A 144,179-nucleotide genomic window follows, 5' to 3' on the forward strand; every position below is an offset into this window, starting at 1 on the left:
TTAAAATATACATTGTTGGAAAACCAGTAGTCCAATATGAATTGGTGAAGGCCTTTTGAAATGGAAAATTGAATTTAGGAAGGAAAACTCAAAAATTGATGTTTAAGGAGTCAATTGGAATTTTTTATGGTTTAATTGAATTTATTAAGGGCTTAATTAGGATTATTAAAGTTTGATGGTCAAATCAGGGGCTTGATTTGAGAAGTTCAAAACCAAGGACCTATTTGTAAAAGGCACACGACTTCAGGGATTGAAATCGGTAAAATCAGGGGCTAAATGAAAGAAAATGAAAAGATAAATGGTCAATTAAGGGTCAACTTGCATAAATCGGAAACCAATGATCAAATTGGAAAAGATGTTAAACTTTAGGGTTGACAATTGAGTTTGGCAGGGTTGAAATTGCACATAATTAAAAGTTTGAAGACAATTACAGATGCAATTAAAAGAAATCAAAAGATCTGGGACTAAATTGAATTTTAGCCAATTCCAAATTAAAAACCCTAATTTCTCAGTGGTTAACCTAAACAATACGTTATCTGGTTCATGTTCAAAATGCACCTTTTGAAATAGAGGGCAGATGATATATCGTCTACCCATTATTCATCTTCTTTTTTGGGTAGTTATGGGCTAATCGAGTTGGTATCTTCAAATGAGTGAATGTGAAGTTATAAACTTCTAAATTGATCAAGGTTGGATCCAAACGAAAGGTGTGCACCCTCTCTACCAATTTTAGGTACTCTACGATGATGTCGGAGTTGCTCCAACGAGGCTTCAAAAGTGGTCAAATCAATTAGCACAACTGTGATACCCATTATGCAAAACCAATGATTTTTTCATGTGTTACCACTTAAAACCTTCTCAATGGGTTTTTATCAAGGGTTGGTGACGCTTCACTCAAGATCAAAAGGCTAGAACTAGCTTCTTGACCTTCAAGTTTAGCAAAATCACCAAAATCTCCAAAACCAAGTTTATTGCAAAAACCACCATTGCAAAATAAGCAAACTACAGAGCTTCTAGCTATTAAAACCTACCCAAAACCCTTTTATTTTGATTAAAGAGTCACGCATTAATCAATTATGATCAAACGTTGGTCAAAATCCTAGCTTGAAACTGACATGATTAAATGATTGATGTTTTCTCCCAAGTGTAAGAGTGTCAAAGTAATAAATAACTCGGCAGGATTAAAGTCAATCCACAAAAAGGTTAATCATACAAAACCATAAATTATAAAAGAAACATAGTTTAAGAGACCTTGAAGATGTGTTATTAATATAAGGATAAAGGATCCACTAATGGTATTTCAAATAAGTATAATCCAAATTCTATTTATTACTAAAGTGGAAACCACACACAAATGACGTTCTAATTGGATGGTTTATCATTGATGACTCATTTTAATTTATTAATATGATCATATTAATTATCTTATTTGAGTAACACCAATACTTATAAATGTTGTCAAGTATTCATGGTGTTAACTTATATGTACAACAAATCAAGTTTCTTTCATAGCATAGGTGTTAGTTATCCATACTTTTGAGCAATGAAAGAATCAAGTATTTATTGTATCATGGGTTGTACACCAGAAATCTAGACTCACCACTTAACAAGCAGGGTAAGATTGAGTAAGATAACAAATATAAAACATATTAATAGCAAACTTTCTTAAATATAAACATTAAAGTTCTTATTGAGTTTGTATTATACTTATTTTTACACCATTAGTGTAATCTTTTCACCTTGAAAAAAGTAAACTTAACTAATCATAATGAAGAAGAAAAATATAAATAAATAAGATAAGAACATAGTTATGATATAAATTAACTAAGTATAGTAAAGAAAATGATAAGCATAACAAGATATTAATGAGAATATAACATGAAATAAAGCTTAAAAATTACAAAAATACAAAGAAAGAAACTAAGAGAAAGATCTTGATCTAAAAACTAAGATGCCTAAATGTATGGAAAATGCGTCATTTTATAAACTAAAATTTAGAACCATTGGTTTAGTGGCTAACTATTGATTTGGTGCCTAGACATAACATCATTGATAACATCATAATTGAAATAGATGGTCTTAATGAAAGTTATGAGTCTTTGTCTCAACTTTCCAACAAAAAACATATGGGCTCATTTAGACCTTTATAACTCGAGATATGAGTTAAACATTGAACAATATCTGAGTTACAAGACAGATTCAAATTTCTCTTTTATTGCTAAGATTTGAACTTCAAAATAATAGTATTGAATCTTGGACTCTTCATAAATACTTTAGGCATATGTCTTAGATTTCCATCAAGTTAAATCACACCTAAATCCAAGGTCTAAAGCTCTAGTTATAACCCAAAAACCAAATGGTGTTTTAGTTTGAATCGAACTAGCCCAACTAGAATTTCTTCTCTAAACTTAGCCCTCTTTTTGTCTCCTTAATTTCAATAGTTAAACAAATAAATCAATCCTATAAATTTTGAGATATTTCTATTTTTTAAACATGCATTTAAAACGAGCATTTACTATAAATTAAAGATATCTTATATTATCTAACTTTTTTATTATAAAACATGCTTAAGTTAGGGAATTTAACGATACTTCAAATGTAATATGATGATATAAAACCTTAATAAAAATATACTTTTAAATACTAATCATAATCCCTATAAATACCCCCTGAATAATTAGAGAAAAGGGGAAAAAAGGAGAAAAAACTTATTGTTTGAGTTCATTATGAATCAAGTTTATTGCTTGGCACCTAAGAGCTAAAAGGATAAGTTAAAAAGTTGAGTAAAAGATTGGATTTTTTAAAGAAGAAGGACGGTAACTATTATGAGTTTTGGGAAGGTATAACCCTCTACTAACCTAGAAAGTGATGTCCATAAGGCATACCTCTAGCTTGTTTTACATGTTTAATGATGTATTTGAACTTCTTTTAGTGTTATAATGTTTTTTTTTTTATTTTGATTAATGCATAAAAAAATATTGTTTTTTTTCTACTTTGAGTTGGTTGTTAATGTTGTTGGATGTTTAAATGATTATTTTTTATGAAATAGGATAGATTTGAAATCTTCCAAATATGACAATACGGTTCTTGATATTTTTTCTATGTTGTTAATGTATGTTCTAGGCTTTTAGGTTTTGGCTAAGTCCTTTTGAGTGTGAAAATGTCAATTTTGAACTCCAAAATTATCGAATATGCCTACTATTAGTTTTGGCAGTTTTAGAAATTAGAACATCCTGCATGATTTTGATAGTTTGGTGTTGTTTGTTTTAGCTCAAACAAGTGTAACTATGGTAATGTGGTTTGTGTGAATAAAAAAAATATGGTTTTGGGGCTTGGTATGCACATTTTTAGGTTGGCAACTTAACAAGAAAATCTATTATTGGCTTTTAATATAAGAATAAAAAACCTACAATGAGGTTAATATCCAAAATATCATTAAGAATAATAATTTATTATTATTCACTTTTAATATAAGGATAACAAAAAAAAAACCTTATATGGGGTTTGATATCCAAAATATTATTGAGAATAATACAACTCATTCCTTCAAATATAAGGATAAAAATTACAAGGAATTGTATCTAAAATATTATTTAGAATAATGCAGTAACCAAGAATTACAAGTTTATTCTAAAAGAAGCTTCAATGATTATTAAGGATATTTCAACCTATGTCTCATAATATAAGAGTCATAGATATTTGAAATACCAAAAAGAAAAAAATGAAAATCATTGAATCTCTTTGGATTCTAGCTATGGTTCATTTGCGGAGCAAAAGCTGAAAATAGACTTATTTTCTTTAGACATCTTTCAAACCAAGTTCTTAACTTAAAAAACCAAGATATGTTCATCATAGCAATCTTATCATAGATAAATTGATAGAAATAGAAACATCATTAGATTATAGCAACCACAAACAATGAAAAATAAAGCAACTTCAAGTAAGACGTGCTAGAGGTACTAATATCTTTTTTTTTATGCAACTAATCTCTTTCCTAGAATCTATAAAGATCAATTATGGTTCCTGGTAACCATAATACTAAATGACGACTCCTTATCTAATCAAGGACCTCTTAACTCATCCAGGAAGGGTTGTCGCGATGTTACACTCTACAATCATGACTATATAATTCTTCAAGAACAAAAAAAAAAGAAAAAGGATTGACTCTTTTTGCACAATATAGATCCACAATGCATTTGAGTTAGCATTCATAATAAAGAAAACAGTTAAAAAACCTCTTTTAAAAGAGGTTTTTTACTTGCCAACTTTCCCGCACTACATTGCGAATAGAATTAAATGTTGATTATAATGCAAAAATAGAATGGGTAGGCGTTGTTAACATGTCTTTTAGACTCTTAAAAAAAAACTTAATTATGAATTGAAATGTTTATGCATTTATTTAATAAAAATAAATAAATAAATCATATATGTTTCCTTTTTTTTTTTAATGAAAAGCAATTATAAGAAGAGCATGATATGAAAAATGAGCTTTAATAAAAAATAATTCAATGAAAATCATACGTTGTTATTTTGTATGCCATCAATGGAAAAAAAAAAATGAGTGATAAACCTAAGAAAACTATTTATAATATTTATAATAAAAATATAATAAAATATAAATTTTATTTTCATTGAGTATTAATATTATAAAAAAATATTATAATCTTATTAGAAAACAAATGTCGGATTGAATGGTATCTAATTAGAATAAAATCCTAGATATAATTTTAATTATTTGATTATAATGAAACTTGACTAAACTTTAAGGAAAAAATAATATCCACGAATTATTATGAAAAAAGAGCACTTGCTCATATTATAAAAAATATTATATTTTATTTGAAAAAAAATGCTAAAATTGAATGGTACTTAACAAAATAAAATTTCAGATATAATTTCAATTTTATTATAATTAATTTTAATTAAAATAAAGGGTTGTTTTAAGAACATCATAGGGTCTTGGGCCTCGGTGGGCAAATGTAATTGGCTAATAAATAGAAGACGAGGCACGTGACTTTACCAAAAAAAATAAGGTTAGGGAATCCATGGGCCTACAAGTTAGGTCTGTGTGCCTGACTTTATGTTTTATTTGATTGGGCAAACATGTTATCTATTTGTGCAAATTTTAACTATTTTAAGCGGCTAGATAATTGAGTTCCAACTAATTTGACTAAAATATCTTATTTAAACTATTTTCACTTGCAAAACATACAACATACCTTAATAAACCAATTTATAGTCTTAAATCAACATACAACATACAACATACCTTAATAAAAAAGATTCTTGAGGTTTAATCTACCATTTTATAGCTAGATGAGGGGTCAAAAACACCTAAATGGAACTCCTCTTGCCAAATAGAACCCATTGACACTAATATTAGATGTTGTGGTTGCTTGAATGTGGATAAACAACAATTTTCTCTCTCATATGTTGTTTTTTGATGACTCTATTGGACTCTTTCAAACACAAAGACTGTAATATGAACAAAATGAAGTTTTGAATCAAAAAACAAAAATTTCAAACTAAAAAAAATGAATAAAGGCTTTAAATGTATATAAAAAAAACAAGCCTCACAAACAATTTTTTTTTAAAAAGCAACTTTCTACATTTGCCTCACTTTCAAATTTGGTCTCGTGGTCTTAATTTTTTACAAGCAATAAAAATGCATTTAAATTGCAAAATCAACTACCAACCCTGCTTTCAGATTTTTTATTTTTTTGACACCGTGATAACTGTATAGAAACTAAATCGAAATAAATTATAAAGTCTAAATCCAATTCAACACAACATGGAAGGACATAATTAGGGGAAACGGAAATGACCAAAACATTAAAAAAAAAAGAAGGAAAAATAACTATTAAAGTCCACAATAATCTCAAGTATCAAAATACAAATCTGAATACATACATATACATCAATCATAACATACAATAGAAAAAGGTTAACGAAAAAAACATTATTTATTACTTTATTCACAATATAACCACTAAAGATTATTTTTGCATTTAATGTAATGGAACATTTTCAATGTACCTTTTAATTCAATCTTCATCAAAAATAGTTAATAAAAAAAATTATCCACATATAAAAAGAATAATAAATTCTTAATATGGGTTAAAGAAAGATAGGTTATTGGGGAATTTTTTTTTCAAACCATACTAAGATTTATAATTTATAATTTTGCTTGAGTTGTTAAAAAACAAATAACAAACTAATTGAAAAACAAATCACAAAGATTTATCAAACTAAATTATTTTATTGTAAATTGATTACTTTATTTTAACTAATCATGTACCCATATGTGGCTATGGGGTGATTCTTAAAATCTAATTTTATTTAATTGTGTTGTAATCAAAGTATTTGTAAAAATTAAAATAATTTAAATCATAGAAAAAACAACAATTTAGTTAGAATTTCATTTTCTTATCAAAATACTTTTTTTTTTGTTTTAAAGAAAATAAATAATTTTTTTATAAGTAATGTCATGACAAACATGACGTCTAATGACGAAGTAGTCTCCTAAAATTGAAGGGTGTTTTGGATTAATCATAAAGTTGTGATATAGAGAGTCACCATCTAATATTATGGTCATTAGGAAACCTATGGTATGTGAGAGTCTTGGTAAGGGGAGACATATTACCCCTAGTACAACTTACATATAGTAAACTACACCATAAACTGATTATTAATTTAAGACATGTTTTTCTTTGTTGGTCTCATCTAAGGTTCAATGTAGATCTCCCTTCTTGAGAAGGTCCCTATCTTATCGGGTTAAATCCTAACTATTTTAAAGCCTGATTTTTAGCAATACATTTATTTTTCTATTTTGTATTTTTAATACCTGGAGGTAAACTTTACAATGTAATTTTAAACTCCTAAATATTAAAGTCTACAGCTAAATGCTCATAAATAATCATAAACTAATTACGATATCCATTTTCCATGTTAAAATGTGATTATTTTTTTAAATAATATGCATGAAAAACTTTTAGAATTTGGTTGTATGTATGAAAACAAAACATATTTTTTGTGTTTTTAAATGTTGAATTTTCTTAGATTTTTCAAAATTTTGGAGAAAACCATGTGTTTTTAATATCATGTCCATATCTTACAGTATAAGTTTACAACCCAATATTAAATGAAATTCTTGAAGAAAAACATGTGTTTCTTGTTTCCAAAAACAAAGGACTTTTTTGGATTTTTTTTGTTTTTATATTTTTTGAGAAATATCATATATTTTAATGTAGGTCTATAGCCTGATATTAAACAAAAAAGTTGTGAAAAAACATAAGGGACTCAAAAATAATTTCAAAATGGTCCTTGAATTTTTTTTCATATTTTGTTTTGGTGTTTTAAAGGGTTGTTTGGCTAGACCCTAAAATAAGAACAAATTAAAACTAAAGGAAAAGGCTTAGGGCTTTGTTAAACACACCCTTAGCCTAAAATCACAGGCATTAAAAATGTCTTAAGCTTGTGTTTGGCAAAAATGCCTTAGGAACCCAAACAAAACCTTATTTCCTTAATATAATTGGCGCGAGCCAAACGTGCCCTTAACATTTGGGTTGGGCTTCGCCCAACTACATGGGCTGGGTCTATTGGGTCTAAAGCCCAAGGCATGCACATGGGTTGGGTTGAGGCTTAGCTCAATCTGATTTTTATTGGGCCAATAGCCGACCTAACAAACCTTTTTCGCTTTTTTTATGTGTGGGTTGGACCTAGCTCATCTTTACAGGTTGGGCTTCAATCTAGCCCAAGCCTTGCACGGTCATTAACCTAGCCAAGTGACCATGCATTTTACAACATATAGAAGGTGAATTACATTTCATGTTCTGCAAGTTTTACTCTTATTTTTGCATGCAAGTTATAGTTGAAAGAAAGAGAAAAAAAGGTACCTGGTTTGGGGTGGTGGCCTTGCTAGTTAGTGTAATGGTCGTTGGTTGTTGATAAAGGTAGTTGACAGTGGTGGAACCAAAAGAAAAGAAGGAAAACTTGTGAGGTTGCATGAGGAAAATAATGATAGAGTTGGTTGTGGTTTATGGTGTTTTTTGGGTTCTTCTTGGCTAGGGTGAATCGTGGGTTACTGTAAGGTATGGTAGGGGTGATTTGGTTTTAGTTTTGGTTTTTTTTTTTCTAGTTTAATGTGAAAAGGGGGTTGGTGGCAAAAATGGTGGTTTTTGGCTAGGTTTTTTCCTGCCTTCTCTCTTAATTTTTTTCTTCTCTCTCTTTCATGAAATTCATCCATATTTATAGGGGATGAAAAAAGAATATAGGGGGTTTCTTTAGCATGGTTTGTGGCCATTGAATTTCTTGGAAATGATCCCAATTATTGGCCATAAACCAACAACCTAGTCCTGCAAAATCAAGTTGTAAGGCTGATCGGGTTAAGGGATTCAATCCATTTTTTCATTGATTTTTTGGGTCGCAAATTGGTAGTTTTTTAGCTGAAGATGTAGTACATTGTTAGGTCACGAGGGTGGTGTGTTTCTTTTCTTGTATGGTGAACGTATGAGAGAGAGAGAGAGAGAGAGAGAGAGAGGAGACTGAAAAGGTGGCATTAGAGCTACCATTTTCAGGTTCGCTGGGGAAGATGATAAATAATAGTTAGATGACACGTAGTCTAGCTTTTATTTTTTTGACTTGACATTAACCAAAACAACGTTGTTTTGTTTAAAACATAGCCAAAATACACTGTTTCATTTAAATGAAATGACATTATTTTGGTGTTTAAGGTAAACTAGCTTTAAAACTTTCTCTTTTAATTTTAACCCTCAAACTTTCAATTATTCAAGTTAGTCCTCAATTGAATTTTGATTTTAAGAATCAATTCAATTTCGCCCTTGTCAAGTTTCAAAAAATCCTCTGATTTCAACGTATTTTTCAGCTTGGTCATTAGTCTTGGATATTTTCAATTTATCATCAATTGACCTTCAAACTTCTAATTTCTTCAATTTCACTCTTATTTTCAACTGAATTTGACCCTTGAATTTGCGCATCTTTTACAAAAGGTATTTGGTCTTGAATATCTTCAATTAGACCCTTAATTGACTATTAAACTTTGATTTTCTTGCATTTGTATCTTTGATTTCATCCTATTAAGCTTTTTAAAAAATTTGGTTCTCTAAAATTCCAATCCTCTCAATTAAGCTCAAATTAAGTTTTCAAAATTAATTTTTCACTAATTAAGTTCTTAATAAAATTAAGTTGACCTATTAAAAGTCTAATTGAATATTTTTACTTAATTAAATCTTTTAATTTGACCCAAATTAATTCATAAACTTAATTAAACATTTAATTAGGCCTATGACTAAATCAAATTAGTCTATTAAAAGTCTAATCAAGTACCCAGACTTAACTTGTAAGAAAATTAGTTCAATAATTATTTAATTTGACTTTAAATCTAAATTGTCTTTCGATCTTGGGTACATTTGGGCTTCCAATTTTGTCCAAAATCCAAGTTTAGTTCCTCCATTTGTTTACAACCTTTCTTAGTCTGCTCTTGCCAAATCACTAGTATTTTTATTTTATTTTTTAAGAAAAAGATAATTTTAAGGGAAACCCAAATTTGAGTTATGATAAGTAGCATAGTTTTTTGAATGAAATTTAACACAATTAAAATACACATTTTCAAGAATTGAAATAATGTAAATTAACAAGAAACAATATATTTCTTTAGCCAAAACTCTACTTCCTTATTTAAAAATTTTTCATTGTAAAAACATGTTTTTTATTAGAATAATAATTTTTTAAATAAAAAATATGAAAAGTAAATTTCAATTGAAAACAATTATGGTGTGATAATTCTAAATCAACAATATAAAAAATAAAAAAAATTATTAATTTCACAAAATTATATAAATAATTATCAAAAAAATAAAAAATATATTTTCATTGAATATCCATGATAATTTTTTTAAAACAAATTATGCATATTATATTTATATAAAAAAAAATTAAAACTAATTAAAAATATTACTATATGAATCTCAAATCTTATTTAAAAGGCAAGACATAATTGATCAATTTTATAAATTTCATTGTAATAATCTTGATTAAAAAACATTTTATCCTAGGTTTTGGACTTTGAAAGGTTAAGCTCTCACGCTTGGTTTTTAAAAATCAAAACCCATGCGCTTGGCTATTGATTAGTATTTAAAAGTGCATTTTTATCAAGGTTTTATATCATTATTTTACACTTGAAGTATCAATAACTCCTTAACTAAAGCATGTTTTATAACAACATACCTAATAATATAATATACCTTTAATTTATGGTAAATATTCATCTTAAATGCAGGCATATCACATAAATGAAAGGATTGATTGATGAGTTTAAGTATTGAAATTGAAAGGACAAAGAGAGGGCCAAACTTAGAAAAAAGATGTTGGTGCAGTCCAAATTGGAATACTGTTCGGTAATTGGGTTATATCTTGAGTTTTAGATGTCCAAATGATCTCAAATTTTAGGACAGATTTGGTAAGACATAGGCCTACAACTTTCATGTGGAGTCCAAGATCTAAAAAGACCGTTTTCAAGTCCAAATTATAGCAACAACGGAGAAGTCTGAATCTATCCTGCAACCCAGACACTGTTCAGTGTTCAGCCCATATCTCAAGTTCTAGAAGTCCAAATGACCTCAATTTTTTTTTCCTAGAAAGCTACGATAATTTCTTATAACTTTCATAAGTACAGTTGGATCCAGTTCTGATGCTAGCAATGACGTTTTATTTAGACAAGAAGATAAGGATTTTTACCAAGTCAAGAGTTGGTCACCCACTCAACAATTAGTCATCAAATCAATAGTTGTAAATTTTGGCCTATAAAAAGAGGCATTTGTCATGCATTTAGGGGTTTGGTTGTTCAAATCAAAAACTTTCTCTTGCTCTCTCTCTTTATATTTTTTGTAATTCTTAATTTTACTTTCATTAATATCTTGTTTATGATTTTCATTTTCTTTCATTTACTTAGTTAACTTGTATCTTATTTATGTTCTTGTTTTGTTTATTTATGTTTCTCTTTTTCATTATGTTTAGCTAAGTTCATTATGTCAAGGTAAAAAGGTTATAATAATGGTGTAAGAATAAGTATATTGTAAACTCAACATGGACCTTAATGTTTAATATTAACATGTCTTATCTTTTTATCTTACTAATTCTTAATACCTTAGTTGTTAAATGGTTAATCTAGATTTGTGTTGTATAACACTTGGTACAACAAATGCTTGGCACTCTCATAGCCTAACCGTATGGTAGTACCTACACATGTGCTATGAAAGGAACTTGATTTGTTGTTAACATAAGTTAGCATCATGAATTCCTGACAATATTTAAAAGTTTGGTGTTACTTAAATAAGATAATCAATATGATCATGTTAACAATTTATAATTAGCTATTAATAACAAATCATCCAATCGGAACCTCCTTTGTATGTGGTTTCTAGTTGAATAACAAGAGTTTATATTATACTTGTTTGAAATACCATTAATGGATCCTCTAACCTTGACATTTGTTTTTATCATTGTTTAATCCTTACATTAATCTTCCATATCAAAATTCTCATCAATTTCTTCTTCTTTATTATTATTTATTAGTATTAGTATTAGTATTAGTATTAGTATTAGTATTGTTAGTATTATTATTACTACTATTATTGTTGTTGTTATTGTATTATTGTTGTTTATAATTTATACAATTAACCTCCTTGTGGTTCGAACACAGTCTTGCCGGGTTATTTATTACTTCGACACTCCTACACTTGGGAGAAGACATCAATCTTTTGGTCGTGTCAGTCATGATAGACCAAACACCAACAATGTACTATCACCTGGTATAATTTTTTTTATTTGTTAGATTTGGTCTCCATTATTTTGATTATTATTTATTTTATTTGAGATAATTTATGAAATTAGATTTTTTTTTCAATTTCATTCTTATTCAACTTTTTAATTTGTAAGATTTATTCTTTATTATTTTAATAAATTTGAAAAAAAAATAAAACATTAATAAGCTATTTTCCAGCTTATTTTCCGTAGCATAATTAAACACTAGAAAGTATTTTCCAATTTATTTTCCACGACATTACCAAATATTAGAAAATAATTCACTTCTTAGGAATTCACTTTAAAAAAAGAAACTACTTTTAAGCAAACAAACGGGGTCTAATAAATCAAATTTTAACCATTTTCACAAAAAAAAAAAAATATCATGAACACAACATCCTAAGGACATCTAAAATCTCAATTTTAACAATAAAAAAATATTTTAATCAGTCCAACAATCCAATCCAAATCATATCAAAATTAAATTTTTTTTTAAGGTCGAGCTATTTTTGTTCATCATTAAAGTTAGAAACTACATCTAATAAGTTTCTCTCTTAAAATTAAATTTCAAAATTATTTTTGACCAAACCAATCATCTGATAACTTTGTCTCTTTTTAATTTTTCCAACTTTCTCTTCCTACTAATTTCTAAGCACTAAAATGTAATAAAAATAAAGTTTAGGACTAAAATATAATAATATAAATAAACTAGGATGATAAAGGGGAAAAAATGAAACTTGAGGGATCAAAAGGGGCTCTTATATGCCATTTGTGGAAAAAGGCCTTATTTTTTTTATGTAAAATTTGTTCTTTAACCTCTCAATTTAGTTTTCTTTTTAATTAAAATTATATTTTATGAGATTAGTTGTCAATTTAATGTTAACTTACACATCGAAGAAAGAGCCAAAACAAATTCGAGCTCATAAAACAATGAAAATGCACCTTTAAAGAACACAATTGAAATAAATAAAATACAGTAACCGAAGTAAAAAACTGTAAACTTTCAGGGTCTAAAACATAAAAACAGAAAAAATGCACAACAATTGAAGTGTTTTTTTGTGAGAGGGTTGACGATGTTTTTTGAATAGTAAAACTGCGAATTGTCCCAGTTTCTGTGTATAATATACAATGTAATAATTAAAAGAAGTTTCCTTGATCCTTCGCTCTTGCAAGTTTTTCTTTCAATCGGGTCCCTTCCGAGTAATTGCGTAACAGTACAGTCTTGAGTGTTTGAACTAACATTTGACTTTTGTTATTACAAGGGTGTTTAGGAGTGGTAGAAGTTGATTGCAACTCCTGACCGGCACCGGCACCGGCACCGGCACCGGCACCGGCACAGATCTTTTCCCTTGTCTCTCTCTACTACTTCATGCACTGATACCACTAGCCTGCGTTTGGTGTTAGAGAGAAAGAGAGAGAGGGACATAGATAGATATGAAGTCTGATGATGATCAGTCACCGCAATTAAAAGGGGTAGTCATAATTTCACTTCCACCACCAGATAACCCTTCTTTAGGCAAAACCATCACTGCTTTTACACTCACTAATAATGACTACCCACAATCTCACCAAACCCCCCAAACCCATCAAGAAGACCAGCTTCCAATCTCACCACCACCACCACCATCTCAAAACTCTCAACTTCAATTTCCATCATCAAGACTCTTTCTTGGTACCCCAAGAAAGCTGTTGTCTTTTGTGTTTATCTCTCTTTTTGCTCTTGCTATTTACAGTTCTTTGTTTACCAATACCTTTCAAGAATTGAAGAGTAATAATAATGATGATGATGATGATGATCAAAAGCCAAAGTCTTTTGTGTTTCCTTTATATCACAAATTGGGTGTTCGTGAGATTCCACTGAATGATCTTGAGAATCATCTTAGGAGGTTTGTGTACAAGGAGAATTTGGTGGCATCTGTTGATCATTTGAATGGACCCCATAAAATTAGTAAGTTAGCTTCTTCAAATGCTGCTGCTGCAATGGATTCGTCCACTATCTTTCCTGTTAGGGGCAATCTTCATCCAGATGGGTATGACTCAATTTTCCCCTGTTATTGAATACTTTTCATATGGCATTGTTTATGTAGATGACTCTTCGGGTTTTTTATTTTGCATATATAGCAATTCTGAGCTTTATTCCTGGTCACACAGAGTAAGAGTGATCGTGCAATCTTACTTTCATTGAGCTCATTGCTAGTTATATATAGCTGATGCATGTCAAGGTAGAATTTTAGGGGACTACGACTATGTGGATTGTTGTTTTGCATAGAGGTAGAAATTTCGAGCCTCATCGTGGAGAGTGATTGTGCTTTTTGGGCTCCATTTAGCTTATTGCTTGCTATAAGTTATTCGTGAAGCTAGATTAGAGAAGAAGAAAATCTTGTTTTAGTTGGATCCAATATAAATAACTTCGTATTTTCTTCTCTATCAATCTTGTTTTCATTTTTTTTAAGAAGCAGGACCTTTAATAGCTCTTTTTTAGGTTCTTTTGAGGAAAATATGGGAAATAAAGGGATGCCTTGCACATAGCTAACTGCTAATATAACAAGCTTAGTCATTTTTTTAAAAAAAATTACTGCTATCATCTTTCATGCCCTAAAGTAAATTCGACGCTGTTCAGTTTCTAACCAAATATTGGATTTCATACAGATTATATTTCACATATATGCTTGTTGGGAGTCCTCCACAACCTTACTATCTTGATTTTGATACTGGAAGTGATTTAACATGGATTCAATGTGATGCTCCTTGCACTAGCTGTGCCAAGGTAATGGTTGAATCTTACTAGTCCCTGGGTCCAGTTGGTTCAAATGAGTTGTGTAACAACTATTTTCTTCATGACTTCACACATATCCTTCAATTTGTGTTGATAAGTATCAAATGCTTGATTGATCTTTGGAATGCCAATGCTGCAGAACTCGTCCCTTAAATATTCCTTCCTTTCCTTTGCATATCTTTGTTCAGTGTACAGTCTGCCATATCAATTATTGCATTTATGTTCACTCAGTTTTCTAATGAATATTTACTCCTGCTGTTGTAATGTAATTTCTTAATGTAAGGCCCCGTTTGTTTAACGGAAAATGGTTTTCTGGAAATCACTTTCCAAACTTGCATGCTATTGTAATGTAATTTCTTAATCTAAGGCCCCGTTTGTTTCACGGAAAATGGTTTTCTGGAAATCACTTTCCAAACTTGTCTGTGTTTGTTTGTTTGTCATTAAGAAAGTTGGTTAACGGAAAACACTTTCCAGTCAAAGAAAAATTTGGCTTGGTTTCAGGAAAGTGTTTTTCTTTTATTTTGGATGGAAAACACTTTCCAGAAGTTGTGAAAAAATTAGAAGTGTCATGTTATTTGCTGATCATATCAAATTTGGTCCTCAAACTTTTGATTGCTATATATTTTGTTTTGAATCTTTTTTTTTTTCAATTTCATCCTTTAGAATTTGATTTAATTTGATTATTTTATCAACTTTGATCCTTATTTTTATGATTGTTATTTGCTTTTCTCTTATCATTTTTTTAATTGAAATTTTTTATCTATAAGATTTGGTCCTTATTCTTTTAATTATTATTTATTTTATTTGAAATAATTTATGAAATTGTAATTTTTTTAATTTCATTATCTTTCAACTTTTTTATATGTTAAATTTAATCTCTATTATTTTGATTGTAATTTATTTTATTTGAGATAATTTATGAAATCAAACTTTTTTTTTCAATTTTATTCTCATTCAACTTCTTAATTTATAAGATTTGTTCCTCATTATTTTAATAAACTTAAAAAAATATATATTAAAAATTTATTTTTCAACTCATTTTCCATGACATAGCCAAATATTGGAAGATGTTTTCTAACTTATTTTTCATGATACTTTTCTAACTTATTTTTCATGATACTATCAAATATCGAAAAAATAATTCACTTTTTAGGGAAAATAGGCACTGCTTTGAACATAAGGAAATTAATTTCCAACAAACAAACGGGGCATAAAATAACACAAAATACTAACACTAAAGTTGGCTATTAAACAAAGGCATTTCCTTTCTTTGTCTGCTTGCAAACAAGAAAGTTGGCATACAAGCATTTACAGCTTTAACTATTTCAGTGGAAAAATATAGACTGTGGTCTTAATGAATTCCAGTATTAGGCATGCTGTAACAATGCTAGAAATAATATGTGAAAGAAAGTTAATGTGAATTGTAGAGTGCAGATTAGGCAAACTTCTTGTCTGTCCTCTATATTCTGTTACTTGCATTTTCATTCAGCAAGGATGTTGGCTCCCTTACACTAAGCCTGATATAAACCCTAACCATATTTTGCGATCATATAGTTTAACTGTCCTTGATATATGATGAAATCTTAAGGTTTTAACTATTTTCAGACCCAAATCAGCATGATTTTAATAGATATGATTAATGTAGGGTGCTAATGCCTGGTACAAGCCAAGAAGAGGTAATATAGTACCTCCAAAGGATTTGTTATGCATGGAAGTGCAAAGAAATCAAAAGGCTGGATATTGTGAAACATGCGACCAATGTGACTATGAGATTGAATATGCTGATCATAGCTCCTCCATGGGAGTTCTTGCTACAGACAAGCTTCTTTTAATGGTTGCAAATGGATCACAGGCCAAGTTAAACTTCATTTTCGGGTACATCCTTCTCTCTTCTCTAGCTTATTGCAATTTTTGTCTACGTAGTTTTGCTGTCAAAGCATTGATACATGTATACATTGTCTTTAAGGTGTGCATATGATCAGCAAGGCTTACTTTTGAAAACTCTGGTGAAGACAGATGGGATACTTGGGCTAAGTAGAGCTAAAGTTAGTTTACCTTCTCAATTGGCGAGCCAGGGTATCATTAACAATGTCATAGGTCATTGCCTTACCACTGATGTAGGTGGTGGTGGATATATGTTTTTAGGTGATGATTTTGTTCCACGTTGGGGTATGGCTTGGGTCCCCATGCTTGACAGCCCTTCCATGTAAGTACGGATTTTCTGAAGATTTCAGTTTCCCCATTTTATTTTTCCAGGCTTCCTTGTGCTTTTAGTTTTGGGATGTTTTCTGGTGGAAATTGATAATTAAAATGTTCAGCTTGGAAGAATTCATCATTTGGTTGAAAAATCTCTCATTTTAGGTGGGAAAAAGTCTAGAAAATATGGTACTTGTTCATTATGCATTTCACTGAATCCACCATTATTCCATTTTTCACCTCTCTGTGGCTATCATTCTGTGTTATTTAAGAAAGATCAGTGAATAGTCAATTTGGAAATTGTTTTCTCATCAATGTATTGTCTATTCTTTTCCCTTACCAGGGAATTCTATCATACAGAGGTATTAAAATTGAATTATGGAAGCAGCCCACTCAGTTTAGGTGGGATGGAGAGCAGAGCGAAGCACATACTATTTGACAGTGGCAGTTCCTATACATATTTTCCAAAAGAAGCATATTCTGAATTGGTTGCTTCTGTAAGTGTTTTCATGCCACTGGATCACAAAACACTTCATTCAAAACATTGTCACCAATTATTCTAATCATATACCACATTGATGCAGCTTAATGAAGTTTCTGGGGCAGGACTTGTCCAAAGTACATCGGATACAACATTGCCCTTATGTTGGCGAGCTAATTTTCCTATCAGGTATGGCAAACAAATACAAATTTATTTATTTATACTCGTACATCACTTATAAATAAGTTTTCCAAGAGGTCTCTAAATCCAAAAGTCAATGACTCTTTAGGTTGTTGGGTCTTTCTTGTGGCATCAGGAATGAAATCCTCTGGCCTCTTTAAATGCCCAAGTTAGTAAGATGTTATAGATTTTACCTAGTACCCCATCAATTGTCATGCTACTTCTTTTGACTGATGTGGATTTTTCTTCAATGCTTCATGATACTCCAGAAAATTCATATACAGGACAGGTATCCCATCCATTGATTACAGCTCTATTTGTCTGTCTTCTTTTTTTTTCCAAGGAATTATTTTTTCATCATCTCTATCTAATTTTATTATCCAAACTTGGAAGTGATTTCTTCCTCTACCGTAGGCATATAACTTCTCTATGAATACCACCATCTGAATTGTTTCCATATCACCTCCAATGTTGTCGTAACCTCTAATGCAAGTAGCCTGGCTAGGGTTAGCAAGTGCTTACACAACCCATCCGCCGCCGCCGCCAACATATTAAAGGGGTGTTTGAGATTGTGATGCAAGATGCTTTTCAAAATAGTTTTTCACTTGAAAATTCATCAAAATGTTTTTTTAGATTTTTTATTTTATTTTTTATATCAACATATCAAAACTATCAAAAAGCACTAAAAAATTCAATTTAATGCTTTTTCAAGTCAAAGAACTTTTGAAAAGCACCTAAAAATAGAAGTAGAAGTTGTGTCAAGCACCCCCCCTAAATGTTATTGTCAATGTTGCAACTGAAGCCAATTTTGAGATACATCTTATAAAAATTTTCCTTTTAGTAAATTGTTTATCTTATTGATCGGGGAATGCATAATGCTTACAAGATCAATCTACGAGACCTGAAAGCTTCATCTTTGACATTCTATTCAACGTTGTCCAATTTTGTTATAAAAGAAAAAAAGTACTTGGTGTAATGATTGATAGAAAGCCCAACTGCCTAAAAGTAAGAATCAGAAACACATTTTGTAGCCATTTTAGTCTTTTCGGTCACGGTTAACCATTGATTTGTGTTTGAGCGCATGGATTACAATGTCCTTTATATATACACTTTCCAAGCTCAAATAAAGTTGATGAAAGTGATGTTCAGAATTTCTTGAAATCTTCTGTTATTTTACTGCTCCATCTTTGACTTGCATAATAATGTTTGGGAAATGTAATATGTAATTAATAGAATGCACATATCACCTAAAGCCATCGTTCTAAATTAGCCTTCTTTAGTAAATGGTCAATAAATTAACCTTTTGTTTTCTATGGTATTTTATGTGATCATAGATGGAACTGTGGGAAAGCTAGCAATCATTTTCATTTAATTTTTGGATTGGACAAGCAGTTGTAATAATCAGACAATTTAACTCATAGTTAACAGGACCACTGAAGAACTTTCTTTACCTTCTGGTTCTCTTTTGTTGTATGAAAATTTATGATGCACAGGATAGTTCCTCCTTAAATTATATTGAACTGACATTTTTAAAACTGCGTATTTGCATGCAGATCGGTTAAAGATGTAAAGAAGTTCTTCAAGACCTTAACCTTTCAATTTGGGACCAAATGGTTGGTTATCTCCACAAAGTTCCGGATACCTCCAGAGGGTTACTTGATGATTAGCGTAAGGAATCTTTAACACTAGCTTGCACACTTTGTTGAAATGTATTGACACGATGTCATTGCATGATGGGAATTCTGCTGTTCTGCAGGACAAAGGCAATGTGTGCTTGGGTATTCTTGATGGAAGCAAGGTTCATGATGGATCCACAATTATTCTTGGAGGTATGTTAATGTGACAACTTTAGCAGTTTTGATGTCGAAACTTGTAACATTTGGTGCACTGTACTATCTCTCTCTCCCTCTCTCCATGACATACTTGTGTATACCAGGGAAAAGTAACCCAAGAACACAACTCTGTGCCAAACATGCTGCCATCTGCATCTGGCATCATGTTCAGAGAGTTGAGTTCTTGTGTTGCTTTTCCCTTGTAGAGTATATTCTTCCCAATCCCTTGTGAGATATGAAGTTGCTATTTTTTGGTTTTTTAAATCCAGTTCAACTACATAGAAGTTCCTAATTTCTAAAATCAACAAAATCCAGAGCCATCATCTTCAATCTTGCATACGACATGCGATAGATGCACCCTTGTTTTCACTTATTCAAAACATTTCTTTCGTATCCTCATCATTCTGTTTTACAATGCTAATGTAACTCTTTACAGATGTATCATTGCGGGGGCAGTTGGTGGTATATGATAACGTGAACAAGAAAATTGGTTGGACGCCCTCGGAATGTGCCAAGCCAAAAAGATCGGATAGCCTGCAATTCTTTGATGGTCTGCCATTCTTCGACGGGTAGGTCATTAAATTGTGGCACAAACCAGATATTTTACCTTCTAGTTTGGTTTTCTGCTCTGTTCTGTAAGTATTTATTGCTAGAGCTTTATAGCGGGTCTTCAATATTAAAACAATTTTCTCAGTACAGGAATGCATGCTGAATATTACCATGGTGCCCGTCCTCTAAGGGGAGGGTGTGTCTATTGTTACATGTCTCTAGTAACCACACAACACAATACACGTTCAATATCTTTCTTTGTAAATTTGCTTGTGCTTAAAACTATTCAAGAGTGCATTTGGCGTGATTTACGATTATTAACTTGTCTTGGTAGTTTAAGTGTTATTTTATACAAATGATCCGAAGTAATTTGTTTCAAGAATGGAGATGACACGATTTAAAATCAAATCAATCTAGTTCGATTAAAATTTTAAGCTTTGATTCAGCAAAATCTTGAATTAAATTTGGATTTATGAATAAAAATGGAAAGACTGCCTTTGATTTAATTCAAAAGTTATATTCATAACCAAGCATGTTTATATGCTCTTTTCATTAGCATGAAAAAATGACTAATGTTTTTATTGCATACTTGAAATCACAGAAAGTTTAGAATTCTCTTTAGAATTGAAGCTCAAAATTAAATATATCTTTTCCTCTCCTTTTTCATGCTCCTCACTTTCTCATCATTTAGAATTCTTTGACATCAAGTTTGGTTGTTTTTGTTGCATAAATATGACTAATTGACCACTTTCTTTCATCGTTTTCAATCGTTCTTGTTTTTCTTTCTCAAAATCATGTATTTAAATGTAAATAAAATAAGTCTTAGATTAAAATTTTTATAATTATCAAACAAAAAAGAACCACAAAGAATTTGATCAAAAAATGAAGGCATAGTTACTCAAAAGGCGCGGACTAAATAGTGATGGAAAAAAAATGGTCTATATATTTTTTATTCACTTTTAATTTGAGTCTCTTTATTTTTAATTTTGTAAAAACAATAAATTATTTTTTTTCACAAAATCAAGCATTAAGCCAAATGTTAGAATTTTATTGGACATCTTGACGTTAGAGCAAGTTTATTGAGATAAACTATTAAGAATCCCCAAATCAAGTTTATTAAGACAAACTATCAAAATTAATATCAAATCAATTTAATATGAAAAAAAATTAAACTATAAAAAATCACATGATAAAAAAAAAAGAAAAAAAAAAGATATCACCATACAAGTTCATGATATCATTGGTTGTAGTTGAATTCTAGAAAGAAGGAACCTAGCATTTTTAGTTCTTTTTTGTTAATATCTTCAAGTCTTAATAATTAGATAATATTTCACTCAAAATGTGTAGGATTGTTTCACATGCTAATAATTAGAAAAATCTAATAATAATTTTAACTCATTCAGTAAAGACAAGATATAGATCATTTAATAATAATTCTTACTCGACCAAGACGAGATTCCACCATTCAATGATTTTTTTAATTTCAGCCAAAAAAAATTGATTTTTTTTTAATATTAAACAAATGTTTATATGACATATTGTTATTCTTATATTCTTCTTGCTACATTGCAAAGCACCGGTCATGTAATATATTTACCAATATTGATATCTCTCTCTCTTTCTATATATATATATATATATATATATATATCTTAATCATACTTACATACATATATAAATGATTCGATATAATAAAATAAATAAATGAAAGAAATATAAATCTGAGTGAAAAGATTTTAGTTCAAGACAAGTTTACAGGTTGGTACTGCATTGCAGGTTAAACAAAAAACAATTGAATGTCAAAAAAAGTATCTAAATTATAAAAAATTATTCGATATTGTTATTAATTTGACATGGTGGATCAATTTTGAAATCACCTTATAGAAATTCTTGTCTAGCCCGAGTTTACAATTAAATTGTGTGGAAGTTATCCCGATATAATCCGGTCTTGGTTAGTCCAAAGATAAACTAGCTCACAAAAAAAAATAAAAAATCCAAGAATGAAATTGTGAAAAAAAAGATGAAATTAACAAAAAAAATCTCTTGACTCCCCTTCTTGTCTAATTTGAATTTAAAATTAAATTGTATTAAAATTATCTTGACATGATTCATTTAACTTTGCCGGTTTAAAAAAATAACTCAGACAACTGTTAAAAAAAAATAAGGATGAAATTGGGAAAAAAAATAATGAAATTAAAAAATATAAGAGAATTGAAAGAAGAAAAAATAAAATCTCTATTTGTTCATATGAATAATAATAAAGCTATATTAAGTTTTTAATTAATTGACTAAAGTGGATATAATTTGATGCTTCCTTCAAAAACCAAACCCAAGCCCCTGTGAGGTTTTTGTATTTTTCGCACAATAGTAAAAAAATATTTTTTCAATCTAGCATAATTGAGAAAACTTTTCCAATCTAGCATTGTCAAAGACAATCACACATGTACTACGAACACGACTTGTTATGTGCATGTATACCTTGTGTGTATTAATATGTTGCAGACGACAAATCAAATTGGAATTTCAAAACCCTTTTTTCCCCTCCCCTTCTCTCTCTCTCTCTTAATTTTATCTCATCTTTAGCATCATTTGCTTCTCAATCTCTCTTCACCATAAAAAAACATGAACTCTCCTTTCACTGTGATAGACCTCATCTCTATGTTTAGGCTTATTAAATTAGGTTTGTGTTGGTTATGTTAGGGTTATAGTTGCATTAACAATAAATTGTGTTAATTAGCTTTAAATTACACTAATGAGTTGATAAATTATGTTATTTCACTTCAAATTTTATGAATTATGGTTTTATTGATTATATTTAAACTTATTAATTTTCATCAAAATGATATAACTTGATGAATTTGTTATATCGATAAATGAATATTGTGTTTTCACATAATAATATTTTCTACAGTGAGATTATTATATTATTATGGTGACACTATCAACGAAACCAGTAATGATATTACTTGCCATGAAGGAATTAACGAGTTCTTTATTTTGAAATTTGATAGTTTGTTTGCCGAACTAAAAAACTCAATATACAACGGAATTTGGTGGAATTTGTCTGAAATTGACGTTGCCATACTTGGAGAATGCTAGGTAGTGCCATGACTGTGAAAGCACAATGCCTCAATGCACCGCTTACTTTGACATAGTTTTTCCATGGATAGTTAAATGACTTGTAAGGACCATGAGGAGGCTCCCAAATAGCAAAACCCATCTTGGCATGCAAAAAAAAAAAAAAAAAAAAAGGAAGTTAATATTAACAATAAAATCCTTAGGCATTGGGTCAAAGGTGCTGCATATTGTGTTGAAGAAATACCAGAGCATCCTCCTGGCTTGTAGAAATGCTAGGCAGAGGCCATCTGAATCGTTGTGTTGTTGTGTCCATGGCTAGCGATGCGAGTTTTGATGCAACAATTAAATTAGTCACCGAATATTATAGCTCTACTTTAATAATAAATCTAAATGAAAAACCTCTAAAGTTTAGAGTTCACTTGGATTCTAGGTTACAATAAAAAAGCCACACAAACATCACAAGTAACTGGTTTGTTTAGGACAAGTGGTGATACAATGAACCTAACATCAACTCAAAAAATTATGCATATGAAAGCTTAGTTGGGCAATAATTGCTCCATATTATTATGATAAATCTGAACCGGGTGATGATGAAGATGACTATCGTATTAATAATGTAATTAAGGTAGACAATAAAATAAACTAATAATCCAAACAATGAGACCTCGTGTTAGCGTTTGGACCATATAATAGAGAATTAAAAAAAACGAATTTCTTTCAACATGAAGACTATTTGCCAGTTGAAAATTGTAGGACAAAAGAATGAAAATAAAAGGAAGAATATGAACGAGGAAAAATGAGTCAAATTTGGTTTATGTTTATCAAACTAAAAATAAAAGGATCATTCATGTCGTTTGGAATATAAAAATTTAAGTTTATTTTTCCCAGCGGCACAAGTGAAGGAAAAAGAAAATTTTTAATTGTTGATGATATATTTTTATATACTTTGCCAAGCTCACAGAACTCAAATGCCAAATTTTTTGTGCAACATCAAAATGTTGGGTTCAATAATACATCATTGACAATTTACTTCTTTTACAGGGTAATATACATTACAGTTACGTTACACCATAAGCAAGCCACTGCCTATCCATACCAACCCCCTCTCATATAGCATATGAGAGGGGGTTGGTTGGTATGCCATAGTTTTCTGCATTCCAGCTTCTCTCGGAATGCCGCCTTAGGAAGCAGTATGCTGGTTCTGTCAGCAGCCGACATGAAACGAGTTCTATTGAACACATTTCAAAACTGATGCAAATTCCAAATATAGTCAAGACTGTACCTTGTCATCCAACAGTTAGCTGAGCCTTCACGAGATTTCCTGTCCTTCAAGATCTTTCCCCACTTCAACACTTGTGTATTATTTCCAGAACTTCAGACTTCTATGCAATCTGATCCAAAATCCATTAGCCTCTGTAGCTATTGGCAGCTCAATAGGTTCTTTGAAATTTGCTTTCTCACTTAGTTCTTCAAATGAGTCTACAAGATTTTGCAGCCTTGCAACAAATTCAATTAAAAGGGATGTAAATGTTGCTAAAGACAACGCACTAGCACTTTCATAAGTTTTTGATTCTTCAACTTGTGGCAGTGTATCTGCGGTAAATGAATTTCGTGCAGGCCAAGATATTTGTTTCTTGAACACATCATCAGAGGAAATAGTTGGATGGAAGGTGGGCTTGACATCCATGCCGAGGGCATGCCTATCCCAACTTTTTGGTATAGTCATTGATCTGAGATCAAGGACAGCTTCGCTATGGGACTTGTATTCCAGGACTTTATTTTCATCATCGTCAAATGTCAGCAAGTCTTGGGGCTCTCCCAGCTCCTTTTCCCTATTCCCAATTTCCCAGGACTCTGCATTGACAAGAAGGTATGATTTTCGATCCACTTTATTTTGCAAATCTTCTGCAGCCTCGTGTACTTCATATAGTATGTCTACTGGACCTAGTTTCTCCATCCTTGTTACTTTTTTGCCGAGTTCAAGCAACACTTTTGCTCCTTCAGCACCTACTCGTTTCAGCTCATGATGAAAGACCTGTCTTCGTTCTGCTGGAGCCTAAACATTCACACAACAAAAAATCAATCTTTTAAAAGAATAGTACTACTGGGATGTCACAAGCTTTTCTGTTGACGCAATTCTTATGCATTACAATTATAGATTCCACCATGGGTGCACGGACAAGGCACAAATAAGACATGTTCAATCATATGACTAACTTGGTCACCATTTCAATTGATTGACAAAACATGGAAATATAGAAGTACATGAAGCTACAGTTTTGATATTTGATGGTTCATGGATCATGCAGCATGTATTCTTTTGGCACTGAACAAACAGAGATAAATTGCAGGTAGAGAAAGATTTTGAGAACTGCATGAAACTACTCTGAGATAAACCTATAGCGATTCATAAAAAAAGGATAAATGGATATATACAATGAAAAGAATGAAGGAACATTCATCAATGATTTGTTTCTAGGTTGCGAGGAATACATCTAGAATATAAGATGCAATAAATCATGATTCCCGGGTGCATTTTGACCATTTGATTCACCGAGTTATCACTTCAAAAAATATTTTTTGTTCAGTTAATGATTATGCCCTACACAGTATTTGAGCTTCCTGAAATGGAACTGCTGCCGCATGAAAACTTCTATCTGGCATACAATCACTTATAACAAAACACTCCTGATATATTCAAATACAAAACAATTCTTGCAAGACTACAATGTCTAGTTAGGCTTGGGATTTGTAGCATTCAAGCCCACCACAGTAAGACTTGGAAACCATTTTGGAAAGGAAATAACATTAAGAAAAAATTCCCAAGCACGGCAATGCACAGAAGATATTATGGAAGAAAATAAAGTAAAATATTGGCCATACATATAGAAGCAGATAGTTTAAAAAAATTGCTTCCACAACAAATATATTTAGAAAAGAAAAAATAATTCAATGTCATCAAGTATACCAAACCACCCTTAGGGCATATGGTTAAATAAATCTAATCTGTTTAGTTTCTACTGGCAATGCCTCAATAATGAAGTTAGATATGGAAAGGCTTAACCACCTGAATTTCAGAAAGTATACATCCGTGTAGTGCCATGACTGTGAAAGCACAATGCCTCAATGCACCGCTTACTTTGACATAGTTTTTCCATGGATAATTAAATGACTTGTAAGGACCATGAGGAGGCTCCCAAATAGCAAAACCCATCTTGGCATGGAAAAAAAAAAAGGAAGTTAATATTAACAATAAAATCCTTAGGCATTGGGTCTCAGGTGCTGCATATTGTGTTGAAGAAATACCAGAGCATCCTCCTGGCTTGTAGATTCTACAGCTGCTCTGTAGCCACTATAGAGTGGGTCATCAGAAGCTTGGTACGTAAGGATTTTTGAGGGGATCCTTTCATATTCTGTGCAGTTAAGGTACTCCTTAACACAGCCTAAACATAGCTCATAGAAATTAGTACAGCCTGAATAAATGAAGCTAAAAGACAAGACTTCTGCAGTGAAATTTGCTAATTTAATCAACATGAATGAGATAATGAATTGAGAACATAGTGCATACCAACCTTCTAATGAATTTGCCACTCTCGTGAAATTTTTTGCCACCAAGTTGTGTAAATCCTCCCCCGCCCAGATGGGATAAATCAATATATTTACTGCCAAGCCAACCCCAGCACCCAGTGCAATAAGCAAAAATCGTGATATAGCTGTATGGATAAATTCCCCAGTCCTATACCCAGATACCATTATGAAACAATACGTCAACAAGAAGACTCGAAATCCATATTCATAAGGCTTCATTGATGGGTACAGTTTTGCATAAGTTGCACAAAACCCTGGCAACAACAAAGCATATCAGAAAGCAAGACACATAATAAACATGGAGGAGAAAGAATGGCAAGTCTCACTAAGTAAAAATGGATGCAAAACCAGACCTACTGAGAAGATGCTAAGAATAATAACAGCTTCCTCCCACGCTCCAGCCAAATGAGACAACTCTGCCATTGCCAGAGCAAGCCCTCCAGCTGATAATGTCCCAATCCCTCGGTTGAATCCTTTGCTAAGGGTAGCTCCTGAAGGAATTTAAAAAAAAAAAAAGGATGATGTGCTTATGTGTTTGCTTATGTTTGACAATGATTAAAATGCATTTGATAAAAGATTTACTCAAGGCCACACCATGTAAAGCTAAGATGGTTGGGTCATTTGGGATTAAGCCAACTTGAGCTTCAATTTCAAAGCACAAGGCTATAAAAGTAAAGAAGGCCTATAGTCAATCATGATAGCACTGAAGGGTTGGGGGGTGGGGAACTTGAATGAAGGCTTACCCTTCAGCAATTTTGCATTTATTAGATGCTCTCAAGACCAGTTAACTTTGTTGAATCTTCGAACAAAATGATGGCTGGAAAGGTCTAAAGGAGAAGTTTGGGATAATTTTATAAGTTGGCACTATAAATCCTTTCAATTAGACCAAAGATTCTTATCAATATCCATTACCATCACCCCATGATATTTCCATTCTCATTATGCTTGCAACCTTGTCAATTTAATAGAATTAGGCGATGCAAATTCTATCCAATTCACAAGAGCCTGTAGTGATATATGTATCAGCAAACTCATTGGTCTTTTTATAAAATTAATGGAATGCTCAACGCATAAAAAAAAAGGGAAGTGCATATGACCTTACAAGAATTTACTTGGATCCTTAATGAAAATCAGTAATTAAACCTGAAACAAAGTGAATTTCACCAAAAGTACTTCCCCATAAACTGAATTAGAGAGTTGAATTACACACTCATTTAGAATCCATATACATTTACATCAATGTATGAGTGACACAAATACACAGAAAAATTCTTTCACAGTCCAAAATCAAAAAGCATAAACACACACGCAAATTGAATGAATACTCCAAAAAGGTACCACTACAGAAGAATCTCAAGACCGTTTTCATTAGAATACCCCGGACATATACACAGAAACACAAAGACAAACATTTAACAGCGACCCACATGACAAAATCAACCAAACCATACAGACAAATACAAGGAAAAGAAAAGGACAGAGAAACCAACCAAACTTACCTATGCTGAATTCAAAGACAACCACAACAGTAAGAATAGCCCAAACAAAGTGTTGACTGAGCTCTTTAATTGGCTCCTTCAAGAAAATCAACAAAGAAATGAGTATCAAAGCCAAACCCATTTTAGCAGAGAAAACAATCTTTCTCGGATCAGATTTTCCCATTTGATATCCTCTATAAGCAACATCTTGAACTTGTTTACAAAGTCCAACAATCTTATCAGACAAGAATCTATAACTGCAACAATTTCTTGTGGGTTCATTTAGGTCTTCTTGAATATTAGGAAAGACAATCTCTGAGTAACCCTTAGTTGTTGAAAGAAGTCTCTCTCTTTTCTCGGCTAATGAGTGCCTAAAAGATCCCATTTTCCCAGCCATGGATGGATGGCTACAGAGCTCTTGTGGATCTCTGCCTCTCTCTTTTCTTTCTAACAAGAATTTCCTGTGAAGTAAATATTTGAGGATTCTTTTGTATAAAGTTGGAGAAACTCCAATCTTTTATGAAAAGAAAAAACCAAATGATAAAAATAAATGAAAATAATGAGACAGACACTAGAATCTGACAAGGAACTGAATTTTCGTGGAGTTCAATAATTATTTTTTTTTTAAAAAAAAAAAAACCCTAACACACTCACATTTCAGGATTAGCATAGTGAATGACCATTTTGTCCTTTACAACAAAACTAAATGATTTGATTTGAAGAGTAATATAGTCTCTCCTTAAGACCTTTTTGTCAATACCGAATTTACAAGCGTCATCTTACTCGTCTGATATTTTTATTGTATATTAAAATTACTAAATAAAGTGTAAAAGCAAAATTCATTTAATTTTTTTCAGAATTTCGTTTTAATTTAAAAATTAAAATGATTAAATTACCTTCATTTTCAAATTTCTTAGCCCGCTGTTTTATTTTTCAATTCATCCTCTCCTTTTTTTTTCAATAATTATTAAATAAACTCAAGTCATTTTAGTATTTTTAAAATAATATAAATACATGTAAGAGATTATATACTTTTCAGGTGGCATTTGCGGTATCTCTCAACAACCAAAAAAAGCTAACCACCATTCTATCCAAAGAGTTAAGTGGCAGCAAGTTAAGTGGCGATGCATCTTATGGGGTAAATAGTATATAATGGTTTGGTCGCGATTAAATTTCCCCTGTCTTTTTTCTCTTTTATCCTCAAGATTCGCATTGCCCAGCCAAAATTAAAAGTTATTCTTCCATTTTAATTTTATTTCAATTGCAATTCTCTTTCTTTTGATTACTTTTTATTTGTTTTGAATTATTTTTGTTTATTAATTTGTTTTTCAATCTTATCACTTAGCATTTGGTCTTATTTGATTTTTTTTTATCAAATTTAGTCCTCATTCTTTTGATATCTATTTATTTTTTTATAATTTTTTTTAATTTCATCTTTTATTATTTTATTTCATTTTAATTTTATGTCAGATTTGTTCCTTATTTGTTTAATTGCTTTTTTTTTGTTTGGTTCCTTTTTTGAAATTGATCTTCTTTTTTCGATTCCTTTCTTTAGCATTGAATTTGTTAATAATTGGGCTTTATATTTTTTTTGATGTGTTTATCCCAGTCTCGTGATTCAAGTCACGAGTATGAAATGTTAACTCGAGTTGAGATTGGTCCTTTTTTTACATCATTTTTATTTTTTAATTTCATTTTTCAACATTAGGTTTACTGAAAATTAAACTTCTTTATTGTTTTTTGATTTTTTTTTTTTCATTCTATGAGGATAACTCAATCTTATAATCCAGGTCATAAATTTGTCATACTAACTCGGATTGGTTTAGACATTATCTTACATTATTTTTTTTATATCAAATTTGATCTTTATTATTTTAATTGCTTTTTTATTTGAATTTATAAAAAAAATAATTTTTTTTTTAATTTCATCCTTCAATATTATATCGGTTGAAAATTATGCTCCATATTACACCACTATAATAGCATGAATTGTTTTGCAACCCTAATAAATACATATCCACCTTTAACCTTAGCCATAATTGACCATGAAATTAAAAGACAATAAATCAAAATAGAATAATACCATGTAAGATTAATAAACTTAAAAGATCAACATTATATATTTTAAATAGAAAAGCAACCCATAAATTTTTGTATTAACTGTATGAAATTGATGTCATCATTATTATTATAACTTCATAATAAAGAGAATAATATTAAGCCACAATAGTTATATGATTTATTTTTACAATCCTTCAAATTTATCAAAATAAACATAAGCATGAAAATCCTACAACTAGATGAAAACATTTAGGAAATTCTACAACTAAACATCATGTCAAGTCATCTAATTTTGTGGTGCACAATATGAGCCTGTCAAAAATAAAACATACTAAGTGATTAGTACTTAAAAGTACATATTTATTAAGGTTTTATATCATCATTTTGCACTTAAAGTATTAATAACTCCTTAACTAAATCATGTTTTATAATAACAAGTCTAATACTATAAAATGCCATAATATATGGTAAATGTTCATCTTAAATGTAGGCCTATCACATAAATCAAAGGATTGATTGATGAATTCAACTACTGAAATTTGTGAAGATAAAGAGAGGGTGAAACTTAGAAAAGAGATGTTGGTGCAGTCCAAACTGGAACACTATTTGGTAATTGGGTCATATCTCGAGTTCTAGATGTCCAAATGACCTCAAATTTTTCTAAAGATTCAGTAAGATATAGACCTACAACTTTCATGTTTTCATCAAGATCTAAGAAGGCCGTTTTCAAGTCCAAATTATAGCAACAATAAAGAAGTTTGAATCTGTCCTGCAGCCCGAACACTGTTCGGTGTTTGGCCCATATCTGGAGTTCTATAAGTCCAAATGACCTCAAATGTTTACACAGATTTGTTAAGACAATTTCCTGCAACTTTCATGTTTTCAAGTGGATCCAGTTCTGATGCTAGCATTTTCGTTTTATTCAGACAAGAAGATAAATATTTTCACAAAGTCAATAGTTGGCCACCCACTCAACAATTAGTCATCAAATCAATAATTCCGAATTTTGGCCTATAAAAGGAGGCATTTGCCATGTATTTGGGAGCTTGGTTGTTCAGATCAAGTTCATGCTTTTTATTTCTCTTTTTATATTTTTTGTAATTCTTAAGTTTTTTTTTCATTAATTTCTTGTTTATGCTTTTCATTTCCTTTCCTTTCCTTAGTTAACTTGTATCTTATTTATGTTCTTGTTTTGTTTATTTTTGTTTCTCTTTTTCATTATGTTTAGCTAAGTTTATTATGTTAAGGTGAAAAGGTTACACTAATAGTGTAAGAACAAGTATGGTGTAAACTCAACATGGACCTTAATGTTTAATATTAACATGTCTTATCTTTTTATCTTACTAATTCTTAATACCTTGCTTGTTAAATGGTTAATCTAGATTTGTGTTGTATAATACTTGACACAATAAATGCTTGGCATTCTCATAGCCCAACCGTATGGTATTACCTACACCTAGGCTATGAAAGGAACTTGATTTGTTGTTAACATCAGCTAACATCATGAATTCCTAACAATATTTAAAAGTTTGATGTTATGTAAATAAGATAATTAATATGATCATGTTAATAATTTATAATGGGCTATTAATGACAAATCATCCGATTGGAACCTCCTTCGTGTGTGGTTTCCAAATTGAGTAATAAGAGTTTATACTATACTTGTTTGAAATACTATTGGTGGATCCTCTAACCTTGACATTTGTTTTTATCATTGTTTAATCCTTACATTAATCTTCCATCTCAAACTTCTCATTAATTTCTTCCTCTTCTTTTTATTGTTATTATTATTATTACTACTATTATTATTATTATTATTATTATTATTATTATTATTATTATTATTATTATTATTATTTACATTCTTGTTATATTTTATGTACTATATCTCTTTGATCTTTTCATAAACTCAGTATATAGGCTGGAAACCTGTGACCCGTTCTTTTAGATATTCTCAGGTATAACAACGCCACGTACTGAGTATTATTATTATTATTATTAATATTATTACTATTATTACTATTACTATTATTGTTCTTATTGTTGTTGTTATTGTTGTTATTATTGTTTTTGTTGTTGTTCTATTGTTATTTATAATTTATGCAATTAACCTCTATGTGGTTCGACCCCGGTCTTGTCGGGTTATTTATTACTTCGACACTCCTGCACTTGAGAGAAGACATCAATCTTTTGGTCGTGTCAAGTTTTTGGCGCCGTTGCCAGGGAGGTAAATTCTTGTACAAATTATAGTATTTATTTTGTTTTCTCTTTTCACTTTTCTTGTATCTAACTTTGTTTCTTAATTTTGTTTTGTTTCTTTTTCTTTTGTTTTCTTCTTCCTTTTATTCTCTTTTTACACGTGCATGAATATTTGGTCACGTATATTAAGTGGTAGACTTTGTAGGGTATCCTCATCATTTTCAGAAAATATGGCCGAAGAAGATAACCAGTCACTTCATAATGAGAATAATGAGAATAACCGTATTAGGACACTTAGAGACCATATGAATCCCACAAGAACAAGTGCACCCTCATGCATAGTTTTCCCTCCTGATGCATCCCATTTTAATTTTAAGCTAGACATTATTCAACTTTTACCTTCTTTTCATGGCTTAGATCTAGAAAATCCATACTTGCATTTGAGAGAATTTGAAGAAGTTTGTAGCACCTATAATGACTTAAATTGTAGCATGAATACCATTAGATTAAAGCTTTTTCCTTTTTCATTAAAAGATAAAGCTAAAACATGGTTACAAAATCTTAGGTCAGGATCCATTCGTGCTTGGGATGAAATTGAACAACAATTTTTAAAGAAGTTTTTTCCATCTCACAGAATCAACTCTTTCAAAAGACAAATCACCACTTTCACTCAAAAACCAAGTGAAACATTTTACCAATGTTGGGATAGGTATCGAGACTTGCTTAATACTTGCCCTCATCATGGTTTTAAAACATGGAGATTGGTTTCACAATTTTATGAAGGGTTAACACCTAAAGATAGGCAAATGGTTGAATTGATGTGCAATGAAACTTTTGAAGATAAAGACCGTAATGAAGCAATGGAGTACCTAGACTTACTAGTTGAAAATGCGCAAAATTGGGACACTACAGGCACTTATGAGGCACCAGGTAAAACCCAACCTCATACATCTAGTGGAGGTATGTATAACCTTAGGGAAGATCATAACCTCCAAGCCAAGTTTACATCTTTAGCTAGAAAAGTTAAGGCACTAGAATTGAAAAAGAATGGTCAATTAAAATCTGTTCAAGACATTGTGTGTCAAATCTGTGAAACAAATGAACATACAACCAATGATTGTTTAACTTTGCCTTCTTTCAAGGAATGCCTCCATGAACAAGTCCATGCTTTAAATAATTTCCAAAGGCCCAATTATAACCCATACTCACAAACATACAATCCTGGTTGGAGAAATCACCCAAATTTCAATTGGAAGAGTGATAACAATAATGCACAAACTTCACAGCCACTGTTTCAAGCACACCATAATTTCCAAAATTCTCATGGATATGCACCTCCTTATGCTCCACCTCCTAGAAGAAATCTTGAGGAAACATTGCATGCATTCATTGAAAAAAAAGAGACAATCAACACTCAACTTGCTCAAAGCATGACAAATTTTAAAGATGCTCTTGCAAAATTAACATCTGCTCTTAGTTTTCAAGAGAAAGCTAAGTTTCCATCTCAACCACAGCAAAATCCAAAGGGGTAATACAATGTAAATGCAAGTAGTTCTGGAAGTCAACATATGGATCATGTCAAATCAGTCATTACTCTTCGCAGTGGTAAGGTTATTGAAAAACCCACTCTTGAACCTTATGAGAAAGATGATGAGTCAATCTCTGAGGGTAAGGAAGGGGTTGAATCTGAACATTGTAAAGAAAAGACTGATTCTCCGCCAGCACTTCCATTTCCTCATGCCATGACCAAACAAAGGAATGTCAATCACAATTCTGAAATCCTTGAAATTTTCAAACAGGTAAGGATCACTATACCTTTATTGGATGCTATTAAACATGTATCTTCCTATGTTAAATTTTTAAAAGATCTATGCACTGTGAAGAGAAAACTAAATGTGAAAAAGAAAGCCTTTTTAGCCGAACAAGTAAGTGTTATTCTTCAGAACAATAATGCTTTGAAATATAAAGACCCTGGTTGTCCTACCATTTCTTGCTTTATTGGAGAACATAAAATTGAAAGAGCCTTACTTGATCTTGGAGCTAGTGTGAATTTACTTTCATATTTAGTTTTTCAGAGTCTTAATCTAGGTGAGTTAAAACCAACTTCTGTAACTCTTTTACTTGCTGATAGATCTGTAAAAGTGCCTAGAGGAATAATTGAAGATGTGTTAGTACAAGTCGATAAATTCATTTATCTTGTGGATTTTATTGTCTTGGACACGCAATCTGTTGAAGCATGTAATTCATTTCCTGTTATTTTAGGACGTCTGTTTCTTGCCACTTCTAATGCATTGATTAATTATAGGAATGGACTCATGAAGTTATCTTTTGGAAACATGACATTGGAGATGAATATTTTCAACATTTGCAAGCAGCCTAGAGATGATAATGATTTACAAGAAGTAGATCATATTGAAGAATTAGTTCATGATCAACTTGAATCTACTTTGAGTAAAATTGAGTTGGATGAATCTGAAGATTTGCAAATGATTTATTCTCAGGAAGAAATCACGGATGAAAAAGGCACCAAAAATGTTGATGTCGATCTTTTGTCAAGAGTGACAACATATTTGACATCTGACATCCCACCAATCGATGATTACTCTTCTGAAGAATCCTTACTTTCTCTTAGTTCAATGCCTTGGTTTGCTAAAAATATCAATTTTCTTGCTTTAGGAGATTTGTCAGCTCACTGGAGTACTGAAGACAAAGGAAAGTTTTTGAACGAAGTGAATAACGTTTATTGGGATGACTCTAACTTATTCAAATATTGTCCCGATCAAAAATTTTAAAGATGCATTCTTGACAATGAGGTAAGTAGTGTCATTAAACTTTATCATTTTGAAGCATGTGGGAGTCAATTCTCATCAAGAAAGACGACTGTAAAAATCTTACAAAAAGGATTTTATTGGCCCACCATGTTCAAAGACGCGTATGTGTTCTGCAAAACTTGTGAAAATTGTCAAAAAGTTGATACTGGTCAAAAAGTTTTGCTTTATAATTCTCGACTCCATTTATTTCCTGAAAAAATAAGATCAAGATGGAGCGGTCCATTTATTTTGAAACATGTGTATCCTTATGGGGCCCTTGATATTGAGAATTCAAATAATGACAATGTTTTGAAGGTAAATGGACATCGTTTGAAAGCTTACTTTGATGAGTTTCCTAGTGAAAATGAATCCATTGGTTTGAATGATCTTGTAGATAAAGGTTGATTATTTTGTTTTTCTCATATTTTTTTGTGTTCCTTTTTTGTGTGACTTTTGTTTTGCTAGTCTCTCTCACCCCGGTCAAATGGCGGATAACGGTACTCCATAACTCTTAAGTCGGTTCTTTTAGTTTCCCATGATAACTGATATCTGTGTATATAATTGTGCAATTCTCTACTCTTTCTTCTTTTTTTGAATCTCTCATCCAATTCTCATGTGAAAATGGACACCACTCTTAAAAAGATGAAAAGGTATTTTCCCGTTCTGCCTCCAAATGCGATTGCAAAAATTTACCGTGCTGGGTGTGCAAGATTGAGGTTGTTAATGAATCATGGAACTCCTAAAGATATTCGCTGGCTAATTAAAGATTTCACACATGCCTAGAACAAGTTAAAAACACTTTTGCAAAGAAACGTCGTGCAAAACGAGGTGAGTCCTGTCCAATTCATTAAGGATGGACCTGAGTAAGGGGTCTTTAGATAATCTTCTATTGACTCTTGAGACGCACCCTAGTGGAGATGTGCATCGTGCAATTTATGATTTATGACCCCATTTTCATAAAGAACATGCTCGACTTAGTCCTGGGAATCTAACTAAAAAAGACCTTGTTTGCCAGTTTTTAAGAAAACTGGATGGGAAGCCTATCCCCGACCCATAGAGGGCGTTTAAGCCGTTCTTGGACGTAAAACCAAGGAAAGATGTGAGCCACAATCACAACTACCTGTACATACACATGCTTTTTCAAAATAAATAAATAAATAAAGAGAGAGAGAGAGAGAGAGAGAGAGAGAGAGAGCATGTGAGACTAAAACTGGCCTACATATAGGTGGTATGATTGCATTTTCAATTTCTCATCTATAAATTCTTCTCCTCCTTCCTTTCATTTCTACTCAACCCATACATTCATCAAATACAAACGTGTGTAGAAATGGCAGGTTCCTCAAGTAATCACATAAACAATATTGTGTTTTCGGTGGACCACCGCTGGAGAGAAAAAGATTTTTAGAATCAGCAAATCATCTTCGTCAGGTACTAGCTGAGAGAAAGATTCATTTAGTGTATGAAGGAGGCAGCCTTGGGTTAATGGGGGGAGTGTCAAAAGCTGTATTTTTAGGAGGTAGCCAAGTTTTGGGGGTTGTCCCCAAAGCTTTAGCACAAGGGGACATTATTGGAAAAACAATTGGAGAGGAATTGCAGGTCCCCACAATGTCTGATCGACTGAATGCAATGTTTAACCATGCTGATGCCTTCATTGCCTTACCAGGAGGTCTGGGCACATTGGAAGAGATCTTTCATATTTTCTCTTGGGCCCAACTACACATTCACCATAAACCAATAGGTTTGTTAAATGTTAATGGTTTTTATGATAAGTTGTTGTCTTTTCTTGATCATGTTGTGGAATAGGAATTTCTAACATCTTCAGCACGACAAATCATAATCTTTGCTACTACTGCTGAACAATTGATTGACTAATTACAATCTTTCATCCTTGTAATTAATCCCTCCATGAGTCGCATAAATTGGTCAACTAAAGAAAGCCGTAAAAAGCTTAGATTGGATTTGAGCCTTCGTTTGTAAAAACTTTGTGTCTTTTGGTTTTATTATTGTGTTTTGTTGTTTCTTATATTTGTTTAAGTGTGTTTCAGGTTTGTCAGTGTTCGTTATTTCAGGTGATGTCTTCTATACTCTATCTTTCTACCTTAAGACATTGAGGACAATGTCTCATTTTGGTTGGGGGGAAAAGGTAGTAGTTGATATTAAAAAAAAAAAAACCTGTGTTTTCTATTTCATAAACTATTTGTAAAACTGTTATTACTAGGATAACAGAGTAAAATGAGTTCTTTTGTTAAAGTGACTCTTGAGACGCATCTTAATAAACATTCTTAACAAGGTCTATTAGAATACTTCTTGAAATATTCAGGTTTACAAACTCTCATATTATCAGCACTTGATTATGCTCATATGCTTATTTAACAAGTAGTCTTAAATCTTCATTTACACACACACACTTTAACATATGATTGTGGGTTGCACATCGGATCATTACATTATTTATGTTGTTTTGTTAAAGGTAACAACTAAGGGAAAGGGATAGAATATAATTTGCTTAAAAAAAAAAAAAAAAAAAAAACACAATGATAATAAAAAGGTAGATAAATTTGGTTTCGTAAGCCTCCCTAACTTGCAAATTAACGCTTTGAAATAGAATTAGTACTTAAAAGTGCATATTTATGATTTTGTAACTAAAGTAGGATAAAATACTAATATATTGTTCATCTTAAATGTAGGCCTATCACATAAATCAAAGGATTGATTGATGAATTCAACTACTGAAATTTGTGAAGATAAAGAGAGGGTGAAACTTAGAAAAGAGATGTTGGTGCAGTCCAAACTGGAACACTGTTCAGTAATTGAGTCATATCTCGAGTTCTAGATGTCCAAATGACCTCAACTTTTTACAAAGATTCAGTAAGATATAGGCCTACAACTTTCATGCTTTCAGCAAGATCTAAGAATGCCGTTTTCAAGTCCAAATTATAGCAACAACAGAAAAGTCTGAATCTGTCCTGCAGCCCGAATACTGTTCAGTGTTTGGCCTATATATGGAGTTCTAGAAGTCCAAATGACCTCAAATGTTTACACAGATTTGTTAAGACAATTTCCTGCAACTTTCATGTTTTCAAGTGGACCTAGTTCTGATGCTAGCATTTTCGTTTTATTCAGATAAGAAGATAAGGATTTTCACAAAGTCAATAGTTGGCCACCCACTCAACAATTAGTCATCAAATCAATAATTCTGAATTTTGGCCTATAAAAGGAGGTATTTGCCATGTATTTGGGAGCTTGGTTGTTCAGATCAAGTTCATGCTCTTTATTTCTCTCTTTATATTTTTTGTAATTCTTAAGTTTTGTTTTCATTAATTTCTTGTTTATGCTTTTCATTTCCTTTCCTTTCCTTAGTTAACTTGTATCTTATTTATGTTCTTGTTTTGTTTATTTATGTTTCTCTTGTTCATTATGTTTAGCTAAGTTTATTATGTCAAGGTGAAAAGTATGGTGTAAGAACAAGTATGGTGTAAACTCAATATAGACCTTAATGTTTAATATTAACATGTCTTATCTTTTTATCTTACTAATTCTTAATACCTTGCTTGTTAAATGGTTAATCTAGATTTGTGTTGTATAATACTTGGCATTCTCATAACTCAACCGTATGGTATTACCTACACCTAGGCTATGAAAGGAACTTGATTTGTTGTTAACATCAGTTAACATCATGAATTCTTGATAATATTTAAAAGTTTGGTGTTATGTAAATAAGATAATTAATATGATCATGTTAATAATTTATAATGAGCTATTAATGACAAATCATCCGATTGGAACCTTCTTCGTGTGTGGTTTCCAAATTGAGTAATAAGAGTTTATACTATACTTGTTTGAAATACCATTGGTGGATCCTCTAACCTTGACATTTGTTTTTATCATTGTTTAATCCTTACATTAATCTTACATCTCAAACTTCTCATTAATTTCTTCCTCTTCTTTTTATTGTTATTATTATTATTATTATTTACATTCTTGTTATATTTTATGTACTATATCTCTTTGATCTTTTCATAAACTCAGTATATGCTGGAAACCTGTGACCCGATCTTTTAGATTATTTTCAAGTATAATAACGCCACGTACTGAGTATTATTATTATTATTATTATTATTATTATTATTTATTATTATTGTTATTGTTATTATTGTTGTTGTTGTTATTGTTGTTATTATTGTTGTTGTTGTTATTGTTGTTATTATTGTTTTTGTTGTTGTTCTATTGTTATTTATAATTTATACAATTAACCTCTATATGGTTCGACCCTGGTCTTATCGGGTTATTTATTACTTCAACACTCCTGTACTTGGTAAAAGACATCAATCTTTTGGTCGTGTCACTAAGCGATAAGGATTATAGTTATATTTCATAACATAATATTAATCATTCAACATACAACAATGACATTTTCTTACATATACAGATGCTACTTACAAACCGTTTAGCTTCTTAACACAATTTAACCTTGATTTACCATACACCGTACCTCTACCAGCTATTAGTAGTAACATAACACCTTAACATATTACTTCTTGCATTTAAATGATGATTTATCCACATAACTCTAGGATTCAATGTAAAACACATAGTCTCAAATCTTTTGGCTTATCCCTTTTATAAAACACGGGCCCATAAATGTGTTTTTTACACTAACACAACCAATAAGTAGCCCTGAGCATAAATATCTCTACTCTAAAACCCTTTTTAATCACCTTTTAGAAGTCCGATAACATGATCAACAAGTAATCCTTGTCCACCCACATCTATGCCGAAGATGTATATCAAACATCTTCTTGGTCTCTGCTTATGTGGGTGACTATTATTCAACATCTATCCCCACACTTGTGGCCAATAGAAGAAAATTAACCCATTCCTTATGGCCAACCTGAAATAACCATTTAGAGTCACAATCCAATGGATGACTTCTATTCTTAAAATATGCATCCAACATGTCTTTATAGGGACCTCAATCTTAGCCCCACTCATGTTGCTAGCTTCAATGAATATAACCCATGTATACTTGTATTTTAAATACATATTTACAAGCTAAGCCCCTCCTTGGGGTTAGCTTCTATACAACATTTCATTCAACATGACCATTATCAGATATCAATCTCTGGCCCACTTATATGGTTGGCTACCATACCGCAACACAATTCTCAGGATACAATCACAATAAGATTTCATTAGTCTTTTACCAATGCATTACCCCGTAACATGTAACTCATCACCAATATACTACTTTAAAAATTAATACTTGTTTATAATACTGAAAAATTAAAAAGGATGAGGTGACGAGCACCTATATGATTCCCTCACTAGTCTGATCTCGTTTGCTTGGGGTTTCGCAATTAATGTCTCTCCTACATCACACAAAGTCTTACATTAAGTACACTATTTAAATATTAAGAATTTTCTTCGTAAATTTTTCAACAATTTAAGTACTTATTGCACATGAATTCTATCCCTTACATTTTCACACCTTATGCTTAAGGTTTCTAACACCTAAACTTTTCCAATCATAACAATATCTTAATACAAGCTAGTTACATGCACACGTACATTATGTTTTCCTTTCCACATTTTGATCACCTAAATTCCCCATGTTGATTAAGCTTTAGGGTCACCCAAATCAGCCCCCTTACATCCCATAACAAGGCTACCATTATAACCTTATTTTAGGCATTTTTGCTTATCAAAGAGTTTCTAAACTTTTCCAAATCAGGACTGCTACTTCAACCCTTATTTTCACGTTCTTAGGGTGCCAAAACAACCTTTTATTTTACAGCAGCCCCAAGTTCAGCATCTAAAATACCCCATTTGACCCTTCTATATTGGGGCGTTGAATCAACCATTAATATACATATTATAGCTATATTTGCAGCCATGTTTTACCCAAAATGGATCCCATCTCATCCCTAAATCTCATAAAACACCCTACACAAATTCTTTCGAAACATACAACAAACCCAACAAATAATATCATCCAATCATATACAAAATAAAACATCCAATTATCATAATAATCTTGGTTGAAATTAACCCTTTGGGTTTTTTTTTTCTAAGAGTTGTCTTCAATTCCCTTTGCTATTTACAAAAAATTAAGCTCTACAACATATTGATTAATCAATTTACATGTATAGTAATTTTCTTAAAAGCTATTCAAGATCATGAAATTTAAGAATCCAAGAACTTAGTTCTTTCTTCCACATTATATGCAAGAATCAACTATCAGTAAACATTAAAAATCAAGAAATTCAATACAACAATGCACTCTTCCATGGGTGGTCATTTTGGTTGAACGCTCCCTCTTTGCCCAATGGATCTCCCTTCAAAATTTATGACAAGAATTCGCTAAATCATCACACATTTATAAAGATTGTTAAATCCTAAAGAGATATGTCTTCTCCTTAATCTTCCTGACTCTTAAATTAAATTAATCAAGACATTCAAGAATTCTTCAAACTTCATGCAAGAAGTCATATTTATCATATTAATGAGGTTCATTCAACAATATTTTTTTTCTCAAATTCAAACAAAAAACAAATCACCCATACATAACCCAAATTGGTCAAACCTATCCCCTTTTCTTCCTAGAGTTTTTTCTTAGATTTTAAACAACTCCTTACTTAATACTACATTTATATACCTATTGATCAATTTTCTCATTACTTTTCAGTTTCCTCAAATTCTCAACATGAACCCTAAAATTAAAATTAAGATTTTTCCTATATGTTTCAAGGTAATGGAAATTCTTTGATCCTACACCCTTTAGGTTGTATCAACATCATTAATTCATCAAGAATTCCAACAAAACACTTTCCCACTAATTTTTTTTTTTGTCAAATCCTTTACCCCTAAAATTCCTAATAGTTTTTATTATATTTTCAGCATGGAACCATTTGATCATAGTTCATCCTCATCTAAGTTCATGTATTTAACAAGAAACATGGTTTTTCCCTTACTAACATTCAAATCCCTAAAAATTAAGAATTCAATGAACTCAATATTTCATCAATATTTCATTCAAATAACTACATATATTTAATCAAAGATGTTCCCTTAACATTAATCATGCATAAATTTCAATAAGAATACATATCAAGAAATCCTTGTCTTGGCCGAACCTCTTTAGGGTTCCTACCATAAACTTTTCTTCAAAATTCTTGCTTATTGCTACCAATTAAGCTTTATTCTAAGGTTATATCATGTAATCTTTGCAAATAACATATTTTTGAAAATTTCTCATAAACCCTAATTTTCATAGAAATTAAAGATTTTACTTTGTACCCCACAATCTAACATCAAAGAAATACCCTCTCCACTCTTCTTTCAATTCGTCATGACAATAATTTTCTCTAGAAGTGAAAATAAGAGTTACAGGTTTAAGACTTCTCCCTCTCCCCTCTTAAACACCATTGGCCTATTCTCTTTCTTTTAAAAAAAAAAAAGCTTAAATTTTTTTAGTCCTTAAGTTTTCTATTTTCCAATTGTGGTACTTCCCTCCTGGGTCAACCTAGTGTTCAACCCTAATCCATTTTCTTTATACAATTTCAGTCCTCCCTCTTTTTTTGTCTGACTTTCTCTTCTTTAGGGATTTTATAGGTGATCATGCTTTCATGACCTCATAAGTAAGAAATATAAACTTGGATTGCCATTAGTTTATTTTTTTTAATATTTTTTACACCAATTTCTTGATTTTATGAATCAATACTAGGTTTAATGAAGATGAAGCTTCTTCATTTTTTATTTATTTTTCTTTTTATAAAGATAGCTCGACCTCATGACTCGAGTTATAAATTGTCCATGTAAACTCGAGTTGACTTGGAGCTTTTATATCATTTTCTTTATTTTATTTTTTTATGTCAATAATGGTCATTGTTCTTTTAATTGCTATATTTGTTTTTGCTTTAGATACTTTTTTGAAATGGATTTTCTTTTTTGAATTTCATCCTTCAATATTTGATTATTAAGAATTGGTTTTATAATTATTTTTGAAGCGATGATCTCAATCTCATGACTTAGATTATGAATATGAAATGTTAACCCAGATTGACATCTATCCTTTTTTTAATCTTTTTTGCATTGATTTTCTTTTTCAATTTCAACCTTTAACATTGAGTTTATAAAATATAGAGCTTTTTTTTTTTTATTATTTACTTTCTATGAAGAAGGCCCTCACAACCTAGGTCATGAGTTTATCATTGTAACTTAGATAGACTCGAGGCTTTGCTTTTGTTTTTTGTTTCATTTTTAAGTTTTTTTTTGTTCTTTAACATTGGGTTATCTTGTGGAATTCAACTTCATAATTGTTTTCAGCAAGCATTTTATTTCTATAGGCCATCATTATCACCTTTTCTCTTTAGATTTAGTACATTTACTGTTGTTGCGTGTATATTATTATCATCTTATTAAACCCAGTAGGATCTATAACTTTAGTCACTTGATTTTTTTTCTTGTTTTAAAACACGCTAATAGTGCTTGAACATCGATTTTTTAAGTTACAAAAGAAATCAACCTAGTACGGGGCTAATCACAAGCTACCTATATATATATATATATATATATATATATATATACATGTTATGCTAATTAAACTAAGATGACATTTAATTTCCAAGCAAAATAAGAAATGAAATTATAGAGAAATTGACATGCATATGTTATGTGTTTTGACTATAAAACACAACCCAATTATAATTACATATCCTGATGACAAATCTTACTAATTTAATAATGTAAAGAACCTAAGAGAAGAATTTTTTTTTTTTTTATAGATGGAACAATTTCATTTTGAGGCTAGAATGGCCGGGACCAAGGTGTATACATGGAAAGTGTAGGGTAAGATTAGAGTTTTTAGTTATGATCCACTTTAACTAGAGTAAACAAATAATTTTGGTTTTTTGATGTAAAAAGGTTTTTCTCTAATGTTGCAACACATGTGATCCTACTAACTACTAAAAAAGCCAAGTGTTATGTCATCCCAAGAGTCAAGTGATGACACATCATATGGGAGTGGTGCGTATACATTGGTTTGGTCGTGATTGAATTGCCCTTCTCTTTTCTCTCTTATATCCTAAGGAATCTGGCCCAACCAAAATTAAAAGTTGTCCCCCCATTTTGATTTTATTTCAATAGTAATCCTCATTCTTTTGATAGCTCTTTATTTGTTTTGAATTCTTTTTTTATTATTTTTTTTCAATTTCATTCCTTAGAATTTGATCTTATTTGATTTTTATATCAAATCTAGTTCTCATTCTTTTGATGTATATTTCTATTTTTTATATAATGTTTTTTTTTTAATTTCATCATTCATCATTTTATTTTAATGTTAGATTTGCTTTTTATTTCTTTAATTGCTTTTTTTTTTTCTTTGGTTCCTTTTTTCTTTGGTTTTCTTTTTTCAATTTCATCATTTAGAATTGAATTTGTTAAGAATTGGGTTTCATATTTTTTTTGGTGTAGTGATCCTAGTTTCATGATCTAAGTCACGAGTATGTAATGTTAACTAGGGTTGACGTCAGTCTTTTTTTGTTTTACATGAATTTTCTTTTTCAATTTAATCATTTAATATTGAGTTTAATAAATATTAAGCTTTTTTTTTTTTGCTTTATTTTTCTTATGAGGATAACCTAGCCTCACAATGCAGGTCGTGAATTTGTCATGCTGACTCAGATTGGTTTGGGGCTTTTACATTATCTTACATTATTTTTTTTATGTCAACTTTGATCCTTATTTTTTTAGTTACATTTTTTTTGTTTGGATTCTTTTTAAGAAAAACATTTCATCATTCAACATTGGATTGGTTGAGAATTGGGTTTCATATTATTTTTTTTTATAGTGATGGGTCACGTATATGAAATACCAACTTGGATTGTCATTGGTCTTTTTTTAAACTATTGTTTTTTATTTCAACTTTCAATGCTAGGTTTATTAAAGATGGAGCTTTGTTATTTTTTATTTATTTTGCTTTATATAAGGATAGTTCGGCCTTATGACCCGGGTCGTAGATTGACCATTCTAACATGAATTGGCTTGGGTTTTATATCATTTTATTTTATGTCAAATTTGGTTCTTATTCTTTTAATTTTTTTTCCTTTAGATTCTTTTTTTAATTTATTTTATTTTTTGAATTTTATCCTTTTAACATTAGATTATTAAGAATTAGGCTTCTTGATTTTTTTCGATGTGATGCTTCTAATCTTATGACCCAGGTCACGAATATAAAATGTCAACTCGAATTGACATTTGTCTTTTTTTTAATTTTGTCTTTTACATTGAATTTTTTTTTTTTTTTAATTTCAACCTTAAACATTAGTTTTATTAAATATTGAGCTTTTTTATCTTTTTAGATTTTCTTTCTATGAAGATGGCTTGGTCTCATGACCTGGGTAATGTGTTTGCCATGCTAACTTGGATCGACTCAGTGTCTTGTTTTTGTTTTTGTTTTTTTTTCATTGTTCATTTTTCATTTTTTATGTTGTTCTTTAACACTAGGTTATCTTGTGGAATTTAGTATCATAATTGTTTTTTGGCAAGTATTATTTTTCTACAGGTCATCATTATCACCTTTTCTCTTTAAATTTAGTATATTTATTGTCAGTGTTTTTTTCTTTTTATCATGTTATTAAATTAAACCATCTTATTGGACCAAATATGACCTATAACTTGAGTCACTTAATTTTTTTTGCTTTAAAACATGCTAACAATGCTTGAACATCGATTTTTCAAGTTGCAAAAAAAAAAAAAAAAAAACAAATTGACCTGACTCGTGGTGAATCATATGCCACCTATATATATATGCATCCTTTTTGCATTGGATTCTCATGTGATCTAACTTATATGCATGCTAAGTAAACTAAAGATGAAGTTTAATTCCAGGCAAGACAAGAAATGAAATTACAGAGAAATTGGCATGCATATAATTAAAGATCTTATTGACGAATCTTGTTGGATTAATAATGTAAAGAAACTGAGAAAATGTTTTTTTTTTTAATGGAACAATGTCGTTTTGAGGTTGGAATGGCTGGGACCATGGTGTATAAATGGAAAGTGTTGGTGGGATTGAAGTTTTCAGTTATGACTTCAAACTAGAGCAAACAACTAGTATTGGCTTTTTGACATAGAAGATTTTTCTCTAATATGCAACTTTATTTTATTAGATATAATCTTTTATTCAATTGTTGGATCAAGCTATAATATTTCTAGGCGATTCTAGAGGCCTTGTTTTTTATATGGATAAAATTTCATAGTCATCGAAGTTATAAAAGCCTTAGAATAAGATTTAGAAGATACTGTTTAGAATTCACAGTATTTTCCAATTGATTTATGATTCTTTTTTTCATTTGACTTAGAATTATTTATTATTTTTCTATCATTGTTTATGACTTTTTTTTAATATAAATATGATTGTTTAGCTTGTGTTTCAGGAGACTACTTGGAAATAAATATATAGTAGTACTATTAAAACTTAGGGTTTTCGCATGAACATTTTTTTAAAAAAATTTGTGTTCTTATGCTTTATGTCTTTTTATATTGTTTTTTTCTATGTCTGTTGATATTAGAGCCCAACAATTCTAGATGATTAGTTAATGTGTGTAGTTGAATAACCATGAGTGGAAGAGCTGGTCACAAAATAGTACATACTCATGTAAGAGGGGATAAAGAGGTTGTCTATTAAGAAAGAGACATTTAGTAATTGATGATAAAAGATATGCAAAAATAAATTATAAAATTAACTTATCGATTAACGATCATAAACATGTAAAGGTAAGTTGAAGAATTACCCCGTCAATAAGCAAATATGAAGAAGAGAAAACTAAAGGATCGTGAGAAGAATGATCACAAATCCATGACTTGTTTTGAGAAATCATTTTAGAGGTAGAAGCAAAGAAAACAACTTCTTGATCAGGATGAATATGATATTGAAATTGATTTTTTTTTTTTTTTTTATGATTCTAGTTCTTTTGTAGATTATAATAAACAACTAAAACTTGATGAGAATGAGAAAGATGATGCTAAAAGAAAAGGTTTTGATTTAGAAAATCTGATATATGATGACCTTAAATATGCAAAAGATATTCATGCTCACAAGCATATTGACTTTGATCTTAATAATAAAACTATCTAGGAGAATGGAACCAAATTAGATGTAGTTTTAGAGATGATTTTTGATGAAGCACATTATGAAGGATGTGTCTCATATGTGCTTAAGGAGAATTTTGAAATTGATGGGGTCCAAGTTGATGTTTTTGGACTATAGATAAAAGTTGTAAAGTAATTAATTGTCCAAAAGTTTTCCTAATAGAGAAACCATCACACATCTTATTGGTGTAATATAAAAAGATATAAAAGGGTTTAGTCTTTATAGTGCTAGATCTCTGGTTGATTTGGAGTTTGAGAAGGTGACTACAAGAGTTACCAAATATAGTTTTCAACAAAACACCAAGATTGACTTCGTTGTCGGGGAGGATGAGTTTATTGCTAGCAAGTATGATGCTTCTAATGAAAAGGAAAAACATGTAAGGGTTGATAAATTTTGATTGGATAGCCATGAGATCAGGGTAAGAGTAATTTAAACTCATGAATAAGTTCTTTCCAACTTAGGAAGACTAATGCAAGAGATTTTTCTCTAAAATATAGCTTTAAATTATTAGGCATAACTTTTAATCTGATTGCTAGATTGAGCTAAAATTGTTTTAGGTGATTCTAAAGACTCTATTTCCTTCAGGGTTAAGATTTCTTAGCCATTAAAGTTTACAAAGGCCTTCAAATAAGGTTTAAAATTTAATGCTTGAGATTTGTAATATTTTCCTAGTTGATTTATGATTATTTTTCCTGTTTAGTTTAAACCTCTTTTATTATTTTCAGCTTTATTTAAGACTTTTTTAAAAATTATAAATAAGGTTTTTTAATTTGTATTTTAGCTTACTATTTGGAAAAAGACTAGTTGAAACTTAATACTAACAGGTGCGTTTGTTTTTCCAAACCTAAAAGGCACCCTTGAAATGCACGCATTCCCAGCTAGTTAAGTATATTTTTTTTGGTAAAATAACAAAAGAATAAAAACTGGAACTTATTTGGAAAGGAATTATAAAACCAATGCCTTTGGAATTTAGAAAAAGCTGGATTCTATAACCTTCAATAGAACTCAAAATTTAGTGACCTTTTAAGGGAAAGAAAACAAATTCAAATGTTGTATTGTATGCAATATTAGATGTTATTTTAGTTAAAAAGATATTTTTAGGAGATGTAAGGAGTTTAGGATATTTCAAATTTCTTCTTCTTTGTTCTTGTTTTTTTTTGAAGTTCAAAATATTCTCTGTAACATCTCAGTTACTAGAACAACACAATAATCATAATTTACAACAAAAAAAAAACATGATAATTGTTTATTTTATTTTAAATAAAATTTATACAAGGATCCACCGAAATTTCTATTGAAATTTCAACAGTCTCCCCTATACTTAGAGGTCCCAAGTTATTGACAACAACCTGTTAAACTTCTATTAATCATTATCCAATCACGACCCAATCATCCTGGGTCTCAATTTCAACAATCAACATCAATCGAATTACAATCTCTTAATCATTAATATAATAGAAATGAAGTATTAAATGATACTAAATAAGTAAACACGTATACATATAGATTATAAATACATGAAAATAAAATTTAAGTTCATACATTCAATTTAAAAGATATTAATACAATTCAAGTCATAATAGTTTCTTAAGATACAAAATACATAAGTATTCACCTAAAGCTAGATAACTAAAGGATAGAAAGATCTGAAAATCACTCTTGTTGTGAGTGTGACGGACCTGAAACAAATATAACAATAAAATATAAATATCATGGAAAAGATTTTTAATATTGATAATCAAGCAATTTATTCAAGACTAATATTCATTAATATTTCCCTAAAATTATTGCTTGGTCCTTTTTAATATTTCTTTCTCATGAATTCACTAACGTTTTCCATTCCATTCCTTATCATATCCTTTTTATTGGTAGCAATTTATTTGTATCATTAATCATCATTCACCAGATAGCTAATCATATCATTTTTTATTATTTCTTCCCAAAACCTTGGAATGGTAATTCCGATACTAATAAATTTTATTAGTATCATTAGTCTCCCTCACCAGAACCGACTAATCAAATTTATCGTAAATGTTGATATCAATACATCCTCTTAATATCATTAACTATTCCTAACCCGAAATAGTTAATCAAGTCCCAACAATACTTTGAAATATCCTCGGATAGCTAATCACATTGGATCTTTGACATTCATTAGCGTCCTTACTAGGAATAACTAATTAAGTTGCATGAAAATGCCAATATCAATGTAGCCTATTGATATCATTAACTATTCCAAACCCAAAATAGTTTATAGAGTTCAATATCCGCCATGTTATGGGATGATCATATTGATGTTAGTAAACCCTACTACATCATTAGCCTCCCGTTCTCGGAACCAACTAATCTAATCCAAGAAAATGCCGATATCAATGGAACTCATTGGTATCATTAACTATTCCTTCACTAAAATAGTTAATCAAGTCTATTTCCATTTCTCATTCATTTCATTAAATGCTTCTCATTTGGCAACATTTGTATATAAAATCTAAATATTAAAAAAAGCTTTCATAATTATGTATATTTAAGAAAGATATAGGTGTAGAATACCTATTTGCTGTAGAAGTTTGGCTTCGCATTTCCTTGTTGTTGTTGTTGTTGTGCTCCTCTTGTGGTCCCTCTTAAATCTACAGGTATACCACATCATTTTTTACTCTATAACATTTTCATAACAACAACAACAACAATAATAATCGTAATATTGACTTTTTTTAACAACTATTTCCTTTACGTTTATATTTACATTTCCCATTATATCCCTTTAGATCATTATTCTTTGTTAAATTATAACTATCATCATCAATTCAGTTTTGAATATGATTTATTTTCTTTGAACCCTAAGACACAACACCACACATTTCCTGAGTGAAATAAGTTTGATTCTGCCCCTAACACAACTATGTTTCCCTGTTTAGTTAAGTGGTTGAATTTGCCAACAGAGGTGACAACTTGACCTCTCCTCAGATATTTAACTATATTTGGAGTTATGGAGCTTTAAATTAAGTGAGGTTGGATTTATTGGAAAGATAACATCCCTAGCTATAACTTCTATGAAGAACCCTTCCCTAAATTTTATCATTTTTAGGCCCGAATTCTCTTTAGAATCAAGGTGATGAATCTGTCCAGTTTTCATCAGTGGTTTTTAGATGAACTTTCCATTATCCCTGTTTTTTCCTTTTCTCTCAAGACACACATTCCTATGTTTTTCCTACATTTCACGACTCCTAAGCCAAACTATAAGTTATACCCGTGGTTAATAATTTGTTTCCATCTCATAAAACACACGCATTTGACTCACAAAGTTTTCTATTATTAAGTTTTCATGCTTTTTCATTAGTAAGCTTCCTACTACAACTAATTCATGCATCATTAACATATAACATGCCAAAACTCTTCCTCCCTTCCCTCAATCTATTCTTGGCCGAACTTGGCCTAAGGGGATAAGGGGACTAAGGGTCCCCTTTTCCATTATATATAATGGTTTGTCTCATTTACTCATTGCTCACATCATAACACATATCACAAGGTTCATCAAGAATAAATTCAAAATTTCTTTTCCTCACATTCAACCCTTTTATGGTTGGCCACTCATGTCCCTTGGTCATTGATTTTTCTTTGGTAATTTTTCACGATTTTCATGATCAAAACAACTTATAGTAGTTTAATTAACTTCATTCTAACAAAATTTGCAATTCCCTAAATTTTCATTTAAGAACCCTAATTTACAAAACCTGAAATTGGTGCACAATTTCTAATCAAATTTCTAATTGGTTTTCACAATTAGGTCTAGGGTCCTTACCTTGAGAAAATTTGGATTTCAACTCAAATTTGGTTGAAGATTTTAAGCTTCTCCTTCCTTGCATGCAGCCGGCCTCTCCTCCTTTTTTCCTCACAATTTCTTCACTTGTTTCCTTGTTAATTTCTTTGTCAAGGAGTGTTCTCTCTACTTAGTAGTTTAAAGTTTATATAGTCTTAAACATTTTAGTTTTCCCTCAATTTTGGTGGAGAAAAATCTAAAATCTCCCCCTCCTCTTTCATTCCTTTTATAGCTGACCACATGGAAGAGAGAATGAGGTATTTATAGTCTCATTCTCTTTTAATTATACTAACCCATTCTTTCATCTCTTTTATAATTTGGTCATAATTCTTTTCTTCTTCTTTTTTTTAATAAAAAACCCCCCCTTTTAGCAATTTAATTTATTTGAATTTGTACACTAATGATCTCATTTCCTTTTTTCCATCTATATTATTTTCAATTTATGTAAAAGTTTATTTTAAAGGTTTACATTCTCAAACAAGCTTTTGTCCACCTTGATAAAGTCCATATTTTCAATTACACACAACATTTATCTGCCTTTTCTCCTTCTTCAATGCAATGGTAATTTTCTATATAATGGATTTTTTTTGTTTCGATAAGTTTATGATGCGATCCAAGCATCAAAGGATCCATTGAGGTTCTGGTTAATCTAGTCACAAGGCTTATAGCTAAGAGGTTCAAAGAGGCTTTCAATAGACTTCTTCAAGATATGTGGCCTAAGGTGGACTACAAGAGAATATTAAATAATGAGAAGCAAGTTGTGATTAATCTTATTTATGTTCAAGAGGGGCATGTTGGTGGAACCAAGACTATTACACAAGGATTGGGAGAAGAAGACTAGATTCAGTCAATTTGACCTTTCGCTACCTTTGTGATCATAACTGGAGCTACAGGTTGACCTTTGAGGTGATTCTAGTTGGGATAGAAAATATACTTTCATACATTTCCAACAATATATGGCACGCCTTGTAATTCTTTAAGATGAGAGAGAACCATCTATTTAAAGTTGGGGTTTGCTGTTGTCAAACAAAATGTGAAAATAACCGAACTTGTCTTATTGAATTAATTGGGATATTAAACTTTCTTTATTTTATGAAGAAACACTTGTTTGGGTTTTAGCTTGTTTGTTTTAATTATTTTTGGCTTGTTTTAGCTTAATTATTATTTAAATTGGGTTTACATGTGACCCATTAGGAAAACTAGAGTTTTTGGCTTGGGGTATAAATACTCTTGAGAATAATTTTCAGCACACTTTTTTTGGCTAATAGTATTCTAATTTTTTACGATCTTTGGTTGTCAATCTTGGTTCTTGATTGAACTTTTAACTCTTTAAAGAATTGATCAATCTTTGTTGTAAATTTATGTTCCTTTTGTTCGTCTCCAGATGTAAGCGTTGTGATTGGATTGATTTATATTCTTGTTTCCTTGAGCAGGTTTTTCATTGTGATAAACTCATCTTATTTTTAGCAAACTTGGATCAGATAAATCTTGAATTAGCAAATTCCATTCCATTTCGCTAGAATTCCAATCAATTTGCCTTCTTGACTTTAATAACGTGGATAGCATATAATGACATTAATAGAATGTCAAATATAGAGAAATATTTGTAGGAGGAAGCATGCTCGTCAAATTAGACATGCGGCGTGGGATTTGATTAGTCCACTAAAGTTTTATTTGAACAGTTCCAAGCGAAAGAGTTAATGTAGTCGTGTTGGCATGCGAAATATTCAAAGTGAAATTTTTGAAACTACGGAAATTTATATTCATTGCTCAAGTAAAGGAAAAAGACAGAGAAAGAAAGAACCACTGATTTCATTAACTATCAGCATTGACAGCAAGAAAAAGAGATGAGAAAGTTTGGCTTTGCTAAACTGAGTCTGTTCCATGATTTTGTTAGGACGGAAAGAAAGAGAAGCCCAATGAAAAGTCACACATTGAGGTAGCTACGTATTTGAGCATGTTAAATCAGTTAAAATAGACAAATATGTATGGACTTATGTTTAAATAGCGTTAAGATCTCGAGTTGGAAGAAGATGCATGAACTTTTCCATGAATTAGTCAGGGGTCTCTGATCTTGATTTTCATCGAGGTGTCAAACTCTTGTATATCCAATATCTCAACTCTGCGATTAGTCTTCTTCCTGATCTTGATTGCTACATCTTCATGAATAAATTTTACCCAAGTTATCTATAACTAAAACTGCTGAGTATTTTAATACAACGTGAGCTACAAAACACTATGAGTGTTTTCGATTTAGATTGCACTGTAGCACGGGTATTATAAACTTTAAAACTGTATTATTTGGTGAGGACATGGTGAGCAGGCTCCAAACACGAGACACGCCAACTAGGGCTGTGGACACGCCCACCTTGCTGCTCCTTTGACTGCAGCCACCTGACGCTTGGTCTACCCGATCTTGAGCACTGGAGGTAAACTTGAGCGCCTTGCTACAGCCCCAAGGTGAGTGGGTTTGCATAGCCGAGTGCCTAGCCTACAGATCCACGCGCGGTTGGATTGACCCTGCAGAGAAGAAAAATAAAAAAAAAATATAATAATAATAATTATTATTATTATTGTTAAAAATATTATTATTTGTCTTATAAATATTATTTTTTTATTAGAATTAAAAGTATTATTATTATTAAAAATAATATTATTTGTGTTCTAAATATTATTATTTTTGGTACAATTAAAATTATTAATATTACAAATAAAACTATTTGTGTTATGAATATTATTATTTTTATTATAATTCAACGTATTATTATAGAACATATTATTATTTTTGTTATAAATATTATTGGATTTCTTAATATGGTTATTTGTGTTATAAATGTTTTTTATTTTTTTCTAATAATTCAAAGTATTCATATCAAATATATTATTATTTGTGTTAAAATATTATTATTTTTATTATAATTCTAGGTATTAATATATAAAATATTATTATTATTTTTATAAATATTCTTGGAATTCTTAATATAATTATTTATGTTACAAATATTATTATTTTTATTATAATTCTAACAATTAATCTCAAAAATATTATTATTTCTGTTAGCAATATTCTTGGGTTTCTTAATATAGTTATTTGTGTTATAAATATTTTTATTTTTCTTATAAATTAAAGTATTCATATTAAAGATGTTATTATTTGTGTTATAATATTATTATTTTATTTTAATTCTAAGTATTAATATAAAATATATTATAATTTGTGTTATAAATATTCTTGGGTTTTTTAATATATTTACTTGTGTTATAAATATTATTATTTTTCTTATAATTCAACGTATTCATATCAAAGATATTATTATTTGTGCTAAACATATTATTATTTTTATTATAATTCAAAGTATTAATATAAAAATATTATTATTTATGTTATAAATATTATTTGAATTCTTAATATAATTATTTTTCTTATAATTCAACGTATTCATATCAAAGATGTTATTATTTGTGTTATAATATTATTATTTTTATTCTAATTCAAAGTATTAATATAAAAAATATTATTATTTGTATTCTAAATATTATTTTCTTTATTGTAATTAAAAGTATTAATGTTAAGGATAGAAGAAAATTGAAAAAAAAATATATAATAACAATTATCATTATTATTATTGTTAAAAAAAAATTAAAAAAACATTTTACTGCAGGCATCAAGCTTAAGGCTAAAGGCACGTCCCCTGAGGCTACGGACACTTGATACTTGGATTGTCAGGACAGGGCGTTGGGCACTTTCCTGTAACATGCATTGCAATCAATGTTGATCCTAAGCACCATGCAGAAAAACTGCATAAGTTCGTTAACAAATCAGAAAATTAATGCGATAACTTCATTCCAAGTTGCTGCAAAATGCTTGCCTGATGTGTATGTTGTGTGATATAAGGCATTTTAATGTTGCCTTTTCTGTCATGAATATTTAACTGGCTAGAGAGGAGGTTCTTTTGGAATGCAAACGTGTCGATGCTAAACGGACGATAGAAAAACCAGATTAAAAGGCAAAGGAATGGGATATCTAGATTATGATGTATCAGCACAACTTTTTTATTTTTTATTTCTTATTATTTTTGGAATCTGATTCTCCAGTTGTTAATAGAGAGGTAAGGCGTGGTGATGGCAGCGTTGTTTACCCGTTATTCTTGACTTCTCTGCATTGTTTCTAATATATATTGCATGAACAATAAATTAAGGAGAGCATCCCTTTAAAGTATGTACTTAATTCTTCTCCAGAAAGGAGAAAAGCGGAATACAAGGGAGAAACAAATTAAAACTCTAGTCTTCTCTGCTATATTCTTAACTCGATAGATGCTGCAAAAAGTGAGGGAAGTGGTCACCAATTATTAAGGCAATCCTCATTTCGTCAACAAGCACTTTGCTGCTTTCAATTAACACCACTGACAGAAGACTAATCAACAGGAATAGAGGATGAAACCAGAACACTTGACACTCATCCCAGCAGATTATGCAAAATGGCCATTTCGCTATCATGAATCGAGTTTCAGGAGTTGGTTTTACATAATTTAAAAGGCCTGAAAGCGTACAAATGTCTCGTTGAGGTTTCTACTCGTTAGATGGTTTTAATTCTATATTGCAAGGCATTATGTCAGATTAGCTTACAAATCCAAACACAACAGACCTTGCATTATTAGTCCTATCATAAAAGATACAATAATAGTATTTATATTTTATATCATGCTGATTTTGAAATCAACTATGCGTCTTTATGTGGTAAGAAAGTAAGAGGATTCCTTAACGTTTTGCAGGCTAGGTTGTTGAAGACAACTGGGACTCTTGTTGAAGAACCTTCAGCGGTAGATTTAGGAGTGAGTGTCACTTTCTTTTCTACCACATGCACCACAATAGATTCCACATCTGCAGACAAACATCCTCCATTAGGGAAATCAACTATGTATTTATGTGTGCATACACACTATATCTTCGGGTTAATGTAAATTTAGCATCTCTTTTAGTTGAACCTAAATGCGTAAAATTCTTATAGTGTTGGGGACGAAATGAAGAGTTGATCAATTTACATTTTCCTTCAATACTTGAAATTGCATCAGTCACCCTCTTTTGGCAGCTGGGGCATCGCAATTCAGCTGGTAAAACAACTTCCTGAACCTACAGCCATCACCAGAACTATTTACCATAAGCAAAAGCAAACAAGCTCCCTTATGTCTATGATCCATTTACATCAAATGAATCAGATCAACAGAGAGAACGCACCAGAGGTTTCTGCGAGGAGATAACAGGAGCTGAGTTGATTCGACGAAGCAGTGGTCTTACATGTTTGTAGATTGTAAGTTTAGCAAGCCCCTTCTCAACCCAAAATAACATTGTAAGTTCTTGGATTCATCCTCATGTTAAAGCTACCATAGTAGACGTGAGGATGTCAATATTTGAACAAATCGGACCATTTTTTATAGAGAAATGATATCTTTAGTCGTTGAGACAGCAAAGCTGATTGAAGCTGATTGAGATGGAGCATGTGATGGCAGAACAAATAGGTGCTAGTCTACTGCCATGTTGACAAGGGAATAAAGAGAACTTCTTTTTAATCCACCTTGTGTTGTTTAATTTTCTTTCGCCCCCTCCCCAATAAATACACGCAACAACCAGTGGGAGCATGATTTTACTGTCCTTGAACTTTAAGATCTATTCTAAAAGCTTAAATTATTGTTTCTATAAGAAAATTGGGAAAAATGTTTTGTTCTTGAAGTTGAAAAATGATGCTAACAAGCAAGTAGCTATTTTTCAAGAAGAGGCATCCCAAAAATTATTTCTACCATTTTGAAAAGGCTGAACACTTTTATGTATTATACATACCAGATCAAGACTTCCTGGATGTTTTGTCCTTGAAGTTTAATCTTTAGCTTGAATCATTTGCCCCAAAGTTCAGACAAATTATTTGTAACAGCAATTTACTGCGTTTCCTTTTGCAAAAAGGCTATCAGGACCCCTGCTGCTATAATGCCCTCCCATTACCTCAGAGCAGCATATTTTTTGTTTTTAAAATTCAATACAGTATGGATAAGATCTAGACCATTACTACTGACTCTCTTTGAATTCAATGGGTTCACTATTACTACTTACCTCGTCACACATTATGGACTTCCGAACTCCAAAAAACTTCTTCTCCCCTCTAGAAGTCTATTTTTCTTCGTGATTGTAGTGGCACTGCTAAATTAGTTAGTATTCTTGAATGCTGGTAGAATATTTGGGATCCTTCTCTGCTAATGCTCATGAACATTTCAGACTTAAGAGTGTCCCTTTTCAATGGTGCAATGTAATTTGTGAGCAATGGTCAATGCCCCGTCACAGCTTCATCCTATGGTTAGCTGTGCTTGGAAGGCTGAAAACAAAAGACAAACTAAGGCCTGCTTTGTCTGACAACATTTGTTCTCTCTGTAGGCAACATGATGAAACTCATAACCACCTTTTCTTTGCTTGTGATTGGAATTCCCTTTTCTGAAGGAAGGTTAAGTCCTGGTTGTGGATCAATAGGAGCATGACTACTCTGAATAGTGCTCTTCGAGGTCTTAATGCAAACAGGAAGGAGTTGTAGTCAAGACTGCATAGAATTTCTCTAGCCTTGGTTGTGTATCTGATCTGGGGAGAACGGATCAGAAAAGTGTTTGACAATACTGATAAATCTGTTGATTATTTGCTTCGCAAGTTTCAGATTCGATTCTACACAGTTTTGTACTTCCATGAATCTAATCCCTTAGCTTATAGTGTTTTAAGTTGAGCTCTGGAATGTCTTCACATGGGATTCGGTTATCTGTTTTCTAGCCTCTTTGAAAGCTTACTGTCTTCCCCTATTCTGTTTTTGTGTCTCCTGTTGCTGTGGATATTTCTTGCTGCTTCTAGCTGTGATGTTTCTCTGCTTGTTTGGGATGTCTGCAACTTTATCTGTTTCTGATTCATGCTCTTTTGCTGGGGTTCTGGGAATGGCAAGGAGAGTTCTTCTGCTTGTCTATTATTTCTCTTCTGGTTTCTTTGTCGCATGGCTTGCTGACGTTGTTTTATGTTGATGGGTGCTTCTTTCAATGCTCACTCCTCTGTTTGTTGGATGCTCTGTTTTTTGCTGGAAGGTGGTTTGCTATTTGCTATGCTCCCTGTCTTTGTTGATCTGCTTGGTGGTCTCTGCTAGCCAGGCTGCTCGGCTTTGTTTTTGGCTCCTTTGGAGTCCGGGTTTTGATATGGATTTTGGTCTGGTTGGGTTAGCTTAGACATCTCCATTATGTGGTTTCTTTTTTAACCTTTCATGCACATGGTATCCTTTGATGTTAATTTATACTTACATTCTGATAATATATATAGCATAGGGGGATACTCTCTACCTCTAAGCATTGCTGTGAATTGTAATAAATGGCATTATTAATCCAGTTTCATTTTCAAGGAAGAAGATGAAATGCAGATATGGTAAGAACAGCTAGCATGATCATGTCATTCGGAACTTGCACTAGTAAGACAATTGGTTCAAACATGCCAATTTCTAGTATTTCAACATATCTCATATATTATCTTGAATTTAGATGTACAGCTAGTTAGGTAGAAGAAATGAACAAGAAGTGCATGTAGAACACACACCATGCATGTAACAACTCACACTCAAAATGCACTCTCAGCTTATTTAGTCATCTTTCTAACCCTAGATTTTCTATCCAAAACAGCACATCATGGCCTCTCTGTACTCTGAGCCTCCTACCATTGCAATTACTTCACTAGTTTTGCTTCTTCTCATTTCCCTTCCACCCACAATCCTCTCACAAAATTCCCCCATCCCCACTGACCCAACAGTAACTGATTGCACTCCAAGGCTGCTACCACTGGCCCCATGTGCCCCATTTGTTCAAGGCATGGCTCAGACACCAGTTCAACCTTGCTGTGACAACCTCAACCAACTCTACCAAGAGCAGCCTGGTTGCATTTGCCTCTTGCTCAAAGACACCAACCTGCGCTCTTTCCCAATAAATCGCACCTTAGCCCTGGAGCTGCCTGCTCTTTGCAACGTGCAAATTAACATTGCTGCCTGTTCAGGTATATAATATTCATTCTGAACATTCTAGATCATAGAGGCTGTTGTTCTTTACCATAATTCAAATCCCATTTTCAAGACTAGAAAGATTTAACTTTTTTTCTTTTATTTTCTCATTATGAATTTTCTTTACCACTACGTGTGCTAAAACTACGCAATTTCTTGGTGAATCAGGGGCCCCTCAGGTCCTCTCTAGTCCACCTGCTTCTCAAGTTCACCCGGGAGCACCCTCCAATTCTTCTGTTGGGAGACAGACCGACTATACTTTTGCTGGTATTCATAATATTAATTTGGCTTTGCATGCATATATTTCTGAGTCTGGTATTTTACTTTTCTTTCCTGACCATGCTTCTTGTTTTCTTTTGGAACTCAGCTTCTTCTGTGGTTGAAGGGGAGCCTAGATCCTCCATCATGGGAATCGAATTTCATCGGAGTACTGGTGTTAAGTTGGAGGCAGAAGGTTCTTTGATGCTTCTGGTGACTCTGGCACTCATTTCTTTATCAAAAGCATTTCGTTGGGTCTAGGTTAATAATAAGCCTGCTGTGTTTATTCTATATTGATATTCTTAGTCTTAGTATTTTTTTGGTATAACCAAGGGTATCCTGAGCACTGGCCCAGACTAATCCCCTTTCATACCGGGTGGCAAGTGCTCCCCAAGCGGCCGGCTGCAGACGAAGAGAGGAGTCGAACCCCAGACCTCGTAAGCGACGAGAGTGCGCCTAACCACTCCGCCAGAACCCCATGGGTTCTTAGTCTTAGTATTTGGGATAATACAGTACTGGTTTTAAACAGTTGTTTTTTATGGATGATTGCACCTGTATTAGAAAGGTTAACCAGTTTGGAGTGTAAAAGGTAAGTGCTTGAACGGCATTTTTTAACCTCCAGTGATTTTATTGCAGAACGCTATGCAATCATGAAATCGCAGCCAAACTACACGGTTGCTATAATTTAATCATAAGACATGAAACCTTGAATACCACCTCAACCCAAAAAGCACTCAGAGTGAGCAGGAGTCGTCTATGAAAATACATTCGAGTAGTAGGTAGACAACGAACAAAGAGAACAGCCGGAAATTACCTAGCAATTTTTTTTGTCAAGATGAAAGTATCAATATGATTTTCCCATTCCACTTTGAGTTTTTTGCCTTACTTGAGAGACGGCGGACGCTACTTTTCCTAAGCTACTTTGAGCTAACAGCTGCTTCTTTTCTTTGCCACGAATGGACGTGCATATACATACAACTTGACTATCTTGAAAATGCCGAGTCTTTAACCATTTCTTCCCAAAAGTCCTATTCCAAATAATTTCCCAGATGGTTTCTCTAGTTAAGAATGGAAGAATTAGGTCAAACCCCCCCCTTCCTATCAACTCTCATGTTTTCAGTTGAAAACTCTTTCCAAGTTCAGCAAATCAGAAGACTTGCATAGAAACTGAAAGAGAGAATTTCAGACAACCACACAAAAATATAGTGTGTGCTAGTAAACTGAACTCATACTAGGAATTTTTCTGTATTAATATCTCACAAAATAATTACATACATACATTTGAAAAGTTACAAAATAGAAGCATTACCTTGTCAATTAAGGACATTCTTTTGTAGGATCTATATCATAGTCCAGAAGTAGGGATTCTTCACATTCATTATAGAGTGACTATTCCAAACTAGGTGCCACCTCAGTTGGATTGGAGTCAAAGACATCAGAATTAGATGCTTCAGGTTCTTCTAAAAGATCCCGCGACTGGATTGACTCTTTGTATGCAGGTGTCTCCTTAAAATCTGCTGCCCCTCCATTGTACGTAGCCACGGCAATCCCACATGCAACTAGCTGACAAAGATAAGTAGAACATTAGGCCCTAAAGAGTAACAAGGAAACTACTTCCACTAATCTAAACTGAGAGAGGAATCTACTACTGGAGATCTAGCAGAAATCATTCACACCAATTAAAGCTGCAAGCCAAAAGTCTAGAACATATAGGCTTCTATAAGAAGTAGCTTCAAATTTTTCACTATCCAAACTGAATTAAGGGTTCTCAGCCATCGTAAGCTTGACATGCACAGAGGTCAAGCAGAGATAGTTTCCAGCTTCCATGTGCTTATTCTTTTTATTCTTTTCTTTCGGAAGTGAAAGAAATAATAAAGAAGAAAACTTTCATAACCTTGGTCATAGCTAGTCAAATAGCAAGAAAACTAGTATTCCGTGTTAGAAAATTCTATCCCCGAATTTCCAAAAACATTTCTCTATCTGTATCTTCTCTTCGTATTCGTTTTCCATTTTTCTTTCCATATTAGCCAGATCATGCACCGGTAAAAGGAAAACACAATCAAATGTACTAAAGAAACAAAGGATCACCCTTTTCTTCTTCCATTACATTACATTTCATTACATAATACCAAATGTATCCTAAATTCATACACAAATGGAGTATTAATTTGCAGCAACTTGAAACCATACAAAAAATCTTCTACCCATTGATTTCTAAGAATTGTTAGAGTATATCTATAAGTAGTTGATAATTGTAATTGCATATGAGATATCTGAGATCATAACAGGGACAGAGAACAAAAAGTTCCTAGATCACATATAATAACAACTTAAGTAATCATTCTCGAAAGTACAACCAATACTCAGAATCTCAAGTCTAAAAACGAAATTTTCTTTACCCACAGTTTGTTGGGCAATGTTAGAAACAATCCACCCTCAAATGACTATAACTAGATTCAGCTTAAATTTCTAGTGGTCAATAGATTCACCCCGTCAATAGCATAGGAGAAGAAATTGGTAAGTTATAGTAGTATTTACAATCTTTTTCAAGCAAAAAGCCAGAAAATGGAAATATACCATGCACATGAGGCAAATAATTATAATTAACAGCAGAAAGCCAGAAACAAGAGCAACAATACTTGAACAAAAGATAAAAGTAGACAGGCATATCATACCGCAAAAACAATACCAAAAGCCCACATATACTGCACGAAGAAGCCAAGACCATCCCACTGTGGACCTTCCCAGAAATCAGGCTCATCCCCAGGAAGCTCTGGCAAGAAATAGCCATCATAATTCTCACCAACACTTGTACTAACATTTTTAACTTCACCATTAACATTTTCATCACCACCACTACCGTCCCTTTTATTCTCTTCTTGGTCTTTGGTCGAAGTAGTTGAGCTCCTCCTGTTCTTGCTGTCGAACTTGCCAATTCTAGAGACAGAGGAAAGTTTCTTGTTAGAAGCTGAGACTATATGGAGGTGATCTTGAGGTGATCTTCTGAGTGGAAACAGGAAATGAGGACGGCATGGAGTGTGGGTGTAAGGGTGGTGTCTCGTGGGGTTGGTGTAGAGGATTCTGCCTCCACCACCATTGCCATTGGCTATGAAGAGAGACATGAAATCGGGGGCGATTGAGGGGATGAGATTTTGCGAAATATGGAGACTAGTATTGTGAGGATAAAATGCAAGCCTTTTTCTGTGTTCCTCTCTAGTTTCGTGGGCTTGGCTTGAACTGGTAGGCCCAGTCTTCATTGTGCATTAAAAATATCACAGTGTAACTACTTTCAATTGGGTTAAAACTGTGTTACGTGTCCCTTTCTTACGATTGTTTTTCCAAACACATAGCAAAAAAAAAAAAACAATTTTCCTTTATTCTTTTTAGTTTTCTTCTCTTTTTTCAGTTTTTTTAGTGAAAAAAAAAATACATGTTCATTTCTTAAAGTTTCATAAGATTTATCCAACTCAGAAAACTAGAAAATGTGTTTATATTATACTGCTTTTTTATTTGGAAAAAAATCGTAATTAAATTAAATATGTTTTCTATGATGTTTTTTATATTTTGATGTGCTTAAATATTATTTTTCCTAATATTAATGGTATTGTCCATTTTTTAAATTATTTATCATTATTCCGAGAGAAGTTTTTCACCTAATTAAATTGAATGAAATGCAAGAATAAACACAATAAAAATAAAACATCTTCACTATTAAATTTCTATTAATAATAAAATTCAATACCCAAAACAATATTAATTTAAATATAATAAAATTCTTAAAGTTATTAAATTATTATGAAGAACAAGAAAAGAGAAAAACAATCTTAAGGGTTGGACCATTTAAAATGATTACAATCATTGTATACTTAAAAATTATAATTACAAGAAATATTAAGCCAAAATGTAAATTCAATTTGCTAACTCATACTACTTCTTATCAAATATCAACAACTCTGCTTGTCATTCGGATTCACTTCATAACATTCAACATGATTGAAGTTAGAACAATCTAATAGCAAAAAGATTTTATAAATTATTCCATCAGGTTCTCGAAACATATAATTTATTATAACTTTAAAGCTAAACATTAATTTATGTCAATGAAACCACTAAAAAAAAAAAAAACTATTCAAACAACTTGGCCACCATTTATATAAGACAATTGACATTGACAAAAATGTATGAGTAATGGCTGTGTTAATGGCTGAAATAGCTACAATCAATGTTACTTTCATTTTGAATAAAAAAAAGAGACTTACATACACAATCCAAATATGCATGTGCTTGCACACATTTTGTGCAAGTGTAAACAATTTAGCTTGCTCATGATAGCCATGTAAAGTTAAAAACACCGTATTTTTATTTCATTCTAGAAACCCTAACTTACATATATTCTTTCCTCACTCTTTTTCCATGTCTTTTTCTTCAACAAAGAATTAATGACAAGTTTGAATGGTCTATTAGGTAGGGGTGTTATATTATAGAAGGGATTTAATCATAATTGGGTTGATCTAGTAATGCGATGTCTGTCCATAACATCATACTCTATTATGATTTGTTGTATATATACAACGTTGCAATGATCATCCTCTTGGATCAGAATTTTCATGGTTTGGGTGGAAAGAACAAGAATTCTTATTCTTTATCAATAAATAAAAAAGATCGAGTCACTGGATAGTATTTTGATCACTAAAAATCATAATTGATCTTAGAGTATGGACAAGGGGACTAGTCATGTAAAAGGAGAACATATCACCCCTAATATACCTTACTTATAGTAAGTTACATTGTTTATTTGTCTGAGTTATGTTTCTATTCACTAGTTTGTCTAAGATTTAAAAAAAGTTTTTCTCGGTAAAAAGATCTTTATCTTAAAAATTAAAGGTGTATTCTTGTCAATTCATTTTAATACCCGGAATATGCATTACTTTGTAAAATTCACACCCCAAATATTAATTAACAAATTGATTTTTATGGTGTTTTTGAAATTTTAGTCAAACACTAATGGATAATCACAAACTTGTGATACCCATTAATATGTTGTTTTTTCATATTTTTAAAGTATGATAAAAATGCACTTTTTTATTTTTTATGAAGTATGCATGAAAATTTCAAAATTTGATCATATGCAAAATAATAACAACATATTTTTTGTATTTATTTTTCAAATAAGGAATTTATATATTTCATGTATTTGTTTTTGTAAAATTTTGAATAAGGAAAAAATTGGCAAGTATATTTAATAATGGGTCAGTACCTTACATTCTAATTTACATCCCAAATATTAAATAAAATAGTTGGAAAACTTGTGAGAACCATAAATAATTTTAAAATGATCCCTGAATTTATTTAGAATTTTTGAAAATTATTTGAGGTCAGTTTGGAAAAAGGCATAAAATATGAGAAAATAAACACTATTGAAAAATCAGTATGACATGTTTGCCAAGCATGCTCTTAACTGAAAATTAGAGGCTTTAAAATTGTCTTAAGGTTGTATTTAACAGTACGCTTTAAGAACAAAATATGATGTTTTTTCCTCTGAGAATTTTAAATCAACCAAATGTTGCTTTAGCAACTAAATAGGAAATGCATAATGAACATCAAATATAAACATCTAATAAACATAATAAAAAGGGAGGGGGTGTGCTCATTAAGCTCCACCCCCTCATCAAAGTTTGAGGAATACCTTAACAATGTTGCTTTTTTTGCTTGGAATGTTTTGCTCTTTCCTCAAGCTTCTAGTCCTCTAGTATTTCTATATTTACTCTTGAACTCAATAGCTTTGCCTTCTACCTCTTTCTCTTCATTTCTTATCAATCTTTCATAGCCCTTATATCAAGAGACTTTTGGCGATTTAATGCTCTAAGTTTTTCTCCTCCTTTTCCCTGTGATTTTCTCCTCCCTTTTTCTCTATGATTTCTTTTTCTTTATAACTTCAAAAGGCAGGTAGTTGTAAAATCATTTGTGGGTTTGAAGATGGTTTTTCAAAACTAGATCATAGGAGATTATTTGCTATTTTTTGCTTTTTTTTGTTAGGACATGATTCTTCTATCTTATTCTTATATTTTCCAGCTCTCTAGATGTCTAACAAACTCTTGGAACTTCTAGAAAAGGTTTGGAACTTCATAACTAAAGCTTGGCATAAAATGGATGACTAGGGGTGCATTCTTCATGAATTAATCATGGTGAATAGAAGGTTATTGAAGCCAAACAAGTCATAGATCCTATAAGGGTAGTGTTATTCTTCAACTAGAATCAAACCAGGATTGATTTGGCAGTATGTAGTTTTCCCTCCATCGATCCAAAGTTGGGTGTAACACTACTAAAATTGACTAAATCAGACAAAACTACCTTGAGAAAAGAAGTTGAGGGTTTCCATTGTTTTTATCAGACAAAACTACTTATTAGTGGATCCTTTAACCTTGACATTTGTTTTTATCATTGTTAAATCCTCACATTAATCTTCCATCTGAAAGTCCTCTTTAACTTATTATTATTATTATTATAATTTATATAGTTAACCTCCCTGTGGTTCGACCCTGGTCTTGCTGGGTTATTTATTACTTTAACATTCCTGCATTTGGGAGAAGACATCAATCTTTTGATCGTGTCAGCAGCGACATGGTTTTTAGCTATTGATTTTTGAATCGGCAGCGGCATTGTAAAACCCAACAAAATTAATGTTGGATTGGTCTATCTTAGAGGAGAATTGGAATAGGAACCAGTCTAGGATAACTCAAAAGAGGGATAGGAACCAGAGATATCTAGCACCATAACATACCCCTCTTATTTAACAGGGGGTATAAATGTAAGGAGAGAGGGAGGGCAACCTTTCCTCTTCCATAAATGGGCAGTCAACTACATGCAATAGGTGCTTTCCCTCTATCCCAAGGCAAAACCAGCCAACTGCATACAACAGACCCTTTACCTTTTTCTAAAGAGAATACCGAAATCGACCAACTACATGCAAATATTCTAAGGTGCTGCATGAGAAAAGAGTTAGAGGGAAGGAGAAGTGATCGAAAACATGGTAGAAGCTAGAGCCTAGACCTTCCTTTAGAATCGGCAGCAACCATGGCTGCAGCACACACATCCCTCCTTCAAGCATAAAACCGAACCCAACCAGCCTGCATGCTACTTTCCTTGAGCTTGGAGGGAAAAGTGAATAAGAAGAAGTAGACAAAACCAAAAACCTAGGAGAAAAAGGAGCCTAGAGGCCGGTTGGACAACAAGAGAGAGAAGGAAGAAAACCAAAAAAGAGAGGGAGAGCAGGCCACCGCAACTTGCATTGAACTTGTTAAATTCATGAGGTATGAACCATATTACTCCTCCATTTGTTCTTGGGGCTGACACGACCAAAAGATTGATGTCTTCTTCCAAGTGCAGGAGTGTCGAAGTAATAAATAACTCGGCAAGATTGGGGTCGAACCACAGAGAGGTTAATTGTATAAATTATAAATAACAAGACAACAACAACAACAATAATAATAAAAATAACAACAACAACAACAACAACAACAACAAGAATAATAATAATAATAATAATAATAATAATAATAATAATAATAATAATAATAATAATAATAATAATAATACTCAGTACGGGGCATTGTTATACCTGAGAATGATCTAAAAGATCGGGTCACAGGTTTCCAGCCTATATAATGAGTTTATGAAAAGATCAAAGAGATATATTATATAATATAAACAGATTTCTGATGCGAATGAACAAGGCAACACAACAATATCAGGATCCTTGATCAAACACAGAGCATACTTAACGTACATAAAATATAACAATAATTTAAATAATAACAATAACAATAATAATAATAATAATAATAATAATAATAATAAAAAGAAGAGGAGGAAGAAATTAATGAGAACTTTGAGATGGAAGATTAATGTAAGGATTAAACAATGATAAAGACAAATGTCAAGGTTAGAGGATCCACCAATGGTATTTCAAACAAGTATAGTATAAAATCTTATTACTCAATTTGGAAACCACACACGAAGGAGGTTCCAGTCGGATGATTTGTCATTAATAGCTCATTATAAATTATTAACATGATCATATTAATTATCTTATTTACATAACACCAAACTTTTAAATATTGTCAGGAATTCATGATGTTAACTGATGTTAACAACAAATCAAGTACCTTTCATAGCCCAGGTGTAGGTAATACCATACGGTTAGGCTATGAGAGTGCCAAGCATTTGTTGTACCAAATATTATACAACACAAATTTAGATTAACCATTTAACAAGCAAGGTATTAAGAATTAGTAAGATAAAAAGATAAGACATGTTAATATTAAACATTAAGGTCCATGTTGAGTTTACACCATACTTGTTCTTACACCATTAGTGTAACCTTTTCACCTTGACATAATAAACTTAGCTAAACATAATGAAGAAGAAAAACATAAATAAACAAAACAAGAACATAAATAAAATACAAGTTAACTAAGGAAAGGAAAGGAAATGAAAAGCATAAACAAGAAATTAATGAAAGCAAAACTTAAGAATTACAAAAAATATAAAGAGAGAAATAAAGAGCATGAACTTGATCTGAACAACCAAGCCCCCAAATACATGGCAAATGCCTCCTTTTATAGGCCAAAATTCGGAATTATTGATTTGATGACTAATTGTTGAGTGGGTGGCCAACTTTTGACTTAGTGAAAATCCTTATCATCTTGTCTAAATAAAACGAAAATGCTAGCATCAGAACTGGGTCCACTTGAAAGCATGAAAGTTGTAGGAAATTGACTAAGCTTTCCAGGAAAAAAAAGTGGAGGTGATTTGGACTTCTAGAACTTCAGATATGGCCCAAATACTGAACAGTGTTTGGGCTGCATGACAGATTCAGACTTCTCCGTTGTTGCTATAATTTGGACTTGAAAACGGCCTTCTTAGATCTTGATGTCCAAATGAAAGTTGTAGGCCTATGTCTTATCAAATCTCTGTAAACATTTCAGATCATTTGGATATCTACAACTTGAGATATGACCCAATTACCGAACAGTGTTCCAATTTGGACTGCACCAACGTCTCTTTTCTAAGCTTCACCCTTCTTTATCTTCAAAATTTCAGTAGTTGAATTCATCAATCAATCCTTTGATTTATGTGATATGCCTGCATTTAAGATGAACATTTACCATATATTAGGGTATTTTATAATATTAGACTTGTTATTATAAAACATGCTTTAGTTAAGGAGTTATTGATACTTTAAGTGCAAAATGATGATATAAACCCTTGATAAACATGCACTTTTAAGTATTAATCACACCCCCCAACCAGCTTATTACTAGTCCCTAGTAATCAAAGCGTTAAAATAGAAAAACAATTTGCAAATTCCATAAAGCAAGGCATTCATCATTCAACTTCCATTAATCTATCTAGATAAACAAACTCTCATTTTTGCTTCATATTTCTTAAACAAGATATTAATAAACCTTCTTTTTATGTGCTCAATGTATGAAAACATATATGATGGGGCTATTGTTGGAAGAAAACAATATTATGTTCTAATGTTTAAGGTTAACTTTCTTAGGTTGGGATTATTTTTTCTTTTTTTCTATTTACACATACAACTTAAAACACAATGCATCTTTAACCCATGTAACGAGCTTTAGGCTAATGACTCCCAGACCAGTTGGTCTTAGGGCATTAGGTGTTGAGACACCTCTACGAGCTTAGCAACTCGGGTTGCAGATACTGATATGTAGATAGTGCAATGTTTGATTCCCTTAAGCTTTTATCCTTAACCAATGTAACAAGCTTTGAGCCAATAGCTCCCAAGTCAGTTAACTTTGGGGTATTAAGTGTTAAAACACCCCTTCGGGCTTAATTGCTTAGGTTAGGGAGGCTACGAAACCAAACTTATCTACGTTTTTATTCATCATTATTATATAAAAAAAAAATTTGTTTTTTTGTTTTTTTTTGTTTTTTTATGCAAATTATGTACTATACATTTCCCTTAGTTGTTACCTTTAACAAAAAAACATAAATAATAATAATAATCCAATGTGCAACCCACAATCATATGTTAAAGTGTGTGTGTGTGAAAATAAAGATTTAAGAATACTTGTTAAATGAGCATATGAGCAGAATCAAGTGTTAACAATATGAGAGTTTGTAAACTTAGATATTTCAAGAAGTATTCTGATAGATCTTGTTAAGAATGTTTACTAAGATGCGTCTCAAGAGTCACTTTAACAAAAGAACTCCTTTTACTCTGCCATCCTAGCAACAACAATTTTACAAATAGTTTATGAAATCGAAAACACAGTTTTTTTTTTTTATATCACTACTACCCTTTCCCTCCAACCAAAATGAGACATTGTCCTCAATGTTTTAAGGTAGAAAGATAGAGTATAGAAGACATCACCTGAAATAACGAACACTGATAAACCTGAAACACACTTAAACAAATAGAAGAAACAACGAAACACAATAATAAAATCAAAAGACACAAAGTTTTTACAAACGAAGGCTCAAATCCAATCTAAGCTTTTTACGGCTTTCCTGAGTTGACCAATTTATGCGACTCATGGAGGGATTAATTACAGGGATGAAATATTATAGTTGGTCAATCAATTGTTCAGCAGTAGCAACAGAGATTATGATTTGTCGTGCCGAAGATGTTAGAAATTCCTGTTCCACAACATGATCAAGAAAAGACAACAACTTATCATAAAAACCATTAACATTTAACAAATCTATGGGTTTATGGTGAATGTGCAGTTGGGCCTAAGAGGAAATATGAAAGATCTCTTCCAATGTGCCCAGACCACCTGGTAAGGCAATGAAGGCATCGGCATGGTTAAACATGGCATTCAGTCGATCAGACATTATGGGGACTTGTAATTCCTCTCCAATTGTTTTTCCAATGATGTCCCCTTGTGCTAAAGCTTTGGGGGCAACCCCCAAAACTTGACTACCTCCTAAAGATGCAGCTATTAACACTCCCCCCATTAACCCAAGGCTGCCTCTTCCATACACTAAATGAATCTTTCGCTCAGCTAGTACCTGACCAAGATGATTTGCTGATTCTAAAAACTCTTTTTCTTTTCCCAGGACTTGATCCACCAAAAACACAAATACTGTTTATGTTATGACTTGAGGAACCTGCCATTTCTACACACTTCTATATTTGATGAAAGTATGGGTTGAGTAGAAATGAAGGGAAGGAAGAGAAGAATTTATAGATGAGAAATTGAAAATGCAATCATACCACCTATATGTAGGCCAGCCGTAGTCTCACTCTCTTTTTCTCTCTCTCTTTATTTATTTTGAAAAGGCATGTGTATGTACAGGTAGTTGTGATTGTGGCTCACATCTTCCCTTGGTTTTACGTCCAAGAACAGCTTAAACGCCCTCTATGGGTCAGGGATAGGCTTCTCATCCAGTTTTCTTAAAAACTAGCAAACAGGGTCTTTTTTAGTCAGATTCCCAAAACTAAGTCGAGCATGTTCTTTATGGAATTGGGGCCATAAATCATAAATTGCACGATGAACATCTCCACTAGGGTGCGTCTCAAGAGTCAATAGAAGATTATCTAAAGACCCCTTACTCAAGCCATCCTTAATGAATTGTATTTTATCTTCACGGTTTACAGATACCATTCTTAAAGAACGACATGTCGCATTACAAGTCCATCTGGCACATCGGTGACAGACTTTCAGTCGTTTTGCACGACGTTTCTTCGCAAAAGTGCTTTTACCTGTTCTAGGCATGTATGAAATGAAAGAATTGGAGGACTCACCTGATAATCGGACCTTTGCTTCAATCAACCAGCGAATATCTTCAGGAATTCCATGGTTCATTAACAACCTCAATCTTGCACATCTAGCACGGTAAATTTTTGTAATCGCATTCTGAGGTAGAGCGGGAAAATACTTTTTCAATTTTTCAAGAGTGGTGTCCATTTTCAACTGAGAATTGGGGGAGAGATTCAAAGAAAGAAGAAAGAGCAGAGAATTGCACAATTATATACACAGATATCAGTTATCATGGGAAACTGAAAGAACCGACTTAAAAGTCACGGAGTACCGTTATCCGCCATTTGACCGGGGTGAGAGACTAGCAAAACAAAAGTCACACAAAAAAAATATGAGAAAAAGAATCAATCTTTATATACAGGATCACCCAATTCAATAGAGTCATTTTCAACTGAAAAATTGTCAAAATAAACTTTCAAACGATGGCCATTTACCTTGAAAACATTACCATTCTTTGGATTTTCGATATCACAAGCCCCATATGGATACACATGTTTCACAATAAAAGGACCACTCCATCTTGATCTTAGTTTTCCAGGAAATAAATGGAGTCGAGAATTATAAAGCAAGACTTTTTGACCAACATTGAATGTTTTTCGCAATATTTTCTTGTCATGAAACTCTTTGATTCTTGCTTTATGAATTCTTGAATTGTCATATCCATCATCTCTTATTTCCTCAAGCTCATTTATTTGCAATTTTCGCAGCTGACTAGCATCATCAATGTTTGAATTGAAAGCTTTAATAGCCCAATAAGCTTTATGTTCAATTTCCACAGGCAAGTGACAAGGTTTTCCATAGACTAGTCTATAAGGTGACATACCTAATGATGTTTTATATGCAGTTCGATAAGCCCAAAGTGCATCATTAAGTCTTAAAGACCAGTCTTTCCGATTAGGGTTCACTGTTTTCTCCAAGATTTGTTTGATCTCCCTATTAGCAAGTTCTACCTGTCCACTCGTCTGAGGGTGATAAGGGGTGGCAACTTTGTGTGTGATTCCATATTTCTTCATTAAAGATTCAAATGACTTGTTGTAGAAATGTGTTCCACCATCACTTATCATGGCTTGAGGCATTCCGAATCGACTTAAAATGTTTTCTTTCAAAAATTTTATCACTGTTTTGTGATCATTGGTTCTACTTGGAATTGCCTCTATCCATTTTGAAACATAATCTACTGCGACCAATATATACAAGAAACCAAATGATGGAGGAAATGGACCCATAAAATCTATACCCTAACAATCAAAGATCTCAATGACAAGAATAGGATTTAAAGGCATCATGTGACGTTTTGAAATAGATCCTAACTTTTGACAATTTTCACAAGTCTTGCAGAATGCATGTGAGTCTTTGAACATGGTGGGCCAGTAAAATCCACTTTGTAAGATTTTTGCAGTTGTCTTTCTTGATGAGAAATGACCCCCACATGCCTCATAATGACAAAATTTAATGACACTACTTACCTCATTGTCAAAAATACATCTTCGAAATATTTGATCAGGACAATATTTGAATAAATAAGGGTCATCCCAATAAAAGTTCTTCACTTCGTTCAAGAACTTTCTTTTGTCTTGGGTACTCCAATGAGCTGGTAATTGTCCTGAAACAAGAAAATTAACAATATTAGCAAACCAAGGCATCGTAGAGACAGAAAATAAAGATTCATCAGGAAAGTAGTCATCGATTGGTGTGATGTCAGATCTCGAATCGGTTGTCAATCTTGACAAATGATCTGCAACAACATTTTCAGTGCCTTTCTTGTCTTTGATTGTGATATCAAATTCTTGAAGTAACAAAATCCACCGCACCAATCTAGCCTTATAATCTTTCTTAGAGAGAAGATATTTCAATGCTGCATGATCACTAAAAACAACAACAGGTGAGCCAACAAGATAAGATCTGAACTTGTCACATGCAAATACTACTGCAAGTAATTCTTTTTCAGTGTTAGTGTAATTCATTTGAGCACTATTTAAAGTTTTACTTGCATAGTAAATCACATAAGGTTTCTTATCTTTTCTTTGTCCCAAGACAGCACCCACGGCATAATCACTAGCGTCACACATTATTTCAAAAGGTAATGACCAATCAGGAGGTTGAATGATAGGAGCAGAAGTAAGCAAGCTTTTAAGTTTAACAAAGGCTTTTTCACATTGTTCAGTCCATTCAAAAACAATTTCCTTTGATAGAAGGTTACACAATGGTTTATATATTACACTAAAATCTTTGATGAACCTTCTGTAAAAACCAGCATGTCCTAAGAATGATCTAACATCTTTAATAGATTTTTATGTTGGTAAGTTGGCAATTAACTCGATTTTAGATTTGTCAACCTCAATTCCTGTTGATGAAACAATGTGACCAAGTACAATGCCGTTTGTTACCATAAAGTGACATTTTTTCCAATTCAGTACAAGATTCTTCTCTTCACACCTGTTCAAAACCTTTTCCAAGTTAGTTAAGCAATCATCAAATGAATCACCAAAAACAGAAAAATCATCCATAAAAATCTCAAGAAAACGTTCAACCATATCACTGAATATGATAAGCATGCATCTTTGAAACGTAGCTGGTGCATTACATAACCCAAAAGGCATTCTTCGATATGCAAAAGTACCAAATGGACATGTGAAAGTAATCTTCTCTTGATCTTCCAATGCAATTTCAATTTGATTGTAACCCGAATAGCCATCTAGGAAACAATAAAATTCATGACCTGCAACTCTTTCGAGGATTTGATCCATGAAAGGTAAAGGGAAATGATCTTTTCTAGTCATTGAATTAAGTTTCCTATAGTCAATGCACATGCGCCAACCAGTAATAGTCCGAGTTGGAATTAACTCATTTTTCTCATTTGTTATCATAGTGACTCCAGACTTTTTAGGTACAACTTGGGTAGGACTTACCCATTTGCTGTCAGAAATAGAATAAATGATTCCATTATCTAGAAGCTTAATGACTTCATTTTTCACTACTTCTTTCATATTAGGATTAAGTCTTCGTTGCATTTCTCTAGATGGTTTAGCATTTTCCTCCAAATAAATCCTGTGTGTGCAAATCAAAGGACTAATTCCTTTTATGTCAGCTATGGTCCATCCTAATGCATTTTTGTGCATTTTTCAGAGTTTGTAATAACTTACCTTCTTGATGTGCATTAAGTTTGGAAGAGATTATTATCGGAAAAGTTTCATTTTCTCCCAAAAATGAGTATTTGAGATTGACTGGTAACGACTTCAAATCAAGTTTTGGTGGTTGAACACTTGAAGGTATAGACTCAATTGAACATGATGGCAATTCTTCAATTTGTGGTCTCCAATTACATGCCTTTGCTTCTTCCTGAAAATAAACCATTTGCAACTGCAACTCGTCAGGTTCATCAATCTCAGTTTCACTAGAAGTGGTTTGAAATTGATCATGAACTAATTTTTCAATAAAGTCCACTTCCTGTAAATCATTATCATCATCATCTCCATGTTGCTTGCAAATGTTGAAAATATTCATCTCCAATGTCATGTTTCCAAATGATAGTTTCATCAGTCCATTCCTACAATTAATCAATGCATTAGAAGTTGCAAGAAATGGACGTCCTAAAATAACAGGAATTGAATTACATGCTTCAACAGGTTGTGTATCCAAGACAATAAAATCAACAGGGTAAATGAATTTATCAACTTGTACTAACACATCCTAAACTATTCCTCTATGCACTTTTATAGATCTATCAGCAAGTAAAAGAGTTACAGAAGTTGGTTTTAACTCACCTAGATTGAGACTTTGAAAAACCGAATATGGAAGTAAATTCACACTAGCTCCAAGATCAAGTAAAGCTCTTTCAATTTTATGTTCTCCAATAAAGCAAGAAATGGTAGGACAACTAGGGTCTTTATATTTCAAAGCATTATTATTCTGAAGAATAGCACTTACTTGTTCGGCTAAAAAGGCTTTCTTTTTCACATTCAGTTTTCTTTTCACAGTGCATAGATCTTTAAAAAATTTAGCATAGGAAGGTACCTGTTTAATAGCATCCAACAAAGGTATATTGATCCTTACCTGTTTGAAAATTTCAAGGATTTCAGAATTGTGATTGACTTTCCTTTGTTTGGTCATGGCATGAGGAAATGGAAGTGCTGGCGGAGAATCAGTCTTTTCTTCACAATGTTCAAATTCAACCCCTTCCTTACCCTCAGAGATTGACTCATCATCTTTCTCACAAGGTTCAAGAGTGAGTTTTTCAATAACCTTACCACTGCGAAGAGTGATGACTGATTTGACTTGATCCATGTATTGGCTTTCGGAACTACTTGCATTTGCATTGTATTGCCCCTTTGGATTTTGTTGTGGTTGAGATGGAAACTTACCTTTCTCTTGAAAACTGAGAGCAGATGTGAATTTTGCAAGAGCATCTTTAAAATTTGTCATGCTTTGAGTAAGTTGAGTGTTGATTGTCTCTTGCTTTTCAATGAATGCATGTAATGTTTCCTCAAGATTTCTTCTAGGATGTGGAGCATAAGAAGGTACATATCCATGAGAATTTTGAAAATTATGGTGTGCTTGAAACGGTGGTTGTGAAGTTTGTGCATTATTGTTATCACTCTTCCAACTAAAATTTGGGTGATTTCTCCAACCAAGATTGTATGTTTGCGAGTATGGGTTATGACTGGGCCTTTGGAAATTGTTTAAAGCATGGGCTTATTCATGGAGACATTCCTTGAAAGAAGGTAAAGTTGGACAGTCATTGGTTGCATGTTCATTTGTTTCACAGATTTGACACACAATGTCTTGAACAGATTTTAATTGACCACTCTTTTTCAATTCTAGTGCCTCGACTTTTCTAGCTAAAGATGTAAACTTGGCTTGGAGGTCATGATCTTCCCTAAGGTTATACATACCTCCACTAGATGTATGAGGTTGGGTTTTACGTGGTGCCTCATAAGTGCCCTTAGTGTCCAAATTTTGCGCATTTTCAGCTAGCAAGTCTAGGTACTCCATTGCTTCATTAGGGTCTTTATCTTCAAAAGTTCCATTGCACATCAATTCAACCATTTGCCTATCTTTAGGTGTTAATCCTTCATAAAATTGTGAAACCAATCTCCATGTTTCAAAACCATGGGGGCAAGTATTAAGCAAGTCTCGATACCTATCCCAACATTGGTAAAATGTTTAGCTTGGTTTTTGAGTGAAAGTGGTGATTTGTCTTTTGAAAGAGTTGGTTCTGTGAGATGGAAAAAACTTTTTTAAAAATTGTTGTTGCATTTCATCCCAAACATGAATGGATCCTGACTTAAGATTTTGTAGCCATGTTTTAGCTTTATCTTTTAATGAAAAAGGAAAAAGCTTTAATCTAATGGTATTCATGCTACAATTTAAGTCATTATAGGTGTTACAAACTTCTTCAAATTCTCTCAAATGCAAGTATGGATTTTCTAAATCTAAGCCATGAAAAGAAGGTAAAAGTTGAATAATGTCTGGCTTAAAATTAAAATGAGATGCATCAGGAGGGAAAACTATGCATGAGGGTGCACTTGTTCTTGTGGGATTCATGTGGTCTCTAAGTGTCCTAACACGGTTATTCTCATTATTCTCATTATGAAGTGACTGGTTATCTTCTTCGGCCATATTTTCTGAAAATGATGAGGATACCCTAGAAAGTCTACCACTTAATGTACGTGACCAAACACTCATGCACGTGTAGAAAGAGAATAAAAGGAAGAAGAAAACAAAAGAAAAAGAAACAAAAAAAAAGAAAAAAAAGAAACAAAGTTAGATACAAGAAAAGTGAAAAGAGAAAACAAAATAAATACTATGATTTGTACAAGAAATTATCTCCCCGGCAACGGCGCCAAAAACTTGACACGACCAAAAGATTGATGTCTTCTCCCAAGTGCAGGAGTGTCGAAGTAATAAATAACCCGGCAAGATCGGGGTCGAACCACAGAGAGGTTAATTGTATAAATTATAAATAACAAGACAACAACAACAACAAGAATAATACTAATAATAATAATAATAATAATAATAATAATAATACTCAGTACGTGGCATTGTTATACCTGAGAATGATCTAAAAGATCGGGTCACAGGTTTCCAGCCTATATAATGAGTTTATGAAAAGATCAAAGAGATATATTATATAATATAAACAGAATTCTGATGCGAATGAACAAGGCAAGACCAACAATATCAGGATCCTTGATCAAACACAAAGCATACTTAACGTACATAAAATATAACAATAATTTAAATAATAATAATAATAATAATAATAATAATAATAATAAAAAGAAGAGGAGGAAGAAATTAATGAGAACTTTGAGATGGAAGATTAATGTAAGGATTAAACAATGATAAAGATAAATGTCAAGGTTAGAGGATCCACCAATGGTATTTCAAACAAGTATAATATAAACTTTTATTACTCAATTTGGAAACCACACACGAAGGAGGTTCCAGTCGGATGATTTGTCATTAATAGCTCATTATAAATTATTAACATGATCATATTAATTATCTTATTTACATAACACCAAACTTTTAAATATTGTCAGGAATTCATGATGTTAACTGATGTTAACAACAAATCAAGTACCTTTCATAGCCCAGGTGTAGGTAATACCATACGGTTGGGCTATGAGAGTGCCAAGCATTTGTTGTACCAAATATTATACAACACAAATTTAGATTAACCATTTAACAAGCAAGGTATTAAGAATTAGTAAGATACAAAGATAAGACATGTTAATATTAAACATTAAGGTCCATGTTGAGTTTACACCATACTTGTTCTTACACCATTAGTGTAACCTTTTCACCTTGACATAATAAACTTAGCTAAACATAATGAAGAAGAAAAACATAAATAAACAAAACAAGAACATAAATAAAATACAAGTTAACTAAGGAAAGGAAAGGAAATGAAAAGCATAAACAAGAAATTAATGAAAGCAAAACTTAAGAATTACAAAAAATACATGGCAAATGCCTCCTTTTATAGGCCAAAACTCGGAATTATTGATTTGATGACTAATTGTTGAGTGGGTGGCCAACTTTTGACTTAGTGAAAATCCTTATCATATTGTCTAAATAAAACAAAAATGCTAGCATCAGAACTGGGTCCACTTGAAAGCATGAAAGTTGTAGGAAATTGACTCAGCTTTCCAGGAAAAAAAAGTTGAGGTGATTTGGACTTCTAGAACTTCAGATATGGGCCAAACACTGAACAGTGTTTGGGCTGTAGGACAGATTCGGACTTCTCTGTTGTTGCTATAATTTGGACTTGAAAACGACCTTCTTAGATCTTGATGTCCAAATGAAAGTTGTAGGCCTATGTCTTATCAAATCTCTGTAAAAATTTCAGATCATTTGGATATCTACAACTTGAGATATGACCCAATTACCGAACAGTGTTCCAATTTAGACTGCACCAACGTCTCTTTTCTAAGCTTCACCCTTCTTTATCTTCAAAATTTCAGTAGTTGAATTCATCAATCAATCCTTTGATTTATGTGATATGCCTGCATTTAAGATGAACATTTACCATATATTAGGGTATTTTATAATATTAGACTTGTTATTATAAAACATGCTTTAATTAAGGAGTTATTGATGCTTTAAGTGCAAAATGATGATATAAACCCTTGATAAACATGCACTTTTAAGTACTAATCAGGGGCCTTAAAACTGAAAAGGGAGAAGAAAACCTAAAGTAAATAGCTTAAGATTCTCACACCGATTGTTAAGGAAAGCTAGACAAGGATGAGGGATGAAAATGGGGTTGAATTAGGGACCTAATTTCATAACATTTAATAGATGAAATGTATAATTTTGAATGCAAAAAACTTAGAGAGGTGGCCAACTATGGTGAGGGTTTGGCATAACATATATTAAAGGGATAAAAAGCAAAGATGATGATCTTGTTATAGCTGCTTATTTATGTGAAACCAAATCAAAATTATAAATGTGTTAATGTCATGAATTCTGCATATGTGGTTGAAGAACTTGTATGAAAATGTGTTGGTGGATGTTAAGCACAAAAAACATGTGTGTTTGTAGCCTCGAAAGCATGTTACAGTTGACATAGGAATCTAATGACAAAATATGTGCTGGAATTGAATTTGCATGTGTGTTCATGTTAAAATTGTATGATTCTACTGGATCCAAAGAATGAATTGTGTTATTGGCAGCAAATTAGGTGTTTGCTACCAAATTAGGTATTCCACAACGAATAAGGTGTTCGCTGCTAAATTTATGTTATCCGCATCGAATCATGTGTTCATTGCTGAATTTGTGTTATCCATAATGAATCAAGTGTTCGGTGTTAAATTATGTTGTTCATAGTGAATCAGGTGGTTCTTTGCCAAATTTGTGTTGTTTGCAACGAATCAGGTGTTTGTTGCTGAATTTGTGTTGTGTTCAGCGAACCAGGTGTTCGCTACTTAATTTGTGTTATTCGTAGTGAATCAGGTGTTCGCTGTGCGCAAAGAATCAGGTGTTCGTTGTCAAATTGTGTTGTTCGCATTTAATTAAGTGTTCCCTGTCGAATTTGTGCTGTATGCAATGAATCAGGTTTTCCCTACTGAATTATGTTGTCCACAATGAATCAGGTTTTGCTACCTAAGTTGTGTTTGTTTGCAGTGAATCTGTGTTCGTTGTCGAAGTTGTATTGTCTCCAGCAAAAGTGTGATTTGCTGCCAAAATTGAGTTGCCTACAGCGAATTAGCATTCGCTTCCAAAAGCGTGTTGGCTGCAACAAAGTAACATTTGTTGCTGAAATTATGGTGCCTGCAGTGAAACATTTTTGCTGCCGAATTGTGCGGCTGATAGTAAGCTAGTTTTTGCTTTCGAAATGTGCGGCCTGTAGTGTACCAATTATTGCTGCCAAACTGTACGGCCTGCAACGAATCAGTTTTCGTTGCCGAATTGTGTGGCCAGCAGCAAATCAATTTCGCTACTGATTTTCTACAATAGACCCCCCGTGCTGAAATGACTTAAATGCTTGTAACAATTTCATTGTATGATGGTGTAAAATGTAGAACACTTGAATATGAATATATGGACTCTTGAAATAAGTATGGTGATGAGTGTGATTTAAAAATGCAAATGTACTGATTTGTAGCCATTGATGTCTTAGATGGTGTGGCCGGGATCGAACCATCACCGGGACAAGGACAACCCATAAATGGATCTGGTAGTTTCCACCTTTTTCTTGTATGATGTTTATGTTTTGAAATAATTTACTTATGATGATATTTTATTAAATCCTTGTTGAATGATGAAACAACGATGAAGTGTTTGATTAAATTCTTGATAATTGTCGAAACGACTATGAAATGTCGATCAAGTTCTTGATGAATGTTGAAACAATGACGAAAATGTTAATGTTCTAAAATGACCCATTTTGAGGTGGATATATTATTGTGTTCTAAAATGTTAAACCGAATATGAGTTGATTGGGCTATTATGAATTTGGGTTGCTGATGAACGATAGTATGAGTATTACGAAGGATATACTATTGTATTTTTATTGAATGTAATTGTGACGAATGTTTGTTGGAGTATTACGAAGGATGTATCATTTTGTTATATTGAATGTAATTATGATGAATGTTTTACGAAGGATCTACCGTTGTATTATATTGAATGAAATTATCATGAATGGTTATATGAGTATTACGAGGGATCTATTTTTGCATTGTATTGAACATTAATTGTCATAAATGGTTAGATGAATAATACGAAGAGTATTGTTGTGTTATACCGAATGCTAAACTGTTATAGAATGTTTGTTTGTGTATTACAAAGGATCTATTATCATGTTACTGAATGTTAAATTATTACAGAACACTTGTACGAATACCATGAAGGGTCTTTTATTATGTTGTAGTGAATGTCAAATTGTAATGAATCGTTTGAATGAGCAAATCAAGGGATATTACCATGTTATAGTGATTTCACAAACCGCCTCTGGAACATTTGATTGGTTGACGATTGGTTTCGGCTAATAGCATCCTACGCGGATGATTAAGATGATCAAATGATTAGCTATGATTAATGGCATCAAAAGTGGATGACTGGGATGAATAAATGATTAGCTTTAACTAATGGCATCTGAATGAATGACCAGGACAAATGATTAACTAGCTTCAACTAATGGCATTCAAATGGATGATCGATATAAATGATTGATTAGCTCCCGTTAATGGCATCCAAATCGGATGACTGAGATGAACAAATGATTAGCTTCGGCTAATGATATCCGAATGGATGACCAGAACAAGTGATTGCTTAGCTTTGGCTAATGGCATCATAAGTGGATGGCCGGGATGAACAAATGATTACTTTGGCTAATATCATCCAAAGTAGATGGATGGGGTGAGTAAATGACTAGCTTTAGCTAATGAAACCCTAAGTGGATGACCAGGATGAATAAATGATTAGCTTTGGTAAATGGCATCCTAAATGGAAAATCAAAATGAATAAATGACTAGCATCGGCTAATAGCATCCTAAGTTGATGATCGGGATGAACAAATGATTAGCTATAACTAATGGCACCCTAAGTGGATGACTAGGATGAATAAATGATTAGCTTCGGTAAATGGCATCATAAATGGCTAATTAAGATGAATAAATGACTAGCTTCGGCTAATAGCATCCTAAGTGGATGACCGAGATGAACAAATGATTAGCTACAACTAATGGCACCTTAAGTGGATGACCAAGATGAATAAATGATTAGTTTCAGTAAATGGCATTATAAATGGCTAATTGAGATGAATAATGACTAGCTTCAGCTAATAGCATCCTAAGTGGATGACTAGGATGAATAAATGATTGGCTTTGACTGATGGCATCCTAAGAGGATAATTAAATTTGAGTGTTATGAGTTAGTTTTAAGAGCTGATGTGTTCATGTATACTTCGTTTTGTATATACTAAGTATATGAAAGAACTATGATTGTTATATTTTGAACAGAGAATAATATTAGTTTGGCTAATGGTATTAGAGATGAATGATCGAGTTTGAGTAATGTAATTAGCCTTGATAATTGATGAATTATTAACGGTAGTATTTACATAAGCAAGGACAAATGAAAGAATTATGCTCTTTTGGTCCATGAATGAAATGTAACGTTAGTATTGCTTTACTATGTTCTCTGAAATTGCCTATAATGCTTGAAATTACCTTGTGTTGTAACATGGACATCATACCAACATAGTGCGTAAGGAAATTCATTTTGTGGCTCACATGTTTTGAAAAGAACTATATATTAATATGCTATAGGTGATATGAGTTCTATATGAATGGATGTGTTAATCACTCAATTAGTCATCCGACCTCTTTTATAAAGACTAGTAATGAAAAATTGAAATGGTACATGGATGTGAATTTACGAATAAGTTGATATGATGGATATGAATATACATTTGAGGTATTCATCTAATGAGGATGTCATGTTGTGAAATTACATGAGGTTAGGATAACGAAAGAACTAGTTGTGTAACTTATTGTTCAACACTCTTGTATGAACTTGTGATGATAATGAGATTAGAACAAGAATGTGAATTTATGAGTATGTTGACACTCTTGTATGAACTTGTGATGATAACGAGATTTGAACAAGAATGTGAATTTATAAGTATGTCGATATGATGTAATGTAAACCTACGAGTATGGAAATATAATATTATAGGCACATGTATTGAGAATCCGTTCTATAAGAATGTTGATTTACGTTATCCTACATAAATTGTGCCTTGTTAATGAACAAAATGCAATAATAAATCTAGAGAATGATATGGTGAAAAACATCCAGAAAGCAGACGATTAAAAAACAATTCCAACGATTTTTGGCCGTGAAAAAAAACCGAGTCATTACAGGTAACACATTGATTTTATCTTTATTTACCGGGCATTTATGACACTTTCTCATGTAATTTATGCAATCCCTCTCCATGGTTATCCAAAAATACCTAGCCCTCTAGATTTCTCTGGTCATCATATGTCCATTTATGTGTGTAGAACAAATTCCATCATGTATTTCATACAATGTTTTCCTTGTTTCTTTTTCATTTAGACATCTTAGAAAAATCTCATCAAACGCCTTTTATATAAAAATTCTCCATCCAAGTAGTAATTTATAGCTATTCTTTGTAATGTCTTTCAATCTAACTTGGATGCCCCCTTGGGATATTCTCAATACTGGACAAATTTCTTTACGTCGTAGTATCAAGGTTTCTCATCTATTTCTTCCTCTACTAAGTAGCAGCAAGTAGGGAAATTTCAAATTCTTATACATACTGGTTGTACTTGATCCTCACAATCAATTTGATCCATAGTGGTCAAAGTTATTAGAGTATCAACAAATTGGTTTTTGTCCTTTCCCAAATGTATAAATTCTATATCATCAAAGTCCTTTATTAGTTTGGAAAGATATTTCTGATATGACCTCAACTTTTCATCTGTAGTTTGTCATTCTCCTTTAACTTGAAAGATTATCAGCATTGAGTCTCTACAGACATTTAACTTCTTTATTTTTATTTCTGCAATTGCCTCTAAGCCATAAGTGCATGCTTTATACTCAGTTATATTATTAGTGCAACTGAATTGCAATTTGATTGTGTAACATCCCCAATTCCGGGATATAAAACGACAATCTCATGTCAATAAAAAAAACATAATAATTTTTTTTGTTGTATATATATATATATATATATATATATATATGGTCTTCGTATTAAAATCTACCAGAATTTCAACGGAGTTCCCCCCTATACCAGAAGGTCCCAAGTTATGGACTTGAATTTATTTACACTTTTAATAGCTAATATCTCATAACTTAATTCCCGACCCAATCATCCTGGGTTTCAATTTTTGCACTTATACTCACACCTATCAACCACAATATTTACAATATGCATTATATAACAAAATATCATTATAGATAGATAAAAATAAATAAATACAGTTACATAAGCATGAAGTATGGTTATATGAACTACATGGTTAAATTCATTCAATCAAGTTTAAACATTAATTATACAAATTAAGTTATACAAACATTTTCATGTTTATAAAATACAAGGGTATACTCCTTAAAACCTAGATTACAAGAAGGGAACATAAGCTAGGATCTACTCCTGTCATGCATGCGATAATCTTGAAATAAAATACATATTATTGAAAGTTGAATATTATAATAAATATAACAACATGAATATCTAACAATTTTAACAGAGTAAAATGCATTCATAGTTCATTCGCTTCTCACTTCTAGTTTTTATTAGAATCCCTTCCGTATCAACTATTAAAAATTGTTCCCTCTGCCACTTTCAACTTTCATTCCAGACTTTATGAGATCAAACATGATTATTTTTGCCTATCACATTACCGATACCAATTTCACTAGTACCATCATCATCACCCCATATGAGTCGATGTAAGGTGATCCCCTTATCCAGGATCCTAATATACACTAAATGTATGCTAGCCAATACATGATGATCCCTTTACCCGAGATCCTAACATACACTGAATGTATGCTAGTCCATACATGGTGATCCTCTTACCCGGGATACTAACATACACTAAATGTATGCTAATCTAATCATGGCGATCCCCTTACCCGAGATCCTAACATACACTAAATGTATAGTTGTTTACGCCTCAAATCACACTTCTCATATTTCCTTTGTCAGTGATAATTTTATCATTTGACAATTCACACAACTTTTCACCTTGAATACCCATACATTCAGTAATTCATATTTCACATTGGTAATATAAATAAATCATGAAATTAACTAGGAAGTACAGGTGCGATTCACCTACCTGCAATAGAAGCTCTACTCGTACTCCCCTACTGCTATTGCTGCTGTTGCACCACGCCTCTAGTCCCTCTTGCAATTCACAAGTTTATCTCATAAATTCTTCTCACTCAAGGATATGTTTTATTATAAACATATCAACTACCAATAAGTCTTTCTTTCAGTCATTTTTTTTAATATTTTATGTTTTTTTTATTTCACCCATTAATATTGTCATTCTTTGTGCAATTGTAGTTATCATTCCTTTTTATATATATATATATATATATGAACTATTTCTGCTCAAATCCTGAACTGTTACTACCTCGTTTTTGAACTGTTATTGTCTAGACATTGAACTGTTACTATCCAACCGTTACTGTCTAGACATTTAATTGTCAATATCTCATTTTTGAACTCTTACTGTCTCGTTTTTGAATCATTACTGTCTAGACATTGAACTGTTACTGTCTCATTTTTGAACTGTTACTGTCTCGTTTTTGAACTGTTACCGTCTATATATTGAACTGTTATTGTCCACTGTCCAACCTCTCCTCAGATTTTAACTATATCTAGAGTGATAGAACTCCAATTCAAGTAAGATTAGTCTTGTTGGAAAGCTAAGATATGAGGCTACAAGTTCTCTGAAGGAAGGAGAACCCAGTTCTGCCTCTAAGACAGTCAAAATTTCTCATTAACGAACTAGACCTACTACCCTATAGGGTCTGTCATGAACCAGTCTCAGTTGGTGACCCATAGCTGGAGTTCTATAACTCCAAATTGAGCAAAACCAATTTCATTAGTTAGCCAACATTCAAAACTACAATTTCTATGAAGAATCTGATCGTAATTCCTTCATCCTCCTACCCGAAATCTCTTTGAAAGTCAAGAGACGAAACTGTCCAGATTCGTCAACCTTTCCATTTACACACAACACATGAAGTTCTTTAATTTAGCAACTCATACTTTTTCCTCAATTCAAGTCTAAGAACTAAAATCTATAAATTAACATCTAGGCATCAATTCATAATCAACTTGAAATGACTCATAAGAGCAGGTTTAGAATACCTTACTCGGTACGAATCAAAGTTTCGATCCCTCATTTTCTTTCTAATGACAGCCGGCCCTCCCCTCCCCTCTTCTTGTTAATCCCTTTCCCACCGATGTTTATTCTACCCATAACCCTTAATCTTGGATGGGTTTTTGAAATTTTGGTGTTTCTATCTTGATTTGTAAAAATGAATATAAAAACTCCCTCTTTTCTTTCTTTACGTTATTTGCAGATCTGTTTTTGGTGAGAAGAGGAGTACTTATGCTTTATAATTATTCTTATTTGCATTTAGGCCCTATTTTCTTTAAGTGTATTTGTTTTGCCCCCACTTCTTTCTAGTTTAGTTTATTTCCTTTAATTTAATCCGGCCTTGATTTTTTTTTCACAATTTACAGATTGAGTTAGGGTACTTTCTATCATCTGGAGAAATTATGAAAGCTCAAATAGTGAACTTCTTATTGATGTAATAAATGACTTGTTTTTTTCTTCCAATATCATCGTGTTGTCCTAATACAACATATATCTAGTTAATTGATTGTTAACTATAGCATCGGGGGTTTACTAGGAATTGGTGGTACTAGTAAAGTTGGGTTCAAAAGGTATTGATTGCTTAATCTTATCAAAAGCCTCTTGACAATCTTTATTTTGAATTCCAAGGTTATTCTTCCTTAACAACCTAAAGATCAGTTTGCATATAGTTAACTGGAAGACAAAACATGCTATATAGTTCAATCTCCCTAAAAATCCCTCTATTTCTTTATTGGTATTGGGTGCTGGCATTTCTTAGATGTCTTTGACTTTATTTGGGTTTACCTTGATTCCTCTATTACTTACCACAAATTTGAATAACTTCCCATATTTAACCCTGAATGTATATTTTGCTGGATTCAACTTTAATTGATATTTCCTCAATCTCTCAAAGAGTTTTCTTAAAATTTGCACGTAATCCTCTTCCATTTGGGTTTTGGCTATCGTATCATTAATGTATACTTCAATCCTTTTATGCATGATATCATGAAAAAGTGTTACCATTGCTCACTGATATATGACTCCAGCATTTTTCAAACCAAATGGCATTACCTTGTACCAGAAAGTTCTCCATAGGGTAACGATGGTAGTCTTTTCCTTGTTTTCTTTGGACATCTTGATTTGGTTATAACTTGAGAATCCATCCATGAAAGAGTAAGTGGATTTCTTGGCAGCATTGTGTACAAACATGTCAATGTGAGGGAATTGAAAGTCATCTTTTAGGCTAGCTCTACACAAATCCCTAAAATCCATATATACCTAATTTTATTACCTTTCTTGGGCACTGCTACTATGTTTGATACCCATTGAGGGTATTTGACCACTTCTAGAAAACTTTCACCCCCTTTTTTTTTTTACCTTAATTAGGATGTCGGGCAAGATTGCACCCCTTTATTAGAGGCAACCTGTGTACCACAATACTAGTATCTAGTTTAGACATATTGGCGTATATCCAAGAAAACACATCAGAGAACTCTTTCAACAAAGCTACCAAACCATCTCTTTATTTGGGAACAATCTGCATTCCAATCTTCAATCCTTTTTTTTTTTCCCCACACTTAGTGTAAACATCCACCATTTCTAATCTTTCTTCAATGGGTTTTAAGGCCTTCTCATACTACTCAATTATATTAGAGAATTCTCTAATGTCTTCCTCTCCAAACTCTTCCTCATCCATAGCAATTGTGTTTTTATCAAGATTTGACTAATTATTCTCAATGTGATGAGTTTGCATGTTTATTGAGGTTCTACTTTCAAATTTTCTAAGAGTGAAAATTGTTTTTATATGAAAAAATAAAAGTAAGTAAGTGAAGGCAACAAATGGAAGAAAAATGCATGATCTTATTAAAATTGAAAGGGTGACTCAAACTCATATAAGGTCTCCAAACTAATATCTTGAGCCAAGATTATCAATTGGGTGAACATGTAAAAACAAAAACAAAGAAGGAAAAGACTCATGAAAAGCATATATAAACTAAGCATGTTAGATATAAGCATTCTTAGATGAAATTACTTTCGGAGAACAATCATGATATTTTGAGTCTCTCAATTATTCAACTATTCTCCTTCAGCTAGCTTCCTTGAAAAACTTTCTATAGTAGTCTCTTTGAGGGAGTTGATAATTGACTTGATTATATCACTAACAATTTTTCTCTCCAAATCCTTTAGTTCTTATCCTGCTCTTATCATATTTATTGGTTGTGGGAAATTTTCCTAGGCATGCAGAATCTTCAATGCTTCCTCATCGGGTTCCTTTCCTTTAATCCAGGCCATTCTTTTTTCTTTTTAATTTTTTTTTGCCCTTGCAAAGTTCTTCCTCACGAGCATGAACCATAACTCAAATCTTTGATCAATTGCTCTCAACTTTCTAATGTTTATCCTCTCAGGCATAGTGGTGATTGGGTTATATTAAAAAGGCAAACCATGGTTTAGGAAGCATTTTGATGCCATGATTGCGGCTTCTGAAAGTTTTGGTGTGTTCTGTACGGTGTTTTCAAGTACCCACTTAGTATTTAGAACTTCAAATATATGCAAGTCACCATCTATATTGTTTCATCCTCAATATACGGAACAACCACATTCTTTATAATTGTCATAACCTTTTTAGACATCATGGTTACCATTGATAATAAAATTGATCCTTTAGTGTAAGGAGGATGCTACCACACCTATTATATGCATCTATGAACTTTCTAATAACATGTTGTAAGAAGGGTGGATGTCCATAACTAGCATGGTTACTTGAAACACTTACGAGCTAATAACCAAATCAACATCAATGCTTCCAATGATGGGCCTTGGTGTTCCATTACATGTTTTGGTAACACTTTTAGAGAAGACTTATTGTGTATAAGTACTTTGGGGACAACACAATCTTTACATTTCACTGTGATGTATAATGGCTTGTTATGCCTAGTTCTCTCGAGATCAAGTTCATCTTTAGTGAAATACACGTAATTGGCAAATTGGATTCTTCCTATTAAATGTTACATAGAGTTTTGTTTCATGTCTTAAGGGATATAAGCTTTATTGAGGTCTTTTTGGAGTGCATTTCGGTGTAGTTTTGAGCTTAGGATTAAAGACATTAGGGAAATTATGGTTGGTGTCTTTTTCAGCTGATCTACCACACTGTACTCACCATGCTTCATTAGTTTCAGAAACTCGGTAACTTCCTCCTCACTCATTGGTTTGTTAGCCTCATAATTTTTGGTTAAATTCATTGCATTATTTGCCTTAGTTTTCTGCTGGTTTTCTAATTCTTCAGGGGTGAAACACCTCCCATTTATAGTTAACCTTTCAATTTCAGCAAGGAAATTGGTGCAGAAACTCTGGTAGGATGGGATTGGTCATAATAATAAGGGAAAACATTATAATTTCCCTTTCTGTCTACCATCCGCTTGGTTAAAACCAATTTTAATGGCATATTCTTGGTTGATATCAACATACTTTCCCAACCGCCATCCATACCTCCATATTTTCTTCAAAAGTGTCAATTATTAGCAATCCTTATGCCATCTTACTTAACACTTCACTGTGGAATTCTTCACAATAATCAATGACATGCCCATTATGTTGGTGATATAGACAGAAGTCACCATTATTTTCTTAGGCTTGTTTTTGTGATTAGTGTTTTGAGAGTTAGCTTTAACAAGTTGTATAACTCACTCATGGCTATCCTTATAACTTTTGCTTCCTTCCTTCTTATCTCTACAACATTAACTTTTCTACTTCCCGGAGCATGGTTGGGAAGAGGATTTCAATTCATATTAAGTGCATCATCAAAAGTGATCCATCCAACTTTGATGAGCTGAAAGACCTTTCTTTTTAAAGTGATGCATGTCTCAATGTTATTGTTGCGATGTCGCGGTCATACAAATTAATTACCCTAGCTTAAATAGATAGTATAAAGCAAGTAAGGGGTTGATCCTACAAGGAAGGTTTGGTTTATATTTCTATGTTAGACGATATGCAATTTAGGGTGTTGAGGTTATCTACGCTATAGCAAAATTAAACAATCAAGCTAAATTAAATAAATCATAAAACTATCAAGAGAACAAACCTGGTTTCAAGTAGACATCCATCTATGAAAATCAAAATCAATAATTGAAATGATACATAAATTTATATGTTGAATATTTATCTTTTCTTAATGCTAGTTAGTTAACCAATCCACAGTGTAACTAACCCTAACCATCAAACAACCATAGTGTCCATACTAGTAATTTAATTGAATGATAACCTTAAGAACTAGATAAGTTGATTAATCTAGACACATAACTGTCTACAATACATGTTTGATTTGATTGAATGTTTTCCCTAAGATTAATAACATAGCTCCGCTACAATTATTAAACCCAGTTGCTTCACAAGTTTATATACCACAACTCTGATTTGGATGGCAAACTTAGCAATAGATTGTTTATAATAATAATTTAGAGTCCGCTCTAGCAATTAAAACAATCATAAGAAATAAGCATAGGAAAACAAACATATTCGTCATATAAACTAAAAAGAAAAGGTAAAATAAATCTTATAGTTCTTGAAATCCAAAGGTTTTTGTGTCCTTGCAATCAAGAAAAAGAGCTTAGCCTTGCATGTCTATTGAAAAACTAATCAAATGGAAAGAAGAATGTATGGTTTTGGGTTTTTGGATGAAAAAATGTGTTTTTCTTCTCTTTTTTGGCCACCCCCCCCTCCTTTATCTCTTTGTTTTTATTTGATAGGAAACCCTAATCCCCTTTTCCTACAAAATAGTCCTTTTCTAAGTAGACAATTTACATTTAAGTATTTCAACAACTATTTTCCTAAAAAAGGAGAAGTAGCCTTACATAAAATCTTCAAGCTTTGACTTTAGACTTAGAGGAGCTAAATTGCTGAAATAAAGACTTCGATGTTGATCTGGATGCTTTAGGAAGTATTTTAGACTTGTTTCTTACAAAACCTGTCTGTTGACAGACTTTATATGTCCTCTTATAAAACTCATATCTCTCTCATACGAGCTTTTTATCTGCTGATAATTGGTAGGATGATAGGTCTTCGAGTTAAGAATACAAAAAAATTGAGTTTGCATCTGGATTTCTCTAGCTCAAGATATTCAAGTTAGAAAGGTCAAAGGTCAACACTGGTACAATGTGAGATTTGTCTTTGAATGCTGCTATTTCCATGCTCTTTCTCTTTCTCTTTTTATTTTTCTTTCCATATATGTATGGAAAGGTAATGCCACTGGGATCACTTTATTTCGACCTCTAGAGCTTAAGCTCTGAACAAAACATCGATTGGATGTCAAATATGCCAATTATCTTCAATTTGCTTCCTTTTGAATCTTACAGCAAAAAACATCTTCAAAACATAAAACAAAGAATATCAAGGTATTTTATATATAAATTGTTGGTAAAATACTAGGTAAATATAGGTAAAACTATCGAATAATATGGTTGCATCAAATAGCCCCACACTTAGCTGTTGCTCATCTTCGAGAATAGAGAGATAAAATCAAACTTAAATTACATAAATAAAATAACTATGACTAAATTCTTAATCTCTCATCAATGTCCAAGAATATATGCATTATAAACTAGAATAGAATCAAGAGGGATCAAACATAAATTTCCATGAATTTGTTTACATGCGAACTTCAAAACTCAATTAATCATTGGGATTTAAATGAAATCTATGACATGCCAAAGTGATAGGTCCTTTCATTTATATACACTCCAACACTCACGTGTTTAGTGCTTATGTGTTTGAATCTCTCAAATTCAATCAATGAATATGTTTTACCATAAGCTTGCTCTTAAATCTCATTTTCATTACTTAAATATTACAAGTAATGCATGAACCAAAAAGTCTAACTTTTTTTTTTTTTGTAATAGGGCTAAGGTTAAGGTGAGGTAAAAGAAAGGAAAAGAAAAGGCTAAAACCAAAGGAAGTAGAGCATTCTAAAAAATTAATTCTTGAAACAAGATATCTCATCAAAGCATACAAATTTTTCATCTTTAAGCACCAATACTCAACTTCTTTTGATTTCAAGGTCCGTCAACATGAAATTTCAAGAACACAATGAAACACTTTTCTTTTCTTTTCCTTTCCCTTTCTTTTTCTCTTTTTTGTTTCTTTCACTTTTGGCAACTTTCCAACCATAATCCCATGAGATATCAATAAGTATATGCTCTATTAATCTTTAGCTAGGGGAAAAGAAAAACATATAAAAATTTGAGGCTTACATATGGGTAAAGCAAAGAAAAGATAAACAAAAGGGGCTCGCTAAGGATAATATGCTTTAGGTTGGCTTTTTTGGCTCAAGTGGTTAAAATTCCTATTACCTTTATCATATTCATGTACACATGTAATGTGAATGTAATCTCAACAAGATATGAAGCACGTTCTAGAGATATATATCATTGAAAGAATGCACAATAAAAAAAATAATAATGTTAAAGACTCAAAAGCTTGCATTGGAACAACACTATAAAGTCAACATTACATATTTTCAAAGTCAATCCCTTGACTAATTAAACTTTAAAACTTTCATGCACTCTCATTCATTTGATTTATATTTTCATTTATTTCAACTAATTCTCATATTCTCTCATAAACCAATGGGGGTTCAAAAGATAAAACTTAGATTTTTTACAAAAAAATACAACAAAGAAAACCAAAATTTTCTCAATATTGAAATAAAAGAAAAGGAATATAAGAGAATGAAAGTGAAATGTGAAAAATAAAAGATAGGAGAAAAAGAAAATAAATTTGATTTTTTTAGTTGCCTCCTAATAAACACTTTTATTTTTATGTCAATGGCTTGACACATCACATGCTCATGCCTCATGATTGGTTCAGCTAACCCCACGGAAGCGATGAGTTTTGTCATCCAACCTTCATATAAAGTTTTCAATTGATGGCCATTGACCTTGAGCGCTTTGTTTATTTTTAAACTTGTAATTTCAACTACATAATAAAGAAAAAACATTAGAAATAATAAAGGGCCCAATCCAACGAAAGCACAACTTTCCAAGAAAAAGTTTTAAACATGAATGATAAAGGACTTTGTCTCCAACATGAAACTCCTTTCCTGTAATCATTCGGTCATGAAGACTCTTGGTCTTTTCTTTGTAAATCCTTGCATTCTCATAGGCATGATTTCGTATCTCTTTCAACTCTTGCAATTGCAACTTTCTTGCAATCCCAGCAACATTATAATCCAAGTTACATTGTTTAATGACCCAAAAAGCTTTGTGTTCAAGCTCCATTGGTTGATGGCATGCTTTTCCATAAATCATCCTATACGATGACATTCCTATAGGTGATTTGTAAGCAGCTCGATAAGCTTAAAATGCATCATTAAGTTGCAAACTCCAATCTTGCCAGTTAGGTTGCACTGTTTTCTCCAAAATGGACTTGATTTCTCGATTTAAAATTTTAGCTTGGCCATTCGTTTGAGGATGGTAGGTTATGGAAGTCCGATGAGTCACATAGTATTTGCATAATAATGCTTCCATTGAACGATTGCAAAAATAAGTGCCACAATCACTAATGATAGCTTTAGGGTTTCCAAACTTGTCAAATATGTAAGTCTTGACAAAATCTAAAACAACCTTAGCATCATTAGTTCATGTAGCGTCTGCCTTAATCCATTTGGACACATAATCAACAAAAAGAAGGATATAAAGATTACCAAAAGAAGAAGAAAATGGACCCATAAAATCAATACCCCAAACATAAAAAATTTCACTTACAAGAATATTCGTTAAAGGCATTTGGTTCTTATGAGTGATATTACATGTTCTTTGACATTTTTCACATGATTTGTAGAAGTGATGTGCATCCTTAAAAAGTAGAAGGCCAATAGAGACCACTTTCAAGTACCTTGTGGGCCATTTTTTTGCTCCAAAATGCCCACCACAAGAAGAGAATGATAAAAAGTGAGAATGAAATGAAATTCATCTTGTGGACACATCTTCTAACTATTTGATCGACACAAAATTTCAACAAATAAGGAGTGTCCCAAAAATAATATTTAGCATCAGCTCGTAATTCGCCTTTTTGGGATTTAGACAAACCTAAAAGGAATTCTTTGGTGACTAAATAGTTTACCAAACCAGCATACCATGGTCTTGTAGAGGAATGTAACACATACAACTGCTTGTCGGGGATGTCTCTCTTATTGTTTTGGTTTGTATATCTTTGGTCTTCAGTTATTTCAAGTGATCAGCCACATGGTTTTTGACACCCTTTTTGTCTTTGATCTTAAGATCAAAATTTTGTAAAAGCAAGATCCACCTAATCAATCTTGGTTTGGACTCCTTTTTCTTCAAAAGATACCTTAAAGCTGCATGGTCAGAAAAAAAAAAAAAAGAATATTGTACCAAGTAAATATGATTTGAATTTTTCTAGAGCAAACACCACTGCAAAAAGTTCCTTTTCAGTTGTTTGGTAATTGCATTGTGCTCCGTCCAACATGTGAGAAGCATATGCGATAACATGCAAATTCTTCCTTATTTTTTTCCCTAGTACAACCCCTACCATGTAGCCATTAGCATCGCACATTATCTCGAAAGGTTCATTCTAATTTGGTGGTTGTATGATAGGGGCAGATATGACGCACCTCTTAAGCTCATCATGGGCATCTTTACATGCTTTATCAAACACAAAATCCACTTCTTTGGCTAATAATTTGCATAAGGGTGCTGTAATCTTTGAGAAATCTTTGATAAAGCGTCGATATAAACCTGCATGACCAAGAAAAGAACAAACTTCCCTCATGTATGAGGGGTAAGGTAATGATGAGATAACATCTATTTTAGCTTTATCAACCTCTAATCCATGCGAAGACACAACATGCCCAAGAACTATTCATTGTTCTACCATGAAATAACACTTTTCATAATTCAAGACAAGATTAGTTTCATTGCATCTTTTCAAGACTAAATATAAACTTTCTAAACACTTCAAAAGAATCACCATATACTGTGAAAATCATCCATGAAAACCTCAATTATTTTTTCAACATAGTAAAAAAAAATACTCATCATGCATCTTTGAAAAGTTGTGGATGCATTACAGAGACCAAAAGGCATTCTCCTATATGCATATATATCAAATGGACATGTAAATGTAGTGTTTTATTGATCCTCATAATTAATAACAATTTGATTATATCCATTATATCCATCAAGAAAGCAATAAAAAGACTTGCTAGATGCTCAAGCATTTGGTCTATAAATGGTAATGGGAAGTGATCGACACTTCTGTATAGAAAGATTAAGCTCTTTATAATCAACACACATTCTACAACAACTTGAGATGTAAGTAGGAATGAGTTCATCATTTTTTTTCTTTACAAATTTGATTCCGGTCGTTTCGGGCATCACATGGATTAGCGTCACCCATTTACTATCCATGATAAGGTAAATGATTCATGCATCTAATAGTTTCAAAATTTCAGCTTTCACTATCTCCATCATAGGTGGGTTCAACCTCCTTTGCATTTCCCTTGTTGGTTTTGCATTGTCCTCTAATAGTATGTGATGCATACACATCGAGGGACTAATACCTTTGATGTTGGCTAAAGTCCATCCAATGGTTGTTTTGTGATTGCACAACAACTTCACAAGGTTTTTCTATTACGCACTTATCAAACCTTTGACTATGATAACAAGAAATGTATTGTTGTCACCAATTAATACATACTTTAAGTTATCAGGCAAAGGTTTTAATTCTAGCTAGGATGCCTATAAAATATATGGCAATAGCTTTTATGTGAAAGTACTAAATAAATAAAGACATTACCACATTGAGTTGTTTGCAAAGCTTGCAAAGCCAAGACTGATTCTTGAACGTTTTGGGGAACATATATATGCCTTTCCATCTCTTCTATCTTAGTAAAATCACAGCCATAACTCAAAACCAATCTTAATTTGTCCTCACAATCAAATCAAAAACTTGTTGCACGCACTTATCAACTTGGTCATAGCAAGTGAAATAAACATTGTTGTAAGGATAATTCATTGCATCATACAAATTAAATTCAATCACTTTATCTCCTACTTCCCAAGACAAAGTATCCCTAACACAATCAATTTTAGTATTGGTTGTTTTTAAGAATGGTCTTCCAAACAATATAGGAGTGTTGTTGTTTGAGGAATCACAAGAATCATGTTCCATATCAAGAATATAAAAGTCACATGGAATAATCAAACTATCAATCTTGACTAGGACATCTTCTATCACACTAAGTGGATAAATAAAAATATGATCCACAAGTTGTATTACAATACTAGTTTTAATTAAAGGCTCAAGACTAAGAGAATCATAAACATGTTTAGGCATAACACTAATGGATGTACCTAAATCTCATAAGGTCCTTTTCAAACTAGCATTACCAATAACACATGGGATAGTAAACACACCTAGGTCTTTTTGCTTCAAAGGTAGATTTTTTTGAATAATAGCAGATACAACTTCACCTATACTTACCGTTTCGTAGCCTTTTAGCTTGTAAGCTCTCTTGGTAGTACACAACTCCTTCAAGAATTTGGCATACTTAGGAATTTGCTTGATAGCATCAATCAAAAGAATGTTGAGTTCCACTTTCTTAAAAACCTCTAAAATCTCTTTCTCTTTATCCACTTTCTTAGACCTAGAAGAACTTAAAGGAAAAGGGAGAATTTTCTGAAAATTGGAATTCATTGAGTTAGGACTTACCTTCAGAGTATTGGTCATTGTTTCAGTTTGTGGAGGAGTAGGGTGTTTCTTCTTTATACTCAATTTGGTTTTCTTCCTTAATCTCAATTTGTTTCAACCTTTGCTTTTCAAGTTATTCCCACTTTGCAACATGATCACACCAACATTCTCTTTTGGATTCAATGCTTGGGAGGGCAATTTTCCATTCATTTGTGCTTCTAATTTCCCTACACTTGAAGCTACTTGCCCAATTTACTTCTCTGAGTTGTGAATACTTGACTTTGTTTTCTATTGAAAAGACATGACATTCTATTGCAAGGTCACTATGTTAAAAGCTAAGGTTTTCATCATCTCATAAAGATCATCATTCAATGACCCCATAACATTGGAGTTTGTAAATGCAGGAGGGGGTTGTCTAGCTTGATAATTCTGTTAGGGCTGAAATCTATGGGGGTGGAACTGCCGGCCTTGATTCCCATGTTGAGACGTGTTCCCATAGCATAAGTTCAAATGATCTCTCCATCTAGGATTATATGTATTAGAAAAGGGATAATATTTACACTAGAGTTATCCATTTAATGCTTCATCAACTACATTAGCTTGTTCAATGTAATCTTCTTACATTGTTGGGCACATATCTGAAGCATGTCCTTGTAATTAGCATATGCTACAAACTTTCACCTGATGTATAATTCCCCAAGCCAAAGGACACATAAGAGAAGTAAGATCAATAACTTTATTCTCAAGGTTAGCAATAGTTACCTCATTTACTCATTTGCTTGGGGAATCTCCACGCATGCTAAATTGTTTCGAGTTGGCTGCCATATTTGAAATCAATTGGTGTGCAACCTTAGGTGTTTTATCTACCAATGCCCCTCCACTTACCGCATCAATGATACTGTAGTCAGTAGGCCTCAGCCTTTCATAGAAATATTGAATGAGCAGTTGATCAGGTATTTGATGATGAGGGCATTGAATGCATGGTTGTTCAAATCTTTCGCAATACAAGGCAATACAAGGAGAGTGTCTCCCCATGAGATTGCTGAATCCCACATATTTATTTTCTTATGTTGGCAACTCGAGAGGTTGGGAAATACGTTTCAAGGAAAATCTCTTTCATGTCATTCCAATTTCCAATGGAATTGGGGAGAATAGAGAAAAGCCATTTCGTTACTGTCCCTTTTAAAAAGAAAGGAAAAGCTTTCAACTTAACCTATTCTTCATCAATTTCATGCGGTTACATGCCAACGCTAACCATTTGAACTTCTTAAGATGAGTATGAGGATCTTCTCTAGCAACTCCATTAAATATTGGTAGTAAGTGTGTAAAACAAGACTTGGGCTCGAAGTTGGCATTATTGTCGATGTTTATGCACAATGGTTGGTTCTTCATGTTGGGAGTAACGAGCTCTTTGAGTGTCTATTGTCGTGCAACAACCACGGTGTTGACGCGAGCTTCCTTTCATAACCTGCATAAAGTGCTCTCTATTTCGAGGTCTACCTGCATTTATCTTTGGTTAGTAGATCGAGTTACAGATATAAATCATCAAGAAAACTAAAAAAGAAATGAACCACATGAGAGAATTAAAGTAATGAAAACTTCAACGATAAAACACAAATAATGCCTAAAAGCCTTAGAAAACAATGGAATTTGACCTCGTTAGGGTGGGACTAGTGGCCAAAGGCGACTAGTCTTGTTCAAAATATCATTTTCCTTCAAGAAACAAATTGTCGAGGCCTAATTCCACCAACAATTCTATTTTGAACAGTACCTGAAGAGAACAGTACTGCACACTATTTTTCTTTTTTGTTTTTTTTTAACAAAATAAATAACAATCACAACATAAAAATCAATTAAAATCACTTCCCTAACAACGACGCCAATATTTATTGCGATGTCACAGTCATACAAACTAATTACCCTAGCTTAAATAAATAAGATAATATAGAGCAAGGGGTTGATCCCACAAGGAAGATTTAGTTCAGATTTTTATGCTAGACGATATACAATTTTAGGGGGGGTTGAGGTTATTTACGCTATAGCAGAATTAAACAATCAAGCTGAATTAAATAAATAAAAAAACTATCAAGAGAACAAACTTTGGTTTCAAGTAGACGTTCGAAATTGTATGTGTTCATTGCTTACTTGCTTTGGCTGTAGCTCGCGGTTGGACCCTCCATCAATTGAATGTTCACAACGCCTTTCTTCATGGTGATCTATCAAAGGAGATTTATATGTCTCCGCCACCAAGGTTTCTTCAATAAGGGGAGGAAGACTTGGTGTGTCATCTCCATAAGTCCTTATACAGGCTGAAACAAGGATCACACCAATGGTTCACCAAGTTCTCTGAAGCCATTTGCTTTGTTGGATTCAAACAATCTCAGGTCGACCACTCTTTGTTCACCAGACAACGAGATAAATCCTTCACTGCCCTTTTAATATACGTTGATGACATTTTGATTATTGGAAATGATCCCAACAGTATCACTCTAACAAAAGAATTTCTGTATAGTCAATTTCACCTTAAAGATCTTGGCCCCTTAAAATACTTCATTGGTATAGAGTTTTCAGCTTCTAAGAATAAAATTTTCATTTCTCAATGTAATTATGCATTGGAAATTATTGAGGATGCAAGATTGTTGGATATAGCCCTATTGATGCACCTATGGAACGTGGTTTAAAATTATCAGACAAAAGCGACTTGCTCAAAGATCCAGGTCATTTTAGGAGATTGGTTGGTAGATTGATTTATTTGACTATTTCAAGACTAAATATTACTTATGTTGTGCATGTTTTGAGCAGATTTATACACCAACCCTGAAAGCTTTATATGGAAGCTGCTCTTTGGGTTGTTCAATATCTGAAAGGGGCACTTGATCAAAGATTGTTCTTTCCTTCACACACTAATTACAGATTAAGAGCCTATTCAGACTTAGATTAGGCAGGTTGCCAACTAACTTAGAGGCCTATCAGGGGTTATTGTGTGTTCCTTGGACCCTTATTGATATCCTAGAGATCAAAACAACAGAAAATAGTCTCACGCTCCTGTGCAGAGGCAGAGTATCGTGCAATGACCGGAGCAAGTTGTGTGTTGACATGACTCTTATGTCTGTTGAGGGATTTGGGACTTTTACATCATGAACTTGCTTTGCTACATTGTGATAACAAGGTTGCATTATATATTGCAGCCAACCTAGTTTTTCATGAGCACACACAACATACTGAGATGGACTACCACTGTATAAGGGACAAAATCCAAGATGGTTATGTGATAACAAGACATGTTCATTCTGAACATCAATTGACAGACATCTTCACCAAGCCTTTGGGAAAAGATGTCTTCATTCCTATGATTGACAAGTTAGGAGTGCATTATATCCACTCTCCAACTTAAGGGGGAGTGTTAGGAATTCTCTCAGCTATATACTAGTAATGGATAACTTGTATGCATGAGTTCCCTATTGTAATGCTAAGTGTATATGATAATGAATTTGTGAGGAAGTGTTTGATTCCCAATAGATGAGAATGATTGTATATACTCTTGTATAAATATATGATGCAATCAATAATAATTGATATTCCATCAAATTCTGTTCTTCTTTCATTAATTTACAATTACCTTAGTGCCGCATATTTTTTGTTTTGAAAATTCAATATTCAGTATTGGATTTGATCGAAATTAATTTACTTGTAATTCGAATGGATGAGATCTAGACTATAAAATATTTTATCCTTGTATAACTAGTATGATTAAATAGCATAGGGGGTATTACTACTTATTCTCTTTGGATTCGATGGGTTCACCATTACTACTTACCTCTTCACATATTATGGACTTCTAAGCTCCAGAAAACTTCTTCTCCCCTCTGGAAGTCTATTTTTCTCCTAAAAGATCAGCTGGTTTGTGATTATAGTGGCATTGTTGAAGTAGTTAGTATGCTTCAATGCTTACACAGAATAATTTGGGATACTTCTCTGCTAGTGCTCATGAACATTTCAGATTTAAGAGTGTCCCTTTTCAATGGTGCCATGTAATTTGGCAGCAATGATCAATGCCCCGTCACAGCTTCATCCTATGGTTAGCTGTGCTTTGAAGGCTGAAAACAAAAGACAGACTAAGGCTTGCTTTGTCTGACAACATTTGTTCTCTCTGTAGGCAACATGATGAAACTACAACCACCTTTTCTTTGCTTGTGATTGGACTACCCTTTTCTAGAGGAAGGTTAAGTCCTGGTTGCAGATCAATAGGAGCATGGCTACTCTGAATAGTGCTCTCTAAGGTCTTAATGCAAACAGGAAGGAGCAGTAGTCAAGAATGCATAGAGTTACTCTAGCCTTGGTTGTGTATCTGATCTGGGGAGAACGGAACAGAAGAGTGTTTGACAATACTAATAAATCTGTTGATTATTTGCTCCGCAAGTTTCAGATTCTCTTCTACACAATTTTGTAATTCAATGAATCTAATCCCTTAGCTTATAGTGTTTTAGGCTGAGCTCTGGAATGTCTTCACATGGGATTTGGTTATCTGTTTTCTGGCCTCTTTGAAAACTTAATGTCTTCCTCTTTTCTGCTTTTGTGTCTCCTGTTGTTGTGGATATTTCTCGCTGCTTCTAGCTATGATGTTTCTCTGCTTGTCTGGGATGTCTGCAACTTCATCTGTTCCTGATTCCTACTCTTTTTCTGGGGTTCTGGGAATGGTTGGGAGAGTCTCTTCTACTTGTCTATTATTTCTCTTCTGGTCTGTTTGTCACATGGTTTGCTGACGTTCTTGTTGTTTTATGCTGATGGGTGCTTCTTCCAGCGCCCGATCCTCTGTTTGCTGGATGCTCTGGTTTTCACTGGAAGGTGGTTTGCTATTTGATGTGTTCCCTCTGTCTTTGTTGATCAGCTTGGTGGTCTCTGCTAGCCAGGCTGCTCGACTTTGCTTTTGGCTCCTTTGGAGTCTGGTGATATGGATTTTGGTTGGCTTGCGCTGCTGGTTGGGTTAGCTTAGACACCTCCACTATGTGGTTTCTTTTTAAAACTTTCCTGCACATTTTTGTTTTGGCCCTGTATAACGAGCTTGTTCCCTATATGTTCTGTGTATAAAATATATGTTTCTCTTTCCTGTCTGGTTATTTGGTCTATGTATGCATGACCCGGCTATTCCTGATATCTTTTTGCTTGAGATCTTGTTCCTAATTTGTATATGTATCTGAACTTGCTGGTTTTCCAGTATGGTATCCCTTAATCTTAATTTATACTTACATTCTCATAATAATAAAAAAAAATAGCATAGGGCGATACTCTCTACCTATAAGCATTGCTGTGAATTGTAATAAATGGCATTACTAATCCAGTTTCATTTTGAAGGAAGAAGATGAAATGCAGATATGGTAAGAACAGCTAGCATGATCATGTCATTCGGAACTTGCACTAGTAAGACAATTGGTTCAAACATGCCAATTTCTAGTCTTTCAAGATATCTCATATATATTATCTTGAATTTGATGTACAGCTAGTTAGGTAGAAGAAATGAACAAGAAGAGCATGTAGAACACACACCATGCATGTAACAACTCACACTCAAAATGCACTCTCAGCTTATTTAGTCATCTTTCTAACCCTAGATTTTCTATCCAAAACAGCACATCATGGCCTCTCTGTACTCTGAGCCTCCTACCATTGCAATTACTTCACTAGTTTTGCTTCTTCTCATTTCCCTTCCACCCACAATCCTCTCACAAAATTCCCCCATCCCCACTGACCCAACAGTAACTGATTGCACTCCAAGGCTGCTACCACTGGCCCCATGTGCCCCATTTGTTCAAGGCATGGCTCAGACACCAGTTCAACCTTGCTGTGACAACCTCAACCAACTCTACCAAGAGCAGCCTGGTTGCATTTGCCTCTTGCTCAAAGACACCAACTTGGGCTCTTTCCCAATTAATCGCACCTTAGCCCTGGAGCTGCCTGCTCTTTGCAACGTGCAAATTAACATTGCTGCCTGTTCAGGTATATAATATTCATTCTGAACATTCTAGATCATAGAGGCTGTTGTTCTTTACCATAATTCAAATCCCATTTTCAAGACTAGAAAGATTTAACTTTTTTTCTTTTATTTTCTCATTATGAATTTTCTTTACCACTACGTGTGCTAAAACTACGCAATTTCTTGGTGAATCAGGGGTCCCTCAGGTCCTCTCTAGTCCACCTGCTTCTCAAGTTTTCCCGGGAGCACCCTCCAATTCTTCTGTTGGGAGACACACCGACTATTCTTTTGCTGGTATATATAATATTAATTTGGCTTTGCATCCATATATTTCATTCTTAGGTGAACCCTTTTTTAGCATTACAGAATGATGGTCCCCTTATCAATGTTTAGAAGTAGAAAGTGATTTTATTAACAATCTGAGTCTGGTATTTTATTTTTCTTTCCTGACCATGCTTCTTGTTTTCTTTTGGAACTCAGCTTCTCCTGTGGTTGAAGGGGAGCCAAGATCCTCCATCATGGGAATCGGATTTCATCGGAGTACTGGTGTTAAGTTGGAGGCAGAAGGTTCTTTGATGCTTCTGGTGACTCTGGCACTCATTTCTTTATCAAAAGCATTTCGTTGGGTCTAGGTTAATAATAAGCATGTTATGTTTATCCTATATTGGTATTCTTAGTTATGATGTGATTTCTCTTCTTTGATTTATATCCGTATGCAACCCTTCTACTGGTTTTAAACAGTATTTACTGGTTTGGAGTGTAAAAGGCAAGTGCTTGAACGGCATTTTTTAACCTCCAGTGATTTTATTGCAGAAGGCTATGCAATCATGAAATCACAGCCAAACTACACGGTTGCTATAATTTAATCATAAGACATGAAACCTTGAATGCCACCTCAACCCAAAATGCCACTTATCACTCAAAGTGAGCAGGAGTCTATGAAAATACATTGGAGTAGTAGGTAGACAACGAACAAATAGAACAGCTGGAAATTACCTAGCAATTTTTTTGTCAAGAACGTATCAGTATGAGTTTTTTCCCTTACTTGAGAGACTCCGGACGCTCCTTTTCCTAAAGCTACTTTGAGCTAACGGCTGCTTCTGTTTTCTTTGCCACGAATGGACGTGCATATACTTTCACCTTGAATATCTTGAAAATGGTTTCTCTAGTTAAGAATGGATGAATTAGGTCACCCCCCCCCCCTCCTATCAACTCTCAAGTTTTCAGTTGAAAACTCTTTCCAAGTTCAGCAAATCAGAAGACTCGCATAGAAACTGAAAGGGAGAATTTAGACAACCACACAAAAATATAGTGTGTGCTAGTAAAACTGAACTCATACTAGGATTTTTTCTGTATCAATTTCTCACAAAATAATTACATGCATACATTTGAAAAGTTACAAAATAGAAGCATTACCTTGTCAATTAAGGACATTCTTTTGTAGGATCTATATCATATTCCAGAAGTAGAGATTCTTCACATTCATCATTACAGAGTCACTATTCCAAACTAGGTGCCACCTCAGTTGGATTGGAGTCGAAGACATCAGAATTAGATGCTTCCGGTTCTTCTAAAAGATCCCGCGACTGGATTGACTCTTTGTATGCAGGTGTCTCCTTAAAATCTGCTGCCCCTCCATTGTACGTTGCCACGGCAATCCCACATGCAACTAGCTGACAAAGATAAGTAGAACATTAGCCCTAAAGAGTAACAAAGAAACTACTTCCACTAATCTAAACTGAGAGAGGAATCTACTACTGGAGATAAAGTAGCAGAAATCATTCACACCATTTAAAGCTGCAAGCCAAAAGTCAAGAATATATAGGCTTCTATAAGAAGTAGCTTCAAATTTTTCACTATCCAAACTGAATTAAGGGCTCTCAGCCGTCGTAAGCTTGACATGCACAGAGGTCAAGCAGAGATAGTTTCCAGCTTCCATGTGCTATTCTTTGTCTTCTTTTCTTTCGGAAGTGAAAGAAATAGTAAAGAAGAAAACTTTCATAACCTTGGTCATAGCTAGTCAAATAGCAAGAAAACTAGTATTCCGTGTTAGAAAATCCTATCCCCGAATATTCAAAAACATTTTTCTATCTGTATCTTCTCGTCGTATTCGTTTTCCATTTTTCTTTCCACATTAGCCAGATCATGCACCGCTAAAAGTAAAACACAATCAAATGTATTAATGAAACAAAGGATCACCCTTTTCTTCTTCCATTATATTACATTTCATTACATAATACCAAATGTATCCTAAATTCATACACAAATGGAGTATTAATTTGCAGCAACTTGAAACCATACAAAAAATCTTCTACCCATTGATTTCTAAGAATTGCTGGAGTATATCTATATGTAGTTGGTAACTGTAATTGCATATGAGATATCTGAGATCATAACAGGGACAGAGAACAAAAAGTTCCTGGATCACATATAATAACAACTTAAGTAATCATTCTCGAAAGTACAACCAATACCCAGAATCTAAAGTCTAAAAACTAAATTTTCTTTACCCACAGTTTGTTGGGCAATGTTAGAAACAATCCACACTCAAATGACTATAACTAGATTCAGCTTAAATTTCTAGTGGTCAATAGATTCACCCCCTCAATAGCATAGGATAAGAAAATGGAAATTTACCATGCATATGAGGCAAATAACTATAATTAACAGCAGAAAGCCAGAAACAAGAGCAACAAAACTTGAACAAAATATAAAAGTAGACAAGCATATCATACCGCAAAAACAATACCAAAAGCCCACATATACTGCACGAAGAAGCCAAGACCATCCCACTGTGGACCTTCCCAGAAATCAGGCTCATCCCCAGGAAGCTCTGGCAAGAAATAGCCATCATAATTCTCACCAACACTTGTACTAACATTTTTAACTTCACCATTAACATTTTCATCACCACCACTACCATCCCTTTTATTCTCTTCTTGGTCTTTGGTCGAAGTAGTTGAGCTCCTCCTGTTCTTGCTGTCAAACTTGCCAATTCTAGAGACAGAAGAAAGTTTCTTGTTGGAAGCTGAGACTATATGGAGGCGATCATGAGGTGATCTTCTGAGTGGAAACAGGAAATGAGGACGGCATGGAGTGTGGGTGTAAGGGTGGTGTCTCGTGGGGTTGGTGTAGAGGATTCTGCCTCCCCCACCATTGCCATTGGCGATGAAGAGAGACATGAAATCGGGAGCGAGTGAGGGGATGAGATTTTGCGAACTATGGAGACTAGTATTGTGAGGATAAAATGCAAGCCTTTTGCTGTGTTCCTCTCTAGTTTTGTGGGCTTGGCTTGAACTGGTAAGCCTAGTCTTTATTGTGCTTTAAAAATATCAGTGTAACTACTGTCAATTGGGTCTCAAACTGTGTTCCTTGTCTATTTCTTACAATTGTTTTTGCAAACACATAGCAAAAACAAAACAAAAAATTCCTTTATTCTTTTTAGTTTTCTTCTCTTTTTTCAGTTTTTTGGATGAAAAGTAAAAAAAATACATGTTCATTTCTTAAAGTTTTAGAACATTTATCCAACTTAGAAAACTAGAAAATGTGTTTATATTATACTGCTTTTCATTTGGAGAGAAATTGTATTCAAAATAAATATGTTTTCTATGATCTTTTTTTATATTTTGATGTACTTAAATATTTTTTTCCTAATCTTGATGGTATTGTCCATTTTTTAATTTATTTATCATTATTCCGAGAGAAGTTTTTTCACCTAATTAAATTGAATGAAATGCAAGAATAAACACAATAAAAATAAGACATTTTCACTATTAAATTTCTATTAATAATAAAATTCAACACCCGAAACAATATTAATTAAAATATAATAAAATTCTTAAAAGTTATTAAATTATTCTGAAGAACAAGAAAAGAGAGAAAGAATATTAAGGGTTGGACCATTTAAAACAATCGTAGTATATTTAAGAATTCAATTACAATTACAAGAAAGATTCAGTCAAAATATATACCAAATTTATTAACAACTCTGCTAACTCAGCAACTCTGCCTGGCATTGGGATTAACATTGAAATTTAAACCTAAACATTGATTTATGTCAATGAAACCACTAAAAGCAAAACAAACTATTCAAACAACATGGCCACCATTTATATAAGATAATTGACATTGACAAAAATATATGAGTAATGACAAGTAGCTAACAATCAATGTTACTTTCATTTTGAATAAAAAAAGACTTGCATACACACTCTAAATATGCATGTGCTTGCACACATTTTGTGCAAGTGTAAACAATTTAGCTTGCTCATGATAGCCACGTAATGTTGAAAACACCGTATCTTTATTTCCTTCTAGAAACCCTAACTTACATATATTATTTCCTCACTCTTTCTCCATGTCTTCTTCTTCAACAAAGAATTAATGACAAGTTTGATTGGTCTTTTTGGTGGGGGGTATTATATTATAGAAGGGATATAATAATAATTGGGATGGTCTAGTAATGCGATGTCTGTCCACAACATCATACTCTATTATGATTTGTTGCACACGTACGACATCACAATGATCATTGTCTTGGATTAAGATTTTCATGGTTTAGGCGGAAAGAACAATAGTTATTATCCTTTATCGATAAAAAAAAAAGAGGATCAAGTCGTCATATAGTATTTTGGTCACTGAGAATCATAACTGGTCTCAAAGTATGAATAAGGGGACTTGTTGTGTAAAGGGAGGACATATCACCCCTAATATACCTTACTTAAGGCAAGTTGTATTGTTTATTTGTCTGAGTTATGTTTCTATTCACTGGTTTGTCTAAGGTTTAAGAAATGTTTTCCTTGCTAAGGAAATTCTTATCTTAAAAATTAAAGGTGTATTCTTGTCAATTCATTTAAATACCTAGAATATGCATTACTTGGTAAAATTCATACCTCAAATATTAATTAAACAAATTGATTTTTATGGTATTTTTGAAAATTTGACCAAATACTAAAGGATAATCACGAACTTGTTGTGATACTCATTAATATATTTTTTTTTCATATTTTTTGAAGTATGATAAAAATGCAATTTTTATTTTTTATTTTTTATGAAGTATGCAAGAAAATTTTAGAATTTGATCGTATGCAAAAAAATAACAATGTGTTTTTTGTATTTTTTTCAAATAAGGAATTAATATATTAAATGTATTTGTTTTCTAAATTTTTAAAGAAAGAAAAAAAAAGGCAAGTATATTTAGTAATGGATCAGTACCTTGTATTGTAATTTACATCCCAAATATTAAATAAAATAGTTGGAAAACTTGTGAGGGACTTATAAATAATTTTAAAATGATCGTTGAATTTCTTTAGAATTTTTTAAAATTATTTGAGGTTAGTTTGGAAAAAGCATAAAACATGAGAAAATAAACACTACTGAAAAATTAATATGGCATGTTTGCCAAACACACCCTTAACTGGAAATCATTTGCTTTAAAATTGTCTTAAAGTTATGTTTGATAATGCGCCTTAAGAACAAAATATGGTGTTTTTTCCTCTAAGAATTTTAAATTAACCAAATACTGCCATAGCAACTGAAAAGGAAATACATAATGAACATCCAATACAAACATCCAATAAACATAATGAAAAGGAGAGTGTGCTCAATAAGCTCCACCCCCTCATCAAAGTTTGAGAAATACCTTAATAATGTTGCCTTTTTTGCTTGGAATTTTTTGCTCCTTCCTCAAGCTTATAGTCAACTAGTATTTCTTCTTTTACTTTTGAACTCAAGAGCTTTGCCTTTTATTTCTTTCTCTCTATTTCTTATCAATCTTTCATAGCCTTTTTATCAAGAGACTTTTGCTGATTTAATCCTCTAAGTTTTTGTCCTTCTTTTCTTTGTGATTCTCTCCTCCTTTTTCCTCTGTGATTTCTTTTTCTTTATAACTTTAAAAGGCACGTAGTTATAAAACCATTTGTGGGTTAAAAGGTAGTTTTTCAAAATTAAATCATAAGAGATTCTTTTTTATTTTTTGCTTTTTTTTTCGTAGGAGACGATTCTTTTATCTTATTCTTCTATTTTTCGGCTCTCTAGATGTTTAACAAACTCTTGGAGCTTCTAGAAAAAGTTTGGAACTTCATAACTGAAGCTTGGGAGAAAATGGCTGACTGGGGGTGAATTTTCCATGAATTAATCATGGTGAATAGGAGGTTATTGAAGCCAACCAAGTCATAGATCCTGTAAAGGTGGTGTTATTCTTTAACTATGATCAAACCATGATTGATTTGGTGGCCTATAGTTTTCCCTTCATCGATCCAAAGTTGGGTGTAACTAGGGGTGATCATTTTCGGTTTGGTTTGGTTTTTACCTATAAAAACCAACCAAACCCATTTTTTTTAAAAAAACCCCAAAATCGAACCAAAACCGAGTCAAAACGACTGGTTTCAATTCAGTTCGGTTCGGTTTTTAATGTAAAAAAACCGAGAAAACCTATATTTTTTTGGGCTGTTTTTAATGGGTTTCTAATGGGCTTTCTGATGGGCTTTTAATTGATTCAATTTCTAATGGGCTTTTAATTCAATTCTTTTTTTGGGCGCCACTGAATATTCATTTGTTGCCTTCCTAATAATTTTTTATTTCTCATTTGTTTTGTCTGCAGATAAGTTTAAATAACACACAAGTTAAAATATAAATTACAAAACATTGCATTCAAAGGGCTTAACAAAAACAACAAATAACATTATTATAAACCTCTCCAAGCCAAAAAAATAAATTTTCATTTGCACATCATCTCAATCAAAAAGCACATAAAAAACAGTGCACTTCGATTTCTTAATAGTTAATACTATTGCCATCAAAACCTGAAATTAAAAATATAGAATTATAACATGGTAAATTAAATTAAAAGATAAAAAAATAAAAGTATTATTTAAAAACAACAAACAAACATGTATTAAAACAAAAAACAAAAATGAAAGGTATTATATAAAATGCTTCTCAATACATTACAATACAAACAACAACTAGTTCATTAATTCATTGGAAAATCACAAAAACTTCACTCCAGCAAAACCCATCAGTCTAAATCTTACTGAAACAAACTATATAAAACATAACCCAGATCATAATTGAATTTAGGAGGTAGGTAGATAATCTTACTAAGAAGCAAAGCAGAGAGAGATAAAGAGAGAGAGGGGGGGTAGAGAGAGAGTAGGAGAAGTATATTTGAAACTTATGGTTGGAGGTGAGTGTATTGCTTTTGCAATGTGTGCACAATATCTAACATGCAAATATACATGGATTATAAATCTGTCAACCTTATTCATGTAATGCAGCATTTCAATCATTTGTCATATACAGGTTGGTGTAAACTGGTGGCAGGACATGTCAGCACAATTTTTCTGTAAACATGATTAGATGAACCCAAAATTAGCTTGTTTCATATACATGTTGATATTGTCGCTATTATTTCTTGATGTAACCATATTATTCGATAGTTTCACCCACATTTAACTAGTGTTTTGCATATTTTTTATATATAAAATACCTTGATATTCTTTGTTTTATGTTTTGAAGGCACTTTTGGATGAAAGATGCAAAAAGGAGTAAATTGGAGGTAATTGGCATATTTGACCTTCAGTCGATGTTTTGTGCAGAGCGTGAGATCTAAAGGTTGAAATGAAGTGATTCCAGTGGCATTAAAAAGCTAACATGCATACCTTTCTGGAAATCTAAGGCAAGACAATAAAATAAGGAAGAGAATGGAAATCACAGCTTTCAAAGTCAAATCTCACAATCTGCTAGTGTTGACATTCGGTCATTCCAACTTGAATATCTGGAGCTACAGAAGTCCAATTTATGCAAACTCAATTTTTTAGATTCCTTACTAAAAGAAATATAAACACTCCAAATTTCAGCCAAAAATGATGTCATATGAGGGAGATATGATTTTTCAAAGATGACAACTAAATTCTGCCAACAAACATGTTTCGTGAAGAAACGAGTCCAAATTACTTTCCGAAGCATCTAAACTGACATCCAAGTTTTTATTTCAGCAATTTAGCTCCTCTAAGTCAAAGCTTGAAGATTTCATGCAAGACTATTTCTTTTTTTTTTAGGAAAATAGTTATTGAAGTACTTAAATGTAAACAGTCTACTTAAGAGAGGATTATTTTGTAAAATAGAGACTAGGGTTTTATAGGATATTAAAAGAATGAGAGAAGAGAAGGGGGGCAGCCAGCCAACAATAGAAAAATGCCCCCCTCCTCTAAGAAACCCTAAATCATGCATTCTTCCATCTTTTTGATTAGTTGTTCAACAAACATGCAAGGCTAAACTCATTTTCTTGGTTGCAAGGACATGGAAACCTTCGAATTTCAAGAACTGTGAGATTTATTTTACCTTTTCTTTTTAGTTTATATGATGAATATGTTTGTTCTCCTATGCTTATTTTTCCTATGATTGTTTAGTTTAATTGCTAGAGCGGACTCTAAGTTATTATTGTAGACAATTTATTGCTAAGTTTGATATCAAAACCGGAGTTGTGGTATATGAACTTGTGAAGTAACTGAGTTTAATAATTGTAGCGGATCTACGTTATTAATCTTAGGGAAATATTCAATCAAATCAAACATAGACTGCGGACAGTTATGTTTTATTGATTAATCAATTTATCTAGTTCTTAAGGCTGCCATTGAATTAAATTACTAGCGCGGACACTGTGGTTATTTGATGGTTAGGGTTAGTTATATGGTGAATCCGTTAACTAACCAATGTTAAAAAGAGATAAATATTCAGAATATAAATTGATGTTTTGTTTCCATGATCAGTTTTGATTTCTATAGGTGGATGTGTGCTTGTGACCAAGGTTTGTTCTCTTGATAATTTTATGATTTTATTAAATTTTGTTTGATAGTTTTTTTGTTTTCTTTTGTTTTAGCCTAGATAACATCCAAACCCCCTCAAATTGCATATCATCTAGCATAAAAATCTGACTTGAATCTTTCTTGTGGGATCGACCCCTTGCTTACTCTATACTATCTTGTGTGTTACGTTTGAAGCTAGGGTAATTAATTTGTGCGATTGTGACATCGCAATATTTCTAAACTTACGTTTACTTGTAGCAATTTTTTTAGTCAAATAAATAAACATCAACAACCATCTCTGAAAATTTTTGTCAAATGGTCTCTTTTTTTAGCAGGATTGAGTGTAAATTTATCTTAAAGTGTTTTATCAATCCATTTTATCCAAAATATATTCTCAGGTTTGAAATAAAAATACAAGATGTTGGTGTTTTCATAACTTCAAAAGGCATTCTTTTTATATAGGCCCATTTTTAAGTATTGTCTTTAGTATCTTATTTATCTTTTTATGTCTTAGAATGTCATTTTCTGCTTCATTTGTTTTTTTTAACATGTTAGATGGACTCAAATTATTTCAGATTAGAAGTGATATTGTATTGTCATGAGAGCCATTTACTGCAATGACATTTTCCATTTGTTTTTCACATAAAAGTTGACTGGCTGTAGAACTTGAAATGCTACTTAAAATCTTTTGCCTTCATTTATATACAAGTACAAAGTGCATGGAGTTTTTGCTGAATGTGATGTGTCAAATGCTAGCACTCTCTTCCTATGTGTTCATAGCAACCAATGTCATCAAAATATAGATAAGGACTTATTTCCTTAATTACCAACGGGAAAAAAAAAAAGCATTCTAAGATAAAAAAAACATTCAAAACAGCTGAAGTGAAACTACAAATGGTTAATTATCAACGAAAAAAAAAAAGCATTATGAGACAGCTAAAGTGAAAACTACAAATGGTTATCTTAGAAATGGATTTTTGAGATTTTCCATTCAATTCCCTAGCTAAAACTCCTTCTAGCTCCCCCTTGATTTTTATTTTCAAGTATATTCTTGCAACTTTTAGGGAAAATTTAAAGAATTTTGGACAAAATCTTCCAGCAACCGTGTCTCTGACCTCTGCATTGAAAAGCAAATAAGATAAATATAATAGAGGATAAACTAATTAATTAAAAAGGAAAAAAAAACATAATTAAAACTCATGAGTGAAGACTAGAGATGAGAAACTCACAAGTAGACAAACCTGAGAGAGAGATCCCTAATACGAGGAAGCAACTAGAAGGGAAGCAGATGGGTTGATGATCTACTGGAGTAGTTTTAATCTCATTTGTTAATCGATCACTGTGTATAATGATAGATTAAAATTAAAACATGGATGAACTATTATAAGAGTAATTATCAAGAATTATTATAAAACAGAGATTAACATAGGGTCTTTGGAGACTGACCTTGTCAGGAGAGGGGCAAAGCAGCTCAACCATAGGGGGAGGGGTGGTCACTCGTATAAGTCACAACCCTCCCTTGGGTTGCTTTCTGATTAGTACTTAAAAGTGCATGTTTATCAAGGTTTTATATCATCATTTTGCACTTGAAGTATCAATAACTCCTTAACTAAAGCATGTTTTATAATAACAAGTTTGATATTATAAGATACCTTAATTTATGGTAAATGCTCATTTTAAATGCAGGACTATCACATAAATAAAAGGATTGATTGATGAGTTTAAGCATTGAAAGTTAAAGGACAAAGAGATGGCCAAACTTAGAAAAGAGATGTCGGTGCAGTCCAAACCGGAACATTGCTCGGTAATTGGATCATATCTGGAGCTCTAGATTTCGGATTTAGGTCCACTTTATATGGATGGAAAGGTAAGACAAAAGCCTACAACTTTCATGAGGAGCCCAAGATTTGAAAAGGTCGTTTTGAAGTCCAAATTGAAGGAACAACGAAGAAGTCCGAAGCTGTCCTGCAGCCCAAACACTATTTAGTGTTCAGCCCATATCTTGAGTTCTAGAAGTCCAAATGACCTCATCTTTTTTTTTGTTGGAAAGCTGAGACAATTTCCTAGAACATTCTTGAGGATTCTGGGCAAATTATGATGTTAGCAATGACGTCTTGATCAGACAAGAAGATAAGGATTGTTATCTAGTCAAGATGTGGCCACCCACTCATCAATTAGTCAACAAATCAATAGTTCCAAATTTTGGCCTATAAAAGGAGGCACTTACCATGTATTGAGGCATCTTGGTTTCCAGATCAAGATCATGCTCTTTCTTTCTCTCTTTGTATTGCTTATGTCTTGCTTTCATTAATATCAAGTTTATGCACTTAATTTCCTTTCCTTTACTTAGTTAACTTCTTTCTCATTTATGTTCTTACCTTGTTCATTTATGTTTCTTTCTTTCATTATGTTTAGCTAAGTTAACTATGTCAAGGTGAAAAGGGTACACTAATGGTGTAAGAATAAGTATAATATAAACTTAACATGGACCTTAACGTTGGATACTAACATGTTTTATATTTGTTATCTTGTTCACTTTTAATACTTTGCTTGTTAAATGGTTAATCTAGATTTATGTTGTGTAACACTTGGTACAACAAATACTTGGCACTTTCATAGCCCATACTGTATGGTATAACCGACACCTGAGCTATGAAAGGAACTTGATTTGTTGTTAACATAAGTTATAATCATGAATGCCTGCCAACATTTACAAGTATTAGCTTTATTCGAATAAGATAACTAATGTAATCATGTTAACAATTTATAATCTGATGGGAACCTCCTTTATGTGTGGTTTCCAATTGAGTAATAAGAGTTTATATTATACTTGTTTGAAGTACCGTTAGTGGATCCTCTAACCTTGACATTCGTTTTTATCATTGGTTAATCCTTACATTAATCTTCCAACTCAAAGTTCTCATTAATTTCTTCATCTTCTTCTATTACTACTACTACTACTATTGTTATTATTATTATTGTTATTGTTGTTATTTACATTCTGTAATATATCCCTTTGATCTTTTCATAAACTCAGTATATAGGCTGGAAACCTGTGACCCGGTCTTTTGGATCATTCTCAGGTGTAACAACGCCACGTACTGAGTATTGTAATTATTATTGTTATTATTATTGTTGTTGTTGTTGTTTTGTTATTTATAATTTATACAATTAACCTCTCTGTGGTTCGACCCCGGTCTTGCCGGGTTATTTATTACTTCGACACTCCTGCACTTGGGAAAAGACATCAAGCTTTTGATCGTGTCACACCTCCTTATGCTCCACCTCCTAGAAGAAATTTTGAGGAAACATTGCATGCATTCATTGAAAAGCAGGAGACAATCAACACTCAACTTGCTCAAAGCATGACCGATTTTAAAGATGCTCTTGCAAAATTAACATCTGCTCTCAGTTTCCAAGAGAAAGGTAAGTTTCCTTCTCAACCACAGCAAAATCCAAAGGGGCAATACAATGCAAATGCAAGTGGTTCTGGAAGCCAACACATGGATCAAGTCAAATAAGTCATCACTCTTCGTAATGGTAAGGTTATTGAAAAACCTATTCTTGAACCTTGTGAGAAAGATGATGAGTCTATCTCTGAGGGTAAGGAAGGGGTTGAACCTGAACATTGCAAAGAAAAGGCTGATTCCCCGCCAGCACTTCCATTTCCTCATGCCATGATCAAACAAAGGAAAGTTAGTCACAACTCTGAAATCTTTGAAATTTTCAAACAGGTAAGGATCAATATACCTTTGTTGGATGCTATTAAACAGGTTCCTTCCTATGCTAAATTTTTGAAAGATCTGTGCACTGTGAAGAGAAAATTGAATGTGAAAAAGAAAGCATTTTTAGCCGAACAAGTAAGTGCCATTCTTCAGAACAATAATGCTTTGAAATATAAAGACCCTGGTTGTCCTACAATTTCTTGCTTTATTGGAGAACATAAAATTGAAAGAGCCTTACTTGATCTTGGAGCTAGTGTGAATTTACTTCCATATTCAGTTTTTTCAGAGTCTCAATCTAGGTGAGTTAAAACCAACCTCTGTAACTCTTTTTACTCGCCGATAGATCTGTAAAAGTGCCTAGAGGAATAATTGAAGATGTGTTGGTACAAGTTGATAAATTCATTTATCCTGTGGATTTTGTTGTCTTGGACACGCAACCTGTTGAAGCATGTAATTCAATTCCTGTCATTTTAGGACGTCCATTTCTTGCCACTTCTAATGCATTGATTAATTGTAGGAATGGACTGATGAAGCTATCATTTGGAAACATGACATTGGAGATGAATATTTTCAACATTTACAAGCAACCTGGAGATGATAATGATTTACAGGAAGTGGACTTTATTGAAAAATTAGTTCATGATCAATTTCAAACCACTTCTAGTGAAACTGAGATTGATGAATCTGATGATTTGCAAATGGTCTACTTTCAGGAATCAAAGGCATGCAATTGGAAACCACAAATTGAAGAATTGCCACCACGATCAATTGAGCCCATACCTTCAAGTGTTCAACCACCAAAACCTGAATTGAAGCCGTTACCATTTAATCTCAAATACTCATTTTTGGGAGAAAATGAAACTTTTCCGGTAATAATCTCTTCCAAACTTAATGCGCATCAAGAAGGTAAGTTATTACAGACTCTGAAAATGCACAAAAATGCATTAGGATGGACCATAACTGACATAAAAGGAATTAGCCCTTTGATTTGCACACACAGGATTTATTTGGAGGAAAATGCTAAACCCTCTAGAGAAATGCAACGAAGGCTTAATCCTAATATGAAAGAAGTAGTGAAAAATGAAGTCATTAAGCTTCTAGATAATGGAATCATTTATCCTATTTCTGACAGCAAATGGGTAAGTCCTACCCAAGTTGTACCCAAAAAGTCTGGAGTCACTGTGATAACGAATGAGAAAAATGAGTTAATTCCAACTAGGACTGTTACGGGTTGGCGCATGTGCATTGACTATAGGAAACTTAATTCAATGACTAGAAAAGATCATTTTCCTTTACCTTTCATGGACCAAATCCTAGAAAGAGTTGCAGGTCATGAATTTTACTGCTTCCTAGATGGCTATTCAGGTTACAATCAAATTGAAATTGCATTGGAAGATCAAGAGAAGACTACTTTCACATGTCCATTTGGTACTTTTGCATATCGAAGGATGCCTTTTGGATTGTGTAATGCACCAGCCATGTTTCAAAGATGCATGCTTAGCATATTCAGTGATATGGTTGAACGTTTTCTTGAAATTTTTATGGATGATTTTTCTGTTTTTGGTGATTTATTTGATGATTGTTTGACTAACTTAGAAAAGGTTTTGAGCAGGTGTGAAGAGAAGAATCTTGTACTGAATTGGGAAAAATGTCACTTTATGGTAACAAACGGCATTGTACTTGGTCACATTGTTTCATCGAAAGGAATTGAGGTTGACAAATCTAAAATCGAGTTAATTGCCAACTTACCAACACCAAAATCTGTTAAAGATGTTAGATCATTCTTAGGACATGCTGGTTTTTACAGAAGGTTCATCAAAGATTTTAGTGTAATATCTAAGCCCTTGAGTAACCTTCTAACAAAGGATAATATTTTTGAAAGGACTGAACATTGTGAAGAAGCCTTTGTTAAACTTAAAAACTTGCTTACTTCTGCTCCTGTCATTCAACCTCCTGATTGGTCATTACCTTTTGAAATAATGTGTGACGCTAGTGATTATGCCGTGGGTGCTGTCTTGGGACAAAGAAAAGATAAGAAACCTTATGTGATTTACTATGCAAGTAAAACTTTAAATAGTGCTCAAATGAATTACACCACCACTGAAAAAGAAATTACTTGCAGTAGTATTTGCTTGTGATAAATTCAGATCTTGTCTTGTTGGCTCACCTATTGTTGTTTTTAGTGATCATGCAGCATTGAAATATCTTCTTTCTAAGAAAGATTCTAAGGCTAGATTGGTGCGGTGGATTTTGTTACTTCAAGAATTTGATATCACAATCAAAGACAAGAAAGGCACCGAAAATGTTGTTGCAGATCATTTGTCAAGATTGACAACAGATTCGAAATCTGACATCACACCAATCGATGACTACTTTCCAGATGAATCTTTATTTTCCGTTTCTACGATGCCTTGGTTTGCTAATATTGTTAATTTTCTTGTTTCAGGACAATTGCCAGCTCATTGGAGTACCCAAGAACAAAAAAAGTTCTTGAACGAAGTGAAGAACTTTTATTGGGATGACCCTTATTTATTCAAATATTGTCCTGATCAAATATTTCGAAGATGCATTCCTGACAATGAGGTAAGTAGTGTCATTAAATTTTGTCATTCTAAGGCATGTGGGGGTCATTTCTCATCAAGAAAGACAACTGCAAAAATCTTACAAAGTGGATTTTATTGGCCCACCATGTTCAAAGACTCACATGCATTCTGCAAGACTTGTGAAAATTGTCAAAAGTTGGGATCTATTTCGAAACGTTACATGATGCCTTTAAATCCTATTCTTGTCATTGAGATCTTTGACTGTTGGGGTATAGATTTCATGGGTCCATTTCCTCCATCATTTGGTTTCGTGTACATATTAGTTGCAGTAGATTATGTTTCAAAATGGATAGAGGCAATTCCAAGTTGAAACAATGATCACAAAACAGTGATAAAGTTTTTGAAAGACAATATTTTGAGTCGATTTGGAATTCCTCGAGCCATAATAAGTGATGGTGGAACACATTTCTGCAACAAGCCATTTGCTTCTTTAATGAAGAAATATGGAATCACACACAAAGTTGCCACCCCTTATCACCCTCAGACAAGTAGACAAGTAGAGCTTGCTAATAGGGAGATCAAACAGATCTTAGAGAAAACGGTGAACCCTAATCGGAAAGACTGGTCTTTAAGACTTAATGATGCACTTTGGGCTTATCGAACTGCATATAAAACATTATTAGGTATGTCACCTTATAGACTAGTCTATGAAGAACCTTGTCACTTACCTGTGGAAATTGAACATAAAGCTTATTGGGCTATTAAAGCTTTCAATTCAAACATTGATGATGCTAGTCAGCTGCGAAAATTGCAAATAAATGAGCTTGAGGAAATTAGAAATGATGCATATGACAATTCAAGAATTCATAAAGCAAGAATCAAAGAGTTTCATGACAAGAAAATACTTAGAAAAACATTCAATGTTGGTCAAAAAAGTCTTGCTTTATAATTCTCGACTCCATTTATTTCCTGGAAAACTAAGATCAAGATGGAGTGGTCCTTTTATTGTGAAACATGTGTATCTATATGGGGCCTGTGATATCGAGAATCCAAAGAATGGCAATGTTTTCAAGGTAAATGGGCATCGGTTGAAAGTTTATTTTGACAATTTTTCAGTTGAAAATGACTCTATTGAATTGAGTGATCCTGTATATAAAGATTGATTCTTTTTCTCACATTGTTTTGTGTTTGTTTTGGTGTATCTTTTGTTTTGCTAGTTCCTCTCACCCCGGTCAAATGGCAGATAACGGTACTCCGTGACTCTTAAGTCGGTTATCTCAGTTTCCCATGATAACTGATATCTGTGTATATAATTGTGCAATTCTCTGCTCTTTATTCTTTCTTTGAATCTCCCATCCAATTCTCATTTAAAAATGGACACCACTCTTGAAAAATTGAAAAAGTATTTTCCAGCTCTGCCTCAGAATGCGATTACAAAAATTTACCGTGCTAGGTGTGAAAGATTGAGGTTGTTAATGAACCATGGAATTCCTGAAGATATTCGTTGGCTGATTGAAGCAAAGGTCCGATTATCAGGTGAGTCCTCCAATTCTTTCATTTCACACATGCCTGGAACAACTAAAAGCACTTTTGCAAAGAAACGTCGTGCAAAACGACTGAAAGTCTGTCACAGATGTGCCAGATGGACTTGTAATGCGACATGTCGTTCTTTAGGAATGGTATCTGTAAACCGTGAAGATAAAATACAATTCATTAAGGATGGACTGAGTAAGGGGTCTTTAGATAATCTTTTATTGACCCTTGAGACGCATCCTAGTGGAGATGTGCATCGTGTAATTCATGATTTATGGCCACAATTCCATAAAGAACATGATCGACTTAGTCTTGGGAATCTGACTAAAAAAGACCCTGTTTGCCAGTTTTTAAGAAAACTGGATGGGAAGCCTATCCCCGACCCATAAAGGGCGTTTAAGCCGTTCTTGGACGTAAAACCAAGGGAAGATGTGAGCCACAATCACAACTACCTGTACATACATGCTTTGTCAAAATAAATAAATAAAGAGAGAGAGTGTGAGACTACAACTGGCCTACATGTAGGTGGTATGATTGCATTTTCACTTTTTCATTTATAAATTCTTCTCTTCCTTCCCTTCATTTCTACTCATCCCATACATTCATCAAATATAGAAGTGTGTAGAAATGGCAGGTTCCTCAAGTCATCACATAAGAAATATTTGTGTTTTCGATGGATCTAGCCCTGGGAAAGAAAAAGAGTTTTTAGAATCAGCAAATCATCTTGGTCAAGTACTAGCTGAGAGAAAGATTCATTTAGTGTATGGGGGAGGCAGCCTTGGGTTAATGGGAGGTGTTTCAATGGCTGCATTTTTAAGAGGCAGTCAAGTTTTGGGGGCTGTCCCCAAAGCTTTAGCAAATGGGGACATCATTGGAAAAACAATTGGAGAGGAACTACAGGTCCCAACAATGTCTGACCGACTGAATACCATGTTTAACCATGCTGATGCCTTCATTGACTTACTAGGTGGTCTGGGCACATTGGAAGAGATCTTTCATATTTCATCTTGGGCCTAACTGCACATTCACCATAAACCTATAGGTTTGTTAAATGTTAATGGTTTTTATGATAAGTTGCTATCTTTCCTTGATCAAGCTGTGGAACAGGAATTTCTAACATCTTCGGCACGACAAATCATAATCTCTGCTGCTACTGCTGAACAATTGATTGACCAACTACAATCTTTCATCCCTGTCATTGATCCTTGCATAAGTCGCCTAGATTGGTCAGCTAAGGAAAGCCGTAAAAAGCTTAGATTAGATTTGAGTCTTCATCTGTGAAACCTTGTGTCTTTTGGTTTTATTAATAGCATATTATTTTGTTTTGTTACTTCTTATATTTGTTTAAGTGTGTTTCAGGTGATGTCTTCTATACTCTATCTTTCTACCTTAGGACATTGAGGACAATGTCTCGTTTTGGTTGGGGGGAGAGGGTAGTAGTTTAAAAAAAAAAAAAAAAAAAACTAACCAACTAACTGTTTTTGTTTTTAAAAAAACCATTTGGCAAAACTGTTATTACTAGGATGACAGAGTAAAGAGGAATTATTCTTGAGACGCATCTTAGTAAAAATTTTCTAATGGTTATTTGCAATATTCATAACAAGGCCTATTAGAATACTTCTTGAAATATTCAGGTTTACAAACTCTCGCATTGTTATCACTTGATTCTGCTCATATACTCATTTAACAAGTATTATTAAACCTTCATTTTCACACACACACTTTAACATATGATTGTGGGTTGCACATTGGATTATTACATTATTTATGTTCTTTTGTTGAAGGTAACAACTAAGGGTAAGGGTTAGTATATAATTTGTAAAAAAATAAAATGAATAATGATAATATTGATGATAATAAAAACGTAGATAAGTTTGGTTTCGTAGCCTCCCTAACCTAAGCAATTAAGCCCGAAGGGGTGTTTTAACACCTAATACCCTAAAGTCAACTGACTTGGGAGTTATTGGCCCAAAGCTTGTTACATGGGTTAAGGAGAAAAGCTTAAGGGAATCAAACATTGCACTATCTACGTATCAGTATCTGCAACCCGAGTTGTTAAGCTCGTAGGGGTGTCTCAACACCTAATGCCCTAAGACCAACTGGTTTGGGAGTCATTAGCCTAAAACTCGTTACATGGGTTAAAGATACATTATGTTTTAAGTTGTATGTGTATATAAATAAAATTAAAAAAAAAAAAGAGAAGAAAAAAGAAAAAAAAAAAGAGAAAAAAAAGTAATAATAATAATAATCCCAACCCAAGGAAGTTCACCTTAAACATTTGAACATAATATTGTTTTCTTCCAACAAAAGCCCCATCATCTATGTTTTCATATATTGAGCACATAAAAAAGAAGGTTTATTAATCTCTTGTTTAAGAAGTATGAAGCAGTAATATAAATTTAATGAGAGTTTGTTTATCTGGATAGATTAATAGAAGTTGAATGATGAATGCCTTGCTTTGTGATACTTGCAAATTGTTTCTCTATTTTAACGCTTTAGATTACTAGGGACTAGTAATAAGCTGGTTGGGGGGTGTGATTAGTACTTAAAAGTGCATGTTTATCAAGGTTTTATATCATCATTTTGCACTTGAAGTATCAATAACTCCTTAACTAAAGCATGTTTTATAATAACAAGTTTGATACTATAAGATACCTTAATTTATGGTAAATGCTCATCTTAAATGCAGGCCTATCACATAAATAAAAGGATTGATTGATGAGTTTAAGTATTGAAAGTGAAAGGACAAAGAGATGGCCAAACTTAGAAAAGAGATGCCGGTGCAGTCCAAACCGGAACATTACTCGGTAATTGGATCATATCTGGAGCTCTAGATCTCGGATTTAGGTCCCTTTTATATGGATGGAAAGGTAAGACAAAGGCCCACAACTTTCATGGGAGCCCAAGATTTAAAAAGGCCGTTTTGAAGTCCAAACTGAAGGAACAACGAAGAAGTCCGAAGCTGTCCTGCAGCCCAGACACTATTTAGTGTTCAGCCCATATCTTGAGTTCTAGAAGTCCAAATGACCTCATTGTTTTTTGTTGGAAAGCTGAGACAATTTCCTAGAACATTCCTGAGGATTCTGGGCAAATTATGATGTTAGCAATGACGTCTTGTTCAGACAAGAAGATAAGGATTGTCACCAAGTCAAGATGTGGCCACCCACTCATCAATTAATTAACAAATCAATAGTTCCAAATTTTGGCCTATAAAAGGAGGCACTTGCCATGTATTGAGGCATCTTGGTTTCCAGATCAAGATCATGCTCTTGCTTTCTCTCTTTGTATTGCTTATGTTTTGCTTTCATTAATATCAAGTTTATGCACTTCATTTCCTTTCCTTTACTTGGTTAACTTCTTTCTCATTTATGTTCTTATCTTGTTCATCTATGTTTCTTTCTTTCATTATGTTTAGCTAAGTTAATTATATCAAGGTGAAAAGGGTACACTAATGGTGTAAGAATAAGTATAATATAAACTTAACATGGACCTTAACGTTGGATACTAACATGTTTTATATTTGTTATCTTGTTCACTTTTAATACTTTGCTTGTTAAATGGTTAATCTAGATTTATGTTGTATAACACTTGGTACAACAAATACTTGGTACTTTCATAGCCCATACTGTATGGTATAACCGACACCTGAGCTATGAAAGGGACTTGATTTGTTGTTAACATAAGTTATAATCATGAATGCCTGCCAACATTTACAAGTATTAGCTTTATTCGAATAAGATAACTAATGTAATCATGTTAACAATTTATAATCTGATGGGAACCTCCTTTATGTGTGATTTCCAATTGAGTAATAAGAGTTTATATTATACTTGTTTGAAGTACCGTTAGTGGATCCTCTAACCTTGACATTCGTTTTTATCATTGGTTAATCCTTACATTAATCTTCCAACTCAAAGTTCTCATTAATTTCTTCATCCTCTTCTATTACTACTACTACTTTTATTATTATTATTATTATTATTAATATTATTACTATTTACATTCTGTTTATATTATACAATATATATCTTTGATCTTTTCATAAACTCAGTATATAGGCTGGAAACCTGTGACCCGATCTTTTAGATCATTCTCAGGTATAACAACGCCACGTACTGAGTATAATTATTATTATTATTGTTGTTGTTGTTGTTGTTGTTATTGTTGTTGTCTTGCTATTTATAATTTATACAATTAACCTCTCTGTGGTTCGACCCCGGTCTTGCCGGGTTATTTATTACTTCGACACTCCTGCACTTGGGAAAAGACATCAAGCTTTTGGTCGTGTCATTCACCAATCAGGATGTGGTATTTCTTAAGGACACTTTTCATCATCCATCACAAGTCACTACTACAGCACACAATCCACCAGCCTTGCCTATTCATCTCCCTATTATATCTGATCCTTATTCCCATCTTCCTTCCTCATTGGTCACCATTAACCCCTTTGATTCTCCCATTTCCTCTTCACCTGCACCAACTGACTCAGTACCCTCCCTTCCTAAGCCACTTTCCTCCACTCCATTAAATCCACTAGCTGCACAGCAAACCCCTATTCAGCTGGCTGACTCTGCCCTTCTTGAACCTCTTCTGGTTCTTCTTGATCAGCCACTTCGTCGTTCTCAACATCCTCGAGAAGCCAACGTTCACCTCAAGGATTATGTTTGCTCGCAGGTGATTCTGCCTCCACATCAATTGTCCTCGGCCTCGTCTGCATCTCCACCAGGTACGAAATATCCTTTCTATCATTTTATTTTTTATGATCAATATTCTCCATCACATCTCTATTATAATGCAAATGTTAGTCGTGATGAGGAACCTTCTTCGTATGACCTTGCTGTGACTGATCCTAAGTAGCAAGAAGCTATGAACTCTAAGCTTTAAGCTCTCATTGACAATCAGACATGGAGCCTCGTTCCTTTGCCTCTTGCAAACGCCAAATTAGTTGTAAATGGGTGTATCGCATCAAACGCAAGGCTGACGAGTCTGCTGAGCGCTATAAAGCCCGTTTGGTCGCTCGGGGTTTCACACAAACTGCTGGCATTGATTATCATGATACCTTTTCCCCCACTGCAATAATGGTAATTGTTTGCTGCCTCCTTGCTATTGCTGCCAGTCTGAACTGGCCTTTACATAAACTAGACGTCAACAATGCCTTCTTAAATGGTGATTTATTGGAAGAAATATATATGTCTCCTCCTTCTAGTCTTCGACGACAGGGGGAGCATATTATGTGTCGCCTCCACAAGTCCCTATACGGCCTTAAGCAAGCATCCCAATAGTGGTTCTCTAAGTTCACAGAAGTCATTCTTGTTGTTGGTTTTTTGCAGTCAAAAGCTGACTATTCCTTGTTCATCAAAAGAGATGGAACATCTCTTACCATCCTATTGATCTATGTGGATGATATTTTGATAACCGGGAACAACATTGAATCCATCAAAGGTTTGAAGCAGTTTCTTCATACTCGTTTCTACATTAAAGACCTTGGTGATCTGAAATTCTTCTTAGGCATTGAAATAGCCCGTTCCAAGCAAGGCATCTACATTTCTCAGCGCAAATATGCCTTGGAAATTATCAAAGACAGTGGATACTTGGGTGCCAAACCAGTTGAATTTCCTATGGAAGAATGCAGGCTTTCAAATACAAGAGAATTACTCAAAGATCCTTGTATATACCAGTGTCTAGTTGGTCGATTAATTTACTTAACCATCACTAGACCTGATATCACATATTCAGTTCACATTCTCAGCCGATTCATGCATGAACCATGTCAACCTCACATGGCTACTGCTCTTCGAGTTGTCTGTTATTTAAAATCAGCTCCTAGTCAAGGTTTGCTTCTTCATTCAAATAACTCATTACACTTAAGGGCATTTTGTGACTCTGACTGGGCGGGCTGTCCTGTCACTCGTCGCTCCACCACTGGATATTGTGTATTCCTTGGAAATTCTTTAATTTTATGTAGAACAAAAAGGCAAAAGATAGTTTTCTTATCAAGACGGAAGCTGAATACAGAGCGATGGCATGTACATGTTGTGAGCTTACATGGTTGAGACATTTATTAACAGATTTACATATGCCAGTTTCAGATCCTGTGACTCTTCATTGTGATAATCAAGTTGCCTTACACATTGCAAAAAATCCTGTGTTCCATGAGAGAACTCGGCATATTGAAGTGGATTGCCACTTTATTCGGGACAAAATTTTACAAGGTGAAATTTCTACTCGATACGTAATTTCTTCACAACAATTAGCAGATGTATTTATGAAAGCTTCGGGAAAAGAGAAATTCAAACAGCTCATGTGCAAGTTGGGAGTTATTGACATTCACTCTCCAACTTGAGGGGGAGTGTTGGAAATTATATTAATAGTGTTTTGATGTAAATAGGAAAGCTATATTTTGTGATAAGTAGGAAAGATACGTAAGAATATTTTGTATCCATCTACATTTAATTAGTTGTCATTCCTTATTAGTCTTTGACTCATAAGGAAACTCTAATGTATCTTGTATATATATTGAACTCAATCAATATAGAAAAGCATTCCGCTTGAATACCTTTTTGCTTATAGGCTTTCGCTCCCGGCTTCCTTGCCATAAATAGTTGCCCAAGCCCTCTTTTTGCTACGAAAAAAAAGGCAATTTCTTCTCAAATCACCAACATGATTAGTCGTTGATCTATTGTTGAGACTTGAGAGGCTTGGAGTTGGCATGTCTCTGGTTTTCTCGTGTCTGTGTTTGAGAGAATGAGAGGGGGCGACTGCGGGTGCCAGGGTTAGGTTACTATGGGCTCAAAGATTTGTTTCTATTTATACTATGTTTTTTGAAACAGGTTTGGTTCGGTCCAGTTTAACCAGTTTTTGCATTACAAAACCAAAAACCAAACCGAACCGGGATTTTTTCTAAATATTCTAATCGGTTTAGTCGGTTTTTTTTTCTTGATTCGATTTTTTTGGTTATTTGTTTTCTGATTTTCTCGGTTTACTTGGTTTTTTTGAACACCCCTAGGTGTAACATTGCCAAATTTGACTGAATCAGATAAGGCTACCATGGGACAAGAAATTAAGGGCTTCCACGAGGTAGGTAAGGTACAAACACTAAATGGGTGACACAAACTTGTAGAAGGGAAACTCCTATATTGAATGATTGCAGTTAAAGTACTTGAGGTGGTCGAAGATGCCACATTCATTCACCTGAATGTGGCAACTCAATTAGTCTTTTTGGTCGAGGAAGACAATAAAATAGGGAAAGACATGTCACTCAATCTCTTCATTAAAAAAGAGTGTCATGCCATCTACTTAAACCCTAAAATCAAGGTTTTCTATTTGAGATTTTGATAAATTTCAATTTGATCTCTGTTGTTTCAATTGAAGCTCAAACTTTTTTAATTTTGACTAACTAATTTTATGCAATTAGGTCCCTGTCAAAAATTAATTGAGACACCCCAAGTTTAGCGTCTTTTACAAAGTAGCCCTTGTTTTTTGATTTGTTCAATATAGTCCCCAATTAAGCCTTAAACTTTGATTTTCTTCAATTTAGTTCTTGAAAATGTTCAATACAACCCCTAATATTAAGTGTCTTTTACAGAAAGATCCTTAGTCTTGAGTTTTTTAATTTGCCTCCTCTTAACCTTCAAACTTCACACTTCTTGAAATTTGACTCCTGATTTTACCAACTTTGCCTTCTAAAGTTTCAATTGTGTCCCTAATCTTCCAATCTTTGAGAATTGATCTGCATTAAGCCTTCAAACTTGAGTTTTCTTCAATTGAATCCATAAAACCCATTATAAGTTTAATTAAGTCCTTAAACTTAATTAATCTTCCAATTTTGGTCAAGTTTGGATTTCAACCTCAATTTTCTTTCTTTCTTCATCCTATCTTATCAAAATATCTCAATTTGGCTATTTTTCTACCATTTTAGGTTGTTGCAGCTTGAAAGTCTATCTCCTTATATCTTGAAAAATTTTCTAGGTTTTTAGAAATAAAAATACACATATTTTTATTAAAAAATTTAAGGAATCCAAAATTGGGTTATGAAAATTGTTCCCTCTTTACAATACTTACAAATTATAATTTTTTAAGGGACTTTAGAGAGTAAGTTTATAAAGAAAAGAAAATCATCGGGGAGCTTATATAGGATTTTTCATAAATGATCTATGTTCGGACAACTAGCCCATGGTTTATATTTATGTAACCTGCTTGTGGTCTCTAATCGAGTGACCTGTCTATAGTCTCTGATTAGGTAATTTGGTCATGGTTTGTGTTCAAGTAACTTACCTAATGTCTCTGATCGGGTGACTTACACATGGTCTCTCATTGAGTGACCTTCCCGTTGTGAAAAATATCTAGAAGAGTTTTCTAGAAGAGTTTGAAACAAAGCTGCCCCTTGTCTTCTTGATTGTCGTGTGAATTAACTTTACTTCTTTTTAGATTGTGTGTTGACGTATCCTTTCAAATATGCTTATGTTAGTGACTTAAGTAAATGATACTTTTCAAAAGCTCCCCTTTATCTTGTTGATTCTTAGGGATAAATCCTATTTGTAATGGTTATTAGACTTTTGACCTTTTCTGATTTTGAAAACTTAAATGATTTTGATATGCACTCAAAGTAAGATCTTTAAATTATGCAATTCCCTATTTTATTTTTATTTTTTTGAAAAGGAACGATTTATTTTCATTGCGTTTTAAAAGGACTTTAAAATTAGCAAAAAGTATATCATGAGGTGACCATAAATTTAGTTATTTTTTTATTGTAAAAGCTTGTTTTTCTTGTATGCTCATTTTATCTTTATGAATATTAACAAATAGTTTTGCCCACTATGCCATAATTATGATGAAATTTTGATCACGTTGAAGATACCATTTATCAATCCAAATTGCTTCTTTGCTTGATCAAAAAGGACTTATAAAGGCATGTTATGTAGGTTGCGGTTTTTTGTTATGAAATAAAGGGATTCGTAGGCTCAAAAAGTATTTCAGTGTTCTGCAGGCTTAGAATCATTGTTTTTTCTCAATTCATAATGTTCTTCTTTGATTCACCCCTTTTGATTGCTTTGGTGGGGCATTCTCATTTTGTTTTGACCTTGACTTGATCATTTGTTTACTTTTTCCATTTAGGTATACACCTAACATTTGGATTTCTTGGGTTCTTTGGCTTTTTTCATGACCTCTCTCTGGCTTTTTGATCTTTAAATTTCTGCTTGATTGCCCCTAATGTGAGGTGTAATACTAGTCAGAATCAATTCTTGATCTTTGAAATTTTCATTTACCCCTTAATATGGGTTGTGATCTTAGTCAGGATCAATTCTTGATATTTGGAATTTTCATTTGCCCTCTAGTGTGAGTGTGAGGTATGATTTTAGTCGAGGATTTTTTAAGGGTAAAAAAAACTAATTTAGGCTTAAATGGGTCAATAAGTGATATATTTAAGAATGTGAAGGGATAACAAAGATGACCTTTCTTTTTTTCAAGCAGAACCGATCCAAATCGATGAATTTTTATCCTTTTTCAATGCAATGGTTTTTAATTTTTTGTACAAGACTTCCAATTGATGACGAGTGAACCTTACTATATGTGATTATGCATATAGTTAAAACGTAGTTCAAGATATAAGGTGTAAGTGATTTTCCTATCATCTCAAGATGGGCATTGCTTCATGAACAAATGCCAAAATCATTTTAAGCAAACATCTGATCAATTTTCTTTGAAAACTAAAATCAATCAAAAGTCTAAAAAGTAATTTATGAAAGAGGATTTGTTTTTTTTTCAAAAGCATTCTAAGTCAGTGAGATCATGTAAGGTTGTAAGATATATTTTTATTTAAAAAAAGGGAATATGCAAAGAGAATTCCTAGCCAAACTTTGTTTTATTGATGAGAACAAATTACACAAAGTATTTCTTTACAGAAACTGAATTCACAGACCTAATTACATCTTGTTCATCCATTCTAGCTAAGATCAATGCCCTTTTTGAGAAAGCCTTTTTTACCATATAAAGACCTTTATAATTCAGTGCCCACTTGCTATGATCTTTATTAGGTAATGGTAGAAGTTTTTCTTAACACTAGATTGCATTTTTAAACAAATTCCAAAATCATTTTAAGCAAACATCACGTCACTTTTCTTTGAAAACCAAAATCAATCAAAAGTCCAATAAGTCATTTATGAAAGAGGATAATTTTTTTCAAAAACATTTTGAGTCGGTGAGATCATGGAAGGTTGTTAGGGATGTTTATTTCAAAAGAAAGGTATATGCAAAGAGAATTCCTAGCCAAAACTTTGTTTTATTGATGAGAACAAATTACACAAAATATTTCTTTACAGAATCTGAATTCACAAACCTAATTACATATTCTCCATCCATACTAGTTAAGATCAATTATATTTCTAATAAAGTTAGTGGTTTCATCCAAGTGTCTTAACCTTGCCATGGAATGGAGTGTTGTCAGTGACTAGGTGTAATGGCCCGGCCCAACTTGCCATATATTGTCCGCTTTAAGCCTTACCGCCCTCACGGTTTTGTTCCTGGTGACGCGAGCCCACTTCTTAGCCTAACGCCCCAAAACGCGTATAACAAGTTGGCAACCAGCACCACTTATAAGGCTAGCAACAAACCTCTCACCTGCCGATGTGGGATCTTACAATCCACCCCCCTTAAGGAGCCCGATGACCCCGTCGGCACAACTGGACAGCCAGTGAGGTCGGCTCTGATACCAAATGTAATGGCCCGGCCCAACTTGCCATATATTGTCCACTTTGAGCCTTACCGCCCTTATGGTTTTGTTTTTGGTGATGCGAGCCTACTTCTGAGTCTGATGCCCCAAAACACGTATAACAAGTTGGCAACCAGCACCACTTATAAGGCCAACAACACACCCCTTACCTGTCGATGTGGGATCTTACACTAGGAGACCATTTCTAGAAGCTAAAGCCTCGTCATTTCTTTTAAGCATTCATATTGTCTTTTCTAGATATGTTACTGTGGTCGTTGCTTATCATAGTTCTTCCCCTAACTTTGCTATATACTGGGCTTGAATCCTTTTTCCTTTTTCTATGTTAATTTCAACTAACTAGTTCTATTAGTTTTTTCATTGTCTAATTTACCTTTTCCTTCTTCAAATAGTCTATTATTTTCTTATCAGAAATCATCTTGCTCTTAGCTCGCTTCTTGATCTTGACCCCTTTTTTCTCTATCTGTGCACACTTGTTGATCTTTTTTTTTCAATCTCTTTCTAACTCAAGATCTTTTACCAAGGTTGCTAACTATTCATCTTTTCCTTTCAACTGCTAGTTTAAGAAATTTCTCATCTTATTTTCTTCTTTCAATTATCTTTCCAAAAGTTGTTATTACCTTTTGCTATAGCAAAGGTCAAATTTACACTTCTTTAACTATTTTATTAACTCTTCCCTATTATCAATCCTTTTTTTTTTTCTTTTTGGTTGCTCCACTTCTGATTCTAAACTTCTAGGTTTTATGAATCTGGTTATTCTAGAAAGCTTTTTACTTCTCCAGATTGCATAGTTTTACTTCCTTCTTTACCAATAAAGGTCTTTCTCAACTTGTCTAATAAGTTCCACCTCTTGGAGGGATGACTGATATCTAAACAAACTGGTGAATTTTGTTAATTCTAAGTTCTCAATACATACTACATTCCACCCAGCTGTCTTATTACAAGTGCAAGTGTATAAATGATGTATCCAATTACACCAATAAGAGGAACCCATATCTTGCTACCACAACTCATTATATAAACCGCGTTGTAAATCCATGGTGTTTTCCATTTGAAGTTGCTTTATGGTAATGTAGTATATTTTCTCTACCCACACTTTCTCATCCAAATGCTTCTAAGTCTCATCTATAATAATTTTTAATGGTCAAAGATTAAACTACCAAAAGTTATTAAAAATATCTCTTGGTGTTTTGATATGACTGATAGTCCATAGATGCAATATTAGAATAGAACATCTCATGACTCATTTCCCAAGCATCCTATAATGGTTGAGTGATAGCATGGTTTCAACCAAAATTACAGCAGATGGGTTGATGTGATCATATTCAGACTCCACAAACACATTTGCATCTTCTAAAACTGATGACTCCACTTTTAAATGGGAATAAAGATAACCCGAATATAGCAAAGGTCACTAGCTTGTACCGTTCATCTTCTAATTTGCTTTCCTCAACATGTATAATACCTTCTTCATTCTGACTTCCATCCTTATTTACACTAACACAATTATATAAAACCATAACTCGCAAATGGAAATTGATTATCAAACTCTTCTTATGCTAAATCATTACCACCCATATCTAATAGATTTCACCCTCACTATTATTTCATCTCATTAGTTCCCATTTACAATGTAACAACAAATCATTGATTTTCATTTTACAATAAAGTACCATACTCATTTGCTTCCTTTCAATTCTCGTAACAATAAACAATGGCTTCTTCTTTTTTTTGCCAAGAAAGCAACAAACATTAACTTTCTCTAACCCATAAAGCAACAAACATTGGCTTTCATTCAACAATGAAAGCAACATAAGCACTGGCTTCCTTTCAGTAATGGAAGCAATAAACATTTACTTCTTTTTACCAAGAAAATAACACATTGGCTTTCATTTAATAATGAAAACAACAAAATCATTGGCTTCCTTTCAATAATAGAAGCAACAAACATTAGCTTCTTTTTACCAAGAAAACAACACACATTGGTTTTCATTTAATAATGAAAGCAACAAAATCATTGTCGTCCCTTCAATAATGGAAGCAACAAACATTGGCTTTTCTTTTTTTTTTTTATCATGAAAACAACACACATTGGCTTTCATTCAATAATAAAAGCAATATAATCATTGGCTTCCCTTTAATAATGGAAGTAATAAACATTTGCTTATTTTTACCAAGAAAACAACACACATTGACTTTCATTCAATAATAAAACAAATATAATCATTAGCTTCCTTTTAATAATGAAAGCAACATAATCATTGGTTTTCCATAAACCCTTTTTCAATATACTTTGGTCACATTTACCAAGGATTATCAAGTATAAATAATTGCAAGATTAATATACAACATTACAAAAAAAACTAAAGTGCAAAAAGGACCTACCTGGTGTCTAACCTCTAGATATGACACCTTGTTGTTGTCCCACTAGTGCAGCCTCTCTTGTATGATTAAAGACAAACATCACTGAGATCTTCCACGAACAACAAAAGTGTCATTTCAATTCTCATCCAATCCAATTTTTAACTCACTAAGTAGAACAACTACTTAAAGTTTCACACATGTAAATAATGTTTCATTTCACAAAGGTGGAGAAATATGTATGAATTGAATCATTGCAAAAGAGGTGAATTGTAGTTCAATAATATATGTATATATTTAAGGGGGGGGATTCCAATTTCTTCATGCATAACTATTTATTGAAAATACAATTTTATCTCATTTACTTAGATAATGCTAGATTGTTCAAATGTTTTCTTTATATTGCATTGCAAAAGATAGGGAGAGACATGTATTTCATATCTAAGTTGCATATTAATTGTCTATTATTGTTGACCTTTATATCATACATTTATGTTTATATATATATATATATATATATATATATATATATATATATTGATGATAACAATAATAAGAAAAATAAACTAATAATATGCTTGGTTGAGAACAAGCTTTAAACAAATTTTATGTGAAAAACATATCAATAAGCATGAGAAAAGTCCAAGAAGGAAGCAAAATGAAGACTTGGTTTCAGTATTTATTTTTCGTGCTCAATGTTAATCTTTATATTCTACTTGATAGCACAAATTAAAATGAATGCACACATTTCACTTTCAATGCATTTAAAAGGGTTGATAAAATGATTCTAATAATTTACCCGAATTAAAACTGTTAAAACTAGAATTCTACATGAAGCAGTTGAACGTTTGGTAATACTAAATGAACTAGTCAAATATTTATTCATCCATGATGAACACCTGAGAGTTCTACATGAACTGGTTGATCGATTGTCCTAACCAATCTAAATTGGTCAATCATTTTAGCTGTTAAAGGAACAATTAGAAGCATGTATATATATATATATATATATATATATATATATATATATATTGTGATTGTGTTATTCAAGTTTTAGATGAATTGAGTATTTGTGTATACATATGTGTAGTGATATACAATGGAATGAGATTAATGAGTTACTCTAATTCTGTGATGTGATGGGTCTAAGATGATTGAACAATAAATGAGATGTGAAATTGTTAATTATTGAGATGTAACAAGATTTTAGTTGATAACTTAGGACCTCCTAGTATAAGAAAGACTGCAAAATTTTGATTGATTTACAAATTGAAGATTTCATAATAAAATGAGTGTTTGTGTGTGTGTGTGTGTATTCATAAATAAAAATTGTAATAATCATAGGAAACCATGTAATGATTGCATGTAAATATGAGAGGTGTTACAAGATAGCACTTAATGGATTGAAAAGTGTTTAAGTATTGTGAGAATGAGAATGTATACTCTTATTCAAGATTATGAAAGTTCTAATACACAAATATAAATGTGATTAAGTGTAAATCCCGAGAAAAAAAAAATCAAGGCTAGATTAAATTAAAGGAAATAAACTAAACTAGAAAGAAGTGGGGGCAAAACAAATACACTTAAAGAAAATAGGGCCTAAATGCAAATAAGAATAATTATAGAGTATAAGTACTCCTCTTGTCACCAAAAACAGATCTGCAGATAACGTAAAGAAAGAAAAGAGGGAGTTTTATGTTCATTTTTACAAATCAAGATAGAAACACCAAAATTTCAAAACCCATCCAAGATTAAGTGTTATAGGTAGAATAAACACTGGTAGGAAAGGAAATAACAAGAAGAGAAGAGGGGAGGGCCGGCTGTCATTAGAAAGAAAAAAGAGGGATCAAAACTTTGATTTGTACCAGGTAAGGTATTCTAAAACTGCTCTTATGAGTCATTTCGAGTTGATTATGAATTGATGCCTGGATGTTAATTTATAGATTGCATGTAAATATGAGAGGTGTTACAAGATAGCACTTAATGGATTGAAAAGTGTTTAAGTATTGTGAGAATGAGAATGTATACTCTTATTCAAGATTATGAAAGTTCTAATACACAAATATAAATGTGATTAAGTGTAAATCCCGAGAAAAAAAAATCAAGGCTAGATTAAATTAAAGGAAATAAACTAAACTAGAAAGAAGTGGGGGCAAAACAAATACACTTAAAGAAAATAGGGCCTAAATGCAAATAAGAATAATTATAGAGTATAAGTACTCCTCTTGTCACCAAAAACAGATCTGCAGATAACGTAAAGAAAGAAAAGAGGGAGTTTTATGTTCATTTTTACAAATCAAGATAGAAACACCAAAATTTCAAAAACCCATCCAAGATTAAGTGTTATAGGTAGAATAAACACTGGTAGGAAAGGAAATAACAAGAAGAGAAGAGGGGAGGGCCGGCTGTCATTAGAAAGAAAAAAGAGGGATCAAAACTTTGATTTGTACCAGGTAAGGTATTCTAAAACTGCTCTTATGAGTCATTTCGAGTTGATTATGAATTGATGCCTGGATGTTAATTTATAGATTGCATGTAAATATGAGAGGTGTTACAAGATAGCACTTAATGGATTGAAAAGTGTTTAAGTATTGTGAGAATGAGAATGTATACTCTTATTCAAGATTATGAAAGTTCTAATACACAAATATAAATGTGATTAAGTGTAAATCCCGAGAAAAAAAAATCAAGGCTAGATTAAATTAAAGGAAATAAACTAAACTAGAAAGAAGTGGGGGCAAAACAAATACACTTAAAGAAAATAGGGCCTAAATGCAAATAAGAATAATTATAGAGTATAAGTACTCCTCTTGTCACCAAAAACAGATCTGCAGATAACGTAAAGAAAGAAAAGAGGGAGTTTTATGTTCATTTTTACAAATCAAGATAGAAACACCAAAATTTCAAAAACCCATCCAAGATTAAGTGTTATAGGTAGAATAAACACTGGTAGGAAAGGAAATAACAAGAAGAGAAGAGGGGAGGGCCGGCTGTCATTAGAAAGAAAAAAGAGGGATCAAAACTTTGATTTGTACCAGGTAAGGTATTCTAAAACTGCTCTTATGAGTCATTTCGAGTTGATTATGAATTGATGCCTGGATGTTAATTTATAGATTTTAGTTCTTAGACTTAAATTGAGGAAAAAGTATGAGTTGCTAAATTAAAGAACTTCATGTATTATGTGTAAATGAAAAGGCTGACGAATCTGGATAGTTTCGTCTCTTGACTTTTAGAGATATTTCGGGTAGGAGGATGAAAGAATTAGGATTACATTCCTTATAGAAATTGTAGTTTTGAATGTTGGCTAACTAATGAAATTGGTTTTGCTCAATTTGGAGTTATAGAACTCCAGCTATGGGTCACCAACGAGACAATAAAAGTTAAAAAACGAGACAGTAATGTTTCAAAAACAAGCAGTGACAGTTCAGTGTCTAGACAGTGATAGTTCAAAAACGAGACAGTAACAGTTCAAAAATAAGACAGTGACAGTTCAATGTCTAGACAATAACAGTTTGACAGTGACAGTTCAAAAACGAGACAATAACAGTTCAGATTTAAGCAAAAATAGTTCAAATATATATATATATATATATATATATATATATATATATATTATATATATATATATATATATATATAAAGGAATGATAACTACGGTTGCACAAAGAATGACAATATTAATGGGTGAAATAAGAAAAACATAAAATATTAAAAAAAATGACTAAAAGAAAGACTTATTGGTTGTTGATATGTTTATAATAAAACATATCCTTGAGTGTGGAGAACTTATGGGATAAACCTGTAAATTTCAGGAGGGACCACAGGCGTGGTGCAACAGCAACAATAGTGGTAGGGGAGTACGAGTAGAGCTTCTATTGCAGGTAGGTGAATCGCACCTATACGTCCTAGTTAATTTCCATGATTTATTTATATTACCAATGTGAAATGTGAATTATTGAATGTATGGGTATTCAAGGTGAAAAGTTGTGTGAATTTCCAAATGATGAAATTATCACTAACAAAGGAAATATAAGAAGTATGATTTGAGACGTAAACTAGCATACATTTAGTGTATGATAGGATCTCGGGTAAGGGGATCGCCACAATTGGACTAGCATATATTTAGTGTATGTTAGGATCCCGGGTAAGGGGATCACTATATAGGGGACTAGTATACATTTAGTGTATGTTAGGATCCCGGGTAAGGGGATCACCATGTATAGGCTAGCATACATTTAGTATATGTTAGGATCCCGGGTAAGGGGATCGCCATGATTGGACTAGCATACATTTAGTGTATGTTAAGATCCCGGGTGAGGGGATCACTAAATATTGGCTAGCATACATTTAGTGTATGTTAGGATCCCGAATAAGGGGATCACCTTGCATTGACTCATATGGAGTGATGATGATAGTACCGGTGAAATTGGTATCGGTAATGTGATAAGAAAAAATAATCATGTTCGATATCATAAAGTTTGGAATGAAGGTTGAAAGTGGCAGATGGAACAATTAATAATAGTTGGATAAGGAAGGGATTCTAATAAAAACTAGAAGGGAGAAGCAAATGAACTATGAATACATGTTACCCTGTTAAAATTGTTAGATGTTCGTGTTGTCATATTTATTGTAATATTCACCTTTCAATAATATGTATTTTGTTTCAGGATCATCACATGCACGACATGAGTAGATCCTAGCTTATGTTCCCTTCTTGTAATCTAGGTTCTAGGGAGTATACCCTTGTATTTTGTAAACATGAAAATGTTGTATAACTTAATTTGTATAATTAATGTTTAAACTTGATTGAATGAATTTAACCATGTAGTTCATATAACCATACTTCATGCCTATGTAATTATACTTATTTATTTTTATCTATCCATAATGATATTTTGTTATATAATGCATATCATAAATATTGTGGTTGATAGGTGTGAGTATAGGTGTGGAAATTGAAAACCCAGGATGATTGGGTCGGAAATTAAGTTATGAGATGCGAGCTATTAGAAGTGTAAATAAATTCATATCAATAACCTGGGACTTTCCAGTATATGAGGGAACTCTGTTGAAATTCTGGTAGATTTTAATACGAAGACCATGAACATATATATATACAAAAAAAAAATTATTATGTTTTTTTTTCGATTGACATGAGATTGTCGTTGTATCCCGGAATGAAGGATGTTACATTTTGGTATCAGAGCCCAGGTTGCTATTCTAGGGACAAGAATAGTTAGATAATTTTGAAATGTGTTTCAGGATGGTGAGAACAAGCAAGGAGCCAGGACTGATCCATCCCCAGCTCGGGGAAGTGATTAGAGTTTTCATAATGAAAGTGATCCAGATTGGGATCCTTTGGCAGACACCTCCTCTCATATACCTGCAACACTAGTGTACTTAGAAGGGGGTGAGTCAGTGAGACTCCAAGATGATTCGTTGTCCCATCAGGCAGATGTATCTATGCCCGAGGTATCAAACAGACATGGGAGAGATAATATACCCCCACTAGTGGCACCAATAGTTGGATCAAACCCATTTTCAGATCATGCTTTTATGGAACACATAGTGAGAGCTGTAGCAGCTGGAATGGTAACGGGAGCCTCCAATACGACTCCTAGATCAGGGGGAGTAGTCACCATAGTGCAATGGGTGAAAGGTATGAGAGAGATGGGTTGTATGACTTACCGTGGAGAAGAGGATGCTGAGGTTGCTGGGCATTGGCTGAGGAAAGTGGAAAGAGTTATAAATCAGATGCAGGTGCTAGAGGAACTACGGGTGGATTGTGTGACTCAGCTATTGGTTAAAAGTGCCCACTTTTGGTGGGAGACCATTAGAGAGAGGAGATCAAGGGAGGTATTAAGATGGAGGGATTTTTATAAAGAGTTTGAGGAGAGGTACTATTCTTAGGAGCATAGGAGGGAGAAAGAACATGAGTTTTTGGATTTGAGGCAGGGAGATTTGACAGTTCTGGAGTATGAGAGGAGATTTCAGGATTTAGCAGTTTTTGCCTCCACTTACCTTCCCACAGAGCGCCACAGGGTGGAGAGGTTTTATGATGGATTGAGGCGGGAATTGAGGATGATATTGATAGCCATGCAGTTTCAGTCTATGCGGGAATTGGTACGGGCTGCTTAGGGTATGGAGAGGGTAATAAAGGATACCCCAAAGTCAGTGGGAGAGCAGAGTCAGGCAATGGGAGCTAAAAGGAGAGATTTTGAGTTTTTGACCGGGAGACCTCCTCTTTTAAAAAAGGGGAAAAACGGCCAATCATCAGGATAGTTCTAGAGAAGAGGTGAGAGTTTCACCTCAGAAGGGAGCTTAGAAGGATCTAGACCGGTCAATGGAAGAGAAGCTTGGGGAGGACAGTCTAGATAGGGAGTCAGAACTCCTGGAGGGTTTATAGAGTAGAAGGGACCCAGATATCCATTTTGTCAGAGGTGTGAGCAGCGACACCTCAGAAATTGCTCTGTGATGCTGAGGAGATGTTATATTTGTAGAGGTGAGGGGCATCAATGGAGAGAGTGCCCATATGTAGGTAGGGGTTGTTACTATTATAGGGACTTGAGTCACAGGAAGAAAGATTGTCCTCGTAGAACCACAAAGGGAGTCCGTGGTCAGAGGACTAAGGTTCAGAGCCAACAACAATCAGTGATAGTTGATCGTCTTGTCAGGCCTACCCAGTCAGGGATGAGTGCTATTTGTGGGAGGCCTGGAAATCAAGAGGGGAGGACTCAGGGTCAGGTATATTACATGACCTACAAGGATGTGGGAGTTGTACCTGATGTGGTGGCAGGTACTTTATAGTTAGATACAATGCAAGTTTATGCTTTAATTGATCCTGGAGCTAGTCATTCCTTTGTATCTTATAGAATTTTGAATAACTCATGTATGTTATCTAATAACTTGGGTATAGGGGTGACGGTTAGTACACCTCTAGGAGAGAATATACAAATTGATGATATTTATAGAGGGGTAAAACTATATATTGGAGGATTAGAGTTGAGGGTAGATCTTATGCCGTTAGAGTTGTATGATTTTGATGTGATTTTGGGCATAGATTGGCTAAGTAAACATAAGGAACAAGTGGATTGTTTCACCAAAACGGTGACAATCCAAGGAATAGGTGATAAAAGAGTAGTGTTTAAAGGGGAAAGAAAAGTAATTCCAAGTTGTGTAATCTTAGTCTTGGTGGCTAGACAATTACTAAGGAAAGGTTGTTCTGCTTGGTTAGCCCATGTAAGAGAGATGGGGAAAGGTAACATATATTTGGCTAGTATTCCTGTTGTGAGGGAGTTTCAAGATGTATTCCCAGAAGAGCTGTCTGGATTACCTCCAGTTAGAGAAATTAAAGTTTCCATAGAAACTATTCCAAGAGTTTCTCCTATAGCCCGGTATCCTTATAGGATGGCATCTATGGAGTTGGTAGAACCGAAGGTCTAGCTTCAAGAATTGTTAAATAAAGGATTCATTCGGCCTAGTAACTCGCCATGGGGAGCTCTAGTATTGTTTGTAAAGAAGAATGATGGCACCCTTCGTTTGTGCATTGATTATCATCAATTGAATAAAGTGACGGTAAAGAACAGATACCCACTCCCATAAATAGATGACTTGTTTGATCAGTTGAAGGGTGCTAGAGTGTTCTCTAAGATAGATCTGAGATCTGGATACCACCAGTTGAGAATCAAGGAACAAGACATACAAAAGACTGCCTTTCGAACCCGTTATGGGCATTACGAGTTTTCGGTGATGCCTTTCAGGTTAACCGATGCTCTAGCCATGTTTATGGACTTGATGAATCGGGTGTTTCGGCCTTACCTGGACCAATATGTGGTTGTATTTATTGATGATATTCTAGTATATTCAAACTCTAATTTGGAGCATGAACAACATCTAAGGGTTGTGCTACAGACTTTAAGGGAAAATCAATTATATGCAAAGCTGAATAAGTGTGAGTTCTGGCTTAAGGAAGTAGTATTTTTAGGCCATGTAATATCCGTAGAAGGAATATTTATGGATCCAAGAAAGGTTGAGGCTGTGTTAAAATGGGAAAGGCCTACCAACGTGATAGAAATCCAGAGTTTCTTAGGTCTTGTTGGATATTACCGGAGGTTTATTGAAGGGTTCTCCACCATAGCATCACCTTTAACTAAGCTGGCCCGCAAAGAAGTCAGGTTTGTTTGTTCAAAAGAGTGTGAAGCAAGCTTTCGAGAACTAAAGGAGAGGCTCACTTCTGCTTATGTGCTGGCCCTTCCATCGAGGACATAAGGGTTTGTGGTATATAGTGATGCCTCAAAAAGGGGTCTGGGATGTGTATTGATGCAACACGGGCATGTGATTGCTTATGCATCAAGACAGTTAAAGTCGCATGAGGTTAATTACTTAGTTCATGACCTAGAACTTGCAGCAGTGATGTTTGCCTTAAGAGTATGGAGACATTATTTGTATGGGACACAAGTTCAAATCTTTACAGACCATTAAAGTTTGAAGTATTTGATGTCACAAAAGGAGTTGAACATATGGCAGAGAAGATGGGTAGAGTTAATAAAAGATTATGATTGTGTTATTGACTACCATCCTAGTAAGGCTAATGTAGTAGCCGATGCCTTAAGTAGGAAGGGAAAAACAGTGATGAAGGATATGGAGCTTAAGGAATAGGAAAGTATAGTGGAGTTAAAGAAAATGGGCCAGCGGCTAAGTGTTGGACTTGAGGGATCACTGTTAGCTTAATTAAAAATCCGATCTGTGTTTCGAGACAAGGTCTTGGTGGCTCAACAGGCAGATGGGAAAGTAAAAGAGATCAAGGAGAGGGTAAGCAAAGGTATTGAGACATCATTTCAAATGTTATCCGATGAGCTAATAGCTATGGGTAAACGAATTTATTTGCCTAAGGATAAGATTTTGAAAGATGAAATATTAAGAGAGGCTCATGAATCTCAATTTGCTACTCATTCGGGGAGCACAAAGATGTATAAGGATTTAAAAGAATACTACTGGTGGCCAAGTATGAAGAGGGAAATAACAAAATTTGTGTCAAACTGTGGGATTTGTCAACAAGTAAAGATAGAACACCAGAAACCTGCAGGGGAATTACAGTCATTATCAATTCCGAAATGGAAATGGGATGACATTTCTATGGATTTTGTGACGGGATTACCTAAAGGAAAGAAGGGGAATGATGCCATATGGGTGGTTGTGGATCGACTAACAAAATCTGCTTTGTTTTTGTCTATGAAGATGACTGATTCGGTGGATAAACTGGCAAAATTATATGTAAATGAAGTAATCAGACTTTACGGAGTGCTTGTTTCAATTATATCGGATCGGGATCCAAGGTTCACATTGAGATTATGGCCTAGCTTACAACGGGCAATGGGGACAAAGTTGAATCTAAGCACGACATTTCATCCTCAGACGGATGGTCAATCCGAAAGGACCATTCAAACTCTTAAGGATCTCATGAGATCCTGTGTGTTGGAGTTTGGAGGGAATTGGGAGCATCTTCTGCCATTAGTAGAGTTTACTTATAATAATAGTCATAAAACCACCATTGGTATGGCTCCTTATGAAGCATTGTATGGGAGGAAATGTTATACCCCAATTTGTTGGGAGGAAGTAAGAGAAAGGAAGCTTTTGGGACCTGAAATTATGCAACTGACAACCGACAAGGTGAGGGTGATAAAAAAAAGGATGAAGGAAGCCCATGATAGACAAAAAAGTTACGCAAATATCCGAAGAAGGCCCTTGGAATTCCAAGTGGGGGATAAAGTATTTCTAAAGATGGCTCCTTGGAAAGGCATCATTCAATTTGGAGTAAAAGGGAAAATAGCCTCAAGATATATTAGCCCTTTTAAGATTAAGGAAAGAATCGGGCTAGTTGCATATCAATTAGAATTGTTTGTATATTTGGATAAGATTCATAATGTGTTCCATGTGTCATTGCTGCGAAAGGCCAAAATAGACCCCTCACGGGTATTGCCACAAGTTCCTATGAAGATTGAGGGGGATCTAACCATGAAAACTAAGTCCATCAAGATGTTAGATCGAGATGAGAAGCTGTTGAGGAATAAGAGAGTTCCCTTAGTGAGAGTATTGTGGAGAAGCTCTTGAATAGAAGAACAAACATGGGAAAGAGAATCCGAGATGAAGGAGAAGTTTCCGCACTTATTCTCCGACATAGGTACATAACTTGAATTTCGAGGATGAAATTTTATTAGGAGGGGAGAATGTAAATCTCGAGAAAAAAAAAATCAAGGCTAGATTAAATTAAAGGAAATAAACTAAACTAGAAATAAATGGGGGCAAAACAAATACACTTAAAGAAAATAGGGCCTAAATGCAAATAAGAATAATTATAATCATAAGTACTCCTCTTGTCACCAAAAACAGATCTGCAGATAACATAAAGAAAGAAAAGAGGGAGTTTTATGTTCTTTTTTACAAATCAAGATAGAAACACCAAAATTTCAAAAACCTATCCAAGATTAAGGGTTATAGGTAGAATAAACACTGGTGGGAAAAGGATTAACAATAAGAGAAGAGGGGAGGGCAGGCTGTCATTGGAAAGAAAAAGGAGGGATCGAAACTTTGATTCATACCGGGTAAGGTATTCTAAACCTGCTTTTATGAGTCATTTCAAGTTGATTATGACGTGATGCCCACATGTTACTTTATAGATTTTAGTTGTTAGACTTAAATTAAGGAAAAAGTATGAGTTGCTAAATTAAAGAACTTCATGTATTGTGTGTAAATGGAAAGGCTGATGAATCTGGACAGTTTCATCTCTTGACTTTCACAGAGATTTCAGGTAGGAGGATGAAAGAATTAGGATTAGATTCCTTATAGAAATTTTAGTTTTGAATGTTGGCTAACTAATGAAATTGGTCTTGCTCAATTTGGAGTTATAGAACTCCAGCTATGGGTCACTAACGAGACAGTGACAGTTCAAAAACGACAGTAACAGTTCAAAAACAAGACAGTGACGGTTCAATGTCTAGACAGTAACAGTTGGACAATGACAGTTCAATGTCTAGACAGTGACAGTTCAATGTCTAGACAATGACAGTTCAAAAACGAGACAGTAACAGTTCAAAAATGAGATAGTGGCAGTTCAATATCTAGACAGTAACAGTTTGACAGTTATAGTTCAATGTCTAGACAATGACAGTTCAAAAACGAGACAGTAACAGTTCGGATTTAAGCAGAAATAGTTCAAATATATATATAAAGGAATGATAACTATGGTTGCATAAAGAATGACAATATTAATGGGTGAAATAAAAAAAACATAAAATATTAAAAAAAATGACTGAAAGAAAGACTTATTGGTTGTTGGTATGTTTATAATAAAACATATCCTTGAGTGAGGAGAACTTATAGGATAAACCTGTGAATTTTAGGAGGACCACAAACGTGGTGCAACAACAACAGCAGCAGGAGGGGAGTATGAGTAGAGTTTCTATTGCAGGTAGGTGAATCGCACCTATACTTCCTAGTTAATTTCCATGATTTATTTATATTACTAATGTGAAATGTGAATTACTGAATGTATGGGTATTCAAGGTGAAAAGTTGTGTGAATTGCCAAATGGTGAAATTATCATTGACAAAGGAAATATGAGAAGTACAATTTGAGGCGTAACCTAGCATACATTTAGTGTATGTTAGGATCCCGGGTAAGGGGATCGCCACAATTGGACTAGCATACATTTAGTGTATGTTAGGATCCCGGGTAAAGGGATCACCACGATTGGACTAGCATACATTTAGTGTATGTTAGGATCCTGGGTAAGGGGATCGCCACGATTAGACTAGCATACATTTA

General features: G+C 33.0%; 5 protein-coding genes, 1 long non-coding RNA gene and 2 pseudogenes across 6 annotated transcripts; 3 read left to right on the forward strand and 5 right to left on the reverse strand.

The window, feature by feature from the left end:
* The first annotated feature begins 12,968 nt into the window (after window positions 1–12,968).
* Window positions 12,969–20,151, forward strand: LOC118032779 (aspartyl protease APCB1). The gene is made up of 9 exons (XM_035037565.2): window positions 12,969–13,850; window positions 14,470–14,587; window positions 16,242–16,471; window positions 16,563–16,802; window positions 17,136–17,289; window positions 17,377–17,462; window positions 19,007–19,121; window positions 19,210–19,282; window positions 19,722–20,151. The coding sequence occupies exons 1-9, from the start codon at window positions 13,255–13,257 to the stop codon at window positions 19,856–19,858; spliced, it is 1,749 nt and encodes a 582-aa protein (XP_034893456.1). The 5' UTR covers window positions 12,969–13,254; the 3' UTR covers window positions 19,859–20,151.
* Window positions 20,152–23,809: 3,658 nt separating this feature from the next.
* On the reverse strand, window positions 23,810–28,580 carry LOC118032778 (aluminum-activated malate transporter 9). The gene is made up of 6 exons (XM_035037563.2): window positions 28,000–28,580; window positions 26,854–26,991; window positions 26,485–26,754; window positions 26,219–26,355; window positions 25,980–26,126; window positions 23,810–24,968 (listed from the first exon to the last, which is right to left on the reverse strand). Exons 1-6 carry the CDS (start codon window positions 28,373–28,375, stop codon window positions 24,273–24,275), a joined length of 1,764 nt encoding a protein of 587 aa, XP_034893454.1. The 5' UTR covers window positions 28,376–28,580; the 3' UTR covers window positions 23,810–24,272.
* Window positions 28,581–33,044: 4,464 nt separating this feature from the next.
* Window positions 33,045–119,658, forward strand: LOC140954631 (uncharacterized; annotated as a pseudogene).
* LOC118032762 (uncharacterized) lies at window positions 55,751–56,385 on the reverse strand. Its single transcript, XR_012168102.1, has 3 exons — window positions 56,252–56,385; window positions 56,059–56,146; window positions 55,751–55,897 (listed from the first exon to the last, which is right to left on the reverse strand). It is a non-coding gene; the product is annotated as an uncharacterized lncRNA (long non-coding RNA).
* On the forward strand, window positions 55,894–59,931 carry LOC118032777 (non-specific lipid transfer protein GPI-anchored 10). Its single transcript, XM_035037562.2, has 4 exons — window positions 55,894–56,324; window positions 58,702–59,068; window positions 59,241–59,339; window positions 59,440–59,931. The coding sequence occupies exons 2-4, from the start codon at window positions 58,708–58,710 to the stop codon at window positions 59,589–59,591; spliced, it is 612 nt and encodes a 203-aa protein (XP_034893453.1). The 5' UTR covers window positions 55,894–56,324; window positions 58,702–58,707; the 3' UTR covers window positions 59,592–59,931.
* LOC118032776 (uncharacterized) lies at window positions 60,560–62,512 on the reverse strand. Its single transcript, XM_035037561.2, has 2 exons — window positions 62,006–62,512; window positions 60,560–60,893 (listed from the first exon to the last, which is right to left on the reverse strand). Exons 1-2 carry the CDS (start codon window positions 62,450–62,452, stop codon window positions 60,720–60,722), a joined length of 621 nt encoding a protein of 206 aa, XP_034893452.1. The 5' UTR covers window positions 62,453–62,512; the 3' UTR covers window positions 60,560–60,719.
* Window positions 70,724–76,171, reverse strand: LOC140954630 (uncharacterized; annotated as a pseudogene).
* On the reverse strand, window positions 103,978–105,944 carry LOC118032774 (uncharacterized). Its single transcript, XM_035037559.2, has 2 exons — window positions 105,397–105,944; window positions 103,978–104,334 (listed from the first exon to the last, which is right to left on the reverse strand). The coding sequence occupies exons 1-2, from the start codon at window positions 105,841–105,843 to the stop codon at window positions 104,161–104,163; spliced, it is 621 nt and encodes a 206-aa protein (XP_034893450.1). The 5' UTR covers window positions 105,844–105,944; the 3' UTR covers window positions 103,978–104,160.
* Window positions 119,659–144,179: the final 24,521 nt, after the last annotated feature.

Source organism: Populus alba, chromosome 15 (assembly GCF_005239225.2).
Source record: "Populus alba chromosome 15, ASM523922v2, whole genome shotgun sequence".
In the NCBI taxonomy this organism is placed as follows: domain Eukaryota; kingdom Viridiplantae; phylum Streptophyta; class Magnoliopsida; order Malpighiales; family Salicaceae; genus Populus; species Populus alba.

Coding starts and splice junctions, on each gene's coding strand:
- LOC118032774 (XM_035037559.2), bottom strand. CDS start 105,843: ATGTCTCTCTTCATCGCCAATGGCAATGGTGGGGGAGGCAGAATCCTC. Junction 104,335..105,396: donor CTTTTGGTATTGTTTTTGCG/GTATGATATGCT, acceptor TATCTTTGTCAG/CTAGTTGCATGTGGGATTGC.
- LOC118032779 (XM_035037565.2), top strand. CDS start 13,255: ATGAAGTCTGATGATGATCAGTCACCGCAATTAAAAGGGGTAGTCATA. Junction 13,851..14,469: donor GGCAATCTTCATCCAGATGG/GTATGACTCAAT, acceptor GATTTCATACAG/ATTATATTTCACATATATGC. Junction 14,588..16,241: donor CTTGCACTAGCTGTGCCAAG/GTAATGGTTGAA, acceptor TGATTAATGTAG/GGTGCTAATGCCTGGTACAA.
- LOC118032778 (XM_035037563.2), bottom strand. CDS start 28,375: ATGGCTGGGAAAATGGGATCTTTTAGGCACTCATTAGCCGAGAAAAGA. Junction 26,992..27,999: donor TGTCTTTGAATTCAGCATAG/GTAAGTTTGGTT, acceptor AAATTCCTTCAG/GAGCTACCCTTAGCAAAGGA. Junction 26,755..26,853: donor TCTTAGCATCTTCTCAGTAG/GTCTGGTTTTGC, acceptor TGTTGTTGCCAG/GGTTTTGTGCAACTTATGCA.
- LOC118032776 (XM_035037561.2), bottom strand. CDS start 62,452: ATGTCTCTCTTCATAGCCAATGGCAATGGTGGTGGAGGCAGAATCCTC. Junction 60,894..62,005: donor CTTTTGGTATTGTTTTTGCG/GTATGATATGCC, acceptor TATCTTTGTCAG/CTAGTTGCATGTGGGATTGC.
- LOC118032777 (XM_035037562.2), top strand. CDS start 58,708: ATGGCCTCTCTGTACTCTGAGCCTCCTACCATTGCAATTACTTCACTA. Junction 59,069..59,240: donor TAACATTGCTGCCTGTTCAG/GTATATAATATT, acceptor TTGGTGAATCAG/GGGCCCCTCAGGTCCTCTCT. Junction 59,340..59,439: donor GACCGACTATACTTTTGCTG/GTATTCATAATA, acceptor TTTGGAACTCAG/CTTCTTCTGTGGTTGAAGGG.